Here is a 144,179-nt window from a genome sequence, read left to right on the forward strand (position 1 = left end):
TATGAATAAAACCTTTATGCCTAAAAACGCTCTATTTGTTATTATTCCTCTAAGCTTTTTTTAATATTCACATGATTCAGGGATTTCAAGAAAGGTCGAACATTCAGCATTCAAGACTTACTAGAAATACCAAACATGCAATATACCATACCAAATAAAATCACAGAATCAAAAGTAAGTGACAGCTGGATTGATAAGATACATTATGACATTATATGACGCAGACAGATAGTTTCAGATAAATACAACATTATCTAATAGAGTCGCTTAAGTGCAAATATAGGATAAAGTCAAATCAGTACAAAGACATATAATAATAAGTTTTTCTCATTTTGTACGATCCTAGTTTTTGTTTCATATCTCGACTTTCTTGGTATTGCAATATGGATACTGATTTCAAGGGAGATACAAAACAAATCTTCCTCATGCTGAAATTGAAGTTGCTTCTTGATTCTTCTTTGAAATTATTATGTCGTCATGCTGCACGATTTGGTTAACTGTTATTACAAAAATAAAAAGTCAAATAATACATTATATCGCTATGATTTAAGCTAAACTACGAATTGAAAAGGGAATATGGCAGGTTGCAACCAACAACCTCCACTACTGGCTTTATTTTTTTTTATCTGAGAAAATGTCCTTCGAAACAAGAGGCTCTCAAAAGCCTGAATCGCTCACCTTCAAGATGATAACCAAAAACTGCAAAATTTCCTTAAAACTACCACTTGAGTGGCAGCAACCCAACAATGGGTTGTTAGATTCATCTGAAAATTTCAGGGCTGATAGAACTTGACTGAATGAACACTTTTATACCCTGTCAGATTTGCTCTAAATGCTTTGGTTTTAGAGATATAAGCCAAAAACTGCATTTTACCCCTATGTTCTATTTTTAGCCACTGTGGCCATGTTTTTTGAAGAAACATAAAATAAAACACAGATTTAATTCTAGATACCCTAAGGATCATTCAGCTTAAATTTGGTTGGAACTGGTTCAGTAGTTTTATAGAGGAGAAGATTTTTTAAAGTAAGAAAACATGATAAACAAATTGTGTAAAATTTTACTTAAAGGGCAATAACTCTTGAAGGGGTTAATTGACCATTTTGGTCATCAAACTTATTTGTAGATCTTACTTGGCTGAACACATTTGCTGTGTACAGTTTATCTTTATCATTAATACTATTTAAGATAATAACCAAAAGCTGCAAAATTTCCTTAAAACTACCAATTTAGTGGCAGCAACCCAACAATGGGTTGTTCGATTCGTCTGAAAATTTCAGGGCTGATAGATGTTGACCAATTGAACACTTTAACTTCTGTTAAATTTGCCCTAACTGCTTTGGTTTTTGAAATATAAGCCAAAAACTGAATTTTACCTCTATGTTCTAATTTTAGCCATGGCGGCCATGTTTTTTGATGAAACAGATAATAAAACACAAACTTAATTCTAGATACCCTAAGAATCATTCAGCTTAAGTTTGATGGGAATTGGTTCAGTAGTTTCAGATGAGAAGATGTTTGAAATAGTTTACACCAGACAGACGACGACGAATGACGCCAAGTGATGGCTAAAGCTCACTGTTCCTTTGGAACGGTGAGCTAACAATGATTTAAAACTAATCAGTAAACCATGAAAAATGGTAAAGGTGAGAAGAAACCTGTCCGACAGATTTATAAACCTTACAATATTTCAAGTCATAAGATAAAGTTGACTTATTCAGAAGATTCCCAATAGAAAAACAGACCAAAACACAAAAACTTAACATTGAGCAATGAACCATGTAAATGAGGCCAAGGTCAAATAAAACCTGTGAGACTGACATGTTCATCATTAAATATTTCCATACACCAAATTTCGTAGACTATTGCTTATAGTACATGTTTTAGAAAAAAGACCAAAACTCAAAAACTTAACTTTGACCATTGAACCATGAAAATGAGGTAAAGGTCAGATGACACCTGCCTGTTGGTTATGTACACCTTACCATTTTTCCATAAACAAAATATAGTAGACCTATTGCATACAGTATAAGAAAAGCAGACCAAAACACAAAAACTTAACTATAACCACTGAACTATGAAAATGAGGTCAAGGTCAGATGACACCTGCCAGTTGGACATGAACACCTTACAATCCTTCCAAACACCAAATATACTAGACCTATTGCTTATAGTATCTGAGATATGGACTTGACCACCAAAACTTAACCTTGTTCACTGATCCATGAAATGAGGTTGAGGTCAAGTGAAAACTGTCTGACGATGATGAGGACCTTGCAAGGTACGCACATACCAAATATAACTATCCTATTACTCATAATAAGAGAGAAATTAACATTACAAAAAAGCTTGACTTTTTTTCAAGTAGTCACTGAACCATGAAAATGAGGTCAAGGACAATGGTCATGTGACAGACAGAAACTTCGTAATATAATGCATCTATACACAAAGTTTGAAGCATCCAGGTCTTCCACCTTTTAAAATATAAAGCATTTTAGAAGATAGTTAATGCCACCGCCCTGCCAGATAACTATCCCTATGTCAAGATTTCTGCGACAATAGTCGCAGGCTCGAACATAATGAACAATTTCTGTACAAAGAGAAATAATTCAATCAGATAATAAATACAACTTTTGGATATTAAAAGCCAGCACGCCGTACATTCCTAAATCAATAACTGATTTTCACTTAAGAAATCCAGTTAAAACATACAAAACAACCAAAGGTCAGAGACTCTGGACTTGGGACAGGAGCAAAAATGGGGGGTTTAAATATGTTTAGTGAAATCTCAACCCTCCCCCTATACCTCTAGCCAATGTACACTAAACAAACACAATTACCTGTATTATTTAAACCGTTTTTTTTAAAAGTGATAATTTTCGAAAGGGTTAAATATTCTGCAGTGATGCCTTGCCATGTTTGGACTTGTTTCTTTGCTTTTTGGCCTTGAATGTTTGTCCCCAATATTTTATTAACTGTTAATTTGCATTCAGATATCGCAGATCAAATTTATTTGTTCATATTTTTTGATTGAGCTAAGCCTGCCAATTGATATTTTATCATGTGTTTTTCTATGTTGTGATGTTATGCTATTGTTTCAAAAAAAGGGAGAAGGTTTGGTATTATTAAAACGTTTAATCCCGCTGCAAATGTTTGCACCTGTCCTAAGTCAGGAATCTGATGTACAGTAGTTGTTGTTGTTTACCGGTATGTAATTTATACATGTTTCTCGTTTCTTTATATAGATAAGACCGTTGGTTTTCCCGTTTGAAATGTTTTTCACTTAGTCTAGTAATTTGGGACCCTTTATGGCTTGTTTGTTCAGTGTGAGCCAAGGCTCCATGTTGAAGGCCGTACATTGACCTATAATGGTTTACTTTTTTAAATTGTTATTTGGATGGAGAGTTGTCTCATTGGCACTCAGTAAAACTCAGTTATATATAAGGCCGAGTTCAATATTAAAATAGGTAAGAAACTAAGCTCAATGACATTGATACATAAATCAACAAAGGACTACTAGCAGTTACAGACATGCTAGATCCAGACCTCAATTAAACTGATTAAAAGATCATGCTTCCATCTTATGAAAATCAAGCACAATTCCTCCAGTTAGTGGTTAAGCATCATACCATCAGGCATCACAAAATATATGAGAAGATCATAATCTGTATCATGCAATCATCTTGTTTTGAATAAATGTGTTTATTTCTGATTCAAAGACCCTAGGAGTAAATCAATGTTAATACCAAAATATGCCATCTTTAATGACATGACAACAGTATCTTTTAACTATATCTGTTCTGAATAAGTCTGTTTCAAGGTTTGATAGATTTAGATGAAGTCAGAACAATATGGTTTTGATTGCATTTCATTTTCATCCCAAAAAAAAGTCAAAAGCTCACTGGTTAATAGGCTATTAGTATATATATTAAAAGATATACAATAGAGCCATCACACTGTCTATAAAACAGTTTATCTCAACATATAAGAAAATAAACAAAAATACAAAATCTAGTAATAAAACAATTTATTTTTTGCCCAATTATATTGTATGAACAAAATAACCACCAATATATCCATTAAATTTAAAGTTTCTTCAGACCATGACTCATAATGATACACTCACAAAGTAACATCAGATTAAAGAACATAATTTCATGTTTAGGGAGCTACCATTCATTTTTATGGGTGGGATGAAATTTGAAAAAGGTCAGGACAGGAGATTTGAGTAAAAAAGTTTAAGCAGGATGAGCAACATGAGGAAAAAACCCTTTAAAAGACAGGATGACAAGTTATTTAAAAAAAGTCAGATAAACTTATAAAAAAAAGGCATGATCAAATAGAGTGAAAAATAAAAAGTCTGGACAGAGATAACAACCATTAAAATCAAATGGTAACTCCCTTGTCACAAATGTTTAAAAGTTGTCATTGGAATAATTGAGGTTCATTTCATGATGATATTTTTAATACACCCTCTTTTTGTCAGGGGGTATTTGAAACAGTTTACATTATCATAAACATTATAACTCGATTGTGAACGTTTTTTGTTTTACAGAATTCTATTAATGTTTTTTAATTAAGGAAATAAGCAATACACTTTTACTACTATTGTGTTAAAATATTTATATTTTAAATGAATCTAGATTACGAAATATTTTTTCAGATAAATGTTTATTAGGATATTAGTACATAAAAAAGTCACAATAATACAATAATAGAAAACACTTGATACATTGCCCAGCAATTATATAATCAAAATACCAATCAAATTACCTCATGAAATGGTTTTCATTATCTACAACTAACTTGAATAAATACAATTTGTGATGATTCAAACACAATTTCAAATTAAAAACTTCAAAGTACATAATATATTCGTTTTAACAGAAAAATAATTGAGGAAAGACAAAAATCAAAAAAATACATTTTTCAGTGTATAATATGCATAAATTAGTTATTTCAAAATACTTCTGACATTTCAAGGTAAATTTAACTTAACAAAATAAAACTATCAGTAAAGTTTAACATTTAAAATAAAATATTTTTTTGCTTAATTTATATATAAATGCTCATATTTAAAACAAACTTTCTAATACATATATCTGAATTACTTTTTTCATAAATCTTGCACTTTTGATCATTCTTAAAAAGTTGCAACAATAAATTAAATGCATATAATATTATCTAAATTTACAGTACAAGAATGTGAATTTATACATTAGGGCTAATTTAAAATACATCACATGTTAAGTAATATCTATTTATGAAAAATTGTACAATGTACAACCTATAATGAAATTAAATATTGTATTTATTCATGTCTGGAATAAATAAAGTACCGGGTATTTTCTTGTTCTCTCCATAGCACCTTTAACCACCATAACATTTAACAACCTGTAATGAAAGATAAAAATAAATTCCCAAACAACTTTCCCTTTCAGGTCAAGTGAGCTAAAATACAAACGGGAGCTCACATAAATAAATATAAACAATTCACAAAGTTTTCTACAAATTGGTTGCAGCTTTTTTGCTTTAATGTCCTTTAATGACGACAGACAAACAATGGTATACCATAATAGGACCCATAGACGGGCATATAAAAACACGAAAATAATTGATATTAATAGAAAACCAAAATTAATGGAATTTGAAAAAAAAGGGGAGAACTTAAATAATTATCCTGTCCCCAAGTACATATGACTTTTGATTTCTTTCCTGAAATTCTCCAGTCATACATTTCATTTACAACAAGTCATTCTGCAACAGCTTACATACTTTCAACCATGCTCTTAATGCCCACGATTTCGCAAGTGTGTTCTAGTTAACTGTAAAATTTCTAGGATACATAATTTTTTTTCGTGTATAATTCCTGTAATACTGTAAACCAACTTATTCATGTTATTTTCATGAGCAATTTATTTTTCGCATGTAAAAAATAATGTGAATATAAGTCGTAATGAATATGAAAAATTTGGATCTTTCTTTATTGAACTACTAGAAAATTGCGAAATTAGGTATAGAAAGGAGAAATAAAGTATCTGCAAAAAATAAGTTGGTTTACATTATCACTGAACTAGTATATATTTGTTTAGGGGCCAGCTGAAGGACGCCTCCGGGTGGGGGAATTTCTCGCTACATTGAAGACCTGTTGGTGACCTTCGGCTGTTGTTTTTTTTTATTTGGTCGGGTTGTTGTCTCTTTGACACATTCCCCATTTCCATTCTCAATTTTATTACAGTATATTGCATTAATTACAGTATATTGCAATTTACTATGTCTGTATTTGTAAAAGGCACGATTGTTTAACCATAGCTTTACATTTTGTACATGATATATGTGACCTTTTTTTTGTTTTCCTGAGCAGCAGGAAACAATTATAAAGAGTACATTTGACACTAGCTTTTTGACTACATGTATATCCAAAATATATGCCATCATTTATTTTTTCTTGTTAAAATTAGTGGTATTAAGATAACAGATAGAAGAAGGCATAATCAAACTTAAAACTCTCTTCTATCAATCATGTCAATTGTTTTATTGTTCATATTTACCTTTAAAATTCTAACCTTTGAGTGATACAGCAATATTTGTTTTCTTAAGCACTTCCAATACTTCATCAGCTGACAATGTAGATGTCACTGTCACTGTTTTGGTTGGAACATCAGTAACCACTTCAGTCACTTTATCTAAAAAGAAAAATATATTTTCCTCAAAAAAACTTCATAGTCATTTATGAATGCCATCATTCTAACAAATTGAACTCTTAGTTTTTGTTTCACATTTATCTTCATAGTGAACTGTTGGGTAAATAACAATGTTTCTGGTCAGCTTTCACCAAATATTAAGTCAAAATCACAGGCACATGCCTCTGAAAACATGTATCCTATATTTACCATTATGCAAGTGAATATCAATATATCTGTTTTCCTATTTTGGCTTGAAATAAAATCTGGATCTAAAGTATGTAACTGTTTGAAAATTGCATTGTTATAAGAACCCTCTAACCATGATAACACAGACCAAACTTTGTCTTTTATTTTGTATTTGAACATGTTAAATTTTCCTTTAAAACTAATCAAATTTGTCTATATATTCACGTAAACTTGTATATAAGGTCAATGTCTATCCGACGCAGCTCATATATATTTGTAACAACGTCAAGTGAATAGGATTTTTTTTACAGAGACAAGTGTCTGTGGTCAAAATTCTTAATATTGACAAAAAAAATAGTTATGCCCACAATAAAACATTTCAATAAAGCTGAGTGGCCACTGAAGTGCATATTTTACTTGCATATTGCAAAATGTCTGTTGTTGACAAAAGCATTGGAATTTACTTTCATAATTCTCAAGGGAAAATAACAAAAGTTTGAAAACCTAATATTATTAACATGCATGATTAAGAAGTTTACAAAAGTAGTTAAAATAAAAGGTTAAAATGTTTGCTGAAGGTTAAAACACAGACACAATGAATATTCACACACAGCTCTGTACAATAAATATGTAAATTACTCCGATTCACTTCAAGTTTTAAGTTTATCTATATAAAGCTATATGCAGGTACATGTACAAGCCAGTTTACTATTTTAAATGCATTAATTCCACAATACTGAAGAAAATAAGTTTGAAGAAACTAATGTTTATATAATCTTGTTCATTAAAACATATAACTTTCTGCAAAAACATTTATTATGGTCAGTTATTTGTGGAAGATAATCTACATTGTAAGATGAATATTATTTTTAATACTGTTACATATTTTGACATGTAAAACATTCGTAAAACATGCAACTACCTATAACTAGTTATTATCATGATTATCATAAATTTATATTACATTTATTTAGAAGAAAGTTATTTTATCATCTAAATAACTAAACAATACAACAACATGTACTAAAGAAGTGTAACAGCCCGATGCTTGAACATCTAAGATAGCCAAACACTTTAACAAACTTTAAGAAGAAATATATATTAGATCAGCATGATCAGTTAATACCATCCTATACCATGTATACCCAACATCAATTGATTTCTATGTCAATAAAGCAATACTTAAAAGAACAGCCATTCTCTCCCAAATTATAACCATTTATATTCATTTTCCCCAGAACAATTTATACGGATGAGAAAAAAAAACAACATATTGAATTATTAAAATGATTTAACATGTTTAATAAGTTCAGTCAGAGCTCAGACATAAACAAGTCGATTTTTGTTTTTGACTTAAATAAGTCCAAACATGTATTTATTATAAAAATGTAGTTTCAATTTTATACTTATCTAAGTCAGAAAATGACAGACTTGTTTAGGTCTATTCATGTTGGTGAAAAAACTTAATGTTACTTTGTGGCCAAACTACACCACCTATGACAGCAAAAACCTGTATGAGAGTTCAAAAGGACTTGAGCTATCTATATTTAATTATCTAATTGAACATCCTTACTAAACACAGATGTTTTACCTCATTAAGTGTGATTCCAGGTGGTTGCATTGTAAGGTTAATTAACATTATCTCCGATTTTTTAGACTCTCATTCATATTTTTCTTTAGAAGACAAAGCATTGACTTTCAATGATGTCATTATTTGATTTAGATGCATGACCTCCTTATAAATATGCGTGGGTCTTGAAGTTAACCAATTTTGATCACTTATTGACTTGCAGGAGTCGATATTTGCAACTTTTTGATTCTGGTCAATTATTTATTGTTTAACAATATTGGACTTATTCAAGTCATATTGTGTCTTACATTAAAGGGAGACAAATCCTAAAACTAACATATTTAAACCTCTATGAGTCAAAAGCAGATTCAGACTTATTTATGTCTGAGCTCTGACTGAAGTTCATGAAGTTGTAAATATGTTCAGATTTATTTTTTGTTATTTTACCCTAGCATTTGCCTAAAATGCATACATGTACAAACATGATGTATGTGCCTTCTTGTTATCTTCAACATAAATGACATATTGAAGCTATTAAGAAGTAATATGTTGATGTAGAAACATATTTTATATCTGGACTCTGCCCCCACATTTGTGTAGATGTGAACCTGTAAACTTACCGCCCTGTTTTTCCAAGCACTTTTTAGCGGCATAAGCACAACTTTGTGAATCTGTAAACTTACCACCCTGTTTTCCAAGCACTCTTTTAAACTTTACCACCCTGTTTTTCAAAGCACTCTTTTAGCTGTATAAGCACAACTTTGTGAATCTATAAACTTACCACCTTGTTATCAAAGCACTCTTGAAGCAGCATAATTAGCACAACTTTGTTGATATGTACACTTACCACCCTGTTTTTCAAGAACTCTTTTAGCTGCCTTAGCACATCCTTCACATGTCATTTCCATATTAAATTGGTAAGTCTGTAAATGAGTAAAACATTTTTATAAATTTGAGAATGAAAAACGGGAATGTGTCAAATGGTCAAACATGATCATGAAGATTGGTAGAGTGGGGCGCCCATATTCGCCGGGGACATAATTTCACCATTTTATGATTTTGAGGTGTAAAAACTTCAAAGGATGGCTAAAATGGAAGACATATACCAGTAAATGATATTTTATCACAAATATGATTATTTTTAAAACTGAGACAAAATTGCGGCAACTACCATGACTACTGAAAAGGACCGAAAAACGGACAACGATTTTCAGCCAAATTTCCTGAAGAAAAAAGGTGAATTCAAAGAAGTATTTCTAAGCAATTCTTTGACTGAATGCCCTTAAATTTCAGTTCTTAACAGCTATTCATCTATAATGAAATTGATTTGATAAATGTTGTTAAAAGCTGTGGTTATTTGATTTTAAATAGATGTGTAAAAACGGCGAATATGTGTCCCCCATTGACAAAAAATTAGAATATTTCAAACACCCTTTAATCTAACTTTTCAGATGATTATATTAAAACAAACATGTATGTTTTCAAGCTTAAGAATATTTTGCATTTGAAGTTATCTTCATATAGAAATATCAGTATACTTCAAAAATATTTAGACATTAAACTAGAAACTGTAGAAAACATGAAAAGATGTGGCGAAAATGAGCACCCCACTCCCACTCTATATTCATTGCTACAGATTCAGGAGTAGACCTATATACAAAATAAACAGCAAATGAAAAACATATGGTGACTGTTGAACAAATTTTTGTTTAAATTTATCTCGGGTTTTCAGTTAAACTGAGTCAATCTGTAGTTAATACACTGACTGAAACTGATTTATAAAATAAAGAAATATACCTGAGACATTTTTAGAATGTTTTAAATCAGAAACTTAAAAAATCAAACAATATTTTGATGTCACCGGATTGATAACAGGAAATTGTTTTCGGAAGGAAAAGGGAAGTTACTCTATCGTAAAAACAATATCACATGACAAGTGTCTGAAGATGAACCAGGCAGCTATAATTTCAGTGCTTATAATGGTTATTGTTTTTGTACAAGGACAGGTTCCGCCGGTAATTTAAGCATTTCAAAAGTTCTTGTTACACATATTAGAAATATGCTTGTATAATTCTGTGTTAATGCTCAATTTAGAAAACTGCACTGTATTGGAAGAAGTGCATGTCTGCTATCCTGTAAAAACTTCAAGCAGATTTTGTTTCCAATAGTGAGGCACAGCCACAGCGACATGTAGGTTCAATTCTCTGACAAAAATACCTAGTTACGTACCCTAATACAACACAAGGACAAAGTACCTAACTCAAATGACACTTATATTTCAGTTTCTATGTGGGTAACTATATATTTATATATAGTCAAGCCTAGGTGGTCAAGGGTGTTGTGCATTGTGCGATTTGTTTTGGTGCCAAGATATCTCAGTGGATTGAGTTCAAATCCTACGTCGTACTTAACAGTAAATGATACGACGCTAGATTAAAACTGAAGTGGAAAGGTAACATTTGGCCACCGAAAGCTTCATTTTTATGAAGCCCATGTGGTCTAGCGCACCTGTTACAGTGCAGGCAATTTGATGTCATGATATCTCAGTACCATGGGTTTCGAATCCCGGCTAGGGAAGAACAAAAAATTAGCGAAAGCAAAATTTACAGATCTAACATTGTCATGATTGTTGGGTTGATGTTAAGACGAATTGTATATATACAGAATGTACACAGCCATGTATCACCAACACTGCTGTTGATCGGATGGATAAATCTGTTGTAGAGTTGTCACTGGTTCAAATGTATATAACTTGTCTAAAGATCAACCCAACAATGTTAGATCTGTACCCTAATTTGCTTTCGCCAATGTTTTGTTCTTCCCTCGCTGGGATTCGAATCCATGCTACTGAGATATTGTGACACAAAATCGCCTGCAGCGTAGACGTCCCGCTAGACCACACAACTACCTGGGCTTCATAAAAATGAAGCTTTCAGTGGCAGGGTGTTACCTTTCCATGTAAGTTTCAATCTAGCGTCGTACTACAGTACATGATATATAAGGCATGGAGATATATTTATGTTCCAGACCGTATGAGTATATGGACCGTACGCGTACTGTCTGGACCGTATGCGTACTTTTTCAAAATACGCATACGGTCAGCGTATGGTCTGACTGATATTAAGAAGTTGGTCAAGTTTATTAGATACAAATGTATATAACAGATCAACATAACTTATATCTCCAATTTATATAAAAAGTTCAACAGCATTTGACATAAAAACTTAATATTTTAACAATTTAAAAAGATCACGCTTATTTAGTCTGTTAATCTTCTGTATTTTGCAGGCCGGTAATTCATTAATTGCAGCTCAGTATGCTCATTGAAATTGAATTTATCGGAAGTAAACATAATGTGGGAGGACAATTGTTGAAGAATATTTATTAACTTTACAAAAGAAATGGATACGCAAAGGAACATGCATTAACAAAACATGTAAATGTAAAAAATACGACATTCTTATTAGAAGCAAGTGTCACCTTTAGAAGCAAGTGTCACCTTTGGCCAGAATTCACAGATATACAATTAAACAAATATTTTATTTCAGTTGTTCGCTTATTCACTTCATCCATCTATTTTGTATAACTAAAAATAAAGATTTTGATAAATGTTTGTTTAAATTTAACCCATATAATCCCAAAACATGAATGATCAGCTGGAACGTACGCGTATACTAATACGGTCCGACCGACCCGTATGCGTATGGTCGACCGTACGAGTATACCTATACGGTACAGACTCATATGGTCTCGAACATATATATATATATATATATATAACTCGTCTAAACATCAACACATCAATGTTAATTAAAGATCTGTAAATTTGCTTCGCAAATTTTTGGTTCTTCCCTCGCCGGGATTTGAACCCATCATGCTACTGTGATATTGTGACACCAAATCGCCTGCACTGCAGCTGTCCCGCTAGACAATACAACCACCTGGGCTCTACAATAATAAAGCTCTCAGTGGACGTGAGAGTGCTACCTTTCCTCGTCAGTTTCAATCTAGCGGCGTACTACAGTATATGATATATAAGGCATGGAGATGTTATTGTTACAGATCAGCTCAATTATCTATAGAAAAGGATCCTACAAATTAATGTAGGTACAGTCACAGAAAATAATTATATGCGAAAGCAAATTTACAGATCAAACATTGTTGGGTTGATGTTTAGACGAGTTGTACATAATGTACACAGCCATGTATCACCATCATTGATGGCAATCCAATGGATACATCTGTTGTAGAGTTGTCACTGACTTATATATATACCAAACAAGTTTCTTTTCAAGCAGTACACAGAATTATACTGAAAATTAAATACAATGTACTCAAAAAGTGTTTTAAAAGCACCATTGTTTTTCGCTTTCATTCATCTACCATCTTGGGCTTTTCAAGACTATGAATGTCGTTATGGGGAACACATTAGTAATTTGACATAGTAAAAGCCAAACCAGATGGATGAAAGTGCTAGACTTAATGTCGACTAACTAGGTTTGACTTTGAACAGTGGATTTGTTTAAGTCAAATTGAAGGTAATGAAAAAGACATTAAGGGCATACGATACAGTTACAGGGGAGGTAATGACGTTGCTAATGTAAAATGTTATTTTCGCGAAGTCAAACTGTGACATATCGGGAAAAGATGCATTTTTTGACTGATTTTTATCATTCAAACTGATTTAATTTGAAAACGAGTTCATGGACCCCTATTTTTCAAAACAGCAATTTGTTTTATTTTGCCGGGAGATTATGTGACCCAAATTATATAAAACTGTAAATAGAGAATTTTTTTTAATTTTGATAAACATGCAGCAAAAAATGATGTATTTTCCTCAATTCATGAACATTTGATAAATATGAGTTATTTCTAAATAAAAAATGCATAATTTTTATGATACTTATAAAATACAGAAAATATCGATTATTTAACAAAAAACAATTTGTGTTTATCTTTTATAACAAAACAGTTATGTCTTTCTTTCGAAAAAGAAATTACGGCCACAAATCTGAATTTTGAGCAAAAATGCAAAATTTCGACCTCATTTTATTCCAAAAGTAGCACATGAAGGTATATTTTTTATTACATATATTTGATTTAATCGGGTAAAAAATAGCCTATATGCAAATTTTCACGAACTTGTAAATACAGGATCAAAACTGTATTGTATGCCCTTAAGGTGGTACATACATGGAACACTACAGGGAGATAACTCTGTAAAAATTGGCGGAATGTTTAAATCATAATCAATTGCTAAGTAAATATTATTAAAGCTTTTCAATGATAAAAAAAATATGTTTGTCAACTTGCAAATGACTTGATGTATATATATCCAATGATTTTTTACCGATAAAGTGTGCGGTTCAAGTTTTTACTTTTAAATATTTTTTTTCAAAAGGTCACAGTAAATATTTTGTGGAAATTTATGTATATACCCATTTTGACATATATATACAGGGTATACATTTTGTAACCACAAAATCAAATATCAAACAAAATGATTTTGTTTTGAAATTATTAGATTATTGTAATACAATGTTGGCAAATATAAACTTTGTTAAACTGAAGATGCAAGAGCTTTTATTTATTTTTTTCAGTTTAAAGAGACTTGTGTGACCAATGCCTACCCACCATCTGAGAAAAGGTATGGGTTTCTCTATAAGTTTGCCTTATTCAAAGTTTTACAAAACTAATACACAATGCTAAGAATCAAAACAAGCAGACAGAATTGAAATTTGACAGTAATTCATTTACTGTTTTAGAGTTATGCACCTTTATAACTTAAGCCTGAGCTAGAGCATTTTTGTAACTTACACAAGACACATTTTTCTTTTCTTTTTGAATATAACATCAATCTCTGCAAAGACCTTATTGATATTTATACAATGTTATAATATGTATAAATAAATAGATTAAAAGTTTTTTCAATTCAATTTTGTAAAAAAATATTTAACCTCTAAATCAGATGATCAGATCATGGGTTGTCAATTGCATAAAACTCACCTAACACAGATGCTTATATTTATAGTTAAAACTTAGAACCAATAAAATTTAAATGGAAACTGGGAATGTGTCAAAGAGACAAAAACACAACAGTAGAGCAGACAAAAGCCTGAGCCAAAGGCCTGCAATGGGTCTTCAATGCAGCGGATACTCCCACACCTGGAGGAGTCCTTCACCTGGCCCCTAACCACATGAATGTTTCATTTTATATAGCCTCAATATTCTGTGCTTCATTGAAGAATGTATGTGATAAGCTTAATATTCTCTCCTTTTTAGATTTTACAAAAAACTAACTGAATTATAGATATTACAAGATTTTTTTTTCTCCATTTAGCCATCTTGTTCCAACATATGTTTTAAACCTTGACCTTCCACCAACACAAAGATGGCAGAATTTAGCAAAGGATAAAGGAAGTCAAGTAAGTAGCCATCCTATTGTTTCAGAAAAAGGGAGAAGGTTTGGATCCATTAAAACGTTTAATCCCGCTGCAAATGTTTGCACCTGTCCTAAGTCAGGAATCTGATGTACAGTAGTTGTCGCTTGTTTATGTTATATATACCTGTTTCTCGTTTCTCGTTTTGTTTATATAGATAAGACCGTTGGTTTTCCCGTTTGAATGGTTTTACACTAGTAATTTTGGGGCCCTTTATAGCTTGTTGTTCGGTGTGAGCCAAGGCTCCGTGTTGAAGGCCGTACTTTAACCTATAATGGTTTACTTTTTAAATTGTTTTTTGGATGGAGAGTTGTCTCATTGGCACTCACACCACATCTTCCTATATCTATCAGTTTTGACAGAAATATAAACAGTGAAACCTGGCTAAACCAAATCCTGCATAAACCAAAACTTAACACAATCTTTAGTCCCGAAGAGGTTCAGTTTAATCAGGTTTCACTGTCATGACTGTATATAAACTTTAAACATTTATCAGGATGTTATGTATGTATCACTCATATGGTCACTTATGTTTGCAATGATCTACATTTCAATGCAAAAAAGGTACCTAAATAATGTCACCCATGTCCATTTTATTACATTGCATTGTTAACCTTGTGGTATCACAAATTATAAACTCAGTTGTCATGGTTGTGGGCTAAAATATAGACAATAATTATGTTTATTAACACAGTGAAGAAAAGTCTACACGAATTAGATATACAGTTCATGTATTATTATTACCAACACATAACCATCAACATTTCAAATGAAAATGAAAAATAGATGTTTGCTAAAAGTTTAACATGTCTAAGGCCACACAAATTTAATTTCTTGTTCTCCGGATTTTTGGACTCCAAAAATTGGGGCGAGCGAGCGATTTGAAAATTTTAATAAAAAAATATTTAATTTGCAAATTTTTTAGGCGAAGCTTAAAAAGTAAAGGCGAGCGATTAATTTTTTTTTTTGTAAACATAAAATAGTAGGTTTTGACTATATTAAACTTGATTTATCACTTGTATCTTGACATTTCTTTAATTTATGAAGTATTTTTTCCCTGTTTAACAAGAAATAATTGAACAATTAAATCTGGTCTATGTATGTGTGACTGACAATGAGACAATTCTCCATTCAAGTCATAATCAGGTTCAGAACAACCCCTAAATGTTATGAATATCCCTTTTATGAGGGGTAAAAATATTAAAGTTATAATATATTTTTTTTGTAAAAACACTTTAAGTACAAAAGGGCTTATATTTTCTCAAAGAACTATAATATTTGGTATTAAATGGTCAAAACATTTCCAAAAATTTTGTAATATTCCTGGACTTCAACCATGTTAACACATTTACTTTAACAGTTTAATATTATGCAAAATAAGTGGACCCATCCCTCTTTTAGAAAAGTTGTTAATGTAAATATAATGTATTTCTCCTCTTTTTAAGTAAAAAATTCTAATTTGTCAAAGGTTTTGTATAGTAGCACTGTACAAATCCTTAGTATTTCTATTTTCTTTTCTACAACAGACTGAACAGTAAACATGGTAAAATGACCCCTTCAAGGCCCTTGTCTGAGGGAGGGTTGGTCCCAACCTGACAATAACAAGCACAGGTCAAAGTACGACCTTTTACACAGTTCTTTGATCAAGACCAACCAGCAAGCTATAAGGGACCACAACTTAGTATTGTACACAATTCGAACAGGAAAACCAACGATCTAAATTATATTTCCAAACGGGAAAATACCAATGAACCACATCAACAAACGATAACTGCTGGACGACAGGTCTCTGAATCAACAAGGACAGGTGCACAAACCTGCAGCGCGGGTATGACCATCACCATACATTATAATTGCAGTTGAAGGCAAATCCTTCAGAAGTTCTTTGTACTTTATTTTAACAACGAACATTTTTTTTATAGGGAATATAAGTTAGGGGGAAAGAAACCAGCGTTTTGTTCTGTACTGATATTTCTATTTATATCGAAGCACTCCCGCTTGGAATAAATTGGTTTCATGCTGAAACAAATATTCTCGCAGATATTTACAGTGTTGTGGGGTGCTGATAGGTTTAAAATCGTTATACAAAGGCTAGACTGTGATTTTAAAAAAACAAATGTTGAGATCTTTATATAATATTTACAAAAAAACGGTGCGGGAAATGGACATGATTTCATTTCCGGATGCGGGAAGCGGGAATATAATAAAAATAAAAAAAATCTGTTTTGAAAAAAATAGGTGCGGGCGGGTCCGTCGAATAAGGAATCAAATTGGTGTGGCCTAATGTAAAATTGAATTATTTTTTTTTAGATTGTTTAGAAATACTGGAAAAACAACAAATTTCTAAAATATGTTGACCTGGCAAAACCATATAATAATGTTTAATTTTTCCACTTTTAATGATTTTCTTTTGCATTTATATATATTTAAAAAAAAATCTTACTCACCTTACAAGATTAAACATATTGCAATCTTTCTAGAATTCTTATTTTAAATCTTCTATGAAATATCTTCTTTAGCTGTGATGGGAAGAAGAATTCCAACATTTAAGGATTTGAAGAAGCAAGTTATTATCATTTTGCATGTTTCATTTTACAAATACAATTAACATTTAAAGCATTTATATACAACTTAAATTGTGTATATTCTTAGGTTGTATGCATATTGAAAATATATCTGATATGGTGATTATTTTAGATAATTCTGAATAAAGGTGATTATTTTAGATAATTCTGAATAAAGAATATTGTTAAACTAAAATGTTTGACATACTTACATGAATACATTGAAGACCTTTTGGTGACCTTCTGCTGTTGTCTGTTCTATGGCCGGGTTGTTGTCTCTTTGACACATTCCTCATTTCCATTCTCAATTTTATACATGTATATATTTTTTGTATATTCCTTTTATTTTTCAGATAAAAACTTTGCTAAAAAAGTTTATAGAGTTTGCTGAAGACTTTGGCAATGGGACTGTTAATACAATAATCAACTACCTCAACAAACAAGGGGTAGATAATTTAGAAATTATTCTTTCATGCCATGCTATATGCTCATTTAAAATGGGTAGGCATTATATTTGTCAATATCTTAATACTGAGTGTTATAGAAAATCAACAGTTTAACAATAAAAAAAGAACAGACACATTTAACTTACTTATGTAATGTTTTTATTCAATTTCCTAGCAAAAACGTCCATTTTGATTTCCAGGGTTGTTCAAAATTAATCTGACGTTGCAGTTTCAATTGTGACGTCAATCACGTGCAGCCAATGTTTTATTGGAATAAGAACATGGCTTTGTATCCAAAGCTAAAGAAGAACGTAATATTAGAATATTTGATAGCTGCATTTGAATGTCAAGGAAACTGGTTTTTATTTGTTTTACACAAATGCCATTCTATTCTCAATAAGGAATCATATTTAGGGTAACAGTTTGGTGTGTTTGTTTAGAAGCTAGATGTAAAAAACGTATGCTGATATCATATTCATTACAAATACTTTAACTAAAATTAATTTGGCTCGTTTAATTTTCATAAAATTTTGTTTAAGCATTTACTCTGACCCTTTAACAAAAATATAAAAATTTCAAAAACTTTGAACAAACCGTATTGTCAGAAAAATTACACTGGTTATATGGCAGTTTGACAAACACCAATTTTGATCATTGAGAAGCTTAATGTTTCTTTTACCAAAACAACATAATTAAAACGTTTAGCTGATTTTACAGAGTTATCTCCCTGTAGTGTTAGGTACCACCTTAAGAAGGTGTAAATTTCAACTGTTCATGTAGCACCACTCAAAGTGCTAAAAGTTATTGAAATGTTTCTGAAAAAATATTTTAACATGAAATTCTCATTCAAATAGAAAATAATTATACATTTTAAAGAATTTATAGATCTATGTATAAAAGACTGTGTAAACCAAAGGAAACTTTCCTCTAAAAAACAAAAGCAAAGAAGAGATGGTGCTATGTTACATGCCAAATTACATGCATGACCTTCATCAGGTACAGTTGGGACGAAAAGATGAGAAAAAAAAATGCATTTAAAATGTCCTAAATAGAAATACCCAAAACTGTTATGATCAACCATTTCTGATTAGTTACCTCCAAACTTTGTAAATTTTGTCCTGTTCAAATTTTATGTTAAAATGACAAATAAAAAGGGGATTTGACATGTGTTTTTATAAGAAGTAAATGGAGAACTGTTATTGCAATGAAACATGCAAATAATATTAAAGTATATTACATTATTCTCCAGGATAGCATGGACACCACTTTACCACAGCCATATGCTGATGAAATGAGAGGAATTGCTTCAGCTTCTGGACTAGGACTAGGTATGATTTTATAGGCAAAACTGTGAATTTATAATTAATTTTTGGCTACCAATTTGGGAAACTACATGGGTTATAAAAATCACAAAAACTGTTCAAGCAAGTGTTAATTTTATAAAGGCTTGTATACAATCTTTTGCAAAACTACTTAATCAAAATATTTAAAAAAAAAAGAAGAGGATAATACATTTTTTCTTAGATTCACAAAAATATATGAATCCACAGTTGTAAAAAATGCATTGGTGCTTGTTGCCAAGCGTGTATAGCCATCACATACAGCATACAAAATTCAGCTGTCTAGCACAATACGTTTCTGGTGAAATCATTTTATTATTTTCCATTTTCTTGAAAACATCAACGTTTTTAGTAATACTAAGGGAGATAATTCTATATTTCAGGGGAAGTAATTATCTACAATTTGTTTTATGAAGTATTCACAGTGTGTACATCAATTGTTGCAGAAGACAATGCAGGTCAGTTACATGTTATATACATAGATCATATCTAAATATACATTCCCAGTTTAATATCTTTATTCAAGTTCCTTACTAAAAAGACATCACAATTTTTTTAGTAATTTACAAACTTAATTTTCTGAACTTATGTAGTTCTTGCAGTTTACATACTATATATGAGAGCCTAGGTGGTAGAGTGGTCTAGCCCATCAGACATAGTGCAATGCGATTTGGTGCCATGATATCTCAGAAGCATGAGTTTTAATCCTGAGGAGGGAAAAACAAAAAATTTTGTAACATAAATTTACAGATCTAACATTGTTGGGTTGATGTTTAGACAGATTATATATATATTTATACTTACTGTAAATTTAATTTTTTTTTGTAACAAAAAATGTCTTCTTCTTTAGGAAAACTGTTCCACGCCAGAAATCTAGATTTTGGATTATTTTTAGGGTAAGTATAGATTTCTATTCCCCTTTTATGGGAATTATGTTTGCTGGTCTGTGCATCTGTTCATTTGTCTGTCTGTCTGCTTTCAGGTTAAGGTTTTTGGTGAGGTAGTTTTTGATGAAGTTGAAGTCCAATTAACTTGAAACTTAGTACACATGTTCCCTAGGATATGATCTTTCTAATTTAAATGCCAAATAAGGGTTTTTATTCCAATAAAATCATAGTTGGAATGGGGCATCTGTGTTCTATGGACACATTCTTGTTTTCTTCAAAGTTAGGCATGTTTCTATGGTAATTCAAGTAATGTTATAAGGAAATGTTTCTAAATTACCTGATTGTTAAAGTAATAATCTGAGGCAAATAAAATGAAGAGATTAATTAATAGAAAAACAAAGCATATTGGGGTATCTATCCATGTTCGCTATATTCTGTATTGCAATCGACAGAATCAGAACATTGGAACTATTTTTAAGTTACTAAGTTTTGTATTTGTCGATTATGTCATAATAAGCATTGCTTTTTTCCTGTTTAAACATAAAAAAGGAGATATGGTATGATTGCCAATGAGACAACTCTCAACAAGAGACCAAAATATGAATTTTTATTTTTATTTATATTTATGTTGCATTATAGATGGGACATTAAAAACCACACATGGGAGATAACTGAAGCTCTACGACCAATGATATTGAACGTTGATTACCAGAAGGGTGGGAAGACCGTGTTTAAGGCCGTACATTATGCTGGTTATATTGGTATCTTAACTGCAATTAAACCAGTAAGTATATATCTGAAGCTTAAGTATATAACACCTTAATTTTTTTTAATTTATATATAGACAGTTAATTTGAATGCTGATTTTCATCACAAATAGCTTTGAATATTTGTCAAACTATGTTGATGTATCTGTCAAATTTGATAAAAGATACATTTGAAAAGTAAACAAAGTTTTTTGGATTTGATGACTCTTGTATATATATATATATAAAACAATAACAATTCCGGCAGTCCATTTGCACAATTGTTAACTCCTGTAGTAATTTTACCTTGGTTTTTTTTGTAAATTATTTTGATCAAAGAAAATTACCCCTTATTTTAGATTAAAACTAGTACTGTTATCATTTACTTAAAGTGAAATCCAATGTATACATTAACAATAGTATATTCCAAATAGAAAATGTGTCACTTGAATACATTATTTTCACGATTCTGTTTCAGGGTGTGTTTACATTGTCAATGAATGAAAGATTTGACTTGAATGGAGGTTTCATTGGTAAGACATTTTCTTTTGATAATTTTTATCTTTCTCTTTTTATCCAGAGATGGGTTAAAAGTACTGTAATAAATGTATAAAATTGCAACTGCATTTAGACCTTTTGATATTTTATATAGACAATAATAGTGCATTGACTTGACATATCAACGATATAAGGATGTGGATTCATTATTTTTGTTTGATACCAATTTTCATGAATATTTTGGTATAGGTGAACCACGAAATTAAGGGTAAAACAAATGCAAATTTTCTAAATCCTTGTATGAAAACCTCGGCAAAACAACGAAATTATACGTCCACAAAAAATGCAAGTTTCCATGAAAATTGGTACCCACAAAATAAATGAATCCACAATCACGGGAATTGGCAAATAGACTATTGTCCTTTAAATAAAGCATTTTTACCATTTCAGTGTTACTAGTTACATGTACCTTTAAAATTGTTATAGATAGACATCAACAGCCTGTTGGCCTTGAAGAAGTTTTAAGTATTTTTTCCCCCAATCTTCACTCAGATAGCAATATGGCATATGTTTTGTTCCATAGGAATAATTGAATGGATCCTTGGAATAAGATCAGGACAGTGGATGGGATTCTTGACCAGAGATACCCTTCTTTATTCCAACAGTTATGAAGAAGCTAAGAAAAATCTAACAATGACCCAGATGTTAGCTCCAGCTTATTTTATAGTTGGTGGAAATTCAACTGGACAGGTAAAATGAATTTAACTCTCAATCATTTGTAATACATAACCATTGCTCATTTCTCCATTGCATGTACTGGTGAACTGAAAGACTTATTCATATTTTTTCAGTGATAATTAAATTGTGTGATCTCTTTTCTGATTTATTTGTTGTTGTGATTATGCATCATGGGGTGCAAAATAACAGAATTAATCTGAACATTCTACTCATAAAAAAATCGTTTTTAACCAATTTAAAAAAAAAATCATTATTATAATAATGCGTTCATACTAGTATCAAATATTTTAGAAGTAAAAAGCCTTAGTTATCTATAGAAGTCTCTGTTTTTCACTTTACTGTGATAATGAATAGAGACGACATTCAAGGCTTAGTCTGGTCATTTTAGGGCTGTGTGATAACAAGGGATAGGAACAAGGCTGTCGATGTTTGGAATATGGCAGAGGCTGGCAAATGGTACATTCTAGAAACAAATTATGATCATTGGAAGAGTCCATTGTTCATTGATGATAGGAGAACTCCTGCTAATAGATGTATGCAGAACATGACACAAAATGTAAGCAATGAATATTTTATACATGGCATTGAAAATTAAAAGATTTAGTCTCAAATGATTATTATTATTACTAAAGTATGTGCAAATATCCACAATTTCAAAATTTTGTACCAGAAGTAGCACAAGTCCTAGGTTAGAAATCTGTTTTTCAGTGGTTGTTGTTTGTTGATGTGGTTCATAGTATTTTATAGATTAAACCTTGGTGTTTCAGTTTTAATTGTTATAAACTAGTCATTTTGGGGCCCTTTATAGGTTGCTGTTCCGTGTGAGTCTACGCTCTTTGTTGAAAGCTGATCTTTTTCCTATAATGATTTACTTTTTACACATTGTGGCTTGGATTAAAAGTTGTGTCATTGGCACTTATATATACCACATCTTCTTATTATACGACCCCAAAAAATGTTTGGGATCGTATAATGGTATGATGTCGTCTTCTGCGTCGTCGTCCGAAGACACAGTGGTTTCTGGATAATAACTTTAGTTTAAGTGAATAGATTTTTGGGATGATGGTCCCAACAGATTAGGAATTAGGGGCCCAAAAGGGGCCCAAAACAAGCATTTTTCTAGTTTCAGGATAATAACTTGTGTAGAAGTATTTCAATTGCTCTGAAATCATACCGCAATGTTTAAAACCACAAGTAGAAGGTTTGGATTCATTTTAGGGGTTATGGGGCCAAAGTTTAGGAATTAAGGGCCAAAAAGGGGTCAAAACAAGCATTTTTCTAGTTTCAAGACAATAACTTAATATGTTTAATTGTATGAAATTGTTTCACAATGTACCATATAACAAAAGGGAGGCTGGGATTAAGTTTTGGGTTAATTGCCCAAAATATGTAGGAATTAGGGGCCAAAAAAAGGGCCAAAAAGAAGCATGTTTCTAGTTTCCAAACAATCATGACAATAACTTGTGTTTAAGTGTATGGATCTCTCTGAAATTGTACTTCAAGGTTCAATACTGCAATGGAAAGCATGGGATTGAGTTCAAGGGTTATTGCTCCAAGGGGGTTTCAAAAAGTTGGGAGGGGGGGATTTTTTGTTTACCATTTTTTGAAGGGCTTCCTTTTTTTCAAATTTCGAATTTTGAAAAGTTTCAAGAAGAAATCTTCCATTGCACAGTATTGTGCAATAGATTTGTTAGATCTTCGACCACATCAATTTTGTGACAAAAACAAACCTATATTATGTCAAAAATTTGATCACAATCCAAATTCAGACAGAATCAAGCTTGAATATTGTGACCAAATTTGCCCCAACTGTTCATGGTTCAACCACTGGGGTCGTATAAAGCTGCGCCCTGCGGAGCACCTGGTTACTTTTAAGATGTTTCTTTTTTATAAATGTTTGCTACTTACTTCGAAATTACAAGCTTTGTAAAAGACTCCTATAAATTTATAGTATTTAAATAAAGGAACTAGAAAAAAAAAAAAAAGGAAAGGTCTGTGTCCTTATTTTGTGATACTAACTATTGGAAATTTGGCAGAAAAATAATTCCTTGTTTTTAAAATTCCAATAGGGAACATACTTTATATACTGTAATTATATCAATAAACCAATGTTTTGAGACGTTTCGGCCATTGGCCTTCTTCAGTTCTTTATTTTTCCTCTCAACTACATGGCTGGCATTACATTTGTTAATCCTTTTTCAATCATTGAAAAGATGTTATACTGATAGATAAATTTCCTTGGAACCGTCATGACGTCACAAATCTTTAACGTCACAATAACATGACGTCATAATACTTTTGTATGAATGAAAGTTAAATTATGTAAGCTATGATCACTAAGAAAAATAATTGTCTCTAGATTTTCCATACATTTAAGTTTTAACAATGACACCTTTTCTTAAAAAAAAAACTATGGAAAAAACCCAAAGATGTTAAATGGTCTTCAAAAAATGTCTTTTTAAACTATATGTAATAGAATTATGAAAAGAAAGGTTGTGTTTTTTGGGCAAAATTTTTAAGAACACTACATGAATAAATGAAAAAAACAATCATAGCAAACACTTTTGAGAACAATGAGGGTTTATAATGCTTAGTCTCGGGAAAAGCCATCCAAGGCACATTATTTAAGAAAAATTGAAGACTTGAGAAGCAATAAACAACTCTCATAAAACCATAACTGACATTAAATAAAGTCATAAAAATGTAATTTTATTTGTCTTGAATATTTACTGTGCAAGTAGTTGTCAAAATCATTTATGTTTTTGCATAAATTGAATTTTTAATAGATTATTAGGTCATCATACACTCCATGTCATTAAGTATACAATTTTTTTATTTCAACATAGATATGAAAATCTAGTATGATATGAAATAACAAACATTATCAAATTCATGGTTGATATATTCTTAACGTTGAATAAAAACAGACAAATCTGACTGAATAAAAATGCTTTTATAAACTATCTTTGCACTTTAATTTGCTGAAGAAATTTCTATTTTGTAGATTTATTATGATACATGTACATTTGCATAGAATATGTAAAGATCTAAACAAAGTCTAAGACATTTAACAAAAAGAAATACATTGAACTTGAAGTTTAAATGTTGTTTTTACCTTGAAGATATTTCAATTTCATTTCAGAATGTTGGGTGGCCAGGAATTTTTAATGTCCTTTCTTCAAAACCTGTTCTTAATAAGGTAAACATTTGTATTGTGTTAAATGTCGCACTGCAACAAGTCAATGACCTGAGCACTTTTAAAAAAATCAAAAGAAAGGATATATATCAAAATCATTATCAAAAAGAATTGAGAATTGAAACTGGGAATATGTCAAAAAGACAAAAAAAACTGAACAACAGCCCAAGACCATCAATTGGTCTTTAATAAAGGGAGAAAATCATGCAATCATAGCTGGGCTTTAGCTGGAGGAATTTGTTCATCCTTTGTCCCAATGGCAATAGATCGTTGATTGAAATTATAAGAATTATATTTTTAGACTGAAAAATATTTTGATGAAAGTGACAGCAGAAGCATTCAAACCCTTTGCTGAAAAAATCAACACAAGAAATAAATACCAGTAATATTTCTTTTCCATTTAGTTGCTTATCATGCTTGTCATCAAACAGAAATTAAATCTCCATTACAGCTGACAACATACACAGCATTGATGCAGGTTGATGCTGGTACCCTGGAAACCTGGCTCCAGTATTGTCCTGATCCCTGTTGGCCTTTTTAAAGAACACAAGCTGGTACCCTGGAGACCTGGCTCTAGTATTGTCATGATCCATGTTGGTCTTTTTGAAGAACACACAAAAAAGATTGTTTTCAGTATTATCCATGGTAATCATTTTTGAAAAAAAAGGCATAATAAATTAGTCAAAATGAGATTATCTTTTACATTCCACATATTGTTAAGTGTTTTACAATTTTGATAATCATTTATAATTGTTAAATTTTTTATTTTAGGTTTTATAAAATGTCTTTGTAATGGAAAAGTTGAAACATACATTTTGAATGTTTCAAATCAATCATGCAACTTTTTAGAAATTTCGTAATTTCGTTATCCTCAGGACGTGTACTTTTTATATTATAACCATCATATTATATATATACCGTAGTTCGAAACATACTATTAACTTTGAGATTAAACACTATTATAGAGTTGAAATGAGACTTGAACATATAAAATGATTTATAAAAATGATGAATTTACAAAAGTTTGATTCTTGATATACAGCAGCTGAATAAAACGTAAAGGTTTCCCAAAATATGTAATTATGCATTTTTTTCCCATTACTATTATGTATTGCACAAACATATTTTTTGCTTTCATAAAAAAGTACTCTTTGTAACATAAAGTGATTGGTATGTGAGTGTTTGTGTGTTTTAGGTATAGACGTTTTTGCCATGTCTGTTCTTGTTAATACTTGTTATTTATAATTATGGTGCTTTTTATATTTCTATTTTCATAATAAAAAAAATATTCACTTTCTTTTGTTCAAATTCATAATTTTGTCATCATAAAAATAAAGTTTCTGATAAATACAAAATTATCGGAAGAGAGAGATGTTAAAAAAAAAGATACAGAGGAGGCAATCAAAAACCAGTAGCTGAGAAAAACAGAAAATTACACAGAAAATTAAAAATTGAGCAATAGGGAACCCAACGAAAAAAAATCAATTTGATGTACTGTTTATTCAGAAATTATTGCTAGGTTTTTATTATTGCAAAAAGTGCGACAGAGTTTTAAGCGCCATAATTTAAACTTGCATATTTAAATATTCTGTATGAATTAAATAGGATTATTCTCAAAATTGTAAAAACTAAATTCGCATTTATGTCTAAAATGACAAAATCACAATAATTGATGCATGCAATAATTTCTGAATTTACAGTATATGAACTCTGGAGGCCTAAATGGCCTTAAGTTTCTTCTGTATTATGAACTGCAGCTTTGTTTTTATCCATACAAAGCATTGCGGGGGACATAGACAAACCAGCATCCATCTGTCCCTTCTTGTTTATGCTCTCACATGTTCAATTCTTACCAGATTTTTATGAAACTTAAATCATAGGTTTATACCAGCAAGTCTTTGATAAAATCAATGCTGATCAATTATTTTTGTAAAAGTTATGCCCTAAACGTCATTGGAAACATTATTATTTTTTTTTAATATATGGAAAATTGCATTGTTAGTACTCATCGGTTCAATTCTTGCCAGAATTTAAGAAACTTATGTCATAGGTTTATATAAGCAATGTCTTGAAATAGTTTGAAAATCAGTGCTGATAAATTATTCTAAAAAGAGTTATGCCCCTTTGAAACATAAATTATATGGAAAATGCATTGTTAGTGCACTCAGGTATACAATTCTTGCAATATTTTAATGAAACTTATATGATAGGTTTATATCAGAAAAGTCTTTCACACCTTAGAACATAAGTATAGATCATATATTTTAATGAGTTATGCCCCTTGCAAGTATTAATTACAATAGAAATCTCATTGCATTTGCTCTTAAGCCTTCATTTCTCTAATAACTTAAAAGTTGTACAGCCGATTTCATTGAGTGTGTAGCCAAAGGTAATATGGTTAGCTTGCTTGTTAGCTGGACCTTGAAGTCATTGTTAGGTTATTTAAACAACCTTACTAAAAGAGTAGACTAGTCCGACAGATAACCAATGTATCTATATGTTGCACTAGACTACTTTGAAACGAGGGTAGTATACCTGATATAATAATGACTTCACGGTTTGTGATATTACTTTTGGAAATGTATTGATTTTCGAGTTTCAGTTAATTTCATGTATCTTAGTGAACGAATATGGAAGGTACAATACAGAAATTGGACAAATATGCCATTAAAACATATGTATGTGACAAATCAGCATTAGCTTGCCCTGCATTACATGTTACAGTATTCATCCATACCAATTTTAAGCAAATTAAGTCGTCTTGCAGGCCTGCAGATTTTTTTGAAAATTTAGTGTTCACCCCAAGAACCGGTTTGGCCACAACATAACAATTTCATGTTTATTTACAATTTACACTGTGTGTATATGTTAAGTATGTTTAAATGAACATATGTTTTCATAGTTTATGACTTTATTCATTATAGGTTGAAAAATACAGGCAAAGTTTAGATGTTTATGAAGTGTCCTATATTTTGACTTTAGTGGAACCTTAACTGAAACGCTTTCACTATGAAATGTCTGCATCAGACTTAAAAAGAATTGTATACAATATATAAAGGATAATCATGAGAATATCTGAATATTCAATTTTTCACAACGAATTGATTTGTCCAATTTCTGTATTGTACCTTCCATATTCGTTCACTAAGATACATGAAATTAACTGAAACTCGAAAATCAATACATTTTATAAAAAATCAACAATGGCTTGCCCTGCATTACATGTAATAGTATTCGTCCATACCAATTTTAAGCAAATTAAGTCGTCTTGCAGGCCTGCAGATTTTTTTGAAAATTTAGTTTTCACCCCAAGAACCGGTTTGGCCACAACATAACAATTTCAAGTTTATTTACAATTTACACAGTGTGTATATGTAAAGTATGTTTTAATGAACATATGTTTTCATAGTTTATGACTTTATTCATTATAGGTTGAAAAATACAGGCAAAGTTTAGATGTTTATGAAGTGTCCTATATTTTGACTTTAGTGGACCCTTAAGCTTGTACATGTCACTTACTATATACTTTTAGTTAGTAATGGGGGAAAAGATAATAGGTCTTTGTCAATCTCAAATAGAGTATTATCTTCATTCTGTTACTCTTTATTCAGCAACTAGAGACCCCCATGGCTGAATGGAATGAGTGGAACTACTGTATCACTAACCCGTCAACACTGAGGTTGTGATTGCTAGTACTACACATTACAGGTATTCTCAATCTTAGTCTTGAATTACTAGAATTGTCAGTTGCCATACCAAAGGTCAGTGGTTCTTCACAGGTACTCTTGCTTCCTCCACCAATAAAAAAACTGAACACCATAAAATAGCACTATACTAGTGGTGAAAGTGGTGTTTTAAAAACACTAATCAATCAATCTATCATTCAGCACCTGTTTCTGGTCTAATGAAAGGTTACTTTCTCACAATTCACACCAATAAATATGTTGTGTGGCTGGTACTTAACATTGATAATGAAAATAGGGAATGTGTCAAAGAGAAAACAAACCCACCAAAGAGAGTTTGTTATTCTCTTTTCTGTAAACCAGGCCCAGACCCCCAAAATTATACAAGCAATTTTCGAATTTTGAGTATAGCAATTTATCTGAAAGTGAACACATTTGATGATTAAAAGATCTTTTAATAAAAAAATGACACATGTCTCGTTATTAATAAATCAATTAATCTTTCTCCAAGTTCAATGTTTAACCATTTTTCTATAAGATTATCAGTGCAAAAGAAAGAAATTCTTATGGTGGGGTGTTATAAAATTTAATAAGCTAATCTTGAATTAATACATCCATGCACACTTTAAATATGCTGTTTTACAAACTGTCAAAATTAATTAAAGCTTCTAAAGATAGTTATATTACATATGGATATGTCAATGATAAATACCAAAAAACAATCACCCCTAGAAAGTGCCTTTTAAATTTTTTATATATAAATATATTGCACTGTAATTGTTTCAAAGATGTTAATATTAGTTTTACGAAACAGTCCAATAGAAGTAAAAAATCAAGAAATAAGACTCATTTTTTTTCTTTTTATACCCCATTTATGGCCATGATATTTGCTGATCTGTGCGTCAATTTGTTTGTTCGTTCGTTTGTCTGTCTGTTCGTCCCTCTTCAGATTAAAGTTTTTGGTCGAGGTAGTTTTTGATGAAGTTGAAGTGCAATCAACTTGAAACTTAATTAAGATGTTCCCTATATGATAAGACAAGACAAGACAAGACAAATACTTTATTAGAGTCTCACCTCAAAATTGACATACATTTATACATTAATAAAATAACAATAATATTTAAAACAACATGAGCCACTCTAAAAAGAGTTACGAGAGACTATAAAATTTCTAAAAAACACATTATTATCTACAATTATATAAAGTACCTTTTCTTTTTAATAATACATCATAGCAGATTTTGGCTAAAAAGTAACACACATTTTCATCAGTGAATAAAAATTTGAATTTATCATCATCAGACAAATTAACAAAATCACAATTAAAAGAGCTAGCATGTCTAAATAAAATAGCTCGCAAATCTGCATATACTGGGCAGTTAATTAACACATGTTTCTCATCTTCAATAATATTATTTTTCTTACATTGCTCATTAAAACATAATCTATTGTCAACCATAATGCCTTCATATCGACCAGTTTCTATTCTCAGAGGTGCAACACCACATCTAAATTTAGCATATGCACTCTTATATTTTCCAGGCATATTAATACATTAATATTTTTCTCTATTAAAACATTGTTTAATCATTCTATAGCAATTTACTTCTTTCATTGTGCATTAAGTCAGAGTACCACTTCTTTTTATATCTGCAAAAATTTTCATTTCCAATTTGTTTAATTGTATTTTTATCAATAGAAAAATCAGTATTACATAAAAACTCCATATCCATTTCTTTAAATTTCACATTGACTCTATAATTCCAATTTTTAAATTTACTATTACAGCATTTATTGCCCCATAAGAAAACCTTTTTATTAACTCTACAATGAGACATTTTAGTAAGTCTTGACCATAATCTAAAAATACATGTCCACTGAGATATGATACTGGGCATCCAACCCATATCTCCATATAAGGCTAAGTTAGGGGTGTATTTACCCACACCCATAAAAAATCTCATTGCTCTATTTTTTACAGCATTAATACAAGAAAAGTCCTGGTGACCCCAAATTGAGGCACCGTATTCAATCACAGACATAACAAGTGTATCAAAAAGTTTTGTAAATGTATCAAATTGAAACCCTCCATTAGCTTTACATTTAGCTATTAATAAACCTAATGACCTACTTGCAGATTTAGCTACTGCCTTAGCCATACAATTGTAATCTAAAAATTCTGACAACAGTAAACCTAGATAAGTATAACTAGGAACAATTTCCATATCATTATTATTAAGTACAAAAGTAAAATTTGTTTTTGGTGTAGACTGAGTTCTGAAATGTACAATTTTTGATTTCTCTAGATTTACAACTAAATAATTTTTACAACACCATATATTTAAAGTATCCAACATTTTTTGTAGATCTTTCTCATTTTCTGTTAAAAATACAAGATCATCTGCATAAAGTAGTACACAAATTTTTTCATCATCAATTTTTACTCCAGTATCTAATTTTTCAACTTCATCTACAAGGTCATTATTAAAAATGTTAAACAAAATTGGAGACAGTATACACCCTTGTTTTAGCCCACATTTAACCTCAAACCAATCAGTAAAATTACCATTTACTTTTACACATGAATATACATTTCTATAAAGTGAAAAAATAGCATTTAACATTTTACTACTTATACCTAAATTTTCCAATTTACCAAAAAGCAAATCCCTGTTTATCCAGTCGTAAGCTTTTTTAAAGTCTATAAATGCTACATATGTTGATAATTTATGCAATTTACGTGTTTCTATGACAGTAGTCAGAGGTGAAATATGGTCTATAGTATTTCGTCCCTTTCTGAAACCATTTTGTTCATCATGAAGACAATTATGTTCGTCAAGTTTAACGGTAAGACGAGAGTTTAATACACCCCAGTAAAGTTTATAAGATACAGGAGCCAAAGTTATTCCACGGTATGCCATAGGGTCTCTTGGATCTGCAGTAGAGCTCTTTGGAATCGGAGTAATGATACCTTTGGACCATAAAGCAGGTATCTTACCAGAGTTAAAGCAAATATTAAAAATTCGAGTTAAAGCTAACAATGCAGTTTGATTCTTATAAAGTTCAACCGTAATTTCATCACAGCCAAGCGATTTACCATTTTTTGAAGACAACAGTACATTATACACTTCTTCATATGATATAAAGCTATCAAGATAATCATCATACACATTTTCATTACTTTGAATATAAGATATGCTCTTTCTAATTTTTATGTCAAATTAGAGATTGTATCCCATTTTCATGGTCCACTGAACATAGAAAATGATAGTGCGAAGTTCAGGTTCAGGTTTTGGTTAATTAAAAGTTTTTGGTCAAGGTATTTTTGATGAAGTTGAAGTCCAATCAATTTGAAACTTAGTACACATGCTCCTCATGATAATATCTTTCTAATTTTAATGCCTAATTAGAAATTTTATCCCATTTCACAGTCCACTGAACATAGAAAATGATAGTGCGGATGAGGCATCCGTGTACTTTGGACACATTCTTGTTTTTCCTATATTATAATACCCCAATATAACGGTCCGTGTAACACTTATCAATTCAAAGTTTTAAAAAGTTTTGAAATTTTAGATTTTTGGAATTTTGATCAAAGTTTTAAAATATCAAAATTTCAAATTGTGTTAAAGTTTTGAAATTTTGAAATTTTAACCAAATTATTAAAATATCAAAATTCTAAATATCGTTTATAAATTTGATAGTTTAGACATTTGACCAAACTTTTAAAATACTAAACCTAACGCGCAATTTTGATTATTTCACTTTTTGAAAGTTTGATTTTTTAAATGTTTGCTTAAAATATCAAAATAGAAAGGGGGCAATAAGAGGGATACCTGTAAAAAGCGAAACGAAATAAAAGCGGAACGAAACGAAACAATATGAATTAAAAACATACTGATACTTAAAAGTTAATGTATGAAATAAAACGGACAGTTGAAAGCGATGAAACATTGGATGACGAAATTAATATTTCTTAAAAGAAGATACTGGTAATTCATTTCAAAACCAGACGTACGGCTCTGATATTGACCATTTTACCTGCTGGTTTTTCTAGCACCCATATTTTAGGAGAAACAGGAGTAACAGTAAAAAATGAACAACTTGCAGTAGGTCAAATAGTATGGTTATGTTGAGCATGTATATACATTTTCTACTAAACTCTAAGCCATGAAAAGGCCCAATACACGATGTATTATCTCTTTGGATTTCATTTTTTTTCTGTTTTGCTTTACGACTTCTTACTTTCTGCAATCATATTGGCTAAAGAATATATCATTGCATGTACAGAATGAAAGATCATCTTAAACGTTTTTATCTGTTCTTTGTAAGTTGTTTGCCCTATATACATGTATTCAGCTTTAAGCGTTCCGTATGGAGGTCGATCAAGAAAAGCGCTTAGTGATACTGAATGCATGGTTTAAGGTTGTGCTAGTCCACAGTGTGGCAGGTTTTTAATGTAATCTTTTTACGCTGAAATTAAGACGGTAATAGGATCCAATATCAGCAAATTGGAGCCAAGATACTGTTACAAGGTATCTACAAAATCTCATCATAGATGGATACCGGAATATAAATTTTGCCGGTTTTTGCGCCAGACGCGCGTTTCGTTTACAAAAGACTTATCATTGACACTCGAACCAAATTATGTTAAAAAGGCAAATAAAGTCAAATAAAATTGAAAAGGCCAAATAAAGTAAACTTTTAAATCCAACGTATAGCTCTGGTTTTGTAAAAGTTGAAACCTTTCATATCATATATAAACGTATATCATAAACATTATTTTCACGAGCATTCATATTTATGTAATAATTACCGCTGTACTACATTAAGCACCCAACTTGCATTCATGTTTATGTAATAGTTGCCGCTGTACTACATTAAGCAGCTCCATTACAGGTTCTAAATCAACCACTGTTTTATTATAGTAAACAAAAGGAATAGATTTTTTTGTATTAAAGGATATTACTGTCCCGTATTTGCATTTTGTTATTTGGGTATTTTGAAGTATTGTACGACAATCGACTTTTAGCAAACTAAAAGTTCACATGTACACCCAGTCAGAATGGGGCGTGCAAAGAGAAGCCACACTGTCAGCTGCATGATGGATTTTTTCCATTTTTAGCCGTACACCAATGTCGCTCTCGAAAAACCAGTACAATGTTAAACGCTGAATTTGAAGTAAAGAATTCACATACGGAACGCTGAAACTGAAATTTGAAATTCAAGCAAAATAAGAACAAAACAATTAAAGAGGTGTTTGACCAAAGTGAAGTTAAAACATATTTAAATCCATCTATTAGGTCTACTTTGTCCTAGGAAGTTGAATCTTACGTTTCTTCGTAATTTGTATGTAAACAACCTATTTCAAATTATCGATATTTTGTTGTTGCCAGTGACAAATATTTAATGAATGTTCCGGAACAAAATAGCAATAAATGCAACAGGGAGAGAGTGTGCATAATGAGGACATATAAAACCTTTCAATTAGTTTAATTGTGGTCTTGAGCTGGCGTATGACAGTAACTGCTAGCCTTGTGTATAGTAGTCCTTTGTTATTTTATCATCATTGTCATGCATGTTAATTAGTTTCTTAGTTTGTTTCCTATTCTGACATAGGACTTGTATTTCCTATTGAAGTGCGTTTTACTGTTCGTATTACTGTGTGTTTTTCATTCTTTATTGGCTAGAGGTATAAGGGAGGGTTGTTATCTCATGAAACATGTTAAACCCCGCCGCATTTGTGCGCCTGTCCCAATCCAGGAGCCTCTGTCCTTCTAAGTCTTGTATGATTTTGATTTTAGTTCATTGTTATGTTTCGGAGTTTAGTATTACGTCTATAATCGCTGAACCAGTACACTTTTTTGTCTAGGGGCCAGCTGAAATACGCCTAGCACAACTTTTATTGCGACGCTATATTTAAGTATTCCTTCCGTATCATTTCTTGGAACTGAAATACATCATAAAAGGCAATATATTATCATCATGCAATCGATAAACAAGAAAGGAAAACGTTTTAAGTTGTATGCCAGCCCACCGGATCTACCTTCATCAGGAACGTTAAAAAGGCGAATAGTACTATATGGTTTACTGCGAGTTGGTCATTTTTCACTGCGCGATACTTCTAAATGTTGGGCACTGGGAACACAAAATAGCTTTGAATTATTTATCTCAAACGCTAACCTTATATAAGAGATTTAAATTAACGTAGTTGATTCCGGTTTAAATAGGTTTAATTATATATTTTTTTTGATAGATGCACATCCTTAAAATTTCAGGATACTGTTATCCCATGTGATGTCTAATATGTTTCATAAAAAAAAAGCCGACTTCTTCTTTTCATTATTTATTTTGTTATTAAGAATGATTTGATATATTTCATGCTATTCATTTATAACTAAGATAGTTCTTGTCAGAGCCGTGTTTACATCAGTGATTACAGATACCCCTCTTGTCGCCCCTTTATACTTTTGATATTTTAAGCAAACATTTAAAAAATTAAACTTTCAAAAAGTGAAATAATCAAAATTGCAGATTAGGTTTAGTATTTTAAAAGTTTGATCAAGTTTCTAAAATATCAAATTTATAAACGATATTTAGAATTTTGATATTTTGATAATTTGGTTAAAATTTCAAAATTTCAAAACTTTAACACAATTTGAAACTTTGATATTTTAAAACTTTGATCAAAATTCCAAAAATCTAAAATTTCAAAACTTTTTAAAACTTTGAATTGATAAGTGTTACACGGACCTATAACACGTTATATGTTAATAAGAATATTTTTTTTCTGAAACAAGTGCCTGTGGTGCGAGTGCTGCCTTGTAGCGGCATTAGTCTGCTCTTTTTCGAAATATACAAGGTTGTTTTTACGTGCAAGAGATATGACTCTCTTTGAACACGGGTCAGCCATAATGATCCCCTTCCAACGGACCATCATCGATCGTTTCCTCAAGACCATACTCGCAAATGGTGTCAAGGGAGAGCCGAAAATTAAGATTTACTACGGAACGGGAATCGAACCAGGAACCTTAAGTTTTTGTTAGTAGTCCGATGCATTAACCACTACATCACGGCTCATTTCCTTGGCTTCAGTTGAAAATATTGTGGCACCTGATCGAGACTTTTTTGTATCAACTTTTAAGTATGATCAAGTATGCATTAGATTGGGAAATACGTTTTTTATTTAATCATTTTAACTATTACTTTATATGGAAAAGTCTGTGTTTACAATATAATGTTTCTGCTTCGTGAAATACTTGTCACGTTATTTTAACTTTTAATTTTCGTTTTATATTTAGGATTTTCAGTTCCATTGTCATTCATTGAATAAGAACTATTAAAAACAGTCAATACTATATGGTTAATGTGTTAATCCGCTTTTTATCTTATGAACAAAAAACATTACATCGTGTAAATTGAATGCTTCATTATTGTTGTAAATTAATCCCTGGTAGTTTTTTTTTCTTATTTTGACAGCATACCTTAATTACCTAAATTATAAGTTAGACAATAATGTGTAATGTGTTATTTAGGAATATGATAAAGTACTACTGTTATTAAATAATGTCGCACGTTTTATTTATATATTTAAACTTACTTACTTACTGCCCTTGTGCGCCATTGACTCATAAAGCTCGTGACAATTCACATAGAATCCTCATTTATTTAACTAATGGATTTCAGCGCTAAAAGAAAATGAGCGACCAGAAATTTCAAACCGAAAATGTTCAATAATTCCTAGACTGGTACCTAATCTTTATCATTGGTTATCATGGTTATTGACAAACTTGACATATTTATATTTGAATATTTCAAAGGTATTCTGGATCTTTTACGGAGGTAACCAACCAAAAACAAATCCATCAACGTTTCAGAAAGCAATAGATGCAATTTGCAATGAAATAAGTATGGGTGAGTCTCAATAAGAAAACTTATTTAACACACATTGATATCTTACACTATGATCAGGTAAGTAACTTTCAAGACGATGATCAGGTAAGTAACTTTCAAGACGAGAACAAATAAAATTTAGCTAGCTGCGAACCATATTATTAATCATTATTATGAGTGCATACATATTAGATACGTTTCAGTCGGTTATATATACTTTGATACATTCGTTAGAGTAATCTTTAGCTGTATAATTAATTAATCAAAGAGCAGAATGCTCTGAGGGATACGATTGCCATAGTTTTCATTGACACATGTATAGCAGTTCTGCCAAATTTTCATTAAACAAATGCATGAGATTTGGCCAAAATTCAAAAGATCAAAGAGGAAAGAAATAGATCCAAGAATACTGTTGCAAAAAAAAGCATGAACATGCGCGAGTCTCAAGCATTTTTGGCCGGTAACCTTGGTACAGCTGGATAGTATTATTCTCTAAACTAATTCAATTGCACATGCAAATGTAACAATCTGAATAGTCACTCAACTAAAAGAATAGCCAATCCCCGTTACAAGTGTATGAGCCATGTACTTATTGTGTTTTATCGAATTATAGTTATCCTGTACCATTGTAAACTCGTACCATTAAAAAAAAACTTGTACCAATGCAAACTCGTACCATTGCTAACTCGTACCAACTTATTTAAATGCATTCAAATGGTGTTAAATGATGAATATACATGATATACGTTACTTTCACCCAAAACCTCTGAAGTCTGTAAAATGTATATAATTTGAAAGTACAATGACCAATTTGTAGCTTATGTTCCTTGTATATTAGATAGAAAATACTGTGGCAGATGTAGATTTAAGGTATATACAGTTTCACCCGAAGAAAATTTTTCATGAATAATTAAATCTTAGCAGTTAGTCAAAATGATTGCCAAAATTATTTTTACTGTCTATAAATAAATGTAACAATGAAATTTAACTGATTCCTGTTAAGCGGGTCCGCATTTTCCACGCAAAAAAAGCACATGGCTTTCAACAATTGTAAACATAGCATTCAATTTGTGATCATGGATTACAGCTTTAATTAACTTAAATTGGATATATACATATTCAACATGTTCAATTTTAATAAGGTACAGTTAAAGCAATGTTTTAACTTTCCTCTGGATTAAGTTCTACAGTGGCGGATCCAGAACTTTTCCTAAGGGGGAGCCCGCTGACTGACCTAAGAGGGGGCCCGCTCCAGTCATGCTTCAATGATTCCCTTTATTATCAACCAAATTTTTTCCACAAAAAAAGGGGGGGCTGGATCCGCCTATGTTCTAGTTTGAAAGATCAGTTAAAACATTAATGCTTTAAAACATTCTTTATTTTGTCTAAGTTTTCATTTAACTCCTGTGTAAAATTCAAGTAATTCAACTTTATTTCTATTAAGTTTACAAACAGAAACCCATAAAACATCATATTTTTTATATATTTTTCTGAATGTTACGACTTCCCAGTAATACAAGTTAACTTTTTTGGTTCCAATGCCGTGGTACGAGTTAACTTGCTTCCGTGTCTTATCACCGTAATTCTAGGAGGAACCCTAAACTGGACCCCTATTGTGTTCACTTATCGCTACACTGACCTTCGGTGCGAAGCTATATATAGAACGACGGACCAGTTTAGGAGGAACCCCATTTCTTACTCTTTAATTATTGAAGTTCCTTTGGGTCAGAGGGCATGACTCCTTTCCGTACACACTCCTCTGTTTACATTGAGATCGTTCTTAATATAATACGACGTTTACCGGCATTAACGAGTTAATTCTTCTTGACGAATACTTCGAAAAGGGAGACAACTCGAAACGATAACATGGAAGATTCCATTTCTGCTGAAGGGGTGTTATAGGTAATTTTTACGATGAAACATTATTTTAATTTAAATTATGCATGTGATTTAAAATTATGCAACAACAATAGCCCTCCATATGCAGACAGACATAGAAAGAATCCCATGAGTTTCAAATTAATCAATGAAGCGGGGAATCACTCAATCTGATACCCCTTGAAATCAGGAAAACTACACGCATGTGGGGTCTCACTAATTAGCGACAAAAAGCGTCAAGAAGCGACAAGAAGAAAAATAATAAGTGACAAAAAGCAACAAGAAGCTAATTAGCGACAAGAATACATTTTGTTATCACATACATTAAAATATTTTTAAGGATTATATTGAAAGATGAAGAAATAAAAAAAATTCGATGAAGAGATTGTGTACTTTTTATTATCATATTGATAGATGTAGAAATTAAACATGTGTAAGAGCAAAGGAAATGTAAACGCTATAAAATGAAAACAAAAACAAAGATTTGTCACCTTCCTTTTGAAGAATTTAATAAAACAAAAACATGAAATATTATTTCCTTCCTAACTGTACAATTAATTTTTCCTGATAGGACCAACATTAGCTGTGGCTTCACTCTAAGGTAATACACAATTAAGAGCAACAAATGAGATTAACTAGGTGCGTGTCCTTTGTTTTATTGCAACAATAACATCCATTAACACCTTCATCAATTACACGCACCAGAATATAAAATTATTGTACCGAATAGTGAACACCTGTTGAAAACTCAAGATTGTCATCAGTTTCCTTTAATCTTCAATCTATATGCATAAACATGATAAATATCGTTAAATGAGACAATACACTAAATAAAATGATGAAAAATATTCACATTTTAATTATGTTTTCCTCTTGTTTGATTTCAGTTCTTAATTTGTATTTCACAATTTGTGTATGTATTTTCTGGACAATTATGCACAAATAATGCATTTTGCAAGTTAATTATATATTGTACAAAAATGGTTTTAAAAACAAATAAAAAGACAAAATATACTTCCTGTGATACCTTATAAAATATCATGTAAATAAATGTAGCCATTGAATTAGATTTACAAGTTTCATTTTCCCCCCTATCAAAATTAGCTTTCCTGTCGTTGAAATTGTTTTCTTGTGCATATTTTTTTAATATTTATTTTGAATAAGTAATATAAATTAAAAAAAATGTTTTCTTGTCGCTAAATAGTTTCTTGTTGCTAATATTATTCTTCTTGTCGCTTCTTGACGCTTTTTGTCTCTACAATTCTTTTTGTCTCTAATTAGTGAGACCACGCATGGACATTAATACATAAACAAACCGCGACTTGCGATTTGGAACAAGAACGTTTATTAAATGATGAATGGTTCTCCATTTCTTTATGAGAGTACAGTATCAAATATCAGTTTCATAACGGTAAAATATAGAAATACTCCACTTCAGTTCTTGTGACAGAAATAGAATTATCGATCGGCTTTCAGAGAACTCTCGCAAGTTATCAAAATTTGGGAATTCCCTCTGACGTGTTTCTAAATTTATAAAAACACTAAATATAAATACTGTTTAATTCTGATTTTCCGTATTGTTAAAAACACGCATATAAGTCAAGGAAAATATCACACATGAAGATTATGAGTAAAACATTACAGGAAAGTTGTTTATGTTCAATTGTTTTGCTTGTTTTTACCTTTTAAAGCAAGACAATAATAAGAATCTGAGATGTTGCCGAATGTTTAGAATAAAACGAATGACGTGAGGGAGTGTGTCATAGGGTCAATGGTAAAAGTCTACAGATTGCTTGACAGCAATCGTATCCCAATTATATACCATTTTGTTTTACTCGTGTGATATTTTGTTTATGTTTGAAACAGTTACGCCATTTATTTATCATATTCTTAATAATATAAACTTGTTTCTCTAATTCTATGGAAATTTATCCCTTTCCGGACCCATTGTATAAAAGAATTTAATCAACGTGTGGTTGCTGGTGATCTCAAAAGATCATTGGATGCTTTTTAGTGTCATGACCATTTTAGCTAACTGGATGAATTAAGAAATAATTCCTTCATGTCATGCTCTATGCTCATTTTAACATGGGTAGGCATTATATTTTACGTTATTTTACGCCGAGGCGGCTCGGACTTTAAAATTGATAATTTAACTATCTCGATTAGATAAATCCGATAATCCACTGGTATCAATGTAAGAATCTATATTTTTTTAAGTATCTTCCCCTTTTAACGACACTGTTTGCCGTCCGTCGGTCCGTTTGTTTTTATATTTGATACGAAACTACTAACATGTGTCTTTTTGAGAAAATCCCAATATAAAAAATCATATTTGATTAAAAGTAAAATTTCCCAAAAAAAACTGAACTCCGAGGAAAATTCAAAAAGGAAGGTCACTAATCAAATGGCAAAATCAAAAGGTCAATACATCAGACGGATGTATATTCCTTGTTATCGGACATATACTGATAGAGGAGGTTGCAAGTGTCACAGATATTCTATATGCATTTTGGCTAGAGCTATATCAAGTTTACAAGATATCTAATATAGTTTATAAGCTATCTTATTTTAATTTTACAAGATATCCTATATAGTTTATAAGTATCTTATATAGTTTATATGATATCTGATCTCATAAAGGTTATAAGATATCTCATATAGTTTATACGTTATCTCATAAAGTTTATAAGATATCTCATAAAGTTAAAAGATATCTCATAAAGTTTACAAGCTATCTTAGTATATATTTTACAAGATATATTATATAGTTTATAAGATATCTTGTATAGTTAATAAGATATCTTATTTTAATTTTACAAGATATCCTATATAGTTTATAAGATATCTTAAATAGTTTATAAGATATATTAAATAGTTTATAAGATATCTCATAAAGGTTATAAGACATCTCATATAGTTTATAAGAAATCTCATAAAGTTTACAAACTATCTTTATATATATATTTTACAAGATATCTTTTAAAGTTTATAAGATATCTTATATAGTTTATAGCATATCTCATAAAGTTTACAAGCTATCTTAATATAATATTTTACAAGATATCTTATACAGTTTTTAAGATATCTCATAAAGTTTATAAGATAGCTCATAAAGTTGACAAGCTATCTTAATATGATATTTTACAAGATATCTTATATAGTTTTGCAGATATCTCATAAAGTTTACAAGATATCTTATATAGTTAACAAGATTTCTTATATAGTTTATAAGATATCTTGTATAGTTAACAAGATATATCATAAAGTTTATAAGATATATCTTATAGTTTTTTTTAAAGATATCTCATAAAGTTTACAAGATAACATATCTAGTTAATAAGATATCGCATATTATTTTCTGTATAAGATATCTTAATATAATTATTTATAAGATATCTTATAAACTTTAGTAGAGATCTTTTAAATTATATTAGATGTCTTATCATAAACAGATTATATAACTTAAAGATATCTTTCAAAAAACAGATTATATAAGATATCTTATAAAAACTGATGATATAAGATATCTTATAAAAACTGATGATATAAGATATCTTATAAAAACTGATGATATAAGATATCTTATAAAAACTGATGATATAAGATATCTTATAAAAACAGATGATATAAGATATCTTATAAAAACTGATGATATAAGATATCTTATAAAAACTGATGATATAAGAAATCTTATAAAAACTGATTATATAAAATATCTTATGAAAACTGATTATATAAAATATCTTGTATTTTATATGAGACATCTTTTGTATAGCATATAAGATATCTCATATATAGTTACATATAAATGAAGTCCCAACTGCATGTAGTATCAATTAACACTTGATATTGTCCCTAATTTTTAACCAGATCGTTTTTCTCTTGACACATTTCATATAAAGGTTAAAAATGTTTGACCTTCTCAAACTGAAATAAATACTCCTAAACATAACCAAGTTGAACCATCAAACAGAGATCACAAGTAAATACTACAGAAAGCAAACAAATCTAGCTTAATAAACTTATACACATGTAAATTAAAAGGGCAAATCTTTAAAACACCCACTTATAGCTCAATACCAATTAATGTATTAATTTCAACATAAGAAAGTACTTTTCATAAAGTGACAAGTTCTGATATGTAACAATGAATGCAAAAATTCAAATTTTCAGTTTTAAAGTTACTTCAATTAATTTTTCGTATTTACACAATAAATCCTAAACGTTTGAGTGCCATTATTTGTATTTGCTTAGTATTGGTTGTTCAAATTTGAGGAAATTTAAACAAATCTTAAGTTATCCATTTTAAGCTGAAGAATCAAAAGTCCAGTAGGTGTACGGAATACACAATTTTTTTTTCACGTAGGATATCATAACCCTATGATCATTTAATCCTTTTTATTATGGATATATGAAATTTTGACATTTAAATTTGTTTATAGTGATGAAAAGTTATAATTGGATAAAACGTCCATTTCTCTAACGGGTAAGTTTTACATGGATATATATGTATATAACTGTTTTGTTTTCTGTTTTTTTTTTTGTGTATAAATTTCAAGATTGTGATAGTTTTATAATAGATTGATATGATTCATTTTACAGCGTGATCATACTGATGAAGGATATCTGTTATCCTGAATATTTAACATTTGTTCATTCTATTGTTATTTTGGTGATGTTGTACCCTTTGAGACTGGTTATATACTATATTTTGTAGTGTACTGTGTCATAATTATATAGTCCATCGCCCTGTAAGATTTATCGCTGGCTATTATTCAGTCATTTGATATGTAATAATATATATATTATTTCAAAATCTACAAGAAATATAATTAAGTAAGATTACTGTACACCATATATACTGGTGTACCCATCCCGAGTCAAGAGGCTTTAATTTAGTGGTTGTTTTTGTTGCTATCTGTCATATCTGTTTTTTTCTTTTATTGTTTTATCATGAATTAGGCCATATGTTTTCAGATTGAATTGTTTCGTGTATGGGCTTTTTTTAATGACATGCTTACATGCAGTATTGGTTTTACTCATTGTCCATTGTTGACAGTGTCGCTTATACATGTATCATCATCTTTTTGTCTCTGGTGGATAGTTGTGTTATTGACAATCCTACCGCATCTCCTTATTTTTATATTACCAAAAACAAAAACAAAAATTACTGAAGGAAATTTGAATTGTGGACATTTGTTATTTTTTTTCAGCACTTTTCTTGACTTTTGGCGATAGAGTGCTTGACAAATTGAATTACATCCTTTTTTTTTTTATATCGTTGAAGCAAGGATTTGTAGACTCCTCATGTTGTTTTATAAAAAGTTTTTTAATGATATCTATCCTTGTTGGAATTAGATGATTCAGATGTATATTTCAAAACCAACTAAATCAACTTTAAGCAGGGGCAGATCCAGCCATTTAAAAAGGGGGAGGGGGTTCCTACACATGTTGTCGAATAAGGGGTCCTAAACCTTGGAACCCACCCCTTTGGATCCGTCTCTGTAAAGATTAGCCAGCGATATACTCATGACACATTTCAGTGTATATAGCATGGCATTATTTCACATAAGCAGATTATTTTTTTGAGCTTGCTCTCGTTATAAATTTGAGCACTTTTTATATGGTTTAGTTTTTCTTATTTTTGTGTTGATAAGAAACATTTGATTATCTCTGCTTAATTTTTACGACCAGTTTTGCGCTGCAGTCATAAATGTACGTTGGATATTTTTCGATTTTTGAATTATAAAAAAAATTATCTAAATATGAATGGCCGTCTTTCGGTTTATCAAGGTACTGAAAAAATAGATTTGTGTTCGAAAAATTATGTTACAGCAGCTAATTTCCTATTACATGTAGGGTGAAACTTTGGTTAAATTGCTTGCTTTGTTTATCTATTGATAATTGTAATTGTGATATCTTTTAATCAAATGTCAATATAATATGTACAGTCTAGTTTAATATATAATGCCTATCTATATTGTTTGCAGATCCTGTCACAGAGATTATTTTCAAGAATATGTTACAGCTTTTTCCATAGTTTGTTTTGTCTGGCTAGCATAATGAAAAGTGCTGTAACATATTCTTGAAAATGATCTTCCTGATACCATTGCAGTATTATATTTCATGAAACATGTTCATCTCTTTTTCTCTGAAAAATTATAGTTTTGTGGCTATTCAAAGAAATAACAATATTGCCTTGAATTCGTCGTTTAAAGTATATTATAAAGTCTTTTGGTAGTAACTATTTACTTTTAAAGTCTTTCGTCAAACAGATTTTTGTTCAAATATTTCATGTACATAAAGCAAATAAAATAAATATAAGACGTGAATCAATGTTGACTTGAATGTCCAGTTTTACTGGACAATAGTTTGAAAAGGATATTTAATTTAGTGCGAGTCTATTAACATTGAGCAATCATACACCGAATTTGTCATAATTGCGTTCCAATTGACATAATATAAAAGGGGTCACAGTTACCAACGAACGGCAATGATGAAAAACAAAATGTATTTCCTGCAATGAGTATTTCATTGTAAAGGTTAGAATAATGCCTGTTTACTTTCACATCCTTTGAAAAGACGGTGTAAAGATAAGTTCATGTCCTGCGAACTTGTATTTGACCAATATTTGATTTTACGTATATACTATATATTTTGTATGTAAAATCAATCGAAATTATTGAAAAATGGCATATTATTGATAGTACATATAAAATAGAAAAGATGAAAACTTTTAACTTAAGATGATTTGGATGGGGGTTCTGTGTTTTCACATTATTTGTACAACTCTGCTTACTGATGCCATATTTTGGAATTTCCGTGACCTAAATGGTTCGCGAAAATTAATATTTTTTATATATAGTATAGTAACTATGACTGGATACAGTAGTACCGAAGGGGTGGATCCAGTCATTTTAAAATGGGATTTCCCAACCCAGAGTAAAGGGGGTGGGGGTCTAACTATATGCTCCAATAAAGGGGATCCGCCACTGGTACCTATCAATTTAGGTTTTAATATGCAAGCTTTTAAATTAAAAACACTACGGTTAGTCTATGTACAGCTTGTATTTACGCATATTATATATTGTTTGTTTTAAAATTACACACTTCCGATGTAAAGTGGCAATTGTTAAACTGTTTGTTAAATAGTATTCTTACGATGAGGAACTGCTATGAATTCAATATTTCGAGAGAAAAACATAGCAAAAACAATGATCTCTGCAGTACTTATTATACATGTACGTTAAAAGTACGCCTTTCCGAAATATATTTGTCCATTTACCAGAATACACAGACTACATCTAATTAAACACTATCTATACTAAGTCTTGTTCACCCACAGATCAATAGAAACATTGCTGTATGTTAAAAACACTTTTAATGAAAGGCACGTGGTGAGGTGTTTTGCGCAAATAAAAATGGTTTGAACCCCTCCATCCATGTTGTTTCTGTACCAGGTTCTAATTTCTTGGTCGTTGCTGTTCGTTGTTTTTCTTCTATCTACGGTAAAGGTATTTGAGCTGAGCCGGTTCTTTCTATGATACTTTTAAATAATCTAGATTTTCATTTTGATATTAAGTAACATAGGCGGATCCAGGAGGGGGCGACCCCCCCCTTTTCGTGTCAAAAAATTGCTTGATTATATATGGAATCACTGAAGCATGACTGGAGTCCCGACCCATTTATGAAAAGTTCTAGATCCGCCACTGAGTAATACGTTCTTTATCACCACAACTGCGTAAGAACAAGTACCCTTCAATATATATTTTACTAATTCAACACAATAAGTATTGTGTTTACATGTCAAAAAATACTTGGACTCGATTTTTGCACCTGTGACCATTTTCTATTTACGGCAGCAATAAATGATAAGTACTCGACTATAACATACCCAAGTAAATAAATACAAGTCAAAATCTGTTTAAATCATATACGTGATACATCAAATCAAAAGATTTTGTAAATACGGTTATATAATCTGAAATAAATAGGGAGTTAATATTGACACGAGGACTACGGATTTACTTATTTAATTATCATTGTTTCTCAGATAAAGATAAGTGTTTATTGGTATATAGTACAGAATATCAGGCAGGTTTGAGTGATATATATGTTGAGATATATATGACATAGGCCAAAGAAGATAGTTTGAGTGTTTACTGGCATCAGACGTGCTCCATTTTTTTTTAACCATTCTCTCTATATAAAGAAAAGAAGATGTGGTATGATTGCCTAAGAGACAACTCTCCACAAGAGACCAAAATGACACAGAAATTAACGACTATCTGTAAATTTTTTTAAATATTAATGTCTTCCTCAAAGTGAAGACGAAACAACAGACCGAAAGATGCCAATTTTTTTCAGCATGCATATATGAAGCAGTAAACAGATGTATATTTTTTGGCCTAATGAGACTTGAAACTCGGAGTCTTCTAAGCACTAAATATCAAGTATAATTTGTTATGCATATAAATTAATTCGTAGAAAGAACATCATAATATTTGACTACAACTAGTGTTAGAATTTATAGTATAATTGATTAATCCTTAGTCATGTTTTTGAAGTTTGAAACAATAAAAAAATATATTTGAAAACAAGATAATATTGCCGAGTATTGTAAAAGTGATTTTTTTTGCAATCCTGTCGAACTTTCTTTCTTAATGTTTTTTTTTCTACAATAATGATGTTAAAAAAATGTTGAGAATATTAAGACATGTATGCTGTACGATATGTTCTTCGTCTGCTTCGACAAAACAATAGTTATTTTGAGTGCCATTTGATGGATATTGTTTTAATCTTTTTCTATCTAAACATTGTTACATTTGAAGAAGTGTTGTCTGTTGTAATGCATATCTTTTACTACCGTGTTTTTAAACGCTTTAATATATTATTATGCGTGAAATAAAAAATGCGTTGAATTACATGGTTCATTTTTTTTAAATCAATAAACAAGGACTTATATAGTAAGACTTACTACATAGACCTTGCAATAAATATATTCAAAATAGATTAAATGTGATAAATATCTATCAATAAAGCAATCAGCCGCCCTCTGTGAACACGTGCTGGTTTTCATTTGAGGCAAAATGATAGTTTTTTTAATTTGAAACTTTTTGAATTGAATCAGCCCAGTTCGAACACGACAAAATTATGGTCAGTGATGTTTCTGAATTCAGTTTTTTATTATAATACTTTATACGCTATATTATCTAAATTCTGTGTATAATTTAAAATGTTGTAGGTATAAGAATTAATGTATGTAGATTTGATTGCCTTTTAAACTTTCGACTTATAAATTTATCGGGGTCAGAGACCGTTAGTAGTATACACGCAGTACGCTATCCATCGTCAGAAAATCTCCAGTAGTCCTAATACAAACATTTAATTTAACATGTCTGATCACGGGACAGTAAATAGTTAAAATATAAACAAATCGCTGTATTGAAGATTCATTGGTGGCCTTCGTATGGTTTCTGCTCTTTGGTCGGGTTGTTGTCTCTTTGACACATTCCCCATTTCATTCTTTGGTCGGGTTGTTGTCTATTTGACACGTTCTCCATTTCCATTCTTTGGTCGGGTTGTTGTCTCTTTGACACATTCCCCATTTCCATTCTTTGGTCGGATTCTTGTCTTTTTGACACATTTCCCAATTTCCATTCTTTGGTTGGGTTGTTGTCTATTTGACACATTCCCCATTTCCATTCTTTGGTCGAGTTTTTGTCTCTTTTACACATTCCCCATTTCATTCTTTGGTCGGGTTGTTGTCTATTTGACACGTTCCCCATTTCCATTCTTTGGTCGGGTTGTTGTCTCTTTGACACATTCCCCATTTCCATTCTTTGGTCGGGTTCTTGTCTCTTTGACACATTCCCCAATTTCCATTCTTTGGTTGGATTGCTGTCTCTTTGACACATTCCCCATTTCCATTCTTTGGTCGGGTTATTGTCTCTTTGACACATTCCCCCATTTCCATTCTTTGGTCGGGTTGTTGTCTCTTTGACACATTCCCCATTTCCATTCTTTGGTCGGGTTCTTGTCTCTTTGACACATTCCCCAATTCCCATTCTTTGGTTGGGGTGTTGTCTCTTTGACACATTCCCCATTTCCATTCTTTGGTCGGGTTCTTGTCTCTTTGACACATTCCACCATTTCTGTTCTTTGGTCGGGTTGTTGTCTCTTTGACACATTCCCCATTTGCATTCTCAACTTTTCAGTCATGATACTATATCTGTTTGTTGCATCTTTTGGAACGTTTTTGTTATGAAGAGCAGATAAAACATACAATGATCGATCAAGGAAAACAATATTTCATGCATTTCGTTCGTCCGAAAGACTTTTCTTGATACACCTCCCCTCCAACAGAAAAGCTCATATCCAAACATTTGAAGTTTAGAGATGTACAAGTACGTAGAGACGTTAGCAGGAGCCTTTGACCAGAAGGGATTACTAATATGCTTCAAAACATGCAAGCAATACACAAGAAAAAAATTAAACTAAAAAAATCAAGAATGTGTCTCTATTACACGGATGCCCCATCCGCACTACGAGTCATTTTCTATGTTCGGTGGACCGTGAGAATTGGGTAAAAACTTTAACTTTGCATTAAAATCAGAAAGATTATACCATAGGGAACATGTGTACTATGTGTCAAGTTGATTGGACTTCAACTTCATCAAAAACTACCTCGACCAAAAACTTTAATCTGAAGCGGGACATACGGACGAGCAAACGGACGCACAGACTAGAAAACATAATGCCCATAAATTGGGCATAAAAAAAGACATCTAGATAACATTTGTTTTTCTTCAATTAATTCTTTCATTTCAATGAGTTCCTCAAGTCAACGTTTCACCATACAAGGCTCAATGCCTTTCACATAGTAGTCAACTGCGTTTAGGGCATGTTACGTGTTATTGTTATCAGCAACGCAATATATAGGGGGTGATAGATGGTATTCGACCACAACACACGGCTCTCGATTCATATAAGGAAACATAGAAAAGAGGGCAGTACAAAAAACGTGGGTGTTGATTTTTCATACGAAATTCACGAAGCCAAATAAACCTTTCGTTTGTTATTTATAACCAGATAAAATTTATGATATGAAAAATCGCCGAAATCAAAATCAGTAAGCTAGTACTTAGCCTGTGTAAATAAAACACTTCTTTCGAAAATCTGTAAACAAAAATCATAGAAAAAAAATGTGAAAAATACTGTTTTTACAAATCTAGTTCGATAACTGAGGATGAATGAAAGTTAAGTACACATAAGTTATTATGTCAAACCCTCGGCAATGTGCAACTCACAGTGTGGCTATATATTATTCTTCAAATGTGTAAAGAGAAATGGTGATGATGAAGTGGTATTGTAAATAGAGGGAAAAACACCTAAAGTATCACTCTGACGTAAAGTAAAGGAAAATATCCCACGCCCATAGGAAAATTGGTTAATTTTATCCCAAAAGCAATGAATTTGAAATAAAAAAATCTGAATAAAATGTTGTAATAAATACATTAAAATGTCAGTTTTTTTATATAAAATATCTATAGAATTTTGTTTTTATTGATATTAAATCTTATAAAGTGATTTAAATATAATGCTACAATTGTACTAAATATAGACTTTACCTAAAAGGTTCATTAAAGAATTAATAGGTTTAAAATCTTCTGGTTTTATACGTATTTTGATATTGAAATTTGTAAAACTAATTGACAATGTTAATGGGAGTACTGTCTGTAAACTTTTGTTACTCTACACCATGGGGTTATATCTAAATCTCTCAAAGTTAATTTAATTTCACTGTCAATTCATTATAAAAGTCAAATACTTAGAGATAATAAAATGTTGAATTGCAGAATTAGGTCTTTACAAATCATAAAAGAATTTGATAAATCAACGGCGTCGACAGATACAGACCGGAAACGCGTTGCTCCCTTTTAACATGTTTAAAGCATCTCAAAGTTTAGTATTTTATGTTTTGTATTGATCAAAACATAAAGACACTTGAAACCCGTGTTTTACATCAACTTTCAATAAACTCACTGATCAAACAGGGTAGATGGATTTATAGATCAATTTCAGATCACTTTATTTACTACGGTTGCCTATCACATGGTGTAAAGAGAAAGATATAGTCAGTTAAGAATATACACTTTACATGGTCTAAGTGGGCTGTAAAGGATAATGATTTACAATATGACCACTTGGCTCAGGTGTGTAAAAGCTTTTTAGAAAGTTTTTCTCTTTCACCGTTGTTACCTATTATAGGTTACTAACTAGTTAGAGAAAAATGCATGTCACTTAATGGCATGTGTAAGTGTACCTCTTAAATGGGATCGGAATTGACATGCGATTATATGGAAACTTATTTGCTTTGCAATTCAGATAACACATCAATTGAACGATTATGGATTGATAATTTCTTTTATTTGTAGAAATCTTCTGTTGAGAAAAATCAACCACACGAGGCAATTATATTTTTTCTAACCGAAGGCAGATAAATACCCGTATTCGCAGCAACATGCAGAACGTTTCCAAATTAATTATGAAGTTCAAGCGTAACAATGACGTAACGTCACAATAACGGTACTTCACGACGGCAAACGAGAAAATCATGGATCAGAATTAAACAACTGCAGAAAAAATTCTTTGAACTGGTATGCGTGTTTTATAACAATTATGGAAGGTGACACAACAAAGAAAAACGCCGATCCTCCAGAAACGGATCTTGATTATTATTCTAGACCCGAAAATTATGAAGGAAGTAATTTAACAAATATAAAACGGTTTAATTTTGCGAAACAAAAGGAAGACAAGGCAAAACTTGATGCGTTAAAGGGTAAGAAAAAGAAGAAAGATGGTTTTGACCTTTTTAAAAGGTACCGTCATATTTTAAAAGGATATTTAGATGCTGACATCGAGCCAGATGAACCCGATACAAGCGACGATGAAGGGGAGGAATCTAGTTCCAAAAAAATCAAATTCATCGCGGAGGAAGATTCCAAGTCTGAAAAATCGGATATTGAAAAACCAAAAACAAGTGAATCGACTAAAAAGGAAGAAAAACTGGAAATAAAGTTGGAAAGTTTTGATTCATGTGAAATACCAATAAATACTCCCGATACGCCGACGGACTCCGGATACCGTACTGGCACTGGGACAATAGGGAAGGAACGTTCACTATCTGTTACGCCAGTGGATATAAGTGGAAGCCAGTCATGTATTGGTGGTAGGAAAAGTGCATCTGGTAGATCTTCAGTGTCATTGAAGGGAAACCTGTTATCCAGGGAGCTTAGAGCTAGACAGGTACGTACGAATTATCCCAATATTAATATATTCTCGTGTCAACAATGTTAAATAATATGCGAAATAGATAACACTTCGCTTCATGTTTGCTCCTGTCCCAAGTCAGGAGCCTGTGGCCTTTGATAGTCTTGTATGCTTTTTTTAATTGTAGTTCATTTTTATTTTATTATATGGAGTTTTGTATGACGTCCATTATCACTGAACTAGTACGCAGTACCTCCGGATGCGGGAATTTATTGCTACATTGAAAACCAATATCTGATCTTTGGTCGGATTGCTGTATCTTTGACATATTCCCCATTTCTGTTCTCAATTTAATTGAAAATGAAGTAAAAATTAAACAAACTGTACTCGATGGGTCAACTTGATTTTTCCCCTTCTGTATATCATTAAATTTCTATCAGTATGATTAATTGATTGTTGGTTGATTAACGTCCAGTGGCAAATATGTCTTGCAAGTATAGGACGAAAATATCAATTTGAATCTGAGAGACACATAAGCAAACACTTCCGCAACACAATGTTAAACAGACAATGTATCACTGACATCACATACGTCCGGTCTGGTGTTTTGTTAGATAATTTTCTGTATTGTTTCGATCTGATGATTTTTTAAAAAACTTATTTTATAGTTCTTATTTTGTGCTGTAACACTACTGTTACAGGTTAGGGGAGGGCTCAAAGTCAGGAACATAAAGTTCATATGTGTGTAATATTTGATTTCCGTAAATTGATTTGATACAAATTACAAGGCTTTAGCTTTTTCAATTGAAAACTTTCCTAATTTTTTTTTATATCGGAGCCATTTATACTCCAATCGACAAAAGTTGGTGCTGTTCTTTTTATAATTTAACACTGTTTCATTTCATAAAAGAGTTATTTGCTACACGCTGTTATTTACATTCTTAGTCCTACGAAAAAACATTTGAGCAATTTTAATATATATTTTCTCTCATGGCACCATAACATTTTTTAGTTTCAAAATATCAAAAGTAAATACTAGTATATAAGATTATAACCATTAAACGACACGATCGGTATTGAAATTATTCAATAGGACAAATTCTCCTATTTCATTCATTTAAAATTTTACTTTAATATATTAAGTACTTGATTTTTCTTATCATAACGTTATTGTGTCATCGAGGAATGACTAGTTATGACAATGCAGAAAAGATGATAATATTGTCTTTGTTAAAGGCATTCATATTTAAATCATAAATTGGAAACACAATTTGACGAAACAGAACAAACTGTCATTAATCTTTAATTAAATTAAACTCAAACACACGATACAATCTGTGCAACTGGAAAATTATGATAAAAGTTATTTAAAAACAATGAGAAAATTTTGTAAACGATCGGTTAACAAGAGCTGATCCAGGGTTCGAGGACAGAGTGTGGTGCAGTAGTCATGAGTGAAAATATCGGCAGTCGCAGGGTAGCGAATTTATTTTTGACCATTTATGCCAAAATTTTATATTTTGTTCGATTAAAAAGGGGATGTCAACCTCTAAACCGCCACTGACTTTTCATGCTTATTACCTATGTAAGCTTTAAGTTTTGAGCTTGCCATGCCCTTTATTTTGTTGCTCTTGATGATATTTCAATCGGTGACTCCTTTATATTGAAGAGAGTAACACATATAATTATATGCATGTCAAGTTGGTTCAATATTCAATAATCAAAATTCAATTTTTTAAATTATTTTTTAGCATTCATTTTCAACTTTCAACATTTGTATTCACATTCAACATTCAATTTTCAACATTCAACATTCAATGTTCAACATTCAACATTCAATGTTCAACATTCAACATTCGTTAATATTCAATATTCGTTTTCAAAATTTATGTTCAACATTCTATATTCGTGTTCCTCATTCAATAATCGTTTTTAACACGTAATATTTATATCTTCCTTTTATTTAGACATAAGAAGATGTGGTATGAGTGCCAATGAGACAGCTCTCCGTTTACATATATTTCAGAATGTAAGAATATTTGTAGAAAAAAATGTTTATTTCTTTAAACTTTTTGTGCAAGGTCACTAATATATTTATTTTCTTTTCCTTTTCAGGCTAAAGAAAATTGGAGAAAATATACACGATTCATCATTATGGTTCATAAACTCTCCTCAGCAGCGGGTCAAGGGTAAGATTTATATATTTACCTTTATGCTCAAAATCTTTCACCTTTTTTAAAAGTGATGTGGACTTAGGGACTATATAATAATCCTGTGGGTAATCAGGGCTTCGGAGAATATACCTTTTTTTTTTTTAGAAATTATGATTATCACCATTGCCGCTCGGTCTTTTTCTCTATTTTGATTAGAACATTTGTGAATATTTTCGGAAATTTTTATGGCAAACATAAATTGTGTCGACATTTTCCACGTTATTTTTCTTTCGTGATACATGAACTTTATTAGAATATTTTTAAAATCCCACCAAGAGGCTAATTATCGTGTTTAGGGGAAGAGATTTGTAAAACAAAATTTGCCACCAACAAAAATCTCGCGACGATATTTATATAATATATAATTTGGAAATTTGAGTTGAAAATTTGGATAAAAGGCATATTTCTCTTCGGGATTGGGGCCCAAATTTGGACCCAAAATGTGTGCCAAAACTATTTTCTTGTGATTGATGCATACTTTTGTGAATTTAGATATTTCCAAACATACCATGTATCACGATTACATTAAACAAATTTAAAGCAATTTAATGTAAATGACAATTAGTTATATTCGAATACACACAGTAGAATTATTCACATTAATAAGCATTTTAAAAGTACTAGTTGTATACACACACGAACATGTATAAGCTTCAGGATTATTTCACAAATGAATAAGTAAAGGTTCAGAATTATATAACAAAAATAGGAACATGCTTCAGGATTTCCCTACTAGTGATTATCAATTGTATGTATAGAAGGTAATGCTTTTAGTGCAGATCTTTCTTCTACAGGTCAACAATACAGTGCTTAAATATGCATGACTATCTATAATTAGCGTTGATGATGGTGAAACCGAACTTTGGATTGGGGTTCAGGGGTTGTTGTCACCGTTTTGACTTGTGAAAGGGGAACATTACATAGATTATGAGGTACTTGCTTCAGATGTACACAAATCTGTAGATAATAATTTTATTTTATTCCAAAGAAAGTGTAAAATGTATTATATCATATTGTTTGATTGTGAACATAACTTATATCATATCTATATATCATAAGTTAAGATATATATTATAAGGAGAGCCTAGGTGGTTCGGTGGTCTAGCGCGTCGGGCATAGTGCAAGGCGACTGATGTCTCGATATCTCAATAGCATGAGTTTCAACCCCGGCCAGGGAAGAATATAAAATTTCCTCAGATTTACAGATCTAACATTGTGGGGCTGATATTTAGACGAATTATATAAATCGACCTCACATAATTTTATATCATTTTAACTTTTACAGTGATACTGATATGGGTATGAAAACATTTACAGATATAGCAAGTGAGGCAGAATCGTCAGCTTTAAAGAGTTCAGGTCTTTCATTTGATCCTAACTACTTTAAAGCTAAAAAAGAGGTTTGTTAAATATTAATAACTGATAACCCACATTTATTACTACAGAAAGAACTTGATAAGGAAAATCGTTCAGCTTTTATTGTACTTTTATAAATTGAAAATCTATAAGTAGTTCAATTGCTTTTGTAATGTTTGTATTAATTTATTATTATAAATTGCAAAATAAATACATATAAAATTCTTGTTTTTATAGAACAAGTATTTATCCTTTATATTTATATGAATTAACATTATTTCGAATGGTTAATGTTTTTGATGAATGTGAACTAAAATGTTTTGATTTAAAGGCAGGTCCAAAACAATGCATTTAAAGAAGCATCGGAAACTCTAATTAACAAAACACGTACAAAGGTGCCAACTGTGGAGCAGGATTTTCTCATCCTCCCTGAGCATTTTGTATACTGTTTGTATATTTGCCATGGTGTTATCAGTATATTTACGACCTGAATTATCCCTAAATTATCTGTTTACTCTCTTTTTATAAATAACATAAATCAGCGACAAGTTGACATGAACAGGAACATTGAAAGTAGTTTAAAGAGAGACGCAATAACAACAATACCATCCATACATTAAACACTTAAAATACACTATAATGATTTGAAAGAGAAGAAATACCGTCACACCCAATATATACGGAAATTAAGTCAAACGCTGTAATAAAACAAAAATATATACAGCGTGCTCAAGTTTTGCTGGATCCCAATTTATCTGATTTTGTTAAAAGTTTCCTTATTCTAAATCAATTTAACTTTGTCTTATAGATAAATATCAGTAATGAAGTGAAAAATATTCTTAGTCTTCCATCAGATCAAAGATCTCCAGAACAAATCCAAACGGTAAGTAAAGTGTATTCTCAGTTTAACATCGGAAATAAACTCATCATAAATACAAGGATAGAAATTTTATATTTACGCCAGACACACGTTGCGTCTGCAAAGGACTCATCAGGGACACTCTGATAAAAATATCAAAAAGGTCAAATAAAGTACGAAGTGGAAGAGCATTGACGACCAAAAGTTCCTAAAAGTTTTGCTATATGCAGCTAAGGTAATCTATTCCTGAGGTAGAAAAGCCTAAGTAATTTTTTTAATTTTTTTTGAAACGTTGGAAGTTTCAATAATTCTCAACGATTTGTTTGTTAGTAGGTGAACAAGTTGGTTATGAATATGAGGCGATAAAAACAAAGATCAACACACTCTCTAACATCAAAATTTAAAAAAAACAAGCTTAAAAATTAGATACGCTAAGTCTGTCATTTTTTGTATAGTTAGATTCCTGAAATCCAATTTCATGCCTCGAACATTCAATTAGGCAGAACCAATTTCACTCTTTAAGCTCTTTAAGCCAATTTTGATAAAATATATAGCTTATTCGTTACCAATCATGTAAGATTTAAACCTTCAACTCCAATGGCAATAAATAAAATTTAACTATTTAATATATATTCTTTATTTGAATACAATCCGGAAATAATATGTATATTTTTGTACAAAACGGGGACAGCTATTGTAAGACCTTTTGTTTTGTGAGCCCATTATTTACCGATTTTTATAAATGACTGTCTTTTATATGTTGTGATGTTATATTTTGTTTCAGAAAAAGGAGAAGGTTTGGTACCATTAAAACGTTTAATCCCGCTGCAATTGCTTCCACCTGTTCTAATTCAGGAATTTGACGTACAGTGGTTGACTTGTCGTCTGTTTATGTGGTTCATCAGTTTTTCTCGTTTCTCGTTTTTTGTTTTTATATACATGTAGATTAGACCGTTGGTTTTCCCGTTTGAATGGTTTTACACTAGTAATTTTGGGCCCTTTATATCTAACTTGCTGTTCGGTGTGAGCCAAAGCTCCATGTTGAAGACCGTACCTTAACCTATAATGGTTTACTTGTATAAATCATTACATGGATGGAGAGTAGTCTCATTATAACACTCATACCACATCTTTCTATATCTATCTATGACAGAATGAAAAGTTATAATTGGAATTGTCTAAATTAGTTTTGCATGTAAACAATGCTAATTTTTAACAGGATTATCCTAAAAAGTTTATCAAAATAAAATATGCCTAATTTCAGGCAATGTTTGGACTACAAAGTCTTCGATCGTTTGCTGAATATCCACTTCATATGCAAGAAAAGCTGGCGTCAGTAGCCTGGTTCGAATTGTGAGTATCTATACACGTCTATTGCGCATTTACACCATAAATATCTCTTCAATATATTAAAATAAGGACAGCTTTTATAAATGATTCTTATATCATAAAATCAATTAATGAAAAAAGTTTAATGTTTATACTGACCAATGGGCAAGATTGTTAACTGTGTAAGACTACTTAATGTTACAAAATATGGTTTATAGGTTAAGCCTGAAATCCCTCCGTATTGATGGAATGGATTCGATGAATGAAAACAAAATTCATACATTAAAAATATTTGAACAAATGAATACATTTATTTCAGAGTACCACCAAAAAGGATTATAATTCGTCAGGGACATTTTGCAGAAAACTTTTATTTTATTCTTTCCGGACAAGGTAAGTAGCCAATAAAGCTATTGGCAGGTATCTGTTTAAACCGCGCATATTTTTAGGAAACCGATTACGAAGACACATAAGACGGAGGCTATCATGAGAGTGGACTTGCTGAACGTTAAAAAAAGTTTAACTGAAAGAAAATGTGCTCATAAAACTGCAAACACAATGTCGATATGAATAAATTAGTGGTCGGATGTTTAAATCAAAGATACCAGCATTTTCTTGTTATATGGAGAATACCGTTTTTGATGTGTGACCCATAGCTACAATTATGAATGAGTCTGGATTGAAATGACTGTTGGTGCATGAGTAGTAAAGTACACCTACTTAGTCGAAGCATACAATATATCTTTCCGTTTAGACTTCATGCATGCGATTTCATTAGAACTTGTTTTCTTTCAGTTTTTTATACAGCAAATGAAAGCAAATTTAAGTAGTATACCGCTGTTCAAAACTATTCAGTAAATCTATATTAAGCGAACACCTGTCTTGTCAGGTCACTCTTGTCCTACCAGGCTATTTTGATATATATGCATTTTGGACCTCAGTTCAAACCAACTCTTTTACAAAGATGAACAAGGACAGTATTGTTTGGTCCCGAGTTTGGCCCTTGTGTACGTGTTTGACTATTTTTCAAATGTAGAATTTAGAATTACAATACTTTGTTGTCGTCACATTTAAATATCTTCACATCGGTGTAAAGAAGTGAATGTTTTGTCATACTTCGTCTCCTCTGATCCATCCATGAAAGCAGACAATAGCAATATTTTAAAATAATTTCAACAGTATTATCAATAAATTCATTAATCATTAAAAAATGAAAAAAACGTATGCTAATACCTTTTAATCGTCAATACAAAGAACAATTGCATTATTTTAAATTGATAGTGTGTTTTGGATAGCAAGGTTTAATCCCTTTTTTTAAAGGAGTAGGTCCGTTAAGGACCGATTTTGGCCTCAAATTTCACGTTCATCTGACAAAAGATTTAGACCACTTTTAAACACTTAAGTGTCTATTTTATTTCAATCAATAAGTTTATGTGTAAGATTTAAACTGATTTAGTCATAAAAAACGCACAGATTCAAGCTGAAATATGAAAAATCTACCAAATATGCAGAGAAATATCATTTTTTACATGGTTTTTGTCAAAAATGAAAGTGGCCGCATCCGTGTTCATCCTCAACCTTTATATATGTTATGTATTTTCATAAAATACAGCTTACATTTCAATATTAAGGATGAACACGAATGCGGCAACTTTCGTTTTACACGAAAACCGTCTAAAATTAACCTAAAATGCTTGTATTGTGATGATTTTAGTAATTTAGCATGCCTTAATGGTCACTGGTATTAAAGAGATAATGGTAACTGCAATTACGATTATCCCAATATGGCGACGATAGATATAGGTAAAATCTTTACACTCATTTTTCTTACATGTAGCATGCTTTTGTCAATAGTTACTCAGCTGCATGGTTTATCTATACCATTACATCATATTTGAATCGTAACGGTGCACTGGAATTGTCTAAGCGCTGTGAAAATAGCCGTTGAAAAATTCGGGATGATAATCGTAACTCTATGGTATTTTTCTTCTTTGATAATCGTAATTTTCTTAATCGGATAATAGTAACTGAAACATAATAAATGTGTCTTTCAGCATTTCAATGGTATTTTGTGTGTTAAAAATGTAATTTAATACAAAAGTACGACTTATATGGCCAGCATGCAAATACAAAAATGTTCCTTGTTTAGTACCTTCAATATTTTTCTCTACAATATCTTCCATGCATATGTATGCAGCATATTTTTCATATACCGAGTATTTATGAATTTTTAATAAGTTTGTTTCTTATTTTGCGGAATATGGGTTATTCAATTATTCTCAATTTTGCAGTCATTCTTTGAATAAGTATTTCTTGTAAGAAAATTTAAAGCCACATCAATTTTATTTCTTGATTTTCGGGCTTTTGGCCAAACTATAAAAGAACACAAATCCATGTTTGTCAATGAACTCCACGTTACTTAATTTCATAATACACAAAGAATCCCATGTAGGGCCAATCTTTCTCTAATCTTATTTAAGAATTGAATGCTTCTTTTTGTAAACTTACTGGGGTGTAAAAGCGTTGACCGAAGTACATTTTGTATGAAGCGCGGAAGCGCTTCATTCTAAAAATGTACGCACGGTCAACGCTTTTACAACCCTATAAAGTTACAAAAAGAAGCATTCAATACTTATAATTACATTTTTTAGCTAGGATTATAAAAACACAATTTTCATGAAGTTAAATTTTTAAATTCACCTGTGCACTTTATTGTGGGACCTCGTGTCATCATGAATGAAATGTTATTGTCTCATGCAACTGCTTACGGAATAACATGTGATGTGCAATTAGCCAATCAGAATAACGTATTATAATGAAACATACATCTAATGTAATTATATAGCATTAAATGTTTTAAGGATGTCATATTATCATAATTCAGATTTAAATTTGATTTTTTTTTATAGTTTATACCTGAGATACTGAAATTCAAGTTCAGTGACAGTCATGAAGTAGCCAATATAAATAAGAAGATGTGGTATGTTTGCCAATGAGACAACTTTCCAGAAGAGACCGACAGGACTCATCATTAACAAATATAGGTATCGTACGGTCTTCAACAATGAACAAAGCCCATACCGCATATTCAGCTATAAGAGACTCCGAAATGACACTGTAAAACACAGTTTTCAAAGTTTTCCCTTGTTCATCATAGCTTTTAAGTTATGATATCATCCATGAAAAATGATCGAAGTGACATGAAAACTGTAGCCACTAATTTCTCGTCAAACGGTTTTTGACGAATACTAAATGTCTTTCCTACTTCGTTATGGCATAATAGGGTATGTTCTAGAATTAAATCACCGGGGGCAGAAATAGCACATATAACCACCTGCAATAAATGAATTTAAACAATATTAACTATATTTACTATTTACTTCAGAAATTAATTTTTGTTTACTGTCTTAATCAGAAATCTGATATAAGGTGACACATGCGTGTCGCCTGACAATTATTATCATGTATCATAATTTCCATCGCTCATTCACATATTTTGTGGCTTACCTAGTGTTTGGAAATTTCTGTAAATTAACAAAGTTCGTGTTTTCCCATTTCCAAATTTCTTGAAGCTTGTTCACCCTTCCAATTGTATGATATACTAGTATGTAGCTGTTTTCATAATTATATATGCATAAAAAGAAATGTCATAAGATGTTGGTACGTTTCGTAAATAATTCATCGCCATAATTTCATAATATGCTATCAGATTTACGTTTTTAGTGTCAATATTAATAAAACAGTTTCCAGTTACGATTATCTTTTTTATTTTTAGATACATAATTACGATTATCTTTTTTCCGAGTTACGATTATCATCCCGAATTTTTCAACGGCTATTTTCACAGCGATTAGACAATTCCAGTGCACCGTTACGATTCAAATATGATGAAATGGTATAGATAAACCTTGCAGCTGAGTAACTATTGACAAATACATGCTACATTTAAGAAAAACGAGTGTAAAGATTTTACCTATATCTACCGTCGCCATATTGGGATAATCGTAATTGCAGTTACTATTATCTCTTTAATACCAGTGATGGTGCTAGTACCCAATATATGTGCATTGTATTGTCAAAATCAGCCTAAATTTATGTAGTATAAGCATTCTACTGTCAAATGAATAACTAAAAGTTTACATTTTAACAATTTTTTAAAACTTCTATATTTTTACAGCTGTTGTCACATTACTTCTTACAAACCCTAAAACTGGTGCTTCCTTTGTCAAAACAGCAACAATAATGAGAAAAGGAATGAGCTTTGGAGTAAGTATGAATTATGTATAATCTACGATCTATTGTAATCGTTTTGATAAAAAATATACATGGAAAATTGTTATAAACTATTTCAGACAATCACCAATAAAAGTAATTAAACTCATTTTACTTAAACTAATCTTTGAAATATAAGAACTTCGGCAGCTTTTTAAAAGTATGCCAATTAAGGTAAGTATCTAATTTATTAACGTATTTGGAATATAGAAGTAGATCAAGGACTAATTATCTCAAAAGATATGGAAACGCCACACTTAATAATAAACAGAGTTATGATTCATCATAAACCCGAGCTCATGCATAGGACCTCATCTCATAAAATGAACATTGAGTTCCTCAATATGTCTCTGGGTAACTTTTAAAGTAAAACACGTCAGGAAACACAGCTCATTTGAAGTATCCTTCCAGATATGTTGATATTTAAACTAATTTTTTTTATGTCTTTAGGAACTTGCCTTGTTACATCACTCCAGACGCACAGCTACAGTAACTAGCCAAGGAACTGTACAGTTACTTACCATTGGACGAGCAGATTTCTTTGATATCTTTATGAGTGGAGAGGGACCTGACGATATTCCTGATCACATTAAGTTCATAAGGTAGATACGCTTACATGATGTTGTTTGTAATTTTTTTTTATAAATTTTGAAAAAATGGGGTCCAACACTAATGTCCGGGAAAAAAATTGTAGACAATAAGTTTAATAATTTTCTTGCGTCCGAAGCGCTTTTCTGGATTTACCTTCATCGAGAAAACATTTATCGTTGGTTGAAAAAAAAGTCCCTAGAATTTACATTGTATGAAAAATGTATTTTTTTATATTCTATGCAAACAATACGCTCTGGAATGACATAAATCGCAAATAAATTTGGGGCATGAATTGTTAGTTTAAGCAGTGATTTGCATTTTTTGATAAAAAAAAAATGCACTACGAAATACCTGTGTTCTGGGATCATAATTGCGATTATAGCACAATGGACAAAAGTGCACAATTGTTAATGCGACGCATACACATAACTTAATAGTAGTAAATATGAAATAAAATAATATGCATCGTTTTTTGTGCACATTTTTACCTTTTATGTCTGTTTGTTTTGTTCACACACATCGTTGTCAATTAAATGGAATTTTATGCGACTGTCATACAAATGAGAGGTTTAACTAGCTACAATACAAGGTTTTATCGACCATATGAAAATGCCTGTACCAAGTCAGGGATATGACAGTTGGTATCCCTTCGTTTGATGTGTTTGATCTTTTGATTTTGCCATTTGACTACGGACTTCGTTTAAATTTTTCCTCAGAGTTCGATATATTAGTTAATTAACTTGTTACCACTAAGTAAACGTAATCAGAATAAGTTTGTCATTATAATTCCATATGGTTAAAATGATTTCGTTAATAATCAGTTGTAGTTACTTCAAACCAAATTTTATATATCGACAAATATAAAAGCATGAGTTCATGTCAATTTTCACACAAAGCCAAATTTCGCTCGAGACTATTTCGTGATTTTTATAAATGAAGGACGAGAATAGTCAAACTCAAAGATCGAAAATAAACTGCAAACCCCATGGCTAAATAATAAAAGGACAAACAGATAGATAAAAGTACACAATACACAAGATAGAAAACTAAAGACTAAGCAACACGAAGAATCCTCTAGAAGGGAAAGCTGATTCTGCTCCACATGTGGAACCCGTCGTGTTGCTCATGTTATTACAAACCCGATAAAGTGTCCAATTTAGTATGTCACATTTGTGGTGAAATGGGAAGTGGTTAAACACAACAAGAACATTCTTCACACTATTATCTTCAGTTTGAAGATTCTCAACCAAATGTTATCCTAAGTTCAAAATATTAAAGTAGTTGACACCAGTTTTTATAGTTTATCGAAGTGCAAAGTATATAATATATTCCTGACAGGAAGTATTGAGGATTTTATCTTAGAAGAACTGTAAGATTATATTGTTATTAGGATAGATAATCGTTCTTTTATATTGATTATATGGAGACGAACCGGATATTTGTTATTTCATAGGCTGTTAATTTATTTGATTACAATATTTTAATTAAAACCTTTACATAGTTGAATGTTTTCCTCTCTTTCGTCTTGATCTTAAGTAAAGATTTGAATGTTGCTTTATATCCACAAACACTTTACCAATCCATTTTGTAATATAATTAACTCTCCATGAATTCATACGTAAATATATAAAAGAAAAATAATTAAAACGCCTTAAGCAGTCTATGATGCTGTGATTTAAAGATGAAGGTAAAACAGAAGGAAATATCGTACTAGAAAATATAACAATTCATAATAGTAATTTGTTACAAGGAAATATCTAGTATAGAAAAAAGTTAAATCACAAAAATACTGAACTTCGAGGAAAACTCAAAACGGAATGTCCCTAATCAAATGGCAAAATGTAAAGCACAAACACATCAAACATATGGAAAACAATTGTCCTATCCTTTGTACAGGCATTTTCGTATGTGGAAAATGGTGGATTAAAGCTTTCACTTGACTGACAGTCGCATTAAATTCAATTACATTGATGTGTGAACAAAACAAACAGAAAAAACATCCAACACATCTTTAAAGTTTGTCAACATTGTTTTTAATAGTCAATGATATATTGTTGTCTTAATTGCTATAATACATCAATGATATATTGTATTGAGTGTACTTTTTGATTGGACGATTTGTTAAAACTATATGTTTTTTTTAACATTGTTTGAGTCACGTGAATAGTTTGAATATTTCAATATAAAAAAGCGATATTTGTTTATATTAAAATCAATATTTTAACCGCAGCAATATATACTGCATAGGACGGATCTTTACAATGTATTTGCATCTGAATGCACGCAGTGTGATGTGTTATTGAAAGCTACATTCAAATCTTGATTCTCGTTTTTATCTCTCAGTTCTTAAGAGATGACATTTACTACACCTACGTCCACCGTACCTACCACAAAATCTTAGAAAAATCGGTACAAAACTCAGTTGGAGCTGATATGATCAATACACAAAAACTTGAGTATACTATATTAAAACTTGGTCGTTCTGTTGATGTCACATTGATGTATTTACGACAACTCGATTTATTCATATGAAGATATGCTGCATTTATTTTAAAGATTGAACATTTTATCAGTTACCGTTCATGCATATTAATTAAATATAATTTGTTTTCTTCCCTATTCAGTCAGTGCGACTTTATGAAAGACTGGCCTATTGAAAATTTATTGGAACATCCAGAAAAATGTTTGCTGCACTTTTTCAAGTAAGTGAAGATACACATAGCGAGTTTATGCGATGGTTACGCACTTTAGATCATTTTATATGTATGACATCAATATGAATGTTTGAAGTTTGATTTAGTAACTTCAGGCATTCGTTGATAAAATTTTATTCAATATTGTTTAAATTTTATTTCTGTTAATTTAGTGTAATATTTAGTATAAAATAAAGGCAACAGTAGTATACCGCTGTTCGAAATTCATAAATCGATTGAGAAAAAAACAGTTCCGTGTTACAAACTAAAACTGAGGGAAACGCATCAAATATAAGAGGAGAACAAAGACATAATAGAAACACAACAATAAAATGTCATTATATTTGACAAGAATTTCAACCATTAATACGGGAAAAATCAAAGACTGTGCTTAAATATTTAATTTCTTATTTGTTTTTCAAATTTTAGACGAAATGTTGTTATTGTGAAAGACAGCACTTTTAACGAATGGATATATGTTGTGAAATCGGTAAGTCTTGAATATAAGAACAAATTATGTAAACTAATGTGTATTGAAGCTCCTAATGTATTTATTTTTAATTTCCGCCGTTTGTGATTGTTACCTTGATATGACCTTCATTAAACTAATGATGTTTTTCTTTATGGTCATACTTTAAAGAACATTTCAAACAAACAAACAACCGTTTATCTGTGATAACATTTCAATACCAAATCTAGAAATAATTGCATTAACTTATATATCTGTATTCTATAATCAAAATCGAAAATTGTATTGCTTTTATCATGCAATTTTTCGGACGCCATCACGAGTTGGTTGACCGTTATGGAATAACGTTTTCACAGATAATATCAGATATGTTAGGTATGTCGCAATCTACTTCCCTTTTCACACGAATGTGACCTATCGAATTCAACTATTTACCGCGTTTATTCCTATAGTATCTTTCGTGCCTCTTTCATACAGCTTAAATATTCTTGGATTGAATATTTCTGAAGATGATTAAGTGTTAAAGATTTGATTTATCTTTCATATTTTATATTATTTTTCTTGGAACCCTCGATTTTAAAAAAGTTTAACGTTAGCTATAAAAAAAAAAATTGAAAAAAACCTCATATATCTACAGAATCTTGCAAATGTATCAAAACGTTATTTGTGTATGTGCATCTTTCCATATTTTATGTTCTCAACGTATTCCCTGCCCTTTTTTTCAGGGGTTCTGCCAAGTTCTGAAACAGCTCAAAGGTGTAACACCTAGACTTGGATTTAACACTAGACAAAACGCAGACAAAGATCCGTCGATACCAAAATTGCCAGGGTTAATCAAAGGTAAATAACAATCAAATAATAATAGTGTTTCAAAATTGTCCAACAACCTTATTCTTCCTTCCCAAAAAATAACTTTCAGTGTCAGAAAGCCTATGTGAGAAAATATCTTGCATTCATTGAATTGCATTCCACCTGCAGAAGACAGTATTTCTACTCGTCAAATATAGAGAAGCTTGTAAATCCACCATGGATCGACTGGTTTTTGTGCTAATACGAATCAGTTTTCATACAGAACCTTCTCGACCACAAAAAATTAAATAAATAAATAATTTCACGTTCACTCTATATTAAGCAACATAAGAATGCGTGTTTACATCTCATAAATCAAATATAACTTGAGATACTACCGAAAGCAGATGTTCATAAAAGTCTCGTCTATGCACTACTTTTAACAGTACTTATTTTCTTCGATTTCCCAATATTCTTGAATCCTTTGGTTACAGCACCATAAATATCGGGGACACTCATCTATTGTTATACTGTTTAACGTTTACTTCATATATTTAGGAGAACTTAGGCTAAGTCATGCACTATTGTCAACCCTAGGTACATAAGGCAAAACACAACGTAACTCTGGCAGTATTCTCGACAAAAGTAACACGGAAGAACATCTGAAAATTTTTTCACAAGATTTGCTTGACCAATATTAATACCTTATCTGACCAGCGGTATGTTTTTGGTCTTTTATCTTCAATGTGGTCGTCCGTCTGACCTATAATTTGATCGATTGAGTCTTATTTTTGTTTATGACATTTTGCCTATGAATTCACATGACCGATGATGTACACAAGGAGACATTTTTACCGCGCACTCAATCCAATCCCGCTCATATTTGGGTTCATGTGATTCCCTTAGATATTATTTGTTTTCATGTTTTGTGCCTTCCCAATCGATTGACGAGATTTGAACATCAGTAAAATGCTGTGGCCTTATTTTATCCTGTCGTCTCGTCCGTCGTAGAGGCCCAGTTCGATTATAGTACTCAAACTCAAAAATCTTTTATGAATTTGATAATTCGAGCAGAAATTGTGTACTCTGATTTCAGAGTATAGTTCATAGACGCGCGTCTGGCATATAAAAATATTTTTTAACCTGCTACCGTTTGATGGCTATTATTCGTTTGTTTCTCTGTCCTATATATTTTTCCCATTTGTTTATTGTAACCCTGTCGTGTAATGTTGTCATTTTGATGTTTAAATCAACACTGCCATTAAAGCGGGAGGTTTAGCATGCAACACAACCAGGTTCAACCCACCAGGTAAGGAAAATGGCCATTGTTACATTATAGTTCGTTTCTGTGTGTTTTACAATTCGGTGTTGTGTCGTAGTTCTCTTATATTTGATACGTTTCCCTCGGTTTTAGTTTGTAACCCGGATTTGTTTTTTCTCTATCGATTTATGAATTTTTAACAGCGGTATACTACCGTTGTCTTTATTTATGACCGGAATGCAAGGTCTCGCTCTTTTGGAATTAATTTATTTGATTTCTCTATCGTTTTTTTATTTTTTAAATGGATATATGATATTTTGAACATCGGTAATATACCTCTCATTTGTAATAATTTGTTATGTTCTCATTAATTTAAAAAGTAATCTTTTTAATTTTTGCGATCCTGTAATATTCAATGCTCGAATTAGTTGGATTAGGTGAATCTTTTATAAATTGTTCTCATTTGATGTATATGGAATGACAATATAACACAATGCAACAATTTTAATTACACAATTATCATCCATTTTAGAAGCCAAGATTGATACTGGCCTAAGAAGAAAACGACGATCAAAATCTGCTCCAGTGAAAGAAGAGGTATGATCCTTTTAAAGAATCTTTGTCATTTTTTTGTCAATTTAACATTTTGTCAATGATGAACGGATCTTCTAGAACCATGACATATAGACAACTAATGTTTATTATAGTTTTCCGATATTCAAAGTTTTCAAGGAAGAAAACAATCTGGAAAGTCCATAATTCAGTATGTTTTTGGACAGCTGAATATTCACGTTTAAATTTTGTAACATTTTCCCCACGAATTCTAAGAGATGATACTGTGGTTTTGTACAACATTAATAGTCAAATAAATACAAGATCATCAATTATTCTGAAAACTGAAACAATTGAATGACAACTTGATGTCCGATTTTCGTGTTCTTCTTTTTTTTGATATATCTACTCCTCTAAATGTACTGAATAAGTTCAATTAAACTTGGGATAATCTGAAGAGGTAGAACACGTTTTCGCAACACGTTTCACAATGACTGATTAACATAATGACATCATATTAAGTTAGCAACTTATTTACTACAAAATGTAAAGTGTGAGCTTTTTTCTGGATCCATCCTACATCTACTTCTTGTGATCTGATATTTAAATGACAATATAAAAAAGAAGATGTGGTATGATTGCCAATGAGACAACTGTCCAAAAGAGACCAAAATGATACAGACATAAACAGCTATACGACACCGTACAGCCTTCAACAATGCACAGAGTCCATACCCCATAATCGGCTATAAAAGTCCTCGATATGACAATGTGCTTAACACGAAATCGAGTTCATGCTGCTTCCTGTTTTATAAGTATTGTGAAGTGTTCAATCCACGTTAGATGAAACGCTTACTAGTAGTATATGTCGTATATAATAACAAACTTGGTTTCTTTGATGATTTTGTTAAATATCTTTACAGAATGAAGAAAACAGTCCACCAATGGAGGAACATAAGGCACCAGAAGCACATACATTTTCAAAAGATCAATACTCAAAGAATCCCACCACTTTAAAAGCTCATTTTGTATGTATTTGAATTGATTGTTTGAAGTATACATATCAACAAAAATTTACTGTACTTCTACAGTAAGAAAAAAAAAGAATGTGAAAAGAATTTCCAAAACACGAAAGATTAAAAAGACAGTTAAGTGTTTACAAATCATAACACAGAAAATCAAATATTGAACCCATAAACCCATTAAAACCTGGTGACCGAATTGTTTCACTTCTGACACCGGCGTTAAGCCTGTAAACTGTACAAACCTATGATAAGTAGCAGCATTTATTGAATTTGTTTAAATATTATTTATGAAAAGCGCATACAAAAACAAAACAATGTCTGAAACGTGCTCAAGAAAGTAACACATGACTTTATTTTCGGTCAGAAGCGCTTTTGCTTATCTGCACCTCTGGAATGTTCATACTTAACAAACTATTACTACATATGTGTGATACCAAAGAGACATTAGAAAGGAAATAACTAAAATTAATTTTAACATAATGTAAAAATTTTTCTACTGGCTATTGTGTTTGAGGTTTTTCCTGCAAAACATTTTAAATTAATAAAACTTTACATAAATCATTAGCGTTCATACTGCTCGTGCTTGTACCTCATAAAATACTACATTTTAATAGTCTATAAATACAGCATTTAAGTGGCAGCATGTGATAAACAATAGTCTGATAAATTTTTGTTCTAATGTTTAGGCAGTGAAAAGACCAAAACAGAACTACGTCATACCAGAGAAATGCAGGCCTCCAAAACCTGTACCAGAACCGAAAGAACTATCAACAGGAAAACTGCCAGCAGTATATGTTCAAGTTGAAGCTCTTAAACCAAGAGATGCATTTGTAAGTTAGAGTTACCATTCTTTTAACTAATAATTGAGTGATTAAGAGAAAAAGATGTGTCATACACTTTAATACTAACAAAAAAGGAAAGAATATACATTTAATGAAGCTAAAAAGTTGCAAAATTTATATAAGTGCAATTTGGGTATTTACCTAGCAAGTTGCCTGAAAATTTACCGATATCCTTTCTAGTTTTTCGGCATTCTTTCTCAGTAGTGTTTTGGGCCAAAATCTACACTACCAAGTACCACACTTGTACAAGAGGAATTTTTCCTAGTTATAAAACCAGGGTTAATCCACCATTTTTCTTGGAAAGTGCCTGTACCAAGTCAGTAATATGATATTTGTTATCCACGCTAGTGTTTGATATCGTCCGATTTTGTCAATTATTATGGATTTTACCTAAAGAAGTTACCTCAGTTGCGTGTCATTTTGTCTAGTTTTTTTTTTATACTTTCTTTGATTTGCAGATAGCATGTTATTTCTTAACGGCAATTATTAATGTTGTGGTGACAGTGATATTGGAGTTTTCCATTCTATATTATTCAATGCGTTTTTGTTTATCGACAATAATATACAACAACCTATATCACTGTGTTTGTTAAAGTCCGTTGTTTTACGTACTTTTATTGAAACTGAATCATACGCTTTAGAATACTCATTCAAATACCGACCCTCGGCAGCAAAAATGATAGTCCTGTCAATTTAAGAATCGACATGCTGGGTACGAACTCCTACCGTTACAGTTAAAAATTGTTTATTAGTATGTTGAAGTTACCTACATTTGATGAAATTAAAGTCATTGTCAACCGCTATCGTGAAAGTACAAGTAAAAGGCCCTGTGTTGTAGTGACATTTGTTCTCTTCTCTTGTTATATTGAAAATAAATGACGTTGAACTGGCAATAGCTTCTTGGCGGCGGTGAACTGAAAATTGAATATACTAAGATAACTTTTAAGTAATCTCAAAATTGTTACAGGGTTTAGAAACTATAGAATTTGATACTGATTCAGAAAGGACAAATACAGTTGTTAGCTTGGTAAGTTTATGTTCTGAATAAAGCAAACTTAATAACAGTTTATAACCTTCAATTATTTGTTCAAATTCTCGGACTTACATATACTAGAATGCTTATATTCTATAAAAGTACATTAGATATAACCTTAGTATTATGCAGTTTGTTTTTCATCTATTTAACTTTCTAATCGAAAATTTTGAACTGATTGAACACATTTTTGAAATTTCACCTGATTTCAATGATTTTACACATTTTGCATGCATGCATTGAACGCATATTTAACTTTTCTGGATAATGTTCAGGTGATAACTGTCCTTGTTTTCTTCGCTCGTAAAGAAAATAAACTTTATTTTTGTGAATACATATTAACACAGAAAATAGGTATGCTATATACACGGATGAAACCGAATCAAACGCGCACGTTACATGCGTGTGTTTTAGCACCAAGAGTGTTTAGGTACGCTCCAGAGTCAAAGAATAAATAAAATCCACATAAACTTAAATCATTCTAAAGCATAAAAACACTAATTGATATGGATATGATTTTTTTCTTTCAGGTAAGCCGTGGTGCTGAATGCATTATGCTATCTAAAGAATTTTTCATGAAACATGCAAACGAAAAGGTGAAGAAGTTGATTCGACATCAGGTTCAACCTTATCCTGAAGATGAAGCATTTCAGAATAACCTGCAGATAAAATCAGATTGGCAATTGTACAGACATTCATTAATCACAACACTGACTAGCAATCTATGATTTTTAAACCTTTTCTAGCTGTGATACCGATTTAATTATTCCGATTGTTAAATTTTAACTCAGGTTTCTTCCTAACTCTATCATGCAATGAGGAGCTCTTATCATTTATATCTTTATTTTTTTATGTGCTTATTGTAAAAACACTTATTCATAAAATTGTGATTTATTTACATTATTTGTATTATTTGATTCAAAAGAAAACGTTTGTTTATTTAAATTGAAATAAAATATATATATTTGAAATATTATTGCTTTACTTTAATCCATTGTATGGTAATATATTTGAGTTATCTATTTAATACTCATCCTATCTCAGGCTTCGAAGTCATACAATTTTGGAGTCAATTTTATGTATTTCTACTCCGAAATAAACCAATCAAAATGCTGATTTGTCTGTTTCCAGCACTAATTGTTGTGCTCCGTGCACTGAACAAAGTGTTTTGACTTCAATCCATAGGTGGAAGGAGTACAAATGTATTTTATTTATATATGTCGACATTTTCATTAAAAAAATCTTTTGAAAATATCAATGTAATCAAATTTGAAAACGAAACAATAACGAACAATTAGTGAAAGGTTTCAGGCTAATTATCGGAATTCAAGGTTGGGATATGATTGAATACGGACATAACAATAGTATTTGTATCTACGATTGCTTTGTCTAATTGTTACGTCAATGCATTTCGGTGTATGCAACATATAAAAACTAGACTTTTATTCTAAAATTCCCTTAAAAAAATTGCATATTCATTTTAGGATGTTTTACAGTGAAAACATCAGTATATCCAGTTTGCGCGTCTTGGTGCATTTTTTAGATCGACTCTTTTTGTTAGGACACTTAAAGCAGTTATTACAAGTGACGGACAAGGCAATATGCAAGTCGTTTTTTTCAAATTCAATTTCACGCTGTCGTGTCTCTTATGAATGGAACACCTCTGCATCTTTCAAAATCTGCGATGCTTCTAGTGAAGATTATTTTTCATTCTCTAGTTATTAGTTCATATATCAAATATTCGTATATATAGATATTATGACCTGATAATATCTATATAAAAAGAAAATAATATACCTTTAGTTTGGACGCGCTTTTCTTCTACAAAGACTAAATGAGGATCCAAAGGAAAGCAATACACTGCTAAGAAATTGGGTTAGAATTTTGGCCCGATTTATTTTTCAAAAATGACAGTTAATGCAATTACATTTACTTTTAGAGAACTAATGACTTAAAAAGCCTTTAAAGTGGGATATTAGGGACATCATGGCTTATTCTGTACTTTCCATGTTGGATGGAATATTTATTATTAGAATGTGTTATTGTTTTTTTCTACATCATATCTGAGACTACTATACTATAGTAATCTCTGAAAATATTAAGGCTAGCCATAGGCTGATAAATTCCTGTACTGTTTCAAACCACTTTTTTTCACATTGACCTTTTGATGCAGTTTTTATAAAAAAAAAAATTGACGAAAGACATGAATAAAGGCAACAGTAGTTTACTACTGTTCGAGCGTCATAAATCGATTTTTACAAAAATAAATCCGGGTTACAATCTAAAACTGAGAGAAACACATTAACTAATAAATGTTAATTAATAATGTAAATATAGTTGCTTTAAACTAAAATTTTAGACATGAACTGGCTGATAAATTATCTTTACAATCCTTACCGTGATACAAAATAAAATAAAAAAATGGATAGAGTAACAACCACAAACGATAAGATATTTAACAATATCGATCACAATTTCAGATTCAACAACATGACTAAATACATGAATGTTGGTTAACAAGTACTGTCTTATAACAATGCGATTTCACAGTCAACAAAACAGTCAAAATCGGGAATTGGTCATGTTCGGTTCTATAAGACTAGCTGACGTAAATGGTTGATAACAATCTAAGACGTGGAAAACCTATCCTTACTTAGTTTATACACAGACACATCGTATGGATCAACCAATTGGTGATGGTGTCCATTAAATGTACAGCGTGATATTTTTATTTTGTAGGTTTTTATTTTTAATATTTCCTCCTCTTAACTTTGTTGGAGCAGTTTCTGAGCACACCCCATGTATGACGTTCGTATATTGTAATAATGCACGACCATAACGTATCAACATAGCTATGAAAACACAATAAGACAGGACAGAGGGTACAACTGAGAAATGGGAAATGGATAATTGGGATGTTAAAATCGTCCCGTTTGTCATAGATTTTTGCGTGAAGTCGTCCATCTGTGTCAATATTGAGGAACAGATCAAGGTATGAAGCAGCATTTCTGGTATAAGTAGTAAACTTAATTTCATGTTCACTGAGATATATGAGATGTATTGGCTGAAATATGGGTTATTTAGTGATAGGACATCAGCAATATATCTAAAAGTAAAATTGAAGAACATGACATTTATTTGTACGCACTTTCAGAAAACGTATCAAACCATTGGATTTAAATTCGAATTTAAATCATATTAAATTTTAGGCATAAGATCTATGTGTATGAAATACACTGATCACATATATATGCACATATGCAATATAAACATTAAGCTTAATTTGTTAGAAGGCAAAGAAATGGGAAGTTAAAATTTTCGAACGAAAATATCATCCCCCACCCCTAACAGTTTATTGGTATCTAAGGTAACCTATTCCTAAGGAAGATAATCATTAGTTTTTCGTGAAGTTCAAACTGAGGTTTGTATACAGTTAATGCATAATTATAAATAGGTGATTTAAATATTTAATAACTAGTAGAAAAATAAAAGTGATATTTTGTGTTATGTCTTGCTATTTAGAGTTGAAGTAATGTGATACTATCTTTAAGACCGAAAATTTTATACTAAATTCATATTTTTGGTCCGGGGGATAATAGTGGATAGACGTACGTCCTTATAACGCTGACTACTAAAATCATAAAAAACATAATTATGATTTTGATATTAATACCAGAAGACATATCTATTTATCATCATTTGTGGTTCACTTTAGAATATCTATATTCGTAAATATTAATCTAATTTGTTTTGCATATCTTCAATATGCTTGAGAAATGATTTATCTTGGTTGCAGTCATAATTGATCTTCATAGTAGCCACTAAAGTATCAAACTGAATTGCATCTTTTAAAATATCGAGTAAATATGCATCTACTGCACCAGAATAAGTTACGCTTTCCGTTTGGGACTCAATTTGTCAATCATTCTGCAAATAAATTAACTAACACAATATGGTTAATCACAAAAAAATTGTCAGAAAGTTACATGAACAAATCGCAAGGGAACATTTCTAACGTTTTTGAAATTAACAAAAAAAGAGTTAAAATACAGTACAATACATCATACTCAAATTATATACGTCAGTCATCTGAGAAATATAAGACGTAAACAACCTATTTTGCATCAATAAATAACAGTAAAAGTCTTTTGGGAAATTATTGATATATAAGTAAGAAAGATTGTGACAGTGTACATGCAGCAGTTTTAAATGTTAACTACTGCAATACAAACGCAGCTTTTCAAAACTGTCAACTATCATTGTAACAATAAGAAGCTAGATTTAGTATAATTGCCAAATGAGACACCTATTACGTAGAGTTCAAGTGACATGGATGTTAGCAATTATAGGTCATCTTACATTGTACGGACTTAAACAGTTCCATGCGGCAACTAGAACTACATCTTGTACATATCAAATACCGAATATATAATTTTTGTCATTTTATTACTAGTAATAAAGTAAGACTGACAAATATTTCATAAGAAGGTACCCTTTAAAGTTTACGTACACATATATAAACTTTCCCAGAGAGAATAATTAGATAGCAAAAATGGTGAAATTTATTAGTCAATGTGACTGTTGTACCAATATTTTGACTATGTTATTTATTATGTCTGTTTTGTTTACGCATTGTGTAAATATAACAGAATTTGATGAGACTGGCATACAAGCGAGAGGTTTATCGCTAAATAAACATGTTCAATCCACCAATTTCTACATTTGACAATGTCTGTACCAAGTTTGGAATATGACAGTTGTGGTCCATTCATTTTTGATGTGTTTTGTCATTTGATTGTGCCATGTGATTAAGGAATTTCCGATTGAATTTTCCTCGAAGTTCAGTATTTTTGTAATTTTATTTAAAAAAAACCCATACACATTCAATTTACAACAACGTGTATTTAACGTGTGTGCTCATTATGTGGGAACTACGATTTTTAAGGTAGATGGGGTGTCTAAATTATTATCGGTAGAATTGTTTAATAATTTTCCAAAATGTAGTTTTTATAATGCTTTTTAAAAAAAATTAAATAAAAAGGATGGGTCACCGTGCTTATTTTCACGCTGAGTGGTGTTTAAAATTGACAATTTTTGTATAGATTATGCATGGAAAATTTTCTACAATAAAGCATAAACTACTCCATAGAATTATGAGATAACATAGGAGAAGATAGCTTTAATAGTATGCTTTCAATTAACAAAAAGAAAAAATGAGGTCACCGAACCCGTTTTCTTGCTACATAATAAAAAAGGTAAATTCTTAACACATTCTATTGTAAAAGTACCTTCATCTGAATTATCTGCCCTTGAGTTGCCTCCCCTTATGTGGCAATGTTGGAAAAAAATTAATTCAACAAAAGTTAACTGTTTTTTGTAAAATCCAACCATAGATATGACAAAACATGTCATTTTACAAATGATATCGGACATGTTCCTTACGTCGTAACTACAATCCCCTTCCCTTTCATGAATTTGACCTACCGGATTAGACTATTTACCGGATTTGTAATCACATAAGCAACACGACGGGTGCCGCATGTGGAGCAGGATCTGCTTACCCTTCCGGAGCACCTGCGATCACCCCTAGTTTTTGCTGGGGTTCGTGTTGTTTATTCTTTAGTTTTCTATGTTTTGTCATGTGTACTATTGTTTTCTGTTTGTCTTTTTCATTTTTAGCCATTTTTAGCCATGGCGTTGTCAGTTTGTTTTAGATTTACGAGTTTGACTGTCCCTTTGGTATCTTTCGTCCCTCTTCTATATTGAAGTGAAAGTTCTTACACATGAATTACCTACTACTCTTAAAATGTGCACATTCTATTAAAGACCCAGACCTTGTTTTCTGGTATTTCCAAATCCAAGATGGAGGAAGACACCCTATCTACTTTAAACGTAGTATCACACAGATTAAACATTTATATCACATGTCATACATTAAAGTTCTTTTCATCTTAAACATAAGCACGGGAGTCAGTGTTTTGAAAATAGTTCGTCTCCAAACTAAGTTTAGAAGATTAAAGAGGGTTATGAATCAAGGTTACTAGCAATAGAGCATTCATTATTTTGTTTGATTGATTGATTGTTGGTTGCTTACCGTCCAGTGGCAAATATTTCATGCATATTCAGGACGATACATTATTTTGAACCTATGTTCTTAACACTCTATGGTGTTTATTAACGGCGAAGTGTAATTGAATGTCTACGCCGGTTTGAGATGAGTGTTTCGCAATCTTTTGCGAACATAGGTCTATATAGAAGATTGTTTTGTTGAACTATTTGCAGGGTCTTATACCAACATCTTCTTATATCTCTCAACTTATATAAGATGTCGACAATTGGCATGATTATAACTATGCATATATGTTATGCAATGAACTGAATCTGTTTATAAATGAAAGCTGCGCTCGAATTATATAATAAGCTCTAAGTGATACAACCAAATGTGTTTAAATGGCTACAATTCTCTCCAATTCTTTATAATACACCAGTATCCCACATTTTATGCTCCGATTATGTGGCACTAAAAAAAGCCAGACACAAAATCCCGTAATACATCAAATGGGAAAAAAATACAGATATAGCGTTCCATTTCTTTCAAAAAACATAACAGCGAACCAATTGAAGTAGCAACATTGGTATTTATCAACAAATTTCAATAGTGAGTAGAGGAACTAGCCATATTCAACGTAAATTTTAAAAATTTAACCATGATTGTTACCTTTCCTCCTTTGGTTTGTACTAGTGAACTTGGTGGCAACAAAATAGACCTACTAGACAAGTGTAACGTGTGAAATGAAGAGTTTCAAAGACGTCGCGAAAGCAACGTCAAATACTAGTATTCGTTTCATGAAAAGATAATGAGATGTAGTATGATTGTCTGTTCTGAGTATTGAGGAAGAAAATTAATGTAATCATATAAAGGAATTGAAACAGCCATTGTATAGTTATTTATATAATTGATCATATGATATATACATGAAATACAAAAACAAATAAAGATAGAATAGACTTATCAGTATGGAGGTGAATGAAAGAAAAAAAAAGAATTTACTAGTATAATCATAGTTTTTGTCTGTGTTTGTATGAGTTATAGATTATTATATTTTCCACAGCTATCGCTAATGAATAAATTAGGAATATCATAGCATCCTTTTATCGTTTAATCCCATTTCTTACTTATTGCGAATTTAAGGGGATTATTCAATTGTTTATAACTTCCTATTAAACCAGTTACTTCCCATAAATCTCTCTATATATTATTGCTTTTATTCTTAAGTATCTAGCAGAATTCTAATAAACAATTTTCAGCATTTGACAAAACCTTGACATGTTACTTACGACCCACTTACTTTATAGCACTATTTTGTTTAACAAGGAACATGCCACTAGCCATTAAAAACTCCATGTTTTCACAGCAGATATTTTAAATGACAATATTTTCATTTGCTAACTGGTCATTAAAATTAATAAGGTTTTCACTTTTTCTCTAAACTGTCATTTCAACACAGCTTGATATTTGAAATCTTCGGCAGCTATGGTTGTAAGAAAACAAAACATGTCGAAATGCATTACAATTCACAGAGATAACAGAAATAAATGGAATATGTAGTTTATATCACCACACAACCATGTCTTACTGTTTACTGTAAACCAACTTATTTTCGCGACTTTATAAACAGTTATAAACTGGGCTGGTGATACCCTCGGGGACGAAACGTCCACCAGCAGTGGCATCGACCCAGTGGTGTAAATAGTTATCAAAAGTACCAGGATTATAATTTTATACGCCAGACGCGCGTTTCGTCTACATAAGACTCATCAGTGACGCTCAGATCAAAATAGTTAAAAAGCCAAACAAATACAAAGTTGAAGAGCATTGAGGACCCAAAATTCCAAAAAGTTGTGCCAAATACGGCTAAGGTAATCTACTCCTGGGGTAAGAAAATCCTTAGTTTTTCGAATAATTCAAAGTTTTGTAAACAGAAAATTTATATAAATGACCATATAATTGATATTCATGTCAACACCGAAGTGCTGACTACTGGGCTGGTGATACCCTCGGGGACGAAACGTCCACCAGCAGTGGCATCGACCCAGTGGTGTAAATAGTTATCAAAAGTACCAGGATTATAATTTTATACGCCAGACGCACGTTTCGTCTACATTAGACTCATCAGTGACGCTCAGATCAAAATAGTTAAAAAGCCAAACAAATACAAAGTTGAAGAGCATTGAGGACCCAAAATTCCAAAAAGTTGTGCCAAATACGGCTAAGGTAATCTACTCCTGGGGTAAGAAAATCCTTAGTTTTTCGAATAATTCAAAGTTTTGTAAACAGAAAATTTATATAAATGACCATATAATTGATATTCATGTCAACACCGAAGTGCTGACTACTGGGCTGGTGATACCCTCGGGGACGAAACGTCCACCAGCAGTGGCATCGACCCAGTGGTGTAAATAGTTATCAAAAGTACCAGGATTATAATTTTATACGCCAGACGCACGTTTCGTCTACATTAGACTCATCAGTGACGCTCAGATCAAAATAGTTAAAAAGCCAAACAAATACAAAGTTGAAGAGCATTGAGGACCCAAAATTCCAAAAAGTTGTGCCAAATACGGCTAAGGTAATCTACTCCTGGGGTAAGAAAATCCTTAGTTTTTCGAATAATTCAAAGTTTTGTAAACAGAAAATTTATATAAATGACCATATAATTGATATTCATGTCAACACCGAAGTGCTGACTAGTGGGCTGGTGATACCCTCGGGGACGAAACGTCCACCAGCAGTGGCATCGACCCAGTGGTGTAAATAGTTATCAAAAGTACCAGGATTATAATTTTATACGCCAGACGCGCGTTTCGTCTACATAAGACTCATCAGTGACGCTCAGATCAAAATAGTTAAAAAGCCAAACAAATACAAAGTTGAAGAGCATTGAGGACCCAAAATTCCAAAAAGTTGTGCCAAATACGGCTAAGGTAATCTACTCCTGGGGTAAGAAAATCCTTAGTTTTTCGAATAATTCAAAGTTTTGTAAACAGAAAATTTATATAAATGACCATATAATTGATATTCATGTCAACACCGAAGTGCTGACTACTGGGCTGGTGATACCCTCGGGGACGAAACGTCCACCAGCAGTGGCATCGACCCAGTGGTGTAAATAGTTATCAAAAGTACCAGGATTATAATTTTATACGCCAGACGCGCGTTTCGTCTACATAAGACTCATCAGTGACGCTCAGATCAAAATAGTTAAAAAGCCAAACAAATACAAAGTTGAAGAGCATTGAGGACCCAAAATTCCAAAAAGTTGTGCCAAATACGGCTAAGGTAATCTACTCCTGGGGTAAGAAAATCCTTAGTTTTTCGAATAATTCAAAGTTTTGTAAACAGAAAATTTATATAAATGACCATATAATTGATATTCATGTCAACACCGAAGTGCTGACTACTGGGCTGGTGATACCCTCGGGGACGACACGTCCACCAGCAGTGGCATCGACCCAGTGGTGTAAATAGTTATCAAAAGTACCAGGATTATAATTTTATACGCCAGACGCGCGTTTCGTCTACATAAGACTCATCAGTGACGCTCAGATCAAAATAGTTAAAAAGCCAAACAAATACAAAGTTGAAGAGCATTGAGGACCCAAAATTCCAAAAAGTTGTGCCAAATACAGCTACGGTAATCTACTCCTGGGGTAAGAAAATCCTTAGTTTTTCGAATAATTCAAAGTTTTGTAAACAGAAAATTTATATAAATGACCATATAATTGATATTCATGTCAACACCGAAGTGCTGACTACTGGGCTGGTGATACCCTCGGGGACGAAACGTCCACCAGCAGTGGCATCGACCCAGTGGTGTAAATAGTTATCAAAAGTACCAGGATTATAATTTTATACGCCAGACGCGCGTTTCGTCTACATAAGACTCATCAGTGACGCTCAGATCAAAATAGTTAAAAAGCCAAACAAATACAAAGTTGAAGAGCATTGAGGACCCAAAATTCCAAAAAGTTGTGCCAAATACGGCTAAGGTAATCTACTCCTGGGGTAAGAAAATCCTTAGTTTTTCGAATAATTCAAAGTTTTGTAAACAGAAAATTTATATAAATGACCATATAATTGATATTCATGTCAACACCGAAGAGCTGACTACTGGGCTGGTGATACCCTCGGGGACGAAACGTCCACCAGCAGTGGCATCGACCCAGTGGTGTAAATAGTTATCAAAAGTACCAGGATTATAATTTTATACGCCAGACGCGCGTTTCGTCTACATAAGACTCATCAGTGACGCTCAGATCAAAATAGTTAAAAAGCCAAACAAATACAAAGTTGAAGAGCATTGAGGACCCAAAATTACAAAAAGTTGTGCCAAATACGGCTAAGGTAATCTACTCCTGGGGTAAGAAAATCCTTAGTTTTTCGAATAATTCAAAATTTTGTAAACAGAAAATTTATATAAATGACCATATAATTTAAAACTTGAATCATTCCTGGTCTAACTATATAAAGTACAATTAAAAATGGCGAAATTAAATCACCGCGAATTATGATAGAAAATTGTAAACGCAAAATAAAGTATCCGCGAATATAAGTTGTTTTATAGTATGCAAGACTGCTATAAACAAAAACGACAGGAGAATATAATGTTAATCACTATACATGCTAAAATGTCAATAGTTTTAAATAATTAGAAGTTATTTTCTGATCTTATAACAGCTATTCTCAGTTCATATTTATGTCAATTCAGATTTAATAATACGTGGACTAGGGTCAAACAGTTGGAATAAAAAGTCTGTGATCATTATCGTCTTTACCCCATGCTGCCTGTGTGAATAAAATAATCTGTAACGAGTATCATTTGTCTAAAGCCAAAAAAAAAAATTAAACAAAATTGCCGATAGTTTATATTTTATATTTGGTGTACGTTTCACATCTCTGATAAACAAAAATTTGGAGAGGTAATCACTAAACGTAACTGTGTATGAACCTTTTGAATTAAGTTTTCTCTAATTCTATGGAAATTTATCCCTTTGCGAACCCATTGTATAAAAAAAGTTTAATCAACGTGTGGTTGCTGGTGATCTCAAAAGATCATTGGATGATTTTAAGGGTTTGATAACAGGTGTTAATGAAATTGACAACTTCGTGCAATGTGAAAGGCACTCGAAGGGATTTTTCGGTTTGCAAAAAAAGAAAATGTCTTTTTAATCATTAGAGAAACAGATTCTTACATAGTTACTCGTGGATTATCGGATTTATCCAATCTCGATAGTTAAATTATAAATTTTAAAATTGATAATTTAACTATCTCGGTTGGATAAATCCGATTATCCACTGGTATCAATGTAAGAATCTATATTTATCTGTTTGCTATGTAGCTTTGAAGTTATCAACGAGAGCAAACAAATGTATTCTGAAGAACCAGACATACATCAATCATCTTCTTACTTTTATGACAATCATTAAGTTACAAATTTCTATTTTTGTTTTGTCTTATTTGCTCGATAAATAGTTCATGTTTTATTTTGACATTTAATTCGCACAATTTTATAATCTGTATACACTCATGAGATTGCTTTCCTTTTACTGCACTGTGGGTAGAAGTTTTGTCGATTTCATGGTTTGCAGTCAACACAAATTATTGTTGTACTTAAATATGGTATTTGTAAATATAAAATAACAAAAATACCAAACTCCTAGGAAAATTATAATTAAAAACTCCATAGGCAAATGACGAAACCAAAAGCTCTTTATATATAAAAAGATATGGTATGAGTGCCGATGAGACACTCTCCATCCAAGTCACAATTTGTAAAAATGAACATAATAAACACATCAAACAAATAGGTAAAAAATGTCAAATTCCTGACTTGGTTCAGACATTTTCTTATGTAGAACATAATGGATAAGATATGGTGTTATTGCTAGCTAAAAACATCCCTGGTATGTCAGTAGCATAAAATTCCTTTATATTGACCAACATTTGTGAACAAAACAAACAGACATTATAGGTAAAAACGTATTTTCTAGGAATGGTACCTAGAGTTCAACTGTATGTGTTCCGTTGTATTTTTTTCTTTCGTAAATTAGCAAGTGACAGTTTCTATTGAATTCGTTCTTAGCACTTTTTCACTTTGCATATTTTAAATGAATATGATTATCATTTGGACTTTTTTGTGAAATTAAACTGCTACAATTAAGAGCAAAAGACTTCAAAGAGATGGACAGACAACATCAATAATATAGAAATGTTTTTCCTGTCTATATAGATTCCGTAATTCAAACAATAATGTTTCTTTTCCCTAATTACACACCTTATATTGATGAATCTCGTTAGAGATGTTTACTAAACGAGATTTAGGATTATTTATGTATGTAAGATTTGCTATAAATCCAGTAACTTCCTGTTCAATCAATCTTTAGACGTTATAGTCCTTCCTTTACCCTGTCTACATCAGAATTCTAATTTCTATATACTGTAGCCTGTGGTGATAAAACTTCCACATGCAGAACGTATATGTCCATCTTAAATATTTGTTTTATGCCATTAACCATTAAAAGTAGAATCAATTAAAGTTATCGTTCTTTTTTGAATAAAGAGAAGTAATTATTTTTTAAGATGTTGACTCAGCAACTACGCTGGTCGTCAGTGTGGGAATGGATTAACTTCGTTGCTCTGAAAGTATAGAACTAAATCAAGCTCTTCGTATAACAACATACAGTTTCATTTAGTCTTCGTAGAAATGCAGATCTATATGACTCTGTAAATTGTTTTAGATAAAAAAAAAAGAAAAAAAGAATAGATGGTCTAAATGTCAATGTCATTTATTACTTTAGTTTTTATGCTACTTTGAGCTTAGTGCTCATGCATGTGTATAATAGATATTATCGCTCTTTTGTGCATTTTTCCTTTGATCTTTTTTTGTGATAATTTTCATATCATGCTTCTCGCTTGAGATAGAAAATTTATCGCTAGAAACTAAGGAGATGACGTGGCGTTGCTAACGAAATTGACATTGAAATTGACCAACGTCGTCATAGGTAAAATAGCGATAAAAAGATTATCATTTGTCATCTCAACTCGATTGCTTTTCTCACTTTCGCTGTTCCTGCTCAAGCGAGAAAATTTATCTCGTTGAGATGACCAACGATAATCTAAAAGTATCAAAATTAGTGCTGCCTTAATGTGCATGAAATGTATGTTCTATGTTTTTTTTTATATGTTTTAATATTATTATGTGTATACATATTTTGGAAATGTATGGATTTGTCGGTTATACAAGCTCTGGTAGCGTATGTTTATTTGTAATGTTACATGTCGACCTAAATAAAGCTTGTATGATGACGATGACTTGGACCTTGAAGTCAAATTAAGGTAATTAGTGTTATATATGCTTTACATTTTCAGTTCTATATTCATTGACATATTGTTATTGTTTTTGCGATAATTTTGTAAAAAGATATAAAAATGACACTTTTGAGTTCCAAAAACATTCTTATAAATCCGTAACATTTTGTTTAAAATAAATACTAAATGATATTGATATTTTGTTATAAATAATGCATATCAAATAACCACAAAATTAAATGGGTGCCGATGCGAGACAATATTATAAATCAATACTTCGATTTCTAGAATAATATTGAAACACCTTATCGTTCTTTTCTACCTCTTTCCCCTTTAAATTAGTATTGTTTTCCTTTATCTTTCCAATTATTTGTAATGTTTTACTAAACAGATTAAATTGTCATCAACACAGATTTATTTTTGCACGAGAATTCCACAAAGAACATTTGTCTTTTATTAAATTATGCAATTCTGGGTGTAAATCTTTAACTATGAAAACGAGAAAACATAATTTTTTTATCATCATATTTCTAAAATGTTCATAAAAAGATAGCAGAAAATAACGTTACAAGAAAATGTAAAACTAATGGTAACTGTTAACGCTGTCGTTGTTTATAACTCAGTAGCATTGCTATTAAATAATTAAGGGGAAGCTACAACATCAGACGATTAAGGTGGTTAACACCAATTTACAGAACCAAAAGAATACATGAAAACCTTTTAACAGTATTTTATTGACTTCTATATAAATCTGGGAAATGGACATACTCATTTATAGCTATTTTTTTTGAAAATAAAATAAACCAGTACATGTGTACTTCAATTTATATACGACGATTACATCAGTGCCTTTTAAAATTGGATTAATTTGATATTCAAGAGACTTGTTCGTAACAATTCCATTGCAGCCTTATTAAAAAGGCGAATTAAAATTAGCAAAATAATTTCCTGAATGAATTCTCAGTAGGGAAAGAAACTTTTAACATTGATAGATTAGATGATCTAATAACAAATATTCTCATTTGTTTCTTATTAATGAATACGCTTTCGAACTACAAGAACTATTATGTTACAAGTTTATCTAATTGACAGGACGAAAACATTTATCCCAGACGTATTAAAACATTGCAAAGTTTCTTAAATGCGATTAAAGACGACAAAAACCTCATTTAATGACAGGGAGCAAAGAGTTCGTGTATAGACAACACAAGACTCTTGTCAACATTCAAAGTAATGTACATGGGTAGCAGGTATAGCATAAAGTAAAATCACAAAAATACTGAACTCAGAGGAAAATCAATTTGGAAAGTCCATAATCACATGGCAAAATCAAATAACAAAACGCATAAAAAACGAATGGACAAGAACTGTCATATTCCTGACTTGGTACAGGCATTTTCAAATGTAGAAAATGGTGGATTAAACCTGGTTCTATAGCGCTAACCCTCTCACTTAAATAACACTCTCATCAAATTCCGCTACATTTACATGATGCGTTAAATAAACAGTCACAATTAATAAAATAGTCAAAATATGGGTACATCAGTCATCATCGTATAACAATTTTAAAAGGAACAATTTAACAGGACACAAACACATCTACTATCTACGAACACATGGATTTATTTGAGTGTCTGACGTCAGAAAAATTATATACGTCACATAAATTTGTCGTTAAATGTGCATACAAACAATTTAAAATTTACATAGGCAATGAACGCATACAGGGTTAAAAAATCAAAAGTATGTAAGAATAAATTACAGAAACAGACCGAGATTTAAACTAGTCCAAAAGTTATACATAGAACCTTTGAGAATCCAAAAATAGTCAATACCACTACGCGATTGAATGATTTCGAGGTCTGTGGTTCAACGTATATAGTAATTCACAATAGAAATATATCATAATGACATACTATAGACCAATATCATACTGACGGGATCTTTTAAAGTACAGAGTCACGTTATAAGAACAAAAGACACACAAAGAGTCACATATACAAAACAAATCACCAAAAAAAATGAAAGCCAATACACACACATTGACGAGATGTATAAGTACCGAGCCACGTCAAACGGATATCACATAAAACCATTCAACAGTAAAAGTAATCTTAATAATAGAACAAAAACAAATGAAAGAACAAAAAAACATGTTGTTAAGATGATACACAACATCAGTACGCAGAATCTATACATCAAGTCCATCGTGTATTATTTGAGAAGTTGATACGGAATATTTATCAACAAGGTCTTGGTATCTTCCGATGAACTTTTTTAGAAAAAGGACGAGACGTTCTGTGACATACTCCTGGTTCATCAACTTTCTACTCAGAAACTGATGACGTTTTACAAAGTGTGAGTAGGAGCTGCAAGCTCTTGAATATCGAATAAGTTGGGAAATATATATCCCATATGCAGGTGAAGTTGGTATATTGCTACTAAGTTGGGGGAAATTTATAATTTCAAAATTAAAATCGTCTCGTTTGTCATAGATTCTGGTACTAAGATGACTGTGTAAGTCAAATTCGAGATATAAGTCTAAAAATGAGGCGGAGGAAGCCGTGTCTGTTGTTTCTTTAATCTCTAGTTCTGGGGGATATATCAATGGAACCCAATCAGAAAAGTTCGGATTGTTTATGGAAAGAACATCATCAATATATCTGAAAGTGAAATTAAATAATCTGGCTTCTTTAATCCTCTTGTTTTTGACAAGTGTCTGGAGGAACTCCGATTCATATGAAAATAAGAAGAGGTCGGCAAGAAGAGTCGCACAGTTTGTTCCCATAGGAATGCCGACAATTTGTTAGAAAAGTCTACCTCCAAACTCAACAAATATGTTGTCGATAAGAAACTCCAGCATATTGACCACTTGTTCTTCTGTGTAGCATGATTTACCTTTTTGTTTGTCACTATTAACGAAATATGCTTTATGAAATCCCAAAGTAATAAATTTATAGCGTATGCTACCATTTTTATGTTGAAAGGCATTTTGGATAATTTCTTTTAGGCGATTTTTCAATTTTACATGGGGAATGGTGGTATACAGGGTTGAAAAATCAAAAGTTTTGATGGAAATTATTTCAGAAAGAGACCGAGATTTGAAATTGTCTAGAAGTTCTTTAGAATTTTTAAGAATCCACATATGGTTAATACCACTACGCGAGTAAACAGTTTCACGGTATTTCTGAAGACCCTATTTCACTGATTTTTTCCTGAAAATCTATATAAAATCTAACAAAAATAATATGCATACAATTAGAATAACTGCCCTTCTTAAGTCGCTGGTGTAAATGATAATGCTTGTGATCGATACGCATATGAACGCGTCAGGAATATCTCTTCCTATGCTATTTTTGTTGCTAGTCGCGACAAATGCATTATCTCAGATGGTGCCATTAAAACAAAATGCATATATGGATTGGCGATATCTGGCCACAGCTTTTATTCATAATATAGATCCATATAATATATATATATATATATATAGGTAGATAGATGTATTGTAGATAGATGTATTGTAAATAGATGTATTGTAGATAGATAAATGATTGGTTACCCGAAGATAATATGGCAACCTTGTAGATAGATAGATAGATATATTAAAATGTGAAGGTGCACCGTGGGATACACGGGTGCTTCAAATTTAGAAAACACCGTGGGATACACAAGTGTAGTCTGTATTATCCATAAAAATTAGCCATAAAAAAGGCGGTTCGCTGCAAAGCTGTGAACCAGATAATTAGATAGATAATCTCTTGATTTATCGAACAATTGTGTAAAATATATACAAACCTAAGTAAAAAGAAACATACAAAATTACCAAAACAACAAGTCCTATATACACATAGATGATTGCATCTGTATTATTATATCATATATAGATTGTAACGTATTTGTATATCAAATATTGATAGTTTTGTATTTGTATATCCTAAACTAATAGTATCTGTAATTTTATATCATATATGATTGTAACTATAATTGTATTTCATTCATAATATATATATATATATATATAGATAGATGTATATGTAGATAGATAAATGTCAGATAGGTGACGTATGTCATAAAATATATAACTAATAAGGAAAAGTGGAAGCACAGTTCTTGAATTGTATAAAGTGTTCCATTGCACCCTGTAAGATATTCAACCACAATTCGTTTCCTAAGGATGACAAGTGAACACCATCTGATTCAAAAAAAAATTGATCTGCATGAATATCTGGATGTTTAATGTAGTAACCCCCGCAGCTAACTATAAAGGCGGCAATAGAGTTGTTAATCCTATAGCGACACAAGTCCATTGCTTTGTGATCATCAGAATGACGCCATTTCAACCTTGTCAAAATTTGAGACCATATCAACTTAGATTTTGGAAACTCCTTCATTATCCAACGAATTATGTTTTTTATTTCATTACGCAAAAAACCCACCTTGGAACTACCCAAGTCATTTCCAGCTACATGTAATACTAAAAAATGTGGAGGATCCTCATATTTTTTCATTGTCCTGAGCTGACCTTTAACATGTCTGACTAGCATGCCACCCTTGCCTTGCCACCAAAATGAGGCGTTCAAACGACCTTAACCTAAGTTTACCCCACCTGGCCGATCCCGAGCTGTCACAAAGGCGTGCTTGACTATAGATGATCCTACTATCCAGACATTTACAGGATCACCTACAATACCTATATATAATACAAATACAATCAACTACTTAAAGCAAATAAATGATACTAAATTCTTATGTAACCCTTGTAAGCATTTGAACTCCAACGACCCAACCTCATTATTTCACTATCCGATACCCCATCCATTGACAAGGTGGTTGCTGCACCAATACGAAAAGAATGGGAACTATATCTGGTTTGATCAATACCAGACAAATCGATAGCCTTCTTTAATAAAGTCACGAACTGATACCTAGATAAAGGACTACCGTCAAAATGACAAAAAAGGGGACCTAAAACGGGGGGTCTCAACTTAATAAACTCACTGACCAAATTAACAGGACAAATGTTCAAATCTGACTGAGGATAAATCCAAATGTTTGAACCTTTCCCCAACTGGTCTGTTTTGGACGAAGTAATGCACACTTGAAGCAGACCACTTACAATATGTATGTCTGATATCTGTAATGTATGGCCCTGTAAACTATTAGTAACAACCAATTCTCCTACCCTAAATAAACCATGAAAAGCAAGTGAAAAGGCCGCTTTAAACAAACTTAATTCATAGCGAGTTTTACAAACACACGCTAAAGAAAAAATAATAGATTTCAGCATGTCTCTGGTTATAGGTAAACGTAAATCATTTTTCTTAGGCCTTGAGCGTTTTATACCTTCTAAAAGCTTCCGAACTACAAATTTTTGTGTGACATCCTCATAATTGTTTGCCTTACTAAAAAATCCCAGTCCAGTAACGTAACAATTAATTGTTGAATGTGATAATTCTTTCTTGAACAAGTAAGCAATAAAACTTAACAACTCACAAAGAGGAATAGGCCAAGTATTCATTAAACCATAGAGAGATCTGAACTATTAAAAAAGTGCTTGCCCTCTTTGGTATATCTGCAATGTACTGGGCGCTATGGAACTTTCAATCAAACTGGTTACTAAAGGTCTAAAATGACAGTCATAAATTCTAGTGGAATTGGAGCAGGGTAAGTATCTGCTGTTGGGGCCAAACATCTGAAACGATCCATCTGAAAACGAGAAATGGCATCGGCTATTTTATTTTCAGAACCTTTTATATGCACAGCAGCAAACTGAATGTTATTAAGCATGGTTAACAACACCAGGGGGCGAATAAGTTTCATTATTTGCTTGTCCTTAGAAGTTCTCTTGTTAACTATACTCACTAGAGCTAAATTGTCTATATTAAAGCGAATTTTCTTATTACGTAACAAATCTCCCCATAAATACAAAGCAAGAATAACAGGAATCAACTCAAGCAAAGCCAAATTCATCAATATGGGTGATGAACACCAAATTTGAGGCCACTGTAACTGAGACCACTTATCATTAAAGAAAGCTCCACAACCTAAAAATTGATTGCCAGAACTATCTGTGAAAAGCTGTAGAATATCATTTGATAACCAAACTCTTTCAGGCAAAAAACACTGACCATTGAAATTGTTTAAAAAAGCAACCAAAGCGTCGCGTCAGCTTTAACCTCTTTATTTATTCTAACCTTATAGTGATGCTTATTACACTTAACTGATGCAATTAGATCATAAAACCTACGTATAAAAGCTCGAGAAGAAGGAATAGCCCTTGAACAAAAAGACATTAAACCAGTGATAGATTCCAACTCTCTCAACATCATCTTTTTCTTCTGTAATAAAGAACTCAACTCATACTGCAGTTTTTCCAATTTCTCTTAAGGAATAATAACCATCATACGAACAGTATCAATGAGAAAACCCAAAAAGGGAATGACTGTAGCAGGCCCAATTGTTTTGTTTTGTGCAATAGGAACCCCCAATTCATTACAAACCTTGCCAAAAGCCTCCATTAAAATACCACAATGGCCAGTTGATTTGGCACCAATAAAAATAAAGGCATCTAAGTAATGGTCAACTGTATGTAACTTACTACGTTCTTCAACAAGCCACTGCAGGAACGTTGCAAACTTTTCGAATAAATTACACGATATCGAACACCCAAAAGGAAGAGCTTTGTCAATGTAAAAGTGGTCATTGAATTTAATTCCAAGCAAATCAAAATCAGCAGGATTCACTATCAAATTCCGAAAAGCCGACTTAACATCAATTCTAGCCAGTTCTGATGACATTCCGCATTCATAAATTTTTTCCAAAATAGTGTCTAATGACGTGTAATTCACCTTGCAATATACTTGATCAATATACGAATTTACACTTTCACCAGGCGGGAACGATAAATTTGTTATAAGTCTCCAACTACTGTCTGATTTAGGCACAAGACCTATAGGATTTATACGGAGGGTTGAAATGGGCATAACTTTGAAAGGTCCTAACATTCTACCACGATTTACCTCATCTTGCAACTTGTGTAAAACTGCATCACTATTTTGTACAGCTGAAATTAAATTTTTTGAAAAAGAATGAAAGCGAGGGCCTGTATACTGAAGTCTGAAACCATGAGAAAAACCAAATAAAATTTCAGCAGCAACCACTTTGTCAGGGTAACTTACCAAACAAGCTTCTAAACATTTAATTCTTATGGGGGTATGCCCCATGTCCCATAAAAGTGTTAGCAGGTCTCTGTCGAGGGTATGAACCAGGTTGCCTAAATGAAAAATTATATCTGCTTTGAGTTTGAGGTCTAGGTGACCTGAATCTTGGATTAACATAAGTAGGTCTTTGATTATGCAAAGCCAAAGTCTGCCCATTATGACAGTTTATAACAGCATGACCTGCACCACAACGCATACAAACATGCCTATAAAAACAAGATTGTTTAGAACAACTACCCTCATAATTAAAAGTATAGCATTTCAAGTTAGAAGCAGTGTACAAGTTGCTTGAAGTACTACCGTTCTTGCTCTCTGTACTATCATTCATATATATTAACCATAATTCCGAATCAATGACAGCCCAGGAACCAGTAGGGTCAAAGGCTTTACGCAAACGAAATTGTTCGTCGTAAAGCTTCCAACCTAAATTATTACAACGCTTGGCACCTAAACGTATTACACTCATGTATTTTAGCAACTCCTGAAATCTTCCAGGATGAAGAGTACAATAAATGCTTGTAAAGATAATAAACGCAGTAGTCCACACCTCAATGCCAAATATTTAAGACAAGTTTGGAGCGGACTGCATGACAATTTGCCCATTTTTTACCACTAACTTTTGTGTGTTAGCATCTGATTGCATGTTTTGTGCTAATAAAACAGCCATATCGATGTATTCACTTTTATAAATTTTATCTTTTATAATTTGTGGTACATTCATTGCAATGTCATTATTAACTCCATCTATTTGCTGTGGTATATACATTTGTGGTGTACTATTTGATACAGGTGTCAAGTTAATAAACTGATTACCTGCATTTTGCATTGGTATGTTATTGTCTGGGATGTATGTGTGACTTGACACAGTATGGGTATCTGCTGATGTGGTGCTCTGTTGGCTAGCAGTTGCACTAGTGGGACCTAAAAGTAGTGATGGCCTTGACATGGATGTTTGCGTCTGGTATCCAGTAGTGAGTATCTCTGCCCTTGTAGTGGCGTTCCTCGGGAGTGCTATTTCCTGACCCTTGGCTTAACGCTTTCTTGCTGTTCTTCTCAACATTGTGCTACAACTCAAAAGAGTAAATGTTAACAAGTGTTTCTTAATCACATTTTAGTAATAGCTTAACAAAATCAATACACAATCGAGTGTTGACGCACATAATAATCACATTTACAAGATAGTTTAGCTGTGACCGTTTTGAGACATTATAGTAGGTTTTGATATTGATCTCAACCATATATGTATATTTTATGAATACCGACCCTCGGCTAAGTTTAAGATCTGCGTAAAACAACCAGCAATCAATCAATCAGCAGATCAGTTTTAAGATCAAGTGACCTGAAGGTGTCGAAAAGTATTCGTGTGGGTACTTAACAATATTTGATATACTCTAGACCCATTCTTTATCATTAAACGTAACGATTTGGGCATCTATCTGTCGACTCCGTGTAAGATTTCCAAGTTTCGAACTAAGTTTGATGTTTGTAACATTAATATCTTATATAGTGATATTTGTTTTGTTTATAAGATCTAGACACATATCACAATGGCTACCTTGGAAAACTTGATGAATATGCAAGGGCCAAACAAAAACGCATGCCTCCTGCTATATATAATGCCGAATTTACTTCATTGACCTAGCCGAGCCGTGAAAACTATAACCGTTACTTATCTGTAACAGCGTAATACATCACACAGCCGTTCTTTACCAGCTTAACATATAATCAAAACAACTATCTTAACTCATTGTCAACAATGTGCAACACGCCACACGGTATCAAGCCAGTCTATAACTACGTAAATTGTAATTTAACTAACTAAGAAATAAGGACGATATCATTAATACTATACATCTGAAAAACTTTGAACAATATCCTAACTCATAAGTTCTATTGTTAAATTAAAATAACGATGTAAGACGAAGAATAAATTATATCATGCTTTAGTCGCATGTGTTCACCACGTGGCGATATAAATTTGGAATATCCAAAATTGGTAAAAAAACAAACTTTAAAATGAAATTCCTTCCTAAGAATGCTAAACGATATCAGATGCATGAAACACGTCAACAATACCATACTAACCCTACTTTAGAATTAAAGATAGCTTTTTACAAATTTTCCGCTAACAATGAAAATCAAACAGCTTGCTTCCATGGAATTTCTGTAAAAGACTTAATTACGTCACAGAATATTACGTCATACATATTGGTAAAGCTAAAAGATGAAACACTATCTGACAAGAGGCCCCAGCGATAACTGAATTTAAGTCTATTAACTTAAATTCCATTAACTGAAACAATTAATGACATTTTCAAATTACTTCAAACTTTATGTTAAAATCTTTTATCATTTGCCTCATTATATTACAATTCACAATATATATAACAATGCGTATACAAAAGTTTGGACTGACAGAAATGACATATCATTGGAGAAAAATATCCTCTGACATAAAATAAAGGCATGCGTATTATATTGTTCAATAAATTTTAGTTACAGGCTTCTTTCATAAGAACACTTCCTTTCTAAGGTCTTTAATCACTCAGTCATAAAGTTTGTATACCGAGAAAATATTAATGAATTTGTTTTTCACTGAGTTGTATACTAGTAAATTGTAGTTTATCAAATCAACGATCGAATATTTGTTCAAATAAAATGCTGCCAATCAAATCAAAGTGTTTCATTAATAAGCGTTACTTTATATGTTGACACATTTACAAACATGACTAAGAAGATGTGATATTAACGAAAATAAGATTCTCCATCACAGGCCAAAAAACGATAAAAAGCTATACATGTAGGTCACCAAACGGCCTTTATTAATTTACAGAATTTAAACCGCATTGCAATAGATAAAAAACACCAAAATGAAAAATGTAAAATTATTCAAACGAGAAAAATAACGACTGCTATCAAAGAAAAACTTATTAAAGTAAACACATTTTTTTCTAATTACACACTTACACGAAACGCCTTTGTAATCGTAAACTTGACCAATCACTATCAATAGAAATCTACTGTAAATCATAGTCACTTTAGATATGATTTTGGTTGAAGTATCCATAATACTTTCTTCATTTTCTGGTTTTTGACTCTTAAGGATTTTCGACATTTTTTATTTTTCAAAATGGAGAGTCCCTCATCAAATGTGTACATCAAAAACTGACGCACATGAAACAAAACATGGAAAACAACTGTCATATTTCTGACTTGGTACAAACTTGAGACATCTAATACGTTCTAGTATTTCACATACCTTCGTTAATGAAATATTCTTTACAAAGCACAAAAATGTCGGCATTCATCTCAAAAACTACCATAAGTTTACAACAGAATTATTAAGGAGAAATATAGTTACGATACTGTTGTCAGGTCATTTAACATGGCTTATTTTGGTTTTGCCATTGATCCACTCATAGGGTCTTTGCATCGGAAATAAACTTTATTCTAAAATAAGTCATCGGTAAAATACGGGTTATGTTTTTCTCATAATTTAATGATGGTATGATACTAAAGACCTAACGAGAGGGATTGTGCTTGACGTTCATATAATGCAGACATAATCTTTCAATCAGTTTTGTACTGTAATCCTGTCACGTAGAGTTGTAATTTTAGTGATTTATTTTTTAGCTTTTGTTATCTCCTAGTTTGTTTCTGTGTGAGTTGCATTTTTTATGTTTCTGCTGTGTCGTTGTTTTTTTCTAATATTTGATCAGTTTCCCAAAGTTTAATAAAATCAACGGTACCAATTTTGTTGCACCAGATGCGCATTTCGACAATACATGTCTCTTCAGTGATGCTCGTGGCCAAAATATTTGAAATCCAAAGCATATATACAAGATGAAGAGCTATAATCCAAAAGGTCCAAAAGTATAGCCAAATTCGTGAAAGGAATCAGAGCTTTGCATGAGGGAGATACATTCCTTAATTTATAATAATTTCTAATATTTTGCAACAGGAAATTTTAATAAAACAAAAAAATCCGTATTTTCATGCCAGTACCGAAGTACTGGCTACTGGGCTGGTGATACCCTCGGGGACTAATAGTCCACCAGCAGAGGCATCGACCCAGTGGTAGTAATAAAATCAACGGTACCAATTTTGTTGCACCAGATGCGCATTTCGACAATACATGTCTCTTCAGTGATGCTCGTGGCCAAATATTTGAAATCCAAAGCATATATAAAAGATTAAGAGCTATAATCCAAAAGGTCCAAAAAGTATAGCAAAATTCGTGAAAGGAATCAGAGCTTTGCATGAGGGAGATACATTCCTTAATTTATAATAATTTCTAATATTTTGCAAGCATTTAAGTTTGTGACCCGGAGTTGTTGTTTATCTCGAACGATTTTTGAATTTCGAAAAGCGATATACCACTGTTGCCATTATTTTTAACATTTTTATAAAAGCTGGAGGCTTGAGTAGCCATGACACCAGGTTCAACCAACCATTTTTCTTATAAATTCCTGTACTAAGTCAGACATATAGCAGTTGTTACTCCTGATTGTTTCTGTTGTTCTGTTGTTTTTCTCTTATAGATGTGTATCAGTTTATAACCCGGATTTGTTTTCCCTCAATCGATTTATGACTTTTGAACAGCGGTATATTACTGTTGTATTTATTTGTAATGTGAACCTCTATATCTGTTTATTGTTTTTCTTTTTTTTTTGTCATGGCGTTTGTCAGTTGCTATTTAACATATTATTTTGACTGTCCACTTGGTATCTTCTGCTTTTGTTTTTAGATCTTGGTCAAGGAACAACACAAGAAGGTCCACTTTTTTGTAATAAAAATTTAAATTTTCAATATTTCGACGTAAAGTTTAATAACTTTAAATATATTTATTCAAATGAAAAAAACCTAGTTCATGACCATAAGTAAATTTCCAACTATTGATTTTTTTCCCCGTTCCATGAAAGGCGTGATTTTCATTTTTTCAATTATATTATAAATCTGTTTATCCAAAAAAATCAGATTTAAAAAAAACAAACTTTTAGAACCTCGATCAATGTTCAGGAACGCAATAACATTATAATTTAATTTATTAAATGCAACAAATTTTATGTACGCAAAAAGATGAGATAATTTCAACAATTGTCTGATATATAATGAAATTAGTCTTCAACTGCCACATCTTCGTCCCACAATATCGTTTAATGACTGCATTTTATAGAAATATCTTTGATACGATTAGATTCTGAATGATTTTGATTTTCTATCACTATAGATACTGATAATATGAGCGCATATTAATTGAATATGTTTGCTTCCACTTTTAGACTAAAACCAATTCCATAAAGATGATCAACTGCTTATTTCAAATCTATTTGCAAGTATTGTTTATTAATAAAAAAGGACTGGAAAAAAATAAATTAGTTACTACTTCTAAAATCATTATTAAGGACTTAAATAATGTTTACTGCGATAATTTCCTAAATGCATACCCGTAGAAAGTGGTATTTTGATTCGCTCTCTAGACTGATATGCATCGTAAAAGAAAACAAACATTTATTTGGCAAAACTTTTAGGAATTTTAGTCCTCAATGCTTTTCAACTTCGTATTTTATTTGGCCTTTTTAACTTTTTGGGAATCGAGCTTCACTGATGAGTCTTTTGTAGACGAAACGCGCGCCTGGCGTACACTAAATTTAGTCCTGGTATCTATGATGAGTTTATTTACGTGATCTATAATTGTTAATGTCTGTGTCATTTTGGTCTCTTGTGGATAGTTGTCTCATTGGCAATCATACCATATCTTCTTTTTGATATTTATCTCCTCAACCCTCTGAAGAATTCAATAACATCCAAACTGTAAGTTGGAGTTTATGTTATTCAATATTTAATTCTGTATGACACGTTTTCAAAACTTATGTATCTGTTTGATATCTTTACATTTGGTTGCACAAGCGTTGTCAATTTCTCTTTAAATTGAGTTCTCTTTTTGCTACATGACTAGGGATCTCCAACATCTCCTGTGAATAATTAAGAATTAAAAAGCCATGCGATGATAAAAAGAAAAAAGGGTTTAAACTTACCCTCAGAATTCGCCGTTTCAGAATCTAATGCATTCAGGATAATATTTCCAAAAGCGTACACAAAACGCAGTGATTGGTTTAAAACGAGATAAACAATAGAAGTTCAACCAATCACGTAACGTTATTTTCATTTTGGTGTTCGAACAATGACATTACACATAGTCCTTTAGATTCTGAAAGGGCGAATAACGTAGTATGTTTTGTTAAAGTTATTAATAAACCTATGTCATTGTTTTCAAGTATTTTGACAAACCTGAAACTTTTTAAGAATCTGGTTCAAAGATAAATCAAATTTAGATGGATATCATTGAGAATCGCATGCCTACTCTACTTGCTTTTATGTATAAGTCATCTGACTTTCTATCAGTAATATAAAAAAAAAGAACGTGAAATAAAATAAAAATACTGAACTCCGAGGAAAATTCAATCGGAAAGTCCATATTCACATGGCAAAATCAAATGACAAAACACTCTAAACGAATGGACAACAGCTGTCATATTCCTGACTTGGTACAGGCATTTTCAAATGTAGAAAATGGTGGATTGAACCTGTTTTTTTTTGCGCTAAACCTCTCACTTGTATGACCGTCTCGTCAAATATCGTGTGTTTTTAATTGACAGTCTGATATTTCTCTGATGTCTGACGGTCGTGGGATCAATCCCGAACTGCTTTGCAACATAAAATTCTCTGACAATTGTCACAACGTGTCATTTGAATTTAAGCATATTAAAATCTTATAAGACTGCGGTATATATAAATATCATTATGATTAGATTAATATCGAATTAAATCGCCTGAAAATTTGTTTTTCATCAAAATGGGATGATTGTATAGTTTACGTAATGTTAATGAATTTTAGAGATTCAAAAACAAACTGATTACCAATAAGATGAATTCAACGAATATGTGTTCGTCATACAAGGAAAATTAGTGTAAGGGTAAAAAATAACTGCACTTACTATGATTAATTAATTTGGAGACTAAAACACCCCAATGACTTTCAGATGTAGACATGTGTTTGACCGTAGTGTATTCTAGTTTAAAATGCATCGAATTCGCTATTATGAAACAGAAGAAAGAAGCACATGTAAAAACGATCATTATCCAAAAATTTAGAATACATGCCATAGTGCATGAACAATGTATCAATGATACAGCGACCATCAAACTTACGTTTAGGTAAAGAGGCCGAAAATATACTTTTATTTGTTTATTAATAGATATAGGAAGATGTGGTATGAGTGCCGATGTTACAACTCTCCATCCAAATTACAATTTATAAAAGTAAACCATTATAGGTCAATGTACGGTTAAGCATAGATTTAGAAAGCCTCAGTTTTACGTTCAGTTGTTGGCTTTATAAAACTATACCATACAATAATATACTCCACCAGTTGCAACCAGCAGTCTGACAACATCAAGAATACGGACATTGATAATTGCAAATATAGTGTTTTCACCTTTAATGGCTTTTTTTATATATATAAATAAAGGCAACAGTAGTATACCGCTGTTCAAAACTCGTAATTCTATGGACAAAAACAAAATCGGGGTAACAAACTAAAATGAGGGAAATGCATTAATTATAAGAGGAGAACAACGACACAACATTAAAATGTAACACACACAGAAACGGACTAAGCATAAGACAAAATCCGATGGGAATAACAAATAAAACATCAAAACCAAATACATGAATTTAGGATAGAAAAGTACCTAACACGTCTTGTAGTAATGTAAATTCACACTCAAATATAAGAGAAAACAAACGACACGATAAAAGTTAAAGTGGGATTTTTTTTTTATCAAGATCCAAGACAAAAAAATAATCATTTGAAACGTTTGCTTTTTTAAGATTAAGTTTTATATTTGTAGACTTATATAAAAGAATATGTTGTATAAAAGACGACAGGCATTATCAATCACGTGCTGTTTTGCATTCGGTTGCATGTATCGTTAACATTAGAAACACGTGGGAATAATATCTGACAGACTTGTTTGTATATTTATATTACAGACAAAGTTGTCATTATTCAAATGAAGCTTACATTTTAGCACTTTCGCCTCAAATTGATCTACAAATAAACGACAAAGTTACTTCGCCTGTCAGAAATTCTATTTATTATATAAAAGTAGCTATATATAGTAAGCGTAGATATTTATGATTTGAAAAAAAACGATTAGATATTGTGTAATTTCATTGATATATATATTATAATTATGAAACTGCTGAAATAATTTCTTTCAAAATGTTTAACATAGCAAATGTTTAGAGTTATTAAAGTTTGATGTAGGCAACCAAAACATAGACGTGTCAGGTATTCATAACCAAAATGCTTGTGTCGAAATTTCTGTATTTTTATGAGTATGATATAAACCCTTCTCATATAATAACAAGATCTTGTTTTGCCTTTATTTACAAATTGACAGAATTATACACCAGACCAATACATTTGTTCTTCTTTTCTAAATGTTAGTTTTCATCGATTGTTTTTGTTTAATATCACAGAATTATTTAATACATTTATGAGGATACATTTTGCTTCAAATTGTGTGAGATGTCAAAAAGCTTTAAAAGTCACCAGTCACGGGAAAGAGACAACAACCTGGCTAAAAAATAAAAGAAGACATAACAAAGAACAAGCATACACAAATGAAACTTCAGAAACACGAAATCAAAATAGACCAATGATACACTGTGGTAACCGTGTTTTATCCTTTTTGGAAACACATCTAGTACTAGAATCGAATCAATGTGTAAAAACGTTTTATTCAAACTATAATATAATTTAAATATTACAAAACATATATGGTACATGGTGACCATAACACACGATTAAGTATGAAATTCAACCACAAATTCCTTTTACACAAATAAAAGCCAGCACTGTTACATTTTCGCTGGCTAAGGGTTACGAGCCCCTTACTTCCTCACCACCCTTAGCAGATTAAGCTATCATTTGTGATAACATTGAAAATCATTACCTCGTAGATCCGAAATTCTCTCTTCATCCGCCAAGGGTGGAGAGGAGGGGAGTATATGGCTATCTTTGGATACCGAAGATGTTATCGATAAAATCAATACAAAATTTTTGATATGACATGCTTATTTGTTTAATTGTTTTAATTCGTTATTGAACTGAAAATGCATTGTATTCTAGAAAGAGTTTTATTGATTGTTTTTTTTTTAGATGTGTAGGAAAATACACTTGGAACATAAACTGTGAGAAAAAACAACACAGCAAGAATGTAGTTATAATGTAAAATTATGTAAATAACAGAATGTGATTGTTCCAACTCGCCTTACAATTACAGTCCCTCTGGCCATGTTATTACTGGGGATCTAAACATAATTCAACATGAAAATCTCCGAAAGGGGATTTCTCGTGGTCCTAAGTTTAGAGAACCCCAACACATCAATTGGAACCATAACTTCAAAATAATTATGGATTCCATTGAGAACTACGCCAGAGCATGGGCTAAGCGAGAAGAAGTTCAACTGGACACTTTGTCAGAATGGGTCAAAACAATCAGGTCTCTGATAAAACGTCGCATTCATAAGTTGAAAAACTGTGTGAATGATCGACCTAAGTCCATTTTCAGTGACAAAGAGGCTGTGAAATGTCTATCATCTCTTCAAGATAAGTACGTTGTTGTTCCTGCGGACAAAGCTTCAAATAATATTGTCTTTGTATGTAAATCATATTACTACGAGTGTCTTATAAAAGAATTAGGAATAAATGAACACTCAGGTAATCCCACATACAAAAACATATCATTTGACAAGGATGAGATTTTGGCGAATCATAAGTCCTTCATGGCTTCTATGAACATTGCATTGAACGACAAATCGGAGGACTTACCTTGTTTGTATTGGATACCTAAACTTCACAAAATTCCGTACAAACAACGGTACATTGCCGGCTCATCTGCTTGTTCTACTAAAGAATTGTCCATTAGACTGACTAAAATTCTGTCCGCAGTTAAAGAGGGTCTTCAGATATACTGTGAAACTGTTTACTCTCGTAGTGGTATTAACCATATGTGGATTCTGAAAAACTCTAAAGAACTTCTTGATAATTTTAAATCTCGGTCTTTTTCTGAAATTAGTTTTATTAAAACTTTTGATTTTTCAACCTTGTATACAACCATTCCCCATGTGAAATTGAAAAACCGTCTAAAAGAAATAATCCACAATGCTTTTCATCATAAAAATGGTAGCATACGCTATAAATTTATCACTTTGGGATACCATAAGGCATATTTTGTTAATAAGGAACAAAAGGGTAAAACATACTACACAGAGGAACAAGTGATCAGTATGCTGGAGTTTCTTATTGACAACATATTTGTTGAATTTGGAGGTAGACTTTTTCAACAAATTGTCGGCATTCCTATGGGAACTAACTGTGCGCCTCTTCTTGCTGACCTCTTCTTATTTTCATATGAATCGGAGTTCCTTCAGACACTTGTCAAAAACAAGAAGATCAAAGAAGCCAGGTTATTTAATTTCACTTTCAGATATATTGATGATGTTCTTTCCATTAACAATCCGAACTTTTCTGATTGGATTCCATTAATATACCCACCAGAACTAGAAATTAAAGAGACCACAGACACGGCTTCCTCCGCCTCATTTTTAGACTTATACCTCGAATTTGACATACACAGTCATCTCAGTACCAGAATCTATGACAAACGAGACGATTTTACTTTTGAAATTATCAATTTCCCCCACCTTAGTAGTAATATACCAACTTCACCTGCATATGGAATATACATTTCCCAACTTATTAGGTATTCAAGAGCTTGCAGCTCCTATTCAGACTTTGTAAAACGTCACCAGTGTCTGAGCAGAAAGTTGATGAACCAGGGGTATGTCAAAGAACGTCTCGTCCTTTTTCTAAAAAAGTTCATCGGAAGATACCAAGAACTTGTTGATAAATATTCCGTATCAACTTCACAAATAATACAAGATGGTTTTGAAGGATAGATTTTGCGTACTGACGTTTGTTATCATCTTAATTACGTATTATAGAATTCTTTTATAAGTCTTTTTTAGATAATCATTTGAAGTGACTCAGTGGTTATGTAAAACCACATACTTTGAACGGCAAAATTATTTCATTGATTGATATTACTTTTACTTAAGGATCTTGAATACTATGAATGACAAAACTATTTTAGTCAATAACACTACTTTTTCTGTTTAGTCTGTTTTTCATGATATACATTTGACGTGAAACTGTACTTATGTATCCCGTCATACTTTGAACCACACCATTATTTTATTTATTATTATTACTTTTACTGTTAAGTCTGGTTTTTGGTATATCTACTTTACGTGAGTCTGTATTTATGTATGCCGACATACGACAAAAATATTTTTATGTCTACCTGTGCGAATTTCAAACGCGCTATTTTACACCAGTAATGAAAACCTTCTATCATTTACGGGTAGACTTTACATAGATAAATTCAGCCGTATTTGACGTGAAACTGTTCTTATGTATCCCGTCATACTTTGAACCACACCATTATTTTATTTATTATTATTACTTTTACTGTTAAGTCTGTTTTTGTTATATCAACTTTACGTAAGTCTTCATTTATGTATGCCGTCATACGACAAAATTATTTTTATGTCTACCTGTGCGAATTTCAAACGCGCATTTTTAAATCAGTAATGAAACCTTCTATCATTATGGGTAGACTTTACATAGATAAATTCAGCCGTATAAGAAAAGCAAAATGAGAATGTTAAATTAATGTATGCCTTTTTGTGCTTCTTTGTTACATTTGTTGTTTATGTAGAGATATTAAGATGATAACACAATATTGACTGTTGTACCCCTAATTTTGACATTTTTACTCTTTGAGTATGTTTGTTTTGTTCATGCATCGTTGACAATTTAATGGAATTTGATGCGACTGTCATATAAGTGAGAGGTTTAGCTAGCTATAAAACCAGGTTCAATCCACCATTTTCTACATTAGAAAATGCCTGTACCAAGTCAGGAATATGACAGTTGTTACCCATTCGTTTGATGTGTTTGGACTTTTGATTTTGCCTTTTGATTTTTGATTTTCCTTTTTGAATTTTCCTCGGAGTTCGGTATTTTTGTGTTTTTACTTTATACATAAACAATCTATTGTATAAATTTATTGAGCTCGAGGCGCTATACTGACCCAGGAACATTACCTCAAAAATTAAAACCAGAGATGCATTTACAATTCTTTCCAAACATATTTGTCTTTTAAATATACAGTATACTTTCGCAAATTGAGTTGCTTCCATTTAAAAGTTAACTCAAGAGCAATATACATAAACCGAAATACCTCCATTGTGAAAACAAGGACGATTCATTAAATGAAAACTATAATATGATTGAATCCACAGTCAGATGTGTAGGTGTCGAATCATCCTAGCTATAACCGAGTTGTTAAGACTTTAATATCATTAACGCCATGCCTTTTGTTCAATATATATATTACCCGAAAGATTATTATCACCAACAAATTGAAATGTTTAATGTGTGTCTGGATAGTTAATAAGAAGCATTCAGACGATTTTAAAGACTTGTCGTCACGAGAAAACATTTTGTTAATACTGGAAACTAATAATCTAATGCTTGCTATGATTCGTATAATGAATAATGTTAACATCTCTGTCGGCCAGTAGCGTACTACGATATACTGATAGCAATCCAAGCAAAAATGAAATAGGGGTAATTTGAAAACGAAAATGCAAATGATAAGAGACATATCTAATAAGTCATAACCTTCCATTAGCCAGTTGAAAAAAAATGATTTTAAGTGCATGAACTTGGAATCATTGATGTTTTATCTCGCCACCAATATGCATTGTCTTTGCCATAAATAAAATAAAAAAATTAATTGTAAACTATAATGATAACAAAATAAACAACAAGTCAAGTTTTACTTTATATTCGAAGAATGAACTTGACATCCATTCAATTATTCTTAAACATATAAAAGAATATTGTTGCTCTTTGTACGTCATTTATAAATGTTCTACTCACGATCCGAATCTGACAGGCCTACTATAATTTTTTTTTATACGTAACTAGTTTGAAGCCAGGTTACAAGTAATCGTAGTTGTAGCAATGTTTCTGTCATTTCAAGTTCAAGGAACTAGTTGCAATGGCTATAAATATAGCTGGACGTGACATCAAGGATACTGTTTAACAATTAAAATAATAAATCAGCTCAGAAGATACTTCTGCGATAATGGCATAATTCTCTATTGAGACATTACTGTTGTTTTTGTTTTAATTTGTTTTCAATGTCATTTAAAGATTATGGTGCTGTACAACTACTGTATTCTGATCAACGATAAAGAAGAACTACATTAGAAACAAAATCTTATAAATTGCATTTGTCCAAATCATTTTCCGTGTTTATGATATGAAGAACCCTCGAACCCTCAGATTTGAAAGCAAATGATGAATAAAGAACCGATATATCCAAAGAGTTATATTACCAAAAAAAGGGCGTAAAAAAGATGGAATAACTAGCAACTGTTTAAGGTGGAAACTAACGAAATTACAGTTATACGTCTACTTATGAGTACTAGCATAGATTAAAGCAGCTGTATGTAATTAATATTCCATCAAAACTTATAAAAAAAAGTAAAATCATGAAAATACAGAAAATATAAAAAAGGAAGTCCCTAATCAAATGGTAAAATCAACTGAGTAACTACGCTGTGATGAGCACCATAAGATAGATTGAAGTAATAGCCACATCAAGACATTTTTGAATCTTTCCTGGGTGTATATTCTATATCAGAGACCTGCTTTGTTTGTGTCGCTTCTCCAGCTTTTAGACAAACCAACCAGTATTGTTTACTTCCATAGATACAGTATACTAACTGTTGTGCATAATTCTTTATGGTCTTTCCTCATTTAAGGTAATTTGGTGAATTATTCGAATAATCAAAGTATGATCGGATGTACTTTCCTTTAATGTCATCGATTTCAGATTTTATACAATCTTTTAATGTTATTTTGTTTGTTATTCTTTGCATCAATCAAGTTTTACAAATATTAAAGAATAGTGTAAAAATGCAATATCTATGATATAATCTATGAAAGGCCTTTAATAAACACTTAAAATTGTTGTTTGAATCACGAGATTATTTTGTACAAGTAATATTCATTGAAAGAGGGACTGAAGATACCAGAGGGACAGACAAACTCATTGGAACTGAATTGCAGATAATTAAAAAATGACTCTATTGTATTCACACATACGTCATAAAAGATTCCTCGCGCGTTACTTCAAGTATAAAAAATCTATAATGTAAATACTAGAAATTTAAGTTTAAATTTTCTGCAAAATTAATGAACACTCGTTTAAGTGTACAATAAAGGCAACAATAGTATACCGCTGTTCAAACTTCATTAATTCATGGACAAAAAACAAAATCGGGGTAACAAACAAAAACCGAGGGAAACGCATTAAATATAAGAGGAGAACAACGACACAACACTGAAATGTAACACACACAGAAACGAACCAAGCATCAGACAAAATCCCACAAGAATAACAAATATAACATCAAAACCAAATACATGAATTTGGGATAGACAAGTACCGTGACAGGTCTTATCGCAATGTGAATTTACACTCAAAAATAAGAGAAAACAAACGACGCAACGTTAAAATGTAACACACACAGAAACTAACAATAATATAACAATGGCCATATTCCTGACTTGGTACAGGACATTTTTACAAATGGTGGGTTGAACCTGGTTTTGTGGCATGCCAAACCTCCCACGTTAATGGCACTGTTAAATATAACATTGAAATGACAACATAATATTACAGGACCACAATACAAATAAATAGGAGAACGTATTAGTTAAAGAAACACATGATTAATAGATAACAAAAAACATCAGGTTTAAAATTCAATACGCCAAAAACGCGCCTCGTCCACACAAGACTCACCAGTGACGCCCAGATATAATGGATCGAAAGTGAAAAAAAGTACCAAGTTGTGCAGCACTGAAGATCAAAAGTTGAAAAAGGTTGTGTCATATACGACTATGTTTTTATGCTTGGAATAAGAACATCCTCATTATTTAGAACAATTAATGCTATTGCAAACACTAAATTTTATCAAAGGAATATAAAAGATATACATAATGAAACTGAAGTGTTAACTAATTACAGAAAACAAAACCCGAATACATAATGCTAAGAGCAACACAGAAAAGACACACCGACTCAGTACAATAATTTGAATATACACTATGAATTGACGTATTCATCATCATTTCATTTGTTTCGCTGTAATACGGTTCAATTAAAGTTTCTTTTATATATTTCGGAGTTTATCATGGCGTCCTTTATCACTGAGTTATTTGTTTAGAGATCAGCTGAAGCACGCCTCTGTGTACAGTGTTTTCTCGCTGTATTGAAGACCCATTCGTGGCCTTCGGCTCTGTTCTGCTCTTTTACACATTCCTCTTGTCCATTCTCAATTTCAATGCTTCGTAAACTGGCTTTTGCTTTGCTTAATATTCAATTCCACACTAATTATCCGTTGAATAACAAAAATATACCACTCTACCATGCTACACCTTGTTTGTCGTCATAAAACCAAAAAATAATGACATTTAGTAAATTTGTCCTAGTGATTACGCTTCCGTCTAGCTAACAACGTTAGTGAATTTATCCTTTCAGATCGTGCATGATATCTATACGAACAAAACCAAAGACTCAGATCTCATAACTCAATAAAACAGCTTAATGAACCGGACTTTCATCAACGTTATTTTATATTGCTTATTTGTCACACATGGTATAGAGAATTTAAGATTGTTTGGCATTTCCTTTTGTAATTGCCTTTTATTATCGCAATATCTTTTACTGGACACTATTGGTTAACATTTAAGTTAGTAACGTCTGGTTGAATAGGAAAGCAAGAACATAAATGAATAATAAAAGAAAACAGAGGTCAGTGTGATTTCTATTTATGTTGGCTTAAGTAGATAAACGCATTCTTTTTAGTGTTATATATCATGAAGTGTCTGCTTTAAGCTGTACTATTTAACAAATCACAAATATCGATGCAATGACCAAAATGAGAGTTTTTATAACTAGTATTTATTTCAGATGGTTTTGTAAAACAGTTTTTGAATCATTACTAAAGTGCAGACTAATATAGCTTCGTTTAGTATAAATTGTATACAATGTATATGATTGCAGCAAACTGTTTCTTTAAATTGAACGAAATCATAAATCTTATAAATATTCAAAATTCGAGATATTTGTCAAATCATGACTGTTTACCAAAAGATTGAAGATAAAAGGATGTTCATTTATGTTTATCTATCAACTTCTATACGACTATTAATTAAAAAATCAGCCAACAGGTACAACAAAAATTATTTCTAGCAGGTATTTAAATAGTCATTGCGCAATAGCAAACAAACAATAACAAGCTTACTGACATTTTCTAGTGCCATGACTAAAGAAGATACTTAGCAATTCATCAAACGATATTTCTTTACACTCCGTGATTAATGAATCGGAGACAGAGCAGCCATTCGATCCATTTTGTATTAGACAATTATGTCACAATAATAGACTGCATTTACAGTTAATTAACCAACAATAGTTCGACAAATACATAAATAGAATTACTCTCTGGACTTTGTCAACTTCGGTAATGGTAAGGTTTGCATGAAACCGGGATTTTTTTCTTGGTGATATTATAGCAATATGATACATAATTTTGTTCAGGGAGGACGACCCAATGATTTAATGAAAAAAATCGAACATCGCCCGTCCCGTTTTTTCAGGCGAAAAGCTCAAATTCCGATTTTTTACGATTTTTAGGGGAAAATGTATTTGAATTCTTCTGAAATAATAATGTATGCGAGTGAATATAAAAAAAAAAACTGAATAAAACATGCATAAATAATTGTGGTTCATTTATTAATAATAAATTTGAATTAAAAATATCATGAAAAAATTCCTAAAAACAAGATTTTTTAAATTTTGGGTAAAAAAAATCCCGTTGCCATGGCAACAAAAAGCCAAAAATATCCCTTTTCCGGGTCCAACGTTTTTGTAAAAAAACTGTGAAATTAAGGAATTAACTATTTGCATTATAATGAGCTAATAAAATTGGTATGTCCCCGAACTCGTTTGTACGGAAATGGCCGTTATATGTGTGTATCTTGTCATTTCTGTTAAACAAAAACATTTTTTTTTGTTGATATGCAAGGAAGAAAGTCATCTCAAAAAACATCTTTTTATAAAGAATCATGTTGTCTTGTAACACTTTGGGATTGACCATAATCAATGAGAGAAAACAGTGATCAACTTAAAAGATCAATGTAGGATAAAAACAACTTTTAAAATTCAAATAGTTTGGGGGTGGGGATGGGGGGATAAAAGTTGCTGCAAGTTTTGTTAATTTAACATCGATTCTACATATATCCATATCGGTTAATCAATTTCCCCAAATTAAGTTATGAGGGGGAGGGGAGGGTCAGTGAACAAACTATGTGAATTAATTTTTTTTTTATCCTACATTTAAATTTTGATGTGGTTTCTTAACTTTTATGCCAAAAATTATCAGTCGGAAGGAGAGGTGTTTAACTTTGGTCATACTTGTGTAATACATGTACAAGACTCTGATTTTGAAGGAAACGCTTATATTCTTTCAGTTCTTCAAACTGTAATATTTTAAATCTTAGAAAAGCATTGCTCCATTGCCCCATGTTTGGTAAATTGTTTGTATGCAGCAATTGGATGAAAATACATCAGTTTTGACTATAGTAAAGTCATTTACAGCAGCCGTGTTTAATCCATTAATTTTAATCTAGACATCAACAAATGTTATTCAAATATGATCAAATATTTATGACTAAGCAGGGGAAAATTTTGCAGAAGAAAGATAGATTACTGGTATGATTTGTCTAATTGTAACACATGATATTCAGATTTGGGGTTTTTGACCAAACAAACAAACTCCATGATCCTGTGCGTGATGAAAGACGAAACAGACGATGGCCTTGGAAAACAAATGACCAGCCGTATATATGTATTGTTGATATTTAAAATACGAAATGCAGTTATGTAGACCTGTAATATGAAAATCTTCCACATTTTAATCAATTAAAATCAGTTCAATAAAGTTTACAGAAGTAACGGCACTGTAGTTGAGTAATCCCCATCGTCAATTGGCATTTCGATGTTCGCAAATGCACTTTTACTGTCCACGCGTAGGGGAGACAGTAAAACGGAAATTTGCTGCCGTCAAATTAAAATTCTAATGCAATTTGGATGTTACAATTTTTTTCATTGGCTAAGAGTTGCCGTCAAATCCACAGTTGACCAGGCGAAACTAAGGAGAGATCCATCATTTTGAATTGATGAATCAACAAATGTTCGATTACTACTATATAATCAAAAATAAAACAAAACCTACCTCGAATTTGCCGTTTTAATGTAATTTTATTCAAATTTGAAGCGTACAGGTAACGAAATAACCTCCAGTTTGTAAGTTTTCGTTTGTATGACGTCACGTTTAGCCATGACGTCTTTGTGCCAAAATTATTCATGAAGTTTCGCGGATTTTTTTTTATTTGACAAATTTAGACATTTTTTCAAGTTTTATCGTATTTTTTTCTTTTTGTAATGCATTAGAATCGGAATAACAGTACTGTAGTTGAAGAGTTGCCACCGTCAATTTTGATTTGACGGTCGCAAATCTCCGTTTTACTGTCTCCGCTCCGCGTCGCCAGTAAAACTGTATTTGCGACCGTCAAATCTACAATTGACGGTGGCAACTCTTCAACTACAGTACTGTTATTCCTTAAGTGGCAAGAACTTCAGGCATGTTCAGGACGACACAATAAAATAGTTGTGTCTTAATGCATCCATTAATATTACTATTAGAACACTTCTTCAGTTGTAAAAGTGATTGATAAAAATAGAATACATTTCAAATGATGTACATGTAAACGTGTGGGTTGTGTGCGTATTTGCGAAAAAGTACAAGTCAACATTCTGTCATTCGTAAAAACTCTGCAATAAAATTATCTGAGAATATATGCATTCTCTATAAGTAAAACACATGGCGCATAATGTAAATTTTTAAACTAAATTGACTTAAAGTGTCACAAAAATGTGCCGTTTTCATTCAATCCTGCGTTTCTATAATTTGTATTTATATAAATACTGTATAAAAAATCGGAATCGGCGTGCATCAGACTTACAAATGCAATAAAAAGACAGCTTAAAAATCAGTGAAAAAGTTACCGGGGTTCTTGAAGCAGAATAAACAAAACTCCTATCTTGTGAAAGGACAAGACGGGGACGAGCCACAAAAAACACAGTATCGATGAGATCGATTTCTATTGAAATCAGCTTGATTTCCATACATTAGTTGTTGGTTTTTTTTATGGCGGGAGACAAGAGAAATGAGACGGGAGAATGGAGAAAGGTGTCCCCTGTCCGACCATTCATAAATCTAGAACTGTAAAAGTGACGACATCAAAATTCAAATTTAATTTGTGTTTTTGTGGCAAAAATCATTGTGCATAAGTTTTATATTAGTTGGTTGAGGAAGACTAAAGTAAGAGAATGGAAACTAATTTTGTAAAAACGGACGTACACTATAATACGTACATTCGGATCAACGTACAAACAGACAAAGATACATCTCAATGCACCCTTTGCTACAGCGGGGGCATACAAATGTACATTTATGAAATAAAATAAAACTCCGCGAAACTTCATAAATTGTTTTTGCACATAGACGTTATGGATAAACGTGACGTCATATAAATGAAAACTAACAAACTGAAGGTCATAACGTTACTTGTACGATTCAAATTTTGATAAAATTACACCAAAACGACAATTTTGAGGTAGGTGTTGTTTTATTTTCGATAATATTGTAGTTATCGAACATTGGTTATTCAAAACAATTCAAAATGGCGGGTCCCTCCTTTTTCAATTATTTGAATTCGAGTTATCTCCCTGTGTACGCAAACCTTACCTTAACAGGATAAAATGTATTTCTTTGATCGATGTATATGCAAATAATTTGCAACACAACGTGTCTTGTTCATATGAGATAAGACATCTATTTTTAAGATTTTAACGCACATGATCTCACTTTTGTATACAATATAAGATTCAAACAGAATAATTTTGAAACATACTTTTAAAATCTTGCTAGTCGAGATTCGAGCGCCTCAAATGTATATGTGTGTAGTACCGTAAGGTTTCCATAACCAGTTGTACGTTATTACAGCGCATTACCCATAGAAAAAGGAAAGAAACTAGATTTTACACAATACTGACTACTTTACGGAAAACTACATACTTTGATTAATTGAAAAAATTTTGCGTAATACAGTTTATTCAACTATGGAGAAATTCCTTGGCAATTAATAGTGTTTAATGGGTTTTTAAATCGAGATAGAAATTATGCAATCTTAATTGAATTTCAAATGTCAACGAAAGAAATACAACAGAAATAAAAAAAACCAAGCAGGATAATGCCGGTTTTAAATAATATGGACAAATTCAGAAAATTTCATATTTAAGAACAAGTCCAGTTTTTTTATGTAGCCCTGTCATGTAATGTTGTCATTTTGTTTATTTTCGTTGGTTACATCTTCTGACATCATAATCGAACTTCTCTTGAATTGAATTTTAAATGTACGTGTTGTTATGCGTTTACTTTTCTACATTGGCTAGAGGTATAGTGGGAGGGTTGAGATCTCATAAACATGTTTCACCCCGCCGCATTTTTGCGCCTGTCCCAAGTCAGGAGCCTCTGGTCTTTGTTAATTTTAGTTTCTTGTGTACAATTGGGAAATTAGTATGGCGTTCATTATTACTAAACTTGTATACATTTGTTTAGGGTCCAGCTGAATGACGCCTCCGGGTGCGGGAATTTCTCTTTACATTGAAGAACTGTTGGTGACCTTCTGCTGTTGTTTTTTTCTATGGTCGGGTTGTTGTCCCTTTGATACATTCCCCATTTCCATTCTCAATTTTGTTGTCATTATAGTGCTATATTTAACATTGCAGTAAAAGCGCGAAGCTTTGCTAGCCACATAACCGGGTTCAAATCACCATTTTTTCGTAAAATGTCTCGTGCGAAGTTAGGAAAATGGCAGTTGTTATCTTGTAGTTATTTTCTATTTGTGTTACATTGTCGATGTTTTTTTTGTGTTGCACTTGTAAAACTAGTGTTTCTGTTGTTTCGTTGTTTTCCTCTAATATGTGACGTGTTTCCCACGGTTAAATTGTGTAACCCGGATTTGTTTTCTCTCAATCGATTTATGACTTTCGAACAGAGGTTTTCTACTGTTATATTTATCTATCTCGATTTGCAGATTTAGGCAGACATTGAATCGAAATCAAAATGTTTTAAATTTTAAAAATAAAATATAGTTAAGATCGTACTTTATTTTAAAAAATATATTAAAAGTATGTTCCACCGGGTTTTATTCACCCTACAGTTTGGGTAATTTTGCCAGAGTTGTACAATTAACACCACAATGTTCAAGTCTTGGATCGAATTATACTTTGTATAGTACATTTTCTTGTAGTGATTGATATATTGTTTGTAATGTTCCATGAATATTATGTAATTGTGAAGAATTATGTCAGTTACAAGTATTATGTGATTTACAAAAATAGAATTGTGAATGAAATACAAATGATTAAAAATATGTCAATTGCAATGAATATGCAATTATTATGTAACATCATGCTTTTAATACGTGATAAATTAAAAAGATTTCAGGGCGAAAAAAGGAACAAGTTGCAAAATTATCATATTATTAGCACACAAAAAGAATCGACATTTCTTTTTCTGTCACTAAGAGAGTTACACTTTGAATCATCATAGTCTACAACGTTAACTATTCAACTTTTACAGGAGAATTTTCCTTTCTTCTTTTCACAGAAACCCTCTGTTTTTCTTCTTCTTTGATGAAGTGGTTAATTGCAACATCTTCACGTTCAGTTTTTGTGCGAACTTTGAGTAGGCGAGATGAAGGTGTTATCATTAGGCGTCAAAAGCGTAGTCGTAGAGTTTTTATTGTCAACTTTGCTTGATTTATTTTATGAAGTCCCTGTGATCATAAGTGCATAACTAAACTATATAATGAAGTTCCGTCTTTTCATTTACATCATTGAAGTTAATTTCATAATCTTTTGTTGTAAGTATAAGTGATAATCCACATTCAGTCATATTTGAATTTTGAATAGTATCAATATTTCATATGATGTAGAATTTTATCTAAGATATTTATAAATTTGTATATTGAGACTTTTTTGTCCACCACCACCGCTGTTATAAGACAACCAATGAATCACTTGTAAGGACCTACATGTATATGTTTTAGTGTCGCATTCTGTTTTTATTATTTATTTATCCTTTACAAACATATTTTTATTATGTGTTTTTGAAAGCGAGCTGATAACAAAGACAGTAATTATATTCTGACACAGTATGAAGTTATAGATGCGTATCTCAATATTCAAACTTAAACGAGCGTGGTATTTTTCATTAGTTCACTCTTTAGTACAGTGTAGTTCATGTTCATCTGGCTGCAATTGGTTGATGTAGTCATAAATTATTCTAATATGAATTTGACCAGATATTGTCAACAGATTCGCATTTAATAAAATTAAGAAAGGAAATGGGGAATGTGTCAAAGCAACAACAACCCGACAATAGAGCAGACACAAACTGCTTTAAGCAACAACACTAAAGCATGTACCAAGTTAGTATATATAAACCATGTGCGTATGTTTATTGTTAGTTTGTTTTTTGTAATTACTTTGGTTATCTTTGTTAACCTTTTCTTGGGTATTATTTAAAATGATCTTATTTGATCAGATGAGTGTATTTTGTTTGTATAATGATTGTTAATTGTGTCCATGTTCTTAAAAATCATGGCTCATTTTCGTTTCTAATGCAGTTTAAAAAACGGAACACAAAGAACGTTTTCATGTCAGGAATATGACAATTTTTGTCCAGTTGTTTTTGATTTGTTTTGTCATTTGACTTTGCCATGTTATTAGGGATTTTCCGATTAGGTTTTCCACGGAGGTCAGGATTTTTGTGATTTTACTTTGCATTCATCAAGTATCTATAGGAACATTGCATACCACACACACATGAAAACACTCATTTCTGGTTTATGTCCAAATTCTCTTTTGAGCAAATCATTCGAATTCAATAGTGTTTCAAATCTTGGTTCAATTGACTTGTCTGTATAAACAGATAGAACGCCAATTAAGGACTTGCTAGTCGTAGTTGCCATTGTGTTATTGTGATATGGCCAATTTTGAATTGTTTTTTTGTCATCCTTGGTTATGTATTTCGTCTTTATGCCATTTTGTGTTCCTTTGATTAAATAAGTATTTGTATAATAGTGATTACAATAATAACACAATGTATCCTAATTTCTGACGTTTGTAAGTATTATAAAATTGAGAATGGAAATGGGAAATATGTCAAAGAGACAACAGAGCGTACAACAGTTGAATGACATGAATAGGTTTTCAGCTCAGCGAAAAACCCACACCCGGAGGTGTTCCATCTAGTCTCTAAATAAAATTGTGTACTAGTTCAGTTAAAACTGGACGTCTCACTTAACTTTAAAACATGTAAATGAACTTAATTATGTTTGGTTTGCTAACACCGTGTTGTCAATATAGTGGATACATGTATCAGTGTGACTGTCATACATACAAGAGACTTAAGTTGAATTATTAATGTCGATAAATGCAAAGATCTAAAAACTTTACTGAAATTTTTTGAGATTATTGAAAGTATTTGATAACTTTATACTTAGTTTTATCTCATTGAATTTATTTTCTTATTCATCGTATAGAACATGCAAATTTTGATTAATACGTTGCGATCTTATTCTTTTCTTCTGACACAAACAGTGCTGCAATAGAGATGTAAGGAAATCGACGGGAGTGGAACAAACATAATGTATACGATCAACATCAGTAATTGGTTGACCAATACGAGGTAAAGTATTTTTTACTATTAATTGGTTTTGGCTTTTAACTAGCTGTCAGTAACTGCGAGTACTCTCAAATCGTATTTTCTTGTTAATTCGACCTGTTGATACTGTTTATAATGCTTTTTTGTCATTTTTTATTTATATGGATCTTGGCTGTATACCAGCTTTGATTATTTGTAATATCTTCAATTTTTCACTTATTCTTACAACATTTGTATAAACTTCAAGATTATAAAAAACCGGGTTTTTTTCTAAAGTGAACATTGATTGGTTAAATATTTCTCAGTGTGTTTGAATTTGTTCGATAGCCTTTTGGTCATGACTGTTTGTCTCTAATATTTAATTAACTGTGCATTTGTATTCAGATATCGCAGATCAAATTTATTCGTTCTTTGTGTAATCATACGTTTTTTGATTGAGTTAAGTCTGCTAATTGATATTTTATCGTATGTTTTTATATGTTGTGATGTTATGCTATTGTTTTAGAAAAAGGGAGAAGGTTTGGGCCCATTAAAACGTTTAATCCCGCTGCAAATGTTTGCACCTGTCCTAAGTCAGGAATCTGATGTACAGTAGTTGTCGTTTGTTTATGTAATATATACGTGTTTCTCGTTTCTCGTTTTGTTTATATAGATTAGACCGTTGGTTTTCCCGTTTGAATGGTTTTACACTAGTAATTTTGGGGCCCTTTATAGCTTGTTGTTCGGTGTGAGCCAAGGCTCCGTGTTGAAGGCCGTACTTTAACCTATAATGGTTTAATTTTTAAATTGTTATTTGGATGGAGAGTTGTCTCATTGGCACTCACACCACATCTTCCTATATCTATCTACTCACTAGCGACAAGTTTTTGCGGTATCTGGTCTTTAGATACCAAATAGTCTTTTGATCTGTATTTACCTTATTTGTCCTTTTCCTGTTGTGACATTTTGAGAGAATATGGATTCGCATGGCGTATGCATTCAGAGGATTGTTACTCTTTTAACGCATCCGATCTCGATTCTTAAAAAAAACAACGTAAATTTGCCGATTTTGTAATCAAGGCAAAATGTTTATTGAAAATCTTGTGTTCTGTGTTATCTTTTGTTTTTTAGATAACCTTACGATTAATTATTATTTTCGGCTTTTACTTGCCATCGGTTACACAACGAATACCTGCAACATGGATTGTTTACCCTTCCATATCTCTTCGATGAACCTGCAGGTTTGATTTATGTGTGGTTTTCAAAATTTCGGTTTGTTAAGTGGTTTTTTGTTTTCGTTTTGCAATAGTGTTGTAGTTGTTACGTTGTTCAGTTATTTTTTTTCTATTGTCTTTTAGAAATGTAAACTTTTCACTCTTGTCTACTTATTTTGCCAAATTATAATTAAGCACTATTCGAGGGTTTCCAAAATTATTCTATATACAATGCCAATTCAAAATCATACTCATAACATTTCTATATAATTTTATTTTAGTTCAATTATCCTTTTGAATAAACAGTCGAATAATGTGAACAATTCAATTTAATTGATAAAAGAAGATGTGGTATGATTGCCATTGAGACAAATTTCCATCCAAGTAACAATTTATGAAAGTAAACCATTATAGGTCAGCGTATGAAGCTTTAGCTCACACATAATATCAAGCTTTAAAGGGGCTTAAAAAGATAGTGTAAAACATTTCCGACGGAAAACCTGTATTGCAATGATAATTTGGTATTGTGAATTTTAATTCTGATTAGCCGACACAATTCTACATTTTAACATCAAAACCCCTAAACAAGTAACTATTATAGATACTACAAAACCTACATGCCCAACAAAAATGGCTGGTATACTTGTATACTATTAACATAACAATCGCTATAAAAGCTAGGGAATCATTGCTATTCATTGACGTTAACAATATTCAATAGATGTTAATTCAGACTAGTCCTGGCTTTAAAAATAATCAAATGATGAGACATAGTATAATTGCTAATGAAATAACTGTATTATTCAAAAGTCAAGGAATGCAATGGATTTTAAGGTAAACTTTCGGGCTCCATTTTTTGTATCAATTGTTTTAAATTATTTACAGTAATACCATTAGTGAAAAATTGAAGTAGAAGACATAATAAAAGACAAAACAATTAAATTTAACAGATAAAACACTTTAAAAAGGGTATGGATGATTGCTTCTAAAAAAGATCATAATGTAACGCTTTCGACATTTTAATGCAATAGTTGCTTTCTCTTGTTTCCTTCATATAAATATCACATGACCCTTATAAGATAATACCCAATAAACAACGACCAACAACATTTTCATAATGTGTAACTATGCAATTGATTCAACAATTTAAAAAATATCACAAACACCTCAATATATATCAATTTAAGAAATAATCAACCAGAGACATGATGCACATAAAATAAATCTTCCCTCGGCGCTTTTTTAATGACGTGTTGGAGAATGATGTGATATGCATATAAATCTCTTCTACCATTAAGTAGCATTCGATGATGTTGTATATCATAATAGAGAAAAATGCTTTTCTATAAAGTTTTTGTTTTATGTTAGATGACGTTTTCTACTTTTTTGCAATTGACAATTATTTTGTCTGTCTTCCTCCCATTATATTTCAAAGGAATTTCCTCTTTCTTTTTACAAAATCATGTACTAGCCGAAGTGATTGAAATTTACATAATTCTTATGAATCAACCCTTTTGCTGTGCACATATTCGAATTTGTTCGTTTTAAAGAGAGATATAGATAGATATATTTAGAGAGAGAGACAGAAAAAAAAGATTAGACCGCCCACTGATAACACCATGAGTTGACATTATGGAGGAATAAGTACAGTTTATGACATGATCCGAAGAATGCAACAGTAAAGACAACTAAATAGTCGATATATTTAGAATTAATCTGAAAAAGAAAATTACGTAAGGATAAATTGAATTAAGATTTGATGATGGTTAACGTAAAACGGTAGAATTTAGAAAATATCGCGACGGATGTAGCCATTAGTTCTGTAAATGGAATCAATTCTAAAATACGTAGTCTGTACTTGTACTCATGTAATTGTTCCTAATCACCAGTTCTCGAAGATAGCATGAAATACTTGTTAAGGAAACAAATTTAAAGGACAAATTTGAAATTAAAAACGCAAAGAAAATAATCCAAGCAAACATGCATGAAAAATTATGAAAGCCATAACAGGATTGAAAAGGTCAACATTGAGATCAGACTAACAAAATTAGAAAAATCTCAAAGTATAACAATTATATCGTAATGCATGTTATTAATGGTAAAAAAGTATAAAACAAATCTGCATGTCACTATCATCAAACGCAATATTTGTTATTTCTGAAAAGCTATTGACACGGTTTAAATAAAGACCAACATTCTAATACTTCAATTTTTTGGTTGGGGGTGGGGGATTTCAAAGTAACGTTTTGAGTGAATGCAAACTTAATCAGTGGAAATCTTTTAACCTTCCTCCCACTAAAAGTATCACTAAAACCCCTTATCCAAAAATATTTCATTCGTTTAAGTCTTTGACAACAATTGTTTGTATTTTTGTCTATGTAGACATACACATGTATATGTATCAACCATTGCATAGTGATTGACTATATATAAGAGGTAGGTATATCTAATATAGAGGGTTGTATGATTCTATCTCATTTCGGCCCCTTGAAAATGTTAACTCATGAGAAAATTCTTAAATCCTTTCACAATTATTCTAATTTAATCAATATAAATATCATAATGGTGATATAATTTCTTAACAATCTCTGCAGGAGTTGTGACATTACTATTGTATCAGAAACTTGTTAATATTTGATCAAAATTGCCATTTCATACAGTTTATTACAAGCCTCAACTCGATCCTTTGACTAGGAATATGGATAATATCTAAACTGAAGAAAAGACCATTGGATAAGAAAATATGAGAAACTTTGGTTCAGCTTCCCTCAGATGATCCTAGATTATTTTGCCTATTATTTTTAAGTATTTCTATCAAGTATGTTTTTGAGGGTCTGGGGGATATTTGTCAAATTCATTTCCATCTATCTAGTCCTGTCTCGACAAGTGATGTCTAAAAACAAGGAAGCTGTACATCAAGTAGGCACATTGGTTGATTATATTGTACTGAGATAACAAAAAGTTTAATAGTTGTAACAATCAAAGATACAAGGCCCATATAATTGTGTATGCCATAGAAATGTTTCGTCTACAAAATACTCATAAGTGACGCTCGAATAAAAACATTCAATAGACCAAATAAGCACGACGGAGAAGAGCATTGAGGATAACAAATTCAGAAAGAGTTTGCCACATACAGCTGAGGTAATTTATGCCTGGCATAGGGAGTAGACTCTCATTTGTTTACGCAATTACTTTTAATTGTTTTTGTTGATTTAAGCCTTTTTTTTTATGGTGCAACAGCTTTTTCTACATTTTTTATATTTCTGTCATCGGTTTTACCTCTCTTCATAATCAACTAATATAAACACGCGTATAGATCGCAGAAAATTAAATACAAAAGTGTGTTGTACCTAATTTAACATATTGCGCCATATAGAAGATCAACAAATAAATAACAATTTGATTGCAATTAAGAAAGAATGTATAATTTAAAATCAAGTTTGAAGTTTACAGCGTTTATAAATTTATTAGTGACGACTTTTATTCTTATACTTTCGCCTTCACCATGTAACTTTAAGGTCTAAGTTTAAAAAAGTAATCACAATAAAAAAAATAAAAAATAAACGAGACGTAAAAATAAAGATAAATTTAAATTCAAACTAATGCATGCTTGTGCATCTTGAAATGTTTGTCAAGTGTTTTAAGAAGAACTAATAGCCATCCTACTAGAATTAAGAAAACATTTCAGATGCTTTTAAAACGTCAATTTTTAATCCCACGCATTATTCTAATGCAAGTAAGGAGACACAAAATAAAGTATAATTTATTTTAGAAGTTTAAATTTTTTCAATGAGACTGAACTTTCTTAAATACCAATAAATGCATACATTGTAATTACAAGAAATTGTGAGATTAACAATCACATGTTAATTTATAAACTCGTCAACTTTGTAAAAACAATCAATTTGTAAACCTTACCTCTTAAATTATTGGGGTTTGTTTGTTACAGCTATGGCAAATACAAAAATAGAAAAATATTATATAATTGGGAATGAAACAACATAAAACAGAGACGAAATGCTATATAAATTAGCAATTATATGTCACTGTACAACCTACAATAATACGCAAGACCCGTTATATAGTAAGCTATGAACGGAACTAAAAGGCCAAATGTAAAACAATTTAAACCAGAAAGCCAACTGCCTAATTTATGAACAAAACAATAATTGAACAAATACCAATATGATATACAGCAAACAAAGACATCAACTGAATTACAGGCTCATGATTATCCATAACCAAATACAGAATGTGACCTGTTCAAACATGTTTCCCTCCGCCCCCCCCCTAACCATGGAACAGTATTGCAACAACATTATTTCTATTTTGAGTAATTATTGGATTTGAATAGCTCACTAAACAAGTAACTAACTACGAGTAACTAACTAATAGAAAACACAATTTCTCATAAAAAAGAGAATTCAAAGAGGCAACGTTGATCAATAAAAAAGTATTATGAAATCTGTAAATATAGAAAAATTTATGCTTATATACTTATTACTTTCAAATTTGAGTCCAAATGCACTGTCTCTTAAGATCGATTACCAAAAGGGAATTACGGTCACATTGAGAAATTAGCAAATAAGTAAAGGAAAGCATTTACTACTAGTTCCAATTAGGATTACATTTTACAGTAAATTATACTGTTACCTATGCATCAGAAAGTCTTATCAACGTAATTATATATACTGGATGTGGTTACATAGGACAAACAGACTTGTCTTAATGTAATGAACGAATATTTGTAGGAATCAGACATGCCACCAAAGTGAAACAACAAACGAACAAATAGATCATTCAAAATATGTGTATCGGATTAAAAAAAGTAATACATTACTAGTATTCATTTTTGGTTTTTACTAGAATTAACCAATTTTTAATCAAGTATCGTAATTAATACTCAGAAATATTCCCGAATTAAGTTATTCTTAAGAATTCTTGTGAAAATAGTCGCTCAAATCTTGGGGAAGACTACAAATAAAGGCATCAGTAGTAAACCGCTGTTCAAAAGTCATAAATCGATTGAGACAAACACAAATTCGTTTTACAAACAAAAACTGAGAGAACCACATCGACTATAAGACGAAAAAACGAAACAACAGAAACACTGAATTGAACAAAAAAACCGACAATGTTTGCTTTACTTGTGTCTCATCCCTTTTGCATGGTTAAACAAAAGACAAAAAAGCTAAAACTCAAGTCAGGGTAAAATTAAAAGAACATGGATATACACCACAACGCTTTAATTCTATTTAAATGCAACAAGTTGAATGACCTGACGATGTTCGTATTTTGTGATAATGACAGATCTTTCTTGCGGTTTCTTACTTGATTTCATCTATTGAAATTCAATTCAGGCATTCTAAAATGAAATAAGAACAATCGGAGGGACTTCATATTTTCTTTAGACATTACTATTGTTTTTCATTTGTTGTTGTTGTAGTAGCAATAGTGTATTTTGAAACGATATAACTCACTAGGATCCCTACAACTCAGATATCCATAGTAATTGGCAAATATCAACTTCAAACAAGAACAGGGAGGTATCGGAATTTTATCGTTTACTTTTAAAAGCTTCAATGAATGTAAACGCATTTTAAAAACGGAGACCTGATTGACTGAATGTTAGTTTGTAAATACCACCTTCAAAGCTCTTGTGTCTGATTTTGCGGTCCATTTTTATTAATGGAGGTGGCCAATGTTCTCTGAGAAAACATCATTTTAAAATCTAGCAATTAGAAATCTTATCAAATTAAGATCGTAGTCGAATGCACTTTTTTACGTGCAGATTTGGAACTCACAATTTCATATTTTTATAGATGAACTTTCTAGACTACTCGGCCTTCAAAACTCGTTCAACCAAACGACATAAGTAAACAGCAAACTCAAACCGTGTTCCAATTTATACGTTTTTGCAATCAATGGTCAGTTTATACCATACAAATTTTCCTTATGGCTGTTTCTTCAAAAAGTTATCTAAACTAAGAAAACGTTATTACGTCAGAAAACTAGGATAATATATGTATAACTGCAAAAACAACAGAATGTATTAAGTAACGAAATACGTAAAATGCAAATGAAATTTTCTACATAAGAAAATGCCTGAACCAAATCAGGAAAATGACAGTTGTTATCCATTCGTTTGATGTGTTTGAGCTTTTATTTTTGCCATCTGAATAGTTACGGACTTTCCGTTTTGATTTTTTCGTCGTTCGGTATTTTTGTGATTTTACATTTAACATAATATCAAACAATTTATTCCAGTTGTTCCAAAAATAGGACTGTTATGGTAAACAAGGAATCAAGATCATCATCAAATGTAATTCCTGTAAAAACAAGGTAAGGAAAACATCAATGTCGGCAAGTAGTTGAATGTTAACTCTTTTTTCGTATTAAAATGGCATGATGACAAAATCTACAGAACAATCATTCATTTTCATGTACAGACATTGATCCCGAATAGAAAGGTATCTTACGTATTGCAAAACAGTAGGCTTCACGATAAGACATTTTTTCACGTTTTCCGGAACCATATGTGCTGTACCTGAATGATTTAAAAACAGAATATTTGTAAAAAAATAAAATCTAAAGTTTTAAATATCTAAAGATTCAAAGCTCGTGACAATATCAAACTATTACGAATCAAGCTTAAGATAATGTTTTTATAGCTTTCTGCTGAAACTGATGATTGGAAAACGTATCCTGCAGTTTTATTATCATTTTAAAGAAAGACATAAATTAAAACCGGAAAGTGAATACCTATTTTGTTATATGAAGATACATACTTTCTAATTTATTAATATAATTGACATTATGGTTGCTTTAAAATAGTGATGGATACAAAATGAGAGACGCTAAGAGCCTGACACTGAAAACATTTATTATTCGTAATTATATTAACATCATTAACATAACTTTGTTAGGACTAAACTATAATCATCAATTAGAATACGATCGATACTTGACGAAGGAAAACATATTATATTATATAACTTTATTTCCTCTATTATAGAGATTTGGTGTACATAAAATATATAAATTACAAAATTACAAAAAAAACCCAACAAGGAATCAAAGTCACTGTTTAAAGTTAATATGAGAAAAAATTAGCACTGTTTATAATATCGATAACGGACACATCTTCTACCGATTGTAGTAATCTCTGCAGATTTTTTCAACGTGACGAACACAAGTCTTAGAGAAAAAAGTTAATTCATCATTTTCTAATTCATATGACGTATTGCAAGATAGAATTGTTGTTGTTAATTCATGTGCCGAAAGACTGTCCATAAAAACACTGAACTGAATGGGATTAATGTTAATAATGTCTTGCCATAAATCATCTCTTTTGTCTTGAATAAAATCACAGGATACTAGTAAGTGTTCAACGATATTCAGGAAGAACTTTCCACATTTGTCGCAAAGTAAATGTTCATCTTCATAACGTACTATAGAACATAAGTCAATTACATACTTGGCGGAGGCACGAAGTTCGGGAAACTGTTTCGCAATTGTCCATGCTTTATGCGGTTTGATTGCAGAATGAATACGTCTAAACATATAAAAGTCATTATCGCATGAAATTCGGTAAGACCACCATGTTTCTTCACTTGCGTTTATATTCTGATTTACAATAACTGACCAAAGTTTTTTTGATGGGAAAGAACCAGTATTTGCAAAATTGACAATATAATCTGTAATGTTATATTTTTCGGCTGCTTTATAGATGTCAGGTATAAAACCAAGTTGTTCTGGAACACATTTATGTTTGAATTCCATAAGTCTGCTTATCATTATTCGTTTTGGTAACGCAGAAGACTTTAACCTACATAGTCTACCAAAAAATAAAAGTTTACATCTGTTGATAATGCTTTCAACTGAAAACCAACCTAGAAGACTTGTACATTTATCAGAACGGGTTCGTTTTGGAAGTCCTTGAATGATTTTACACACAAATCTGTGAGATCTTTCCAACATCGTAATTTCTTTTTGAGTCAAATTGTTCCATAACTCACAACCATATAGAGCTTTGCTGTAACATATTTGAAGTATTATCTTGGAACACGTCAAAGGATTTAAAACTGATGGATGAATTCCAGAATTTAGAACTGAAAGAGCAGTTGATCGCAACACTCTACAAGCATTCAACGTCTGGTCCATTGATCTAAATTTACAGTTCAAAAGAATACCGACATGTTTGGCAGACGTTACGAGTGGTATGATGTCATCATACAAAGTGAGATTGCTTGTAACATTCTTGTTCTTCTTTGAATAATGTAAGACGTTGCTTTTAGTCGGAGAAAACTTGAATGCCCACTTCTCGCTATATGTCTGACAAATGTTAATAAGTTGTTGCATTCCTTTTTCTGTTGTTGAGAGTAACGCAATGTCGTCGGCTTGAACAGAGCTGCTTACACTGATATCTAGAAGAACGCATCCCAATTTAGAATCTTCAATGTCACACAAAAGATCGTTTATGTATACTAAATATAACAGAGCTGATAAGACGCCACCTTGGCGAACGCCTCGTTTTAGTTCAAACCAACGAGATAGCCTACCATTGAACAGTACAGAACTACGCATCTCACTGTACATTTCATCTATGAGCAGCCATAAATCACCGGTAACTCCATATTTATGCAGTTTACATAACAATGCATCATGCCATACGGTGTCGAAAGCTTTCGTGCTGTCTAAAAGAACAACTATAACATCGCTGTTACGTTCAATATAATGACGAATCGGTTCTTGTAAGTTAAATGAAGCGTGTATACTTGATAATTCCTTTTGGTATGCCATCTGAGATTGATGTGGAAACTTTATGTGCAAGGAGTCGAATCGAGAATAAAGAGACTTTTCGAATATCTTAGCAATACAACTTGTTAACGATATACCGCGGTACGAATTGGGATCGGTTTTGTTTTTATGTCCACCTTTGAATAACGGTATAATTACACTTGTTTTCCAATCTAGAGGAGTATAACGTGTTTGTATTATCAGGTTGAATAGATTTCATAAGTGTTTTTGCAATGTTTTACCACCATATTTTATATGCTCATATGAAACGTTGTCTAAACCTGTAGATTTGTTGTTACATAAACATTTACAAATGTTGTAAATTTCTTCAAACTCAAATGGGTTGATTGGAACTTTGATTTCCTTCTGCGTTTGTCGTATTTTATTCACTTCAAGTTTTACCAAATTTATGTTTGCTGAATTTGTTAACTTGCTATCAAACTGAAAAATGGATTCAAAATGGTCCGCCCATGCTTCGCATATTTCACTTTCGTTTGTATGAGTTACTCCATTTAAATTTAGTTCACGACAAAAAGTTTTCTGTTTACGTCTGCTTTTTAAGACCGACCATACATATCTTTGATCATTGTCGATAGACTCTTCCATTCTGTTGGCAATGTTCATAATATGTTCGTTGTAAGCTTTATCCATTTCATTTCTGAAAGTCCGTTTTGAATGTTTGTAATCAGCAAAGAACTGATCGCTTCTATCGTGAATTTTTCCGTTCAGTATCCATAAACTGCGCTTATTTAGCATTGTTTTGTGTGATAGATCTACGACTTTCGTCCAATAAGGCTTTATATGTTTCACACATTGCTTATGTGGGAGTGTTTCCTTGTCAGCTTTTTGAACAGCAACTATAATAGTCTTATAGTAGAGCTCGATATCTTCTTTGGTCGCTGGTAGTGACGGCATTTGAAGAGACCATAAAAATTGTGAGACTGCAAATGAATAGTCGTTAACTGAATTCGTTTCTAACGCTTTGGTCCACGATACTTTGTCAGCCATAACACTTTCGTATAAGTTGTCACTATCAGCATGACATTGTTCAATTAGTAAAGTACACGCGATAGGCTTGTGATCAGAAACGTTAAAAATGCTTTCGTCTGGGACAAACACATTGTAAATATCACGTGTATTTTCGGTATTTGTGACTATGTGGTCTATCCCTGTTTTGGGACCATCCTCATAAGATTGAAATGTACATACCGGACCTTTGGCAAAGTCCTGAACATGTAATTATATACTGTTATTGTCAATAAGGAGACTTTCAAGAAGTTGACTACGACGATCCTGAGTAAACGAATATCGTGGTCCACCAATCTTGCAGTTGAAATCACCAAGAATATACACCGTCCCATGATTCGAATACGATTTGTATATGTCCATTAAGTATTCAAGTTCATTAACAAATGCTTCGTTGGGTTGTGTAATTGCTGGTAAGTATATAGACAGAAAAAATATGCTAGGTAAATTAGGAAGTTTTAGTTCGATACCACATATCCTATTGCTATCGATTACTAATTCAGTGACATACGGAGATAAAGTTTTTGATACCATAATCGCAACACCTCCACGGGCGCTAAAACTGTATTTTTCAGGGCAGTGTTCATCGGCGCATTTTCCAAATACTAAATAGTTTTGTTTATCGATTGAATTAAGGAAGTGGAATTGTGATTTTCTCAGCCAGTGTTCAGATAAACAAATAACATCAATATTATTATCATTTAAGAATTCTTGTAGATACGGTACTGCGGACATAATTCCGCGACAGTTCCAACATGCTATGTTTAAAGACATTTATGGATGTTCGGTCTTTGTAGAGAGAAAAACTGACCATGGAAGCCATTCTTTTAGAAAAATACCTTCAGGCCAAAAATAAGGATCCCGTATTAAGCTTTCACATTAGGCATCGATATTAAGTTGCGCAGAAGCTGTTCGTCGATTTTGTTTATCAAAATATCTTAAATGTGTTACATTTACACCTCTTGCAGCGAGATATTCACGCATAGATTCTTCACATGAATTGTGTTTGTCGATACCACCTACGTAGAATCTGGATACACGGTGTCTTGTCTTTTTAACAAATCCACGAAAATTGTCAACAGTTGTGGGATAACACATGGAAGTTGGAAAATGCACTTGTATATTTGTATTTTGTTCATTTCCTGTTATATTGTTGTTGGTGTTCTTGATTTTATTTTCTATTGAAGTAGACGGAGCTGGATTAACAACATTACTTTGTACATGTATGTCTTTGACTAAAACGGACAAATTCGTAACATCAGAGGATCTGACGTGTTTTGTGTGTGAGTCAACTAGAGAATTGGAACGTTCATTAATGGTATTCCTTTGAATTGGTTCTGTGGACTGACTCAAATCGGATTCAATCACATTTTAATTATCTAATGCTTCAGCTGAAGCTATAACTTGTTTAGATTTAGATTTTAGAATGTCTGCGTACGATTTTGTAGACTTGTCAAGGACTTTGACATCTTTCTCGGTGTTTATGATACGTTTTCGCAAATCACTAATTGACTTCGTGTGAGAACAACAATCAATATTTACTTTCTTGAGTTCATCGTCAAATTCTTTCAGTTTATCACTCATGATGTTTGTTTTTGTTTTTAGACTGACAACGCCTTGCGCTCGTGTATCACTTAGCTGGTTGATTCTACAGATTTGACGCTTGAACGTAGTTCGTTAACGTCTAGTTTTACTGTTTTAAAGTCGTTTTTTATTTTGTTTACATCTGTCGTTAACTGTTGAATGCTGTTTTCGTATTCATCAATTTTGTTTCGGAAAGTTCCTGAACCTTTTTCAATTTCCAATTTATTTGATTTGCAGATCATTTCCGCTTCATGTGTAACGACACTCATGTTGTTAACTGTTTTAGCTAGGTTTTCGTTGTTATCTCGTAAGGATGAAATTTGATTCTGAAAGTTCCGTAACCGGTCATTGTTTTTCTGGTTAGCATTGACCAGTTGCTTGTTTTCTCGTACTAATACAGAGACGGTTTTATTCAGATATTCGATTTCCTGAGTGTAGTCGCCTTTCAATGTATTAATTTCTCTTTCTATGCGCACGAGAGTCTCTTTCAGACACAAGTTCTGAGAAAATTCGCTGGAATGTGTTTGGTTATTTTCATCTGTTGTAGACATTTTTCGGGCACTTTGTGTATGCGAACGAGTATTAAGTGTTAATCTTAAATCTTCCGTATATTCTCCGAGTGATGCTAAATAAAGCGCATAGCAATCGCTACCAAGTTTGTTTTCAACTGATTCACCGTTAGGTTTTCTAGGATAAAGACGCTTTTTAAGAGTTGCATTCAGATATGGAAAGTTATGTTGACATTTTGCAATTTCCAGAAGTGCGTAGCGAATGTCGTCAATTTCACAATGTGCGTTTTGGCTTTTATCAATTAATTTAGACACAAAGCTGTCTTTAGGTAAGGATAAAAGTTCATCTTGGATAAATTTTATTATCGATTCTGTTATGCTTGTATCGTTGCTTATGTTGCTTGTGTTGGAAGGAACATCTATTATAATGTTTGTTTGTCTTTGTGACGAAAGAAGATCATCAAAAGGATCAAATTGACTATCTATAAAACTCGAGTGAACAAGTAGATCGCGGGGTCTAAGTTCCGTTAGATTATTCATGATATATTAGATATGTTGTGAATCGTTGAAAACAGTTCACAGTGATCTGATTTTGAAAATCAATACATGTTTATGAAGTAATATCTGTTGATGTTTTTAAATTCTTTTTTATCAATATGGTGTTATTGAATGTATGGAATGATCTCACCAAATTCTTGATCTTTGAAGATGTATGAAAACTGTCCTTTTCTAGAATAATAACAAGAGCACATTAACAACACGTCCTTCACTAAGGGACATAATCCAAGTATTTTGAAACGATATAACTCACTAGGATCCCTACAACTCAGATATCCATAGTAATTGGCAAATATCAACTTCAAACACGAACAGGGAGGTATCGGAATTTTATCGTTTACTTTTAAAAGCTTTAATGAATGTAAACGCATTTTAAAAACGGAGACATGATTGACTGAATGTTAGTTTGTAAATACCACCTTCAAAGCTCTTGTGTCTGATTTTGCGGTCCATTTTTATTAATGGAGGTGGCCAATGTTCTCTGAGAAAACATCATTTTAAAATCTAGCAATTAAAAATCTTATCAAATTAAGATCGTAGTCGAATGCACTTTTTTACGTGCAGATTTGGAACTCACAATTTCATATTTTTATAGATGAACTTTCTAGACTACTCGGCCTTCAAAACTCGTTCAACCAAACGACATAAGTAAACAGCAAACTCAAACCGTGTTCCAATTTATACGTTTTTGCAATCAATGGTCAGTTTATACCATACAAATTTTCCTTATGGCTGTTTCTTCAAAAAGTTATCTAAACTAAGAAAACGTTATTACGTCAGAAAACTAGGATAATATATGTATAACTGCAAAAACAACAGAATGTATTAAGTAACGAAATACGTAAAATGCAAATGAAATTTTCTACATAAGAAAATGCCTGAACCAAATCAGGAAAATGACAGTTGTTATCCATTCGTTTGATGTGTTTGAGCTTTTATTTTTGCCATCTGAATAGTTACGGACTTTCCGTTTTGATTTTTTCGTCGTTCGGTATTTTTGTGATTTTACATTTAACATAATATCAAACAATTTATTCCAGTTGTTCCAAAAATAGGACTGTTATGGTAAACAAGGAATCAAGATCATCATCAAATGTAATTCCTGTAAAAACAAGGTAAGGAAAACATCAATGTCGGCAATAAGTTGAATGTTAACTCTTTTTCCGTATTAAAATGGCATGATGACAAAATCTACAGAACAATCATTCATTTTCATGTACAGACATTGATCCCGAATAGAAAGGTATCTTACGTATTGCAAAACAGTAGGCTTCACGATAAGACATTTTTTCACGTTTTCCGGAACCATATGTGCTGTACCTGAATGATTTAAAAACAGAATATTTGTAAAAAAATAAAATCTAAAGTTTTAAATATCTAAAGATTCAAAGCTCGTGACAATATCAAACTATTACGAATCAAGCTTAAGATAATGTTTTTATAGCTTTCTGCTGAAACTGATGATTGGAAAACGTATCCTGCAGTTTTATTATCATTTTAAAGAAAGACATAAATTAAAACCGGAAAGTGAATACCTATTTTGTTATATGAAGATACATACTTTCTAATTTATTAATATAATTGACATTATGGTTGCTTTAAAATAGTGATGGATACAAAATGAGAGACGCTAAGAGCCTGACACTGAAAACATTTATTATTCGTAATTATATTAACATCATTAACATAACTTTGTTAGGACTAAACTATAATCATCAATTAGAATACGATCGATACTTGACGAAGGAAAACATATATCAAGCAGCTTACGACAAAGTTAGTAAACCCTTAAATGGCACGTTTGCAAAGACATTGTCTCGACATGCGATTTCCAGATGCTGTTATATAATAGAGAAGACAACAAATTAGAATAAAACGGCTACCATTATCAATACCGGTGACAGTTTCTTGACGAAGATCTTTTACAAATTGACAGTAACCAGGTTAGCTTGAATGCGAGATTTGAATTATTCTATGAAGATTTTGCTGAATAAAAAAAAAAGATTCTGATGGTATTTGGTATAGATTGATAGATCGTAAATGTAATCATTATCCGCCTTAATACCAATAGTGCACGAAGCATACAGACGTAAGGAATTTAGACATATTAGAATAAAAACAAATGCGTGGGAAACATAATTAAGACAGCAACCAAAAACTCAATAAAACAAACTAAGACAGAGCTCAAGTTCGTAAAATATTTTGATATACATGATTGTATAACAATAATCAGAAAAAATACACTAACAGATTAAAATACCATCCGTTTAAAAGCCAATGATTCCAAATTATCACAACTGAAATAAAACTTTGCAATGCGTTTTGTTTTAATAGAAATGAAAATTAAAACTCCATCAGTCAAATGTTACCTTATTACACGATATGATCGTTGTTCTGTTTCAGTTCGTCTTCAGTATAAATTTTAAAAGCACACAGCAATGTTTTTCATCGCAAGAAGCATGAACCGAACCTCATAAAAGTGAAAGTCCGCGTGGACTTTTTGAGAGACTGTATTGACCAAGCGTTGATTTTGATGTGACTGTCATAAAAGTGAGAGGTTAAACTATTTTACTTCAAAAGAAAATGCTTGTTTCAAGTCAGAAATATGACAGTTGTTATCGATTCATGGATGTATTATGCAATAGATTTTTCCATTTGGGGTTTTTCTGTTTTGAATTTTTCTCGGAGTTCAGTTTTTTCGGGAAATTACTTTTTAATGATGTCTGGAGTGAGAAATATACATGTATGTGAAATGCAGCTTTATATTTAGTTTGTTTCATGTTTAGTCCTAATGTCATATGAATGTAAGATTTCAGCAGTCGTTTAATTAGGTCTTTCCACTTTTCTGTGGAAAGACCTATTGTTTTTCTTCTGATTATTTTTTTTTTTTTTTTTTTTTCTTCCGCCTAATTTTCTTCTTGCGATAAACATTTGTTTCGCAATATGTCGCTTAGATATTTGGTATATGATATCGAACAGTTTATGCCCTTTTGAAATTTACCCTGCGTAAACGAATACTTTTCTTTGTAGGAGTTATCTCCCCAAACACTGTTTTCCTTGTTAGCGCATCTCCTTCGCAACCGTAAAATATTATGACAAATTTATTTTACAAAATTGCTCGTTATATCCTTCGCATGATTTGTCCTATTTTGACCGAAGTGATATGAACGCTCCATATGAGAGTTATTTCCCCTTATGCATTTGATATAAGTGATATGCATTTCAATTTTGAAAACCATAAGTGCTAGAGACCAAGGATCTTTTGATTTGAGGTCCTTGGTCCAAAAAAATAAAAATTAGGTCAAGGTCAAAGGTCAAGGTCATATTCTTATTTTTGAATTTGGCTTATTTCCACTAATTTCCTGAAACCGTATAAGATATCGACATATTATTTTTTCTAAATTGTTATTTGCGACATGTAACACATAAATTTTGATTGCAAGAGTACGTTAAACGTAAAAGTGAGTTTTCTCCCCTCTTGTATTTAAAAATACGCGTTTGGTGATATAACTGATTAACCAACTATTATTAAGACCTATGGTCTTTTGATTTGAGGTCCTTGGTTTATGACCTTGAAATTGATCTCAAGGTCATAGATTAATTTGACGTTCTAGTTTTTGACCTTTGCTTTCAGCTCATATGTATACATGATATAGCCATGAGACTTTTAGCAAAAGGTATCAAACCATTTAACCTTGAAAAAAACAACCGGAAGTGACCTTGTGTAAACCGGAAGTAGCTATTTTTTGTACTTTATTAATAAAAAAGTATATAGAACAAGATCATTTTGGAATCAGTGTCAATTAAATATTCAAATATGATCGGAAGTAACATTTTTCAAACCGGAAGTAACAAATTATCTCCCTTATTTAAAAAAATATTGTATAGAAACCATATATTTCTGGAATCAGCGTACAATAACTTATCAGTTGACGATTGAAATGACGTGTTAAACTTAATTTTACAACTTTCATATTAAAATACATTTTTTTCAATGGAAAGACCTTCAATTGTTCTCTGAACAATTGGTTTTTAATTGTAAGTTAGATTTTGTTTTTGGAACTATCCACCTCTAACACAGATGTTAGATTCATGAAAAGAGTAGTACACTTGACAGAGTTCCGAAAAGAAAAAGGGAACGTGGATGGAATTGATAATTCTCTATCAATGGTACATGTTAATACGGTATCATGTTACTCGAACACAAAACAAAAGGCATACTGTACAAAAACTAAGTTATATAACATACATGCATTTGTCTGACATATTTTATTTTCGTGAATTACTTATTATATTTTTTAAGATTTCTTAGATAAATATTGTGTCAATGTTTACAGTTGTCTGTAATTGCTAACATCCATTGCATTTGATCTCTGGTGGATAGTCGTACCTGACATCTTCTAAATTTTGTTAACACAGCACTTTTAGTTAACAACCGACATCGGTCTACAGGAAAAAATAATTTTATAATCAGACCTTTCTTAGCAAATCATAAGGTATACATATGTAATCAACAACCTTATAAAGAGACTTATGTTTCGCGGTCGCGGACCATTATTTTTATCAATTATTTTCGTTGACCATTCTCTTAAAGTCATTAAACAACTCACAAACCTTTCAAATATTTATTGTACTTAAATATTAATAATCAACCCCATAGACATTTCGTCGAAATTAAGTTCAGATAAGTTAAAAAAAATATAGTAGTTATAAAAATTGAAAAGATTAGAATTAGATTGACACGATTATATAATATTTCCAAATCTTATTTCAATATCTTATCATAAACAACGATAAAAAAATTGTAATCTATTACATCAACTACTATGTGAGGTAGATGTTGAAATGAAATATTATTCATAATTAAAATTGCAACAAAATTGTATTATTTTAGAAATGAATATTTTACGTAATACTTATCAAATGTTGATAACCATAAAGCTTTGCCAATAAGATTAATCAAGCAGATGCAGTCAATGGCTGCATTACTCCCATACTTTTAAGTACACAGAATATTACATTTTTCTCTTTAGAATTCCTATTAGTGTCTAAGGAATTGAAGTGATTTTTTCCGGATAAACAAAAAGGATAGATACCAAAACATTCCGTTTACTTTGTAACTCAATTTGCCATACGATCATGCTATTTTCAAACATGTCATGCTTCTTGGAAATTCATTTAACGAACACTTTTGATACCATTATGTCCAAACAAATGAACAAATAATGTCATTAGCGGTTTGTTTTTGAGGGTTGATGAGCGACCCTTGAATACACTTTTGTCTCGACAAATTAAACGTGAACGGATTTATTAAACATATTTCGCATATATATAAAGAGTAAAAGAAAAAGAAATAAACCTCGGTTTTCGTTTTTTTTATATAGATAATTGTTTAAGTTCCTTTATAGCTTGATGTTCGGTGTGAGCCATGTCTTCATGTTGTTTGCATTGGCTTTATAAATATTTTGATATGAGCGTCACTGATGAGTCTTATCATAATCATGGTACCTTTGATAACTTTTTACACCACTGGGTCGATGCCACTTCTGGTGGATGTTTCGTCCGAGGGTATCACCAGCCTAGTAGTGAACACTTCTGTGTTGACATGAATATCAAAAAATTATCTTAAATTTCCAGTTTACAAAACTTTGAATTTTTCGAAAAACTAAGGATTTTCTTATCCCAGTCATAGCTTTAGCCGTATTTGGCACAAACTTTTGGAATTTTGGATCCTCAATGCTCTTTAACTTTTTAATTGTTTGGCTTTATAAATATTTTAATATGAGCATCACTGATGAGTCTTATGTAGACGAAACGCGCGTTTGGCGTACTAATTTATAATTCTGGTACCTTTAATAACTATTGAAACCGTACCTTGACCTTTTATGGTTTACTTTTGTAAATTGTGACTTGGAAGTAGAGTTGTCTCATTGGCACCATACTGCATATTCATATATCTATATATTATTGTAACTCCACTTTTATGCATACAGCAAGAGTTTCATAACTAAACATGATTGTAAGCGCTCAAATTCCCCATACCTTGGACAGTCGAAATACACCAAAAGAAAAAAAACATTTAAAATCAAATAGGAAAGATAGCACACAAATAAAAAACCAAGAGATTGCAAGAAAATAAACGCTCTATAAGTACTCACAGTTACTGATACAAAGCACACTTTCGACTCAATATTATATCATGTTTCATCAGACTAAAATTTCAATCAGTACACCTCCAATGTATTTAGTATAAATACATCATAAGCAGTCTACGAAAAACCAGCACACTATTTTGCAATGCGCAATACACAAAAGGTAAAAAAATAAAACCACGAAGAGCACATAACCGGGAAGGAATTTAACCGAAGACTGAAAACCGTCTAAAGTCAACTTTTTTTTATAAATCTGCAACTTTTCCTTTATGATATTAACTACTTCAACTGAGTTACTAAAATTTTATAGACAAAATATTTGACTTAAATTGACCAGTGCATAAGAACTGAATGGAGGGAGTAAACTATTCTTGTCTTATTTTCGGTACAAACTAATTGATTTTAACAATGCATTACTACTAATAAAAGTAATATCTTTAATCGAACGTCTCGAGTGAATGTAAAGTAAATATTCCGTTTACAGTTTATATTCATGAATATATACATGTTATTTCCTCGGGCAGAGTTTTTGATATTCTGATTAGTGTAAGTAAGAAGATGAGATATGAGCGCCAATGGGAAATCTCTCCACTCAGGTCACAATGTTATAACAGGTCAAAATATGGCTTTTCATGATTCAATTAAAGTTGATTATGTTTGATGTTTTTTTTTAAATTTCTTAAAAGAAGGACGAAAGATACCAGAGGGACAGTCAAACTCATAAATCGAAAATAAACTGACAACGTCATGGCTAAAAATGAAAAAAAGACAAACAGACAAACAATAGTACACATGACACAACATAGAAAACTAAAGAATAAGCAACACGAACACCACCAAAAACTCAAACTGATCGCAGGTGCTCTGGAAGGGTAAGCAGATCCTGCTACACATTGTGCGCCAGTCGTGTAGCCAAGTTAAGTTATGAGTTTATACGGCTATTTCCGACGATTTGTTGCATGGAATCATGCAATCATTTAAATCGACTGCTTTGGCGAGTCCAGTGTTGCTTAAACAAAATTGTAATAAATATCGTACGCATACAATGTGCATACCACCTCATACTATAAGAGTTTCAATTTATTTAATCCTACAGTGTCTTATTTTAATCTTTATGTGTATTTTCAATTTTAAGGGCGTGTTTTTTGGTTTATATAACCTCAGTGTGCAATATTTTATGCCATTCATACGGACATAATTCTAGCCCTGACAGTAACAGGGATGTAAAAGGTCTGGGTAATGAAATAATATATCTCAAAAAGACAGTTATATAGATAAATTTCGATATACAATAGAATACACCCGACTCGTTGGGTTTATAAGTCACTTTCAAAATAAAACAAAACGTATTTTATACAAAATAGATTTAGCTAAATTCAAAATTATCAATTCAGAATGAATAATTGAAAAATAGATAGGAATCAACTAATTTAAAAACTTATCAAATGTCCTGTTGAATAAATATTAAAGGAGCAAACAAATATAAGAAAAACATGCAGTTTTTCATTGAAGTAAGATTTATTCATCCACTATTGTTTGACTATCCTTGGAACAATAATATCTAAATCGCACATTTGTTATATTTTTACTCATAAATTGTGTAAATAATGTACACAGAATATAAGTCAAATATAAGGATGTGGTATGAATGCCAATGAGACAACTCTTTTTAAGAGACAACATGAAACAGAAATTTCAATTATGGGTCACCGTACACCCTTCGACAATGAGCAAAGCCAATATTGCATAGTCAGCTATAAAAGGTCCCGAAATGGCAAATGTGATACAATTCAAACGAGAAACGGACTAATTGATGTACCAAATAATTAACGAAAACAAATATGTAACACATCAACAAACGACAACCATTGAATTAGAGGCTCCCGACTAGCGACAAGCACATACATACAAAATGTGGCGGGGTTAAACATGTAAGCGGGATCCTAACCTCGGACAGTGGTGTAACAGTGCAACATAAGAACGAACTATAAAAATCTATTGAATCAGGTTGAACAAATCAGATGAATACAAATAGAAATATATCTAACAAAAACACAGAGTGGACGTGGAATATATATGAGAAAAGTATTAAAAACGAGTAAAATCAGTATTTAAACTACGAAAAAACAAATTTAATTCTAATCGGATAATCATGTATAAATGTTATAAATGAAAATATAATTTCTTCGGGCAGGCAGCTGCAATGACCGGTATTATGACATGATACATGTATCTTTAATTTTTACATGACCAGTCATTGATTATGCAATAAAAAATGACGTATTTTAATGTGTTCTTTTTAATCATATTTCTTTTTAAGCTTATCATTTTAGTACTAATTGCTTGTAGTTTGTATTTGCAGTGCCAGAAGAACACTTGACAAATATAAAAATGGTTTCATTACAAATGTTGGGTATTAACATTTTTATGGTTTCACATTTTCCTCTTACAAAGAAGTTATGTGCCGATGTAAAAGAGTTTTGTACATTCTAACCAAAGCACATATTAATTAAATGAAGCTTCATGGAAATGTTATTGCTCCTGTTTTTGAGGCAGTCAAACTCAAGATATCATTAAATGGGAATTAAAGGATTCACCCTTTCATAGAAGTGGATATTCATCCTTGAAAAACCAGTGTATGTAGTTAAATGATGTTGTTGAAACCATAAACAGGAATGTCAAGCCATATAAATTGAAGTTTGAATGGTTGTTATGTTTGTAGAGAGGAGATTGAACAATCATCACTAATTGCCGAAGGGGAGTTTATTGACAGTATTACTGTCATTTCATTGAAATAAAAGAAAAGACAAGAATGAGATGCATGATCATAGTAATGATCTGATACTATACTGCTCAATAAAATGTTGCACTCGATAATTCTTAGAAACAGGACTCGGTGACATATATATATTCTAAGAAAGATTATGCAGTGTATCTCATTCTAAACATCTATTGTTTGGTAATAGCATGAATTATTATACATGCTTAATATTCATGTCGAAATAGTTCCTGCTGGTTCCGCTGAAAAAATCAACTAGCCTTCAGATAAAGCCATCGTTACTGCAAAGCAAAGCACAATTATTAGTTTAAATTCTTTGTCTTTTTCTTTATGATAACTTCAAGGAGTCATTTCAAGTAGTCCTTGTCTGTATACTAAGGTTTTGATTTTATTAAGTTTCTTAAGACTTTCAATACGAGGAATAAGAAAAATACAGATATAATTCTCAAAGATTACAATCTTAGTGGACGAATTCAGCCTATATTTGTTGAGTACTTTATGATACTCCACTTGATATTATATTGAAATCATTGGAATATCTAGAACAACTAATATAAAGAGACGGAACTGATATAAGGCAGGCGAAGCTAATGAAAAATAGTTAGCAGATTAAAAAAGGACAGAAAAACAATCAATAAAATTAAAAACCAATTGTTCAGAGAACAATTGAAGGTCTTTCCACTGAAAACAATGTATTTTAATATGAAAGTTGTAAAATTAAGTTTAAAATGTCATTTCAATCGTCAACTGATAGATTATTGTACGCTGATTACATAAATATATGGTTTCTATACATTTTTTTTAAATAAGGGAGATAATTTGTAACTTCCGGTTTGAAAAATGTTACTTCCGATTATATTTGAATATTTAATTGACAGTGATTCCAAAAAGATCTGGTTCTATATACTTTTTTATTAATAAAGTACAAAAAATAGCTACTTCCGGTTTACACAAGGTCACTTCCGGTTATTTTTTTCAAGGTTAAATGGTTTGATACCTTTCGCCAAAAGTCTCAAGGCTATATCATGTATACATATGAGCTGAAAGCAAAGGTCAAAAACTAGAACGTCAAATTAATCTCTGACCTTGAGATCAATTTCAAGGTCATAAACCAAGGACCTAAAATCAAAAGACCATAGGTCTTAATTATATTTGGTTAATCAGTTATATCACCATACGCGTATTTTTAAATACAAGAGGGGAGAAAACTCACTTTTAAGTTCAACGTACCCTTGCAATCAAAATTTACGTGTTATGACATGTCGCAACTAACAATTTAGAAAAAATAATTTGTCGATATCTTATACGGTTTCTGGAAATTAGTGGAAATAAGCCAAATTCAAAAATTAGAATATGACCTTGACCTTTGACCTTGACCTATTTTTTATTTTTTGGGACCAAGGACCTCAAATCAAAAGATCCTAGGTCTCTATTACTTATGATTTATAAGATAGAAATTCATATCACTTATATCAGATGCATAAGGGGAAATAACTCTCATATGGAGCGGTCATATCGCTTCGGTCAAAATAGGACAAATCATGCGAAGGATATAACGAGCAATTTTGTTAAATAAATTTGTCTTAATCTTTTACCGGTGCGAAGGAGATGCGCTAACAAGGAAAACAGTGTTTGGGGAGATAACTCCTACAAAGAAAAGTATTCGTTTACGCAGGGTAAATTTCAAAAGCGCATAAACTGTTCGATATCATATACCAAATATCTAAGTGACATATTGCGAAACAAATGTTTATCGCAAGAACAAAATTAGGCGGAAGAAAAAAAAAAAAAAAAAAAATAATCAGAAGAAAAACAATAGGTCTTTCCACAGAAAAGTGGAAAGACCTAATAAGACAACAAAAAACAAACAAAAAATAAACAACAACAAAAAACAATGTAAACCATGTTGACGACCCAATTCAAATTATACATTTCAAATTAACGGATTGATTTCTTTTAATCCTGGTACCTGTTGTATATTGATGACAAAGAAAAAGTTCCATGGAAGTAAACATGCCCAGTTTTAATGATGTGTTGATAAATACCTTCATAAAATTTTATGCGAATATTATATTTGGCTATACTTTTGGACCTTTTGGATTATATCTCTCTATCTTTTAAATAAGCTTTGGATTTCAAATATTTTGGCCATGATCATCACGAAGAGCCATGTATTGTCAAAATGCGCATCTGGTGCAAGAAAATTGGTACCGTTAATTTTATTTTAAAAGTGAAAGGTTTAGCTAGCTATAAAACCATTTTTATTCCAACATTTTCCGTACCTAGTAAGGAATATGTAATATGACAGTTAGTATCAATTCGTTTAATGTGTTGGAGCTTTTTTATTGCCATTTGCTGAGTAACCTTCCTTTTAGGATTCTCTCGAAGATAGGTATTTTTGTAATTTTACTATTTTTAGGACCATTTCTTTTCAAATGTTCTTATTCCAACGAAGGATATTGCAGACATAAAATAGTAATGTCGTTTCTACATTAATTTGATAACAACTAAATACTGATATGATAACGAACAGCTTTTGTCCTACATGATTTATCAGAAACTCCATTTTGGCTAAACTGGTTATTAATATTTTAAACACCTATTTAACCCCTGGATGTGATAGAGTGAAAGGTTAGTTTGCTTATACATTTCTTTTTGTTTAGTAAGAGATGGCTACGAGTGCTGTAAGTTCAGTAAAATGTAGTCTGTTGTCTTTTCGTAGTTTTGTTGAATTTTTAATGCCGAATTGACAAATGAAGCCTTCTCTAACTAATTTTTATAGGTTGTCCTTATGTTTTTGTGTTCTGTTGTTACACAGCTGTTAGGAGGAGGTTCGAGCACATACACATCGTCAACCCCGCCAAAAGCACATGTTCAAAATCCGGAGCATGAAATTCTTGTCACTCCGTATTTTTGTTTATTGTTTTCAGAATACTTGAGGGTGTAGAAACGTTCATAAAAGGGAATCAATGATTGCTTAAGAGGGGTCCCGGGCAGACACATTTCAAAGATTGCTTACATAATGAAGCAAATGTTTCCAACAAATAAAGGGGGGGTGCCACCTCCTTAGTCCGCCTCTGCTTGAATGAAGACACAGGTTTTCAAAACGTATTAGAATAATCACTTATGCATATATTGCAATTGCTGTCGTCATAGTTTTAGTTTCATATACACAAATTTCACAATTTGGCATTTTTTCATGTTTTTAAACTCAGCTTTACAGACAAAAATACTTCGTCTTAGTATGTTTGTGCGAATACACATACAAAGTTTACTTATTTAACCGGCCCAATGACCATAACTGGACATTTCATTGATTACTTTATCCGAAAACACTTGTTTAAAGATAACGGGTGTATAAAAGCGGACTGGATAAACTCCGCCCAGTCACGTGAAATGTTTCAAGTTATAGCATAATTAATTGATTATGAGAAAAATAAGCTACCATAATAATATCCTCCAATACACAATTTTAAATACGGTTAAGGATTTTCCTTCAGTACCATTATAGCAAGTGTAACAGATTAAAGTATCTTGGTTTCAATAAGTAGTATGTATAATTTTAACAAAGTGTATGCAATAGACAATTTTTTGTTCATTGCGACCTTAACTAGCTATAAAACCAGGTTCTGCATAGGAACATGCCTGTTCTAAGTACTATATGCACTTACCAATTTTTTATGTGTTTGAGCTTTTGATTTTGTCATTAGCCTAGGGAATTTCTGTTTAAATTTTCCCCCGTATTTCGGTGTTTTGTTAGTTTACTTTTTTCCTGTTCATTATGAATGACCAATTTGAAATTATAATTTGAATGTGATGTTGACAGAATCTGTTCTGTTAAAATTTCGTATTATCATATCAGAAAAAGATTCCTTAGACTTGATAATATATGACATTTGATCCGTTGAAATAATAAATTAACAATAAAAAGTTTGACAGATTTGTTTATTCTTAGTCTTAAACTCTACGTATCATCATCGACGCATATTTCAATGAATAAGTAGACCCCTTCCAATATTCCCACTGAATCAATCCGTTACCAGTGATCCCTTTCGTATTGTTTGCATACGGAAAAGTAAAGTAAACCATTTCACATCTGCTAAACCACCATCCACCTCCACCTCTATTTTGTTCCGTTGCACAATTTCCAGATTTCTGGTCGTTATCATTATCAGATGTTGTAAATTTCTGTCCGTTATGATTTCCCGATGCAAATGCATCAGCTGAAATACAAAATAGCAGCTACATTGTAGAGAACGCAAGGGTGTACTTAGTTGAAATTTCAGAATTTTTGTCAGATGTTCGAACTCCTTGGTTGTTTTTCTTCAATACAGGGTAAAGTATTTTGCCCATAACACTCTTTTTTTTATATAGGAATTCAAAAGCTCTTAAAAGTAATTTACTAAAAATTAAACACATTCTAGATTTCTATTCTTTTGATATGAGATCCAAATAGTTCCAATGTAAATATACGATAAAAGTCCGAATCAGCGTTTTACATTTTCTAAAAATTAATCATCTCGTAAAGGAGCTTCATAATCCATCAATATTTTTAGCTTAGTTTGTTCCTTAACTCATGCTATTTCAACTTAAAGTTTCAATTTCAAATCTAAACTGTTTAAATAAGTACTTCATAACGTGTTTTCAAATCTTCTATAATCGGAGAATGAAAAAAAAAGATTGATTGACACGATCATTTTTTGGTTCAAAAATTTGTGTATTCAACATATTATTCAATATGACTCATGTGTATCAGTTAGCATGTCGTTAGTAAGATGAGTCACATACACATCGTATGGGGTGACTTATTTTTATTTTATTTTATTTTAGTTTTACGCGCATGAATTGCAAGGTTTTTTAGATATTTAATTTTAACTAGAAAAAGTTCGGATTTTCAAAGCATATTTCTTGCTTGATACTCCTTATATTCAGTTACGATTCTAAACTAAGGTATTAACGTTTGTATTTCGAAATCAATCTACGAGAAGAAAATTGAATCATTTTAATTCGATAAAGCAAATTATTAAAGCAGATTCACATGATAAACTTTACCTATATAAATGAAATTGAATACATCCTTTGCTCAGTAGTCATTGATATAATTCCATATTAATTTTAGAACAATTAACTCGAAACATTGAATATTGATATGCGGATATGTGTCGATTTAATTTTTGAATTATTTATAAACCTGGTCTACTTACGAACGTTACCAGTAAAACCACCAATAGTCAATTTGTATTTAGATAAGGCATCTCCAACCTTGAATGTTGTATATTTAGCAAACCTTCTTTCCCCTTTGAAATTTTGCATGTCAACACGCATTTCCGTCTTACCAATTGAAGTTAATGTATGTAAATATCTATTTCCTAGAAACAAATACGGTCAATGGTTATATTGTTCATTAAAAAGAGCATTCATAATAGGTACAGATGACCAATTGTATTGTGTTGTGATTGTTCAGAAATACGTATATTGAAACAATATAACTTTTGCGATTTAGTCATTTCACAAATAATTCACTGACTGTTTTACCCATATCTTTGACATTTTTACTGATTATATCTCTTTGTTTTGTTTATAAATCGTTGAATGATAAGTT

At 31.6% G+C, this 144,179-nt stretch overlaps 3 protein-coding genes, 1 long non-coding RNA gene and 1 pseudogene across 5 annotated transcripts in view; 2 read left to right on the forward strand and 3 right to left on the reverse strand.

Annotated features, from left to right (window-relative positions):
- Nucleotides 1-4,049: 4,049 nt before the first annotated feature.
- Nucleotides 4,050-10,354, reverse strand: LOC134701873 (uncharacterized). The gene is made up of 4 exons (XR_010104240.1): nucleotides 10,238-10,354; nucleotides 9,288-9,363; nucleotides 6,550-6,684; nucleotides 4,050-5,392 (listed from the first exon to the last, which is right to left on the reverse strand). It is a non-coding gene; the product is annotated as an uncharacterized LOC134701873 (long non-coding RNA).
- Nucleotides 10,337-26,592, forward strand: LOC134701872 (acid ceramidase-like). Its single transcript, XM_063562984.1, has 13 exons — nucleotides 10,337-10,455; nucleotides 14,041-14,087; nucleotides 14,781-14,865; nucleotides 17,798-17,890; nucleotides 19,140-19,218; nucleotides 19,614-19,688; nucleotides 20,081-20,126; nucleotides 20,757-20,901; nucleotides 21,342-21,396; nucleotides 21,945-22,111; nucleotides 22,488-22,655; nucleotides 25,242-25,298; nucleotides 25,747-26,592. Exons 1-13 carry the CDS (start codon nucleotides 10,387-10,389, stop codon nucleotides 25,834-25,836), a joined length of 1,176 nt encoding a protein of 391 aa, XP_063419054.1. The 5' UTR covers nucleotides 10,337-10,386; the 3' UTR covers nucleotides 25,837-26,592.
- Nucleotides 26,593-36,877: 10,285 nt separating this feature from the next.
- Nucleotides 36,878-72,186, forward strand: LOC134701878 (cyclic nucleotide-binding domain-containing protein 2-like). Of its 2 annotated transcripts, none has more exons than XM_063562989.1 (17): nucleotides 36,878-36,892; nucleotides 51,190-52,060; nucleotides 54,140-54,213; nucleotides 55,523-55,637; nucleotides 56,402-56,476; nucleotides 57,717-57,805; nucleotides 58,101-58,174; nucleotides 61,959-62,047; nucleotides 62,504-62,655; nucleotides 65,269-65,346; nucleotides 65,767-65,827; nucleotides 66,532-66,646; nucleotides 68,389-68,453; nucleotides 69,332-69,436; nucleotides 70,120-70,263; nucleotides 71,243-71,302; nucleotides 71,839-72,186. In XM_063562989.1, the coding sequence occupies exons 2-17, from the start codon at nucleotides 51,434-51,436 to the stop codon at nucleotides 72,034-72,036; spliced, it is 2,121 nt and encodes a 706-aa protein (XP_063419059.1). In that variant the 5' UTR covers nucleotides 36,878-36,892; nucleotides 51,190-51,433; the 3' UTR covers nucleotides 72,037-72,186. The 2 variants fall into 2 exon arrangements, with proteins under 2 accessions (XP_063419059.1, XP_063419058.1); XM_063562988.1 differs by lacking the exon at nucleotides 36,878-36,892 and adding an exon at nucleotides 43,060-43,238.
- Nucleotides 72,187-88,387: 16,201 nt separating this feature from the next.
- LOC134701886 (uncharacterized) lies at nucleotides 88,388-93,373 on the reverse strand (annotated as a pseudogene).
- A 49,161-nt stretch (nucleotides 93,374-142,534) lies between these two features.
- LOC134701881 (fibrinogen-like protein A) overlaps nucleotides 142,535-144,179 on the reverse strand; it is a 4,910-nt gene continuing 3,265 nt past the window's right edge. Inside the window, exons 5-6 of the mRNA XM_063562992.1 lie at nucleotides 143,782-143,946; nucleotides 142,535-142,800 (exon numbers count right to left, since the gene is read on the reverse strand). Coding sequence (XP_063419062.1) covers nucleotides 142,535-142,800; nucleotides 143,782-143,946 — 431 coding nt within the window. The remainder of the gene's footprint in view (nucleotides 142,801-143,781; nucleotides 143,947-144,179) is intronic.

This window comes from Mytilus trossulus, unplaced genomic scaffold (genome assembly GCF_036588685.1).
Source record: "Mytilus trossulus isolate FHL-02 unplaced genomic scaffold, PNRI_Mtr1.1.1.hap1 h1tg000360l__unscaffolded, whole genome shotgun sequence".
Classification (NCBI taxonomy): Eukaryota; Metazoa; Mollusca; class Bivalvia; order Mytilida; family Mytilidae; genus Mytilus; species Mytilus trossulus.

What these genes read in the sequence shown, in the direction of transcription:
- LOC134701872 (XM_063562984.1), top strand. Translation starts at nt 10,387, where the DNA reads ATGAACCAGGCAGCTATAATTTCAGTGCTTATAATGGTTATTGTTTTT. An exon ending in CAAAGGATAAAGGAAGTCAA is followed by an intron (nt 14,866 to 17,797) that starts GTAAGTAGCCAT and finishes TTTATTTTTCAG; the next exon opens with ATAAAAACTTTGCTAAAAAA. An exon ending in ACTACCTCAACAAACAAGGG is followed by an intron (nt 17,891 to 19,139) that starts GTAGATAATTTA and finishes ATTATTCTCCAG; the next exon opens with GATAGCATGGACACCACTTT.
- LOC134701878 (XM_063562989.1), top strand. Translation starts at nt 51,434, where the DNA reads ATGGAAGGTGACACAACAAAGAAAAACGCCGATCCTCCAGAAACGGAT. An exon ending in TCAGTAGCCTGGTTCGAATT is followed by an intron (nt 57,806 to 58,100) that starts GTGAGTATCTAT and finishes CATTTATTTCAG; the next exon opens with AGTACCACCAAAAAGGATTA. An exon ending in TGTTTGCTGCACTTTTTCAA is followed by an intron (nt 65,347 to 65,766) that starts GTAAGTGAAGAT and finishes TTCAAATTTTAG; the next exon opens with ACGAAATGTTGTTATTGTGA.